Source organism: Vulpes vulpes, chromosome 2, assembly GCF_048418805.1.
Source record: "Vulpes vulpes isolate BD-2025 chromosome 2, VulVul3, whole genome shotgun sequence".
NCBI lineage: Eukaryota > Metazoa > Chordata > Mammalia > Carnivora > Canidae > Vulpes > Vulpes vulpes.
Window position 1 is genome coordinate 90854283 of NC_132781.1, and position 144179 is coordinate 90998461.

Consider the following 144179-nt stretch of genomic DNA (forward strand, 5'->3'; position numbering starts at 1 on the left):
CACTATCCCTTAGGTGATACCTGATTGCCCTGGCCTATCCTCAGCAAAGATCTTGTTAGGTTAGTTCAGCCAGAATCTCCCTTACATTCCTAAATGTTTCCTCTTAGAATTTTCCACTGTCCACCAACCTACTCTTTGGCTATAAATTTCTACTTCCCCATGGTATATTAGGAGTTGAACACAGTTGTATACTGAGGTCTCTTTTCTCCTATTGCAGTGACTTCGAATAAAATCTGTTTTTACCTCTTACTGCCCAGCTCTTTTTTTTTTTTTTTTTTTAAATAACACTTTGATTGCATCTTTGTGAAAGACCATGACCCAGAGGACTTAGCTAAGCCTTCTTTCTGGACTCCTGACTCACAGATATTATGAAATAATGCATGTTTGTTTTCTAAGCCACTAAGTTGTGGAGTAACTAATTATGCACCAAAAGATAACAGAGATTTTTTTGTTACTCATTCATTTTTTAACCCGGTGAATTTTAGGAAACAAGGGAGGGAGAAATAGTGTTGAAAACAAAGAGAACATATTATACAAAACCATGAAGGTAACAGAGCACATGGTGTCTTCCATTAACTTAAGGAAATTCAGTGTAGCTGAAGCATAAATGTGTGTGTGTGTGTGTATATGTGCGCACGTGTGAGCACACATGTGTGCTTATGTAGTCATCTGCAATGAATGGGCTGGGGGATGCTAATTAAAAATGGGGCTGGAATCTCAGGAAAGGATCAAATCTGACAGAACCTTAGCCCACAATTGGTAATTTGTACTTCAACCAAAGAATAATGTGAACCATTAAAGATTTTAGGCAAGAAGGCTAACATAAATAGATTTCAACCTGAAAGATGACTAGACATCAACATATAAACTGGACTAAAGACTAAACTCTGGAGAAAGGGAAAGCATTTAGAATCCTGGTGGCTTCCTGGGAATTGTCAATGAAACTGGGAAAAAAGGACAAAATTTTAGGGCTAATAATTGGACCGAGTAAAAAAAAAAAAAAAAACCCAGAGGAAACAAACAATGATTCCCATGAGGGGGAAAAAAAAAAAACAAACAGACAAAAAAACTATTCCCAAGATTCTAGTTTCAGCAATTAGATGTATGAGGATGGCAGAAAATTGTGACTACTAGGAGAAGCATCAGTCTAAGAAAGTAATTAGTTTATTTTAGGACATGATGAATTCTAGATGCTGTGGACCAATCTAGTAGGTAAATTCAGTTGGGCTGATAGATAATAGGTCAGGAAATTAGGTGATATCTACGCTAAAGAGATAAGATTTATTTTTCACTTGAAACCATAAATATATATAATACATGCTCAGAAAGAATATGGGGAATAAAAAGAGAATCCAGGACAGAAAACCCAGAGAAATACCAAGAGTTAAATAACAGACACCAAGGAGGAGACCAAAACATAGTACCAGAAAAACATAGAGAAAACCAAATAATTATTCTATCTCTAAAACAAAATGCAGAGAAGCTGCTAGGAAGATGGTGGAGTAGGAGGACCTTGGGCTCATTTTCCTTGATGTGACCACCTATAGAACACTCACATCAGCATTAATAACCCAGGAAGCCACACAAAGACTGGCAGAACAGACTCTCTGTAGCCAGGCATGGACAAGAAGCCACAGTGAAATGGATCCACCCCCCTCCAACATGCTCTTGGCAAGATCCAATAAAGCAGTGCTACAAGCCTGGCAGTGGGCAAGCATCCCAGAAAAGGGCCAACATCACTCCAAGTGAGTCTTGCTCCAGGAAGAAAGGAAGATAACCACACCAGTCTGACTGCAAACCCAGCAGTGGGCTGGAGGTAGGCAGCTGGTCTGACTGCAGGCCCCACCCACCAATAAAACCTTCTCAGAGGACAACACAGAGAAAATACCCTGCAATTTTGTGCTACTTCATCTTTGGCAAACACCTGGTCTGACTCAACTCAAGCACAAGGCAGCCCTGGACTGGCCCATTAACACCACAGGTACCCATAACAGGCAGAGAACTATGGCAGACTGGACTGAAGGTAAATACAGCTTGGCCACAATAGTAGGACATCCCTATAGCAACACACATAGGAGACATCCCTGAAGCATCATTTTCTGGACAAAAGGAAACTGTGCACTGTGGGGCACAAGAGTCTTCTTCATAAAGCCACTACTTTCAAGTGTGGGAGACAAAGCTGACTTTCCTAACACATATAAACAGACACAGCAATAGACAAAATGAGGAAACAGAGGAATACATCCCAAAAGAAATAATGGAACAAAATCATAGCAAAGACCTAAACAAAATGAAAATAAGTAATATGCCTGATGGTGATTTTAAAGTAATACTCATAAAGATACTTGCTTGATTTGAGAAAGGAGTGCAGGACTTCGATGAGACTTTCCACAAAGAGATGAGATCTAAAAAAAGAAACAATTGGAAACAATAAACTCACTAAATGAAATAAAAAATAGATTATCTGGAATAAGTAGTAAACAAAAAGAAGTAGAACGGATCAGCAACCTGGAGGACAGAGTAATGAAAAGTAATCAAGCTAAGTAGATATGAGGGAAGAAAAACACACAAAATGAGAATAGACCCAGGGAACTCAGTGACACGTCAAGCATAATAACAGTTACATGTTAGGGATCCCAGAAGGAAAAGAGAGACAAAAGGGGGCAGATTTGTTTGAAGAAATAATAGCTAAAAACTTCCTGAATTTGGGGAAGGAAACAATATCCAAATCCAGGAGGCACACAGAGCCCCCAACAAAACCAACTTAAAGAGGTCTTCACCAAGACTTACATAAAGTAAGTAAGATGGCCAAAAGTAGTGATAAAAAGAGAAATTTAAAATTTAAAAATTTTAAAGCAGCAAGAGAAAGTTACATATAAGGGAAACCCCATAAGACTATCAGTGGATTTTTTAGCAGAAACTTTACAGGCCAGAAGAAAGGGGCATGATATATTCAAAGTGTTAAAAGGAAAAATCTGCAGCAAAGAAGACTATACATCAAGGCTCTCATTCAGAATAGAAAGATAGATAGCGTTTCTAAGAAAAAAAAAAAGTTAAAGGAATTCATGACCAGAAGCAAAACCAGCCATGTCCCCATCACACACAATGCCATGATGCCATCAGCCTGTGGGTCCCAAATCCTCTGTCCAGCTTCCCTCTTGCCTGAGTCAACATGCACTTCCAGCCACTGCTTGATATCAAGTCAACACACCTTTACCTCAGATCAATAAGGACTCAAACTGACACTCTTCCCCTCAAATTCCAACCCCCCATGCTCAAGTTTGTGCACAAAGTGGGCATAATTATAACAAAATAAAGCAACCCAAATAGTGACACTAATTATTTGGAATATATAATGGATAAAAAGAATGTACTAGGCTGAGAACATCTCCATCAAAGAACAATACCTACAGTGTGATTCTGGTTACTAATGGAAACAAGCTCAGCAGGTGGGGGGAAACAAGATGAAATCAGAGAAGGAGACAAACAATAAGAGACTCTTAACCACCGGTAACAAGGTAACAAACCGAGGGTTGCTGGAGTGGAAGGTGGATGGGGGACATTAAGGAGGGCACATGATGGAATAAGCACTGGATGTTATACAAAACTGATGAATCACTTCACTCTACCTCTGAAACTAACAATACACTCTATGTTAATATAACTTAAATTTGAAAAAAAGAACCCTTCAGAAAATAAAACAAAGAAATAAAACAAAATGCAAACTACATTAAAAAGAAATAAAGGGTCAAAAATGATCAAGTTTTGCTAAGAGGATAAATGAGATAAAACTATAAAGCATCCTTCAGAATAAGATGAAGTAGATTTGTTGTGACCTTGGCAAAAATAGTTTTAATATAGCAGTTGGTGGAAAAAAGATTACAGTTAAGTGAAGAATTACTATAAGAACATGGAGACAGTGACTATGAACAACGTGCATTTCATCAAAATCTTCAGGAATGATTCCTGTTTCATTTTTACCAGAACAGGCCAATCCAAATAAATGATATTATATACAGCATCAATGTAAATAACTAGCATTTAGTAAATGTTTTTATAATGAGTGTTAAACTGAATACATAAGAAGAGAGGTGTGTATAGATTTATTTATAAAACCAGTAAGAATAAAAATCACTTGCCCATGTAAAAATGATTAAGTTACCTGATAAAATTCTTCAGGTAATGAAGTTGTTCTTTCAATTTCATCTTACACTTTAACCTAACATTTTCTATTAACTTGTCATAGAAGACAATCTTTATTTTGGATTTAGGGGGTAAACCTTGAGAAATAAAAAAACACAAAGTGAATGCAGCCACATAGAGAAGCAAAGATATCCTGAGATGATTGTGAAGCCAGAAAGACCTTGGTTTGAAGTCTAATTCAACATTACTATGATGTTACATAGTTAATTTTTTAAGCTCCAGTTTCATCTTCAAAATGAGGATGCTAATACCTATCTTACTCATTACTTATTGTGTAAATGATTATCACATATACATAAAATGGCCAGCATATTTTATAATGATAGAGGATATAGAATGACTAGCACATTTTTTTATTTAAATTCAATTAGCCAACATATATCAAGTACATTAGTTTGAGATATACAAATAGTGTTCAATAATTTATCAGTTGCATACAACATCCAGTGCTCATCACATCATGTGCCCTCCTTAATGCCCAACAACCAGTTACCCAATCCCTCCACCAAACTCCCCTCCAATGACCTTCAGTATATTTCCTACAGTTAAGAATCTCTCATGGTTTCTCTCCCTGATAACAACCCATTCAGTTTTCCCTCTTTCTCTAGATTCTCTGTGCCGTTTTTTATATTCCACATATGATTTAAACTATATGATAATTGTCTTTCTCTGATTGACTTATTTCCCCCCACTTAATACCCTCCAGTTCTATCCATGTTGATGTAAATGGTAAATATTCATCTATATATTCCCTTGTATGTCACTTCTTTATTCATTCATCTATTAATGAACTTCTCAGTTTTTTCCACAGTTTGGCTATTATAGACATTGCTTCTATGAAAATTGGGATGCATGTGCCCCTTCAGATCACTAAATTTGTATCTTTGGGGTAAATACCCAATAGTGCAATTGCAGGGTCATAGGGCAGCTCTATTTTCAACTTCTTGAGGAATGTCCATACTCCTCTTTTGAGTGGCTGTACCAGATTGCATTCCTGTCAACAGTATAAGAGGGTTTCCCTTTCTCCACATCCTTACCAATATTTGTTCTTTCTTGTCTTGTTAATTTTAGCCATTCTGACTGGTGTGAGGTGGTATATCATTGTGATTTTGATTTGTATTTCCCTGATGGCAAGTGATGTGGAGCATTTTTTTTCATTTGTCTGTCAGCCATTTGTATGCCTTCTCTGGAGAAATGTCTGTTCATGTCTTCTGCCCAGTTCTTGACTGGATTATTTGTTTTCTGGGTGCTGAGTTTGATTAGTTCTTTATATCTTTGATACTACCCTTTATCTGATATGTCATTTGCAAATATCTTCTCCCATTCCATAGGTTGCCTCAAGTTTTGTTGACTATTTCCTTTGCTGTGCAGAAGCTTTTTATCTTGATGAAGTCCCAATAGTTCATTTTTGCTTTTGGTTCCTTTGCCTTCATAGATGTGTCTGGCAGGAATTTGCTATGGCTGAGGTCATAAAGATTTCTGCCTGTGTTTTCCTCTAGGATTTTGATGGATTTGTCTCATCTTTAGGTCTTTCATCCATTTTGAGTTTATCTTTGTGGATGGTGTATGAAAACAGTCCAGTTTCATCTTCCACATGCGGCTGTCCAATTTTCCCAACATGATTTGTTGAAGACACTGCCTTTTTCCCACTGGATATTCTTTCCTGCTTTGTCAAAGATTCATTGACCATAGAGTTGAGGGTCCATTTCTGGGTTCTCTATTCTCTTCCTTTGATCTTTGTGTCTGTTTTTGTGCCAGTACCATACTGTCTTGATGACTGCAGCTCTGTAATATAGCTTGAAGTCTGGCATTGTGCTGACACCAGCTTTGGTTTTCTTTCTCAACATTCCTCTCCCTATTCAGAGTCTTTTGTGGTTCTATACAAATCTTAAGATTATTTGTTCCAGCTCTGCCAAAATTTTGATTGTATTTGGATAGAGATTGCTCTGAATGTGTAGATTCCTCTGGGAAGCATAGACATTTTAGCAATATTTAGTCTTCAAGTCCATGAGCATGGAACATTTTTCCATTTCTTTGTGTCTTCCTTAATTTCCTTCCTAAGTGTTCTGTAGTTTTTAGAGTATAGATCTTTTACATCTTTGGTTAGGTTTATTCCTAGGTATCTTATGGTATTTGGTGCAATTCTAAATGGGATCAACTCCTTAATTTCTCTTTCTTCTATTAGTGTATAGAAATGCAACTGATTTCTGTGCATTGAGTTTATATCCTGCCATGCTGCCAAATTGCGGTATGAGTTCTAGCAATTCTGGGGTGGAGTCTTCTGGGTTTTCCACATAAAGCAACATGTCATCTGGGAAGAGTGAGAGTCTGATTTCTTTGCCAATTTGAATGGCTTTTATTTATTTTTGTTGTCTGCTAAAGCTAGGACGTCCAGTACTATGTTGAACAATAGTAGTGAGAGAAAGTAGGTATCCCTATGTTCCTTACCTAAGGGGAAAAGTTCTCAGTTTTTCCCCACTGAGAAGATATTCACTGTGGACTTTTTGTATAGAGTTTTTATGATATTGATGTATGTTCCCTCTATCCCTACTGTAAAGTTTTAATCAAGAAAGGATGCTGTATTTTGTCAAATGCTTTTTCTACAACAATTGAGAAGATCATGTGGTTCTTCTCCTTTCTTTTCATAATGTGATGTATCACATTGATTGATTTGTGAGTGTTGAACCACACTTTCAGCCCAGAAATAAATCCCATTTGGTTGTGGTGAATGGTCCTTTTAATGTGCTGCTGGATTCTATTGGTTAGTATCTTGGTGAGTATTTTGTCATCCATGTTCATTAGGGATATTCGTCTGTAATTCTCCTTTTTGATGGGGTCTTTGATTTTTGGGATCAAGGTAATGCTGGACTCATAGAATGAGTTTGGAGGTTTTCTTTCTATCTCTATTATTTGAAACAGTTTTCTTTACATATAATAACAGGTATTATTTCTTCCTTAAATGTTTGGTGGAATTCCCCTGGGAAGCCATCTGCCCCCGGACTCTTGTTTCTTGGAATATTGTGATGACTGCTTCAATTTCCTTGCTGATTATGGGTCTGTTCAGGTTTTCTATTTATTCCTGTTTCAGTTTTGGTATTTTATAAGTTTCCAGGAATGCACCCATTTCTTCAAGATTGTCTAATCTTTTGGCATACAGTTGCTAATAATATGTTCTTAAAATTGTTTGTATTTCCTTGATGTTGGTCATGATCTCTTTCATTCATGATTTTATTAATTTGAGTCCTTTCTCTTTTCTTTTTGATAAGTATGATTAGGGAGTTATCAATCTTATAAAGTCTTTCAAAGAACCAGCTTCTAGTTTCCTTGATCTGTTAAACTGTTCTTCTGATTTCTATTTCATTGAGTTATTCTCTAATCCTTATTATTTCTCCTCTCGTACTTGGTTTAGGCTTTATTTGCTATTGTTTCTACAGCTCCTCTAGATGTAAAGTAGCTTGTGTATTTGAAAACTCTCTTATTTCTTCAGGAAGGCTTGTATTGCTAAATACTTCCTTCTTAGGACCACCTTTGCTGTATCCCAAAGGTTTTGAACAGTTGTGTTTTCATTTTCATTGTTTCCATGAGTTTTTTAAATTCTTCATTAATTTCCTGGTTGACCTATGCATTCCTTAGTAGGATGCTCTTTAACCTCTATGTATTTAAATTCCTTCCAAATATCCCCCTGTGAAGTTCAAGTTTCAAAGCATTCTGGTCTGAAAATATGCAGGGAATAATCCAAATCTTTTGGTACTGATTGACACTCAATTTGTGACCCAGTACATGATCTATTCTGGAGAATGTTCCGTGTGCACTCAAGAAGAATGTGTATTCTGTTGCTTTAGGATGGAATGACCTGTATATATCATGAACTACATCTGGTCCAGTGTGTCATTCAAAGCCCTCATTTCTTTGTTGATCTTCTGCTTAGGTGATCTGTTCATTGCTCTAAGTGGGTTGTTGAAGTCCGCTACTATTATTGTATTATGAATGTGTTTATTTAATTTGGTTATTAATTGGTTTATATAATTGGCTTCTCCCAAGTTAGGAGCATAAATATTTATAGTAACAATTATAAATCTTCTTGTTGGAAAGACCCTTTAAGTATGATATAATGTCCTCTTCATCCCTTACTATAGTCTGGTTTAAAATCTAACTTATTTGATACTCCTATAAGATCACTACCCCAGCTTTATTTTGATGTCTATTATCATGGTACATGGTTCTCCACTTCCTCACTTTCAATCTGGAGATGTCTTTAGGTCTATAATGAATCTCTTGTAGATAGCATATGGATGGGTTCTGCTCTTTTATTCAATCTTACACCCTGTGTCTTTTGACTAGAGCCTTTAGCCCATTTACATTCAGAGTAACTATGGAAAGATATGAATATACTACCATTGTATTACCTGTAAAAATACCTGTTTCTGCATATTGTCTGTTTCTTTCTAGTCTATGTTACTTTTGGTCTCTCTCTTAAAGGTTCCCCTGTAATATTTCTTGCATGGTTGGCTTAGTGATCACAAATTCTTTAGTTTCTGTTTGTCCTGGAAGCTCTTTATCTCTCTTTCCATTCTGAATGACAGATAAAGTATTCTTGGCTGCATCTTTTTCACATTTAGTACCCTGAATATATGATGCCAGCATTTTCTGGCCTGCCAGGTCTCTGTAGATAGTTCTGCTGCCAGCCTAATGTTTCTTTCCCTATAGGTTAACTAGCTCTTGTCTTGAGCTGGTTTCAGGATTTTCTCTTTGTCTCTGAAACTTTCAAGCAGTGTCACTATTATATGTTGGTATTGATCTATTTTTATTGATTTTGAGGAGGGGTTCTCTCCACCTCTTGGACTTGAATGTCTGTTTCCATCCCCAGATTATGGAAGTTCTCAGCTGCTATTTCTCATATATACCTTCTGGCCTTTTCTTTTCTTCCTAGAGAGAATATAATCTCCCAGGTGGACAAAACAGAGTGATCCACTTGGTCCTGGGTGTATTTTGATCTGTTTGTTAGAAGACACTAAGTCCAAAAATTGTAAAGAAAACAATAGTTATATACAAAAATAAAAATTGAATATAGTGAAAGGAAGCCAAAAATGAAGAATATAGCTCTAAAATATAGATGTAAAGATGAAAGTTTAAGAAAAGACTTAAAAAAGCGTTGATTAAATAAGAAACTAGTTGAAAAGGGAAAAAGAAAAAGAAATGGAAAAGTTTAAGCTGAAAGATAAACAAATCATGAGAAAAAAAAAACTTAAATTCTAGATACCATTTTCCCCAAGCGCTGGAGTTTTGCAGTCCTCTGTGTTGCATAAACTTGGTATTTGCCTGTTATTCTAGCTGGTCTTCTGAGAGAGGGGCATGCTGTGCTATTACTCTGGTGTCTTTGCCTGGGCAGAGTTGCACCGCCTCTTGCCAAGGGGCAGGGCTCAGTGTAAGCTGCTTCTGGTTGCTCCATGTGGCTTTTGTTCCCTGGAGTATTTCCACATATCTTTATAGGATGAGAATAAAAATAGCCAAACCCAGATATCGAGCCCCAGAGCTGAAAAATCACAGCCCCCTCTCTTCAGTAAACCCTCAGGGATAAGCAGTCTTCACTTGGATATGTGCCAAATTCTGCAGACTCCTGTGGTATATACCTGCAAATTCCTCCCTGGGGAAGACAGAGGGTCACTGCATTCCTGCCATTTGCAGGAACCCCACACAGAGAGCAGTTGCCCAGTGCCCAATCATATGGACACCTGTGCTACCCCACTGGGGAAGGCAAAGGGTCGACCATTTCTGCTCTTTGTGGTGCCCCTGCATGGAGAGCAGTTGCCCAGTCATGCTGTGGTTTGGGGTTTATGGCTAAACGAGCTGAGAGCCCCCTCCTGGGCTTGCTGACCTTAGACCTTATGGAAGGAGAGCTCTCCAGAGGAGTCAAGGGCTGGGAGGCAGGGCTTATGGTGATGCACCATGATCAAGGTGTCAGCCTATGAGTGAAGACAGTAGAATACCCAACTAGGATATCAGATTGAGGCAATTTGGGGACTGGATGGTGAAAAGAATTAAGAACCTGGAAGTAGGTATGAAAAATTTGTAATTATTGCATGCGTGCCTCAAAGCATCCCTAACATCCCATTTTATAAGTGAAGAAACAGGCTCAGAAAAGTAAGAGGTTTTCTCAAGGTCATGCAGTGACCATAGGGTAAAGGATTTCCCCACTCCAATGCTTGATAATGCTGCTGCCTCAGGCACCCTGTTCTTTCTGTGATCCCAGGGATCCTGAGACCACACTGTCCCACCTGGGATTCTGCCCTGCTTCACCACCTGAGCACCTTTCAGGCAGGGACGTCTGTCACTGAAGCAGATTTCTAAAGGTTCCAATTTTGTGCTCAGGGGCTATTTCACTTTCCAGTAGCCTGCTTATGGAGGCTTTCTCCTCCCACCGTTTATCTTCTGAATATCCCCTCAGACTCACTTCTCTACACCTTCTACCTTGCAAAAAGTGGTGCTTTTCTATTTGTAGAGTTCCAGTAATTCTTTCCTTACATCTCATGTTGAATTCATAGGTGTTCAGAATGATTCAATAGTTATCTAGCTAAATTCAAAGGACCAGATGAAATGAGGTCCCCAACTCTTCTGCCATCTTGCCTTCCCTCCTGACTAGTACATTTTCAATTGTACTACCACATTTTATCTTTGTCTTAAACTAGTTCACAAAAGCCTGCATCTCTAAAAAAAAAAAAAAAAAAAAAAAGGTTTTATATTCAATTCAGGGCAAAAAACAAACAAAAAATCCTAATAACCTTAATAATTTCTCTTTCACTAAGAGCAATTTTTTCCATTTTTTATCTTTCCAAGAAGAAACTGATGTAATTTACAATTAAAATTATATACAATGGGTTAAGTGTTGGGGATTAAGGATGCACTTGTTACAATGAGCACCATTATTATATGTAAGGGTTAAATCACTACATTGTACACTTGAAATTAACATTACACTATATGTTAACTTATTGGAATTTAAATAAAAACTTTAATATATATATATATATATATATATACAAAAAAGATTAAATTAAGAATAAAAATACTGCAAGATGACAGTCTCTTTTAAAAAGCTAAAATATTGGCCTTTACTTTTACCTTATTCATCTCTCATTTGCCAGTTTTACTGTGCTATCACTAATACACATAAACTCTCCTGCAAACAAGATGGAAGGACACTCAAGAATATAAAATACTAAAAACAATATAAAATACTATTTAAGAAATGAATGATAAAGCTATCCTGCTAGAACAAGGACAAGCTAAAGTATGTTCTCAACAGTTTTGCTTTACTTCTTGAATTCTTTCCATTACTTGTCAATAAAGTTGCTTATGTATAGACTAATTTTTTCTTCCATAGATTAATAAATCTGAATGTTCACAGAAAACTTCTGAATCCTCTGCACAACAGAAACAAAAATCAATGATTTTTAAAGAATTTTCCAAAAAAAAAAAAGAATTTTCCCCCAACAGGAAATAGCTACTCTTGCAGTGAGCAAAACATTACATACATACTCAACAAATCATTGTTTTACATGTGAACTAATACAACGTTGCATGTCAACTGTACTTCAGTAAAAAGAAAAATTTGAAAATGTTTTCCCACAGTTTTTCATTTATATTTAATTTTGTTTAAAGCAAAATATCTTTAGTCTATGAACTATTTTTTTTTTCTGGCTCTCAAATATCAGGAGTTTAAATCATCATTCAAAACCAATATATATCTAATTTATAAATTTGTATTCAAGACAATGAATTGCTATTACCAAAAGTAAAAGGCAAAAAGTCCAAGCAAAAAAAATACAGCATATTTTTAATAATATACACAAATAAACAATATAAGAAATAAACTCTTATAGCACGTATTACTGTTTTTCTATCTTCTACTGTTTTTTCTATTTTGGTAATTTCCTTACCTGTGGATGTTCTTGGATTTTAAAATTTGTCTTTTGTCTACCTGAATTTGTACCTAGTGATTTCCTTGTTTCTTTCTCCAATGGTATATGTTTTAAGTCTTCGACTTTCATTTTACTAATACCCATTTCCATTGTTGTCTTGGTCTTCCCTTCACTTTTAAGTAATTCTTTCCCTTGATTTAGGAAACAGTTAAGTTGCTGCTTAGCTCTTTCAGCTTCCTGTTTTTAGAAAAGTAACAGTTTATCAAGCATTATGTGTGACATTTTTTTTATCAATATTACAACTTTCAGGAATAAAAATATACTCATGCCCACATTATCTCTCAACTTTATTTTTAGTGACTTATTATATAGTAAGTACAATCCATAGTTTAACTAATCTATAATTAAAATTAAAAACTGAAGAAATATCTTCCACTTTGAGGGCTATTTTAATATCTCAGGAAGTTCCTCTATTATTTTTTTAAAGCTCCAATTATTATAGAGGCACACTAAAAGTTAATAAAAGGCATAATTAGAAAAGGTGATAGAATATAACCAGGCTAATTAATATCTATAATATCAAATAATAAAATGTGAAAAATAATTTATTTAGTCTGGAATATAATTTTTTTAAATGCCAGTTTTAATAACTTTTTACTTAGATCAACAAAAATAAAGTTCACAAATAATCTTACCACAAACAGAAAACTCACTGTTAACATTTGATATATATGCTTTTTCATTATTTCTAAATAAAACCAGTGCATGCATGTATTTTTAAAATTTTCATCTATATGGGATCCTACTATACATACATGATATGTTCTTTTTATTAAATAATGTCTTATGTTTCAATGACAATAAATGTACATCTAAATCAGAATTGCTAGTAAAATACATTTAATAGTATACTTTTATTTAGCAAATTTCTTATTAGGGCTATATATTGGTAATGTAAAATTTTTTGCTATTTAATTTTTTATATTATACATACTTGTACAAAATCACTGTAAACTCTTTTCTTGATAATTTTTGTAAGTTCAATAATTCAATGAAAAGCCTATATTATCCCCAAACTTTTGCTATACATTTTCTTTGAGAACAGTATTAATTCATTGTAATAGTATCATGTAAAAGATTACTCATTTCAGCATTTATCCACAAATATTAGACATCTCTATCCTAAGATTTTTACTGAAATGGTAGGTAACAAAAAGTCTATTGCACTGTTATTTTTAATTGCATTTATTTGATAACTAGTGAAGCTGAATATATTCATATGCATTTATTGCCCTTGTGTGTTTTTAAGTTATGATCTGCCTGTTTGTATCTATTTGGGGAAAGCCTGTTTGTATCTATTTTCTTATAGATTTGTAAAAGATCTTCATATAAAACATTTTGTAAAGAATTTTCATTCATCTTTATATCTCATGATTTTTGTACAGTACAAAATTTATAAATATATTGCAATATATTTTAATATATTTAATATATTAATATACTTTATATTGCAATATTCCTTTGCAATATATTTAGAAAACCTTGCTCTAGCCAAGACCATATAACTGTTACCCAGTGTTTCTTCTAAAACCTTCACTTATTAATTTTGGATCTTACATCAAACTGCAACTTATCTTAGTGTATGTCATAAACTATTACTTAAGAAATACTTTTTCATAATAGTTTACTTTTTGTGACCATTTTGTCTTTCTATAAAAAAATTTCAATAACTAAATTTATAAAATACTAAATTATTACATTCACTTGAATCTGTTTCTGGATTTTTCATCCAGAACCACATTGTTTTACTGTGTTATTATAGTGTTATATTACATGTTAATTTTTGAATGACCAAATCCTTATTCTTTTGTATAGTCACCATTTTCTTATCTCAATATAACCTGTAATACTTCTGTTAAGCTAAAAAATAATTCCATTTATATCTAGAAATTGCCTTGAATCTGTGTATCATATGGAAAAAATAGAAATTTGAAATGTTTATGATACTGAACTTTCAAAACCAAAAATATAAATTTCTATTTCTTCACTGTTCATCTATATCCCTCAGTAAAGTATGCTTTTCTTCATAAAATAACTATATTTTGTCAAATATGCTACTCCATTATTTTAAATAGAATCATCTTTACACATGAAAAAAATGTTCAACATCACTCAGCATCAGGGAAATATGAGCCAAAACCACAATGAGATACCACTTTATACCTGTCAGAATGCCTGAAATTAACAGGTCTGGAAACAACAAATGTTGGTGAAGGTGTAGAGAGAAGGGCACCCTCTTACACTGTTTGGTGGGAATGCAAGCTGGTACTGCCACTCTGGAAAAGAGTATGGAGGTTCCTAAATTACAGAACTACCCTATGATTCAACAATTGCACTACTAGATATTTACCCAAAGAATACAAACGTTGTATTCTGAAGGGGCACTTGTACCCCAATGTTTATTACAGCAATGTCCACAATAGCCAAATAATGGAACTAGCCAAGATGTCCAATGACAGATGGATAAAGAAGATGTGAGATACACACACACACACACACACACACACACACACACACACACAAAATGGAATGTTACTCAGCCAACAAAAAGGATGAAATCTTACGATTTACAATGACGTGGTTAGAACTGGAGGGTATTATGCTAAGTGAAATCAGATAAAGACAATTATCATATAGTTTCACTCATATATGGAATATAAGAAACAGCACAGAGGATCATAGGGGAAGGGTGGGGCAAAATAAGATGTAATCAGAGACAAACTATAAGAGACTCTTAACTATAGGGAAAAAACAGTTGCTGGTTGGGGGATGAGGTAACTTGGCAATGGGCATTAAAGAGGGCATTTCATGTAATGAACACTGGGTGTTATATGCAACAGATGAATAACTGAACTCTACAACTAAAACTAATGCTACACTTGGGCAGCCCCGGTGGCGCAGAGGTTTAGCGCCACCTGCAGCCTGGGGTGTGATCCTGGAAGCCCAGCATTGAGTCCCACGTTAGGCTTCCTGCATGGAGCCTGCTTCTCCCTCTGTCTGTGTCTCTGCCTCTCTCTCTCTCTCTCTCTCTCTCTCTCTCTCTCTCTTCCTGTGTCTCTATGAATAAATAAACAAAATCTTTAAAAAAAAAATAATGCTACACTATATGTTAACTAATTAAATTTAAATAAGTTAAATAAACAAACAAATAAATACAATCATTTGTATTATGGTTTCTAAATCGTTGTTTTGAATAAAAAGGAAACCTATTGCTTTTTTTTCTTTTCATTTCTTTACATTTTAACTCCAATATAGTTAACGTACAGTGTTATATGAGTTTCAGGTGTACAAAATGGTGATTTAACAGTACCATATATTACTCAGTGCTAATCAAGATAAGTATTCTCTTAATCCCCTTTAACTATTTCACACATCTTCCCACCCACCTTCCCTCTGGTAATGATCTCTTTATTCTCTAAAGTCTGTTTCTTGGTTTGTCTCTCTTTTTTCTTTTGTTTTCTTCTTTTAAAGATTTACTTATTTGAGAAAGAGAGAGAGAGAACACAAGCAAAGGGGAGAGTTAGAGGGAGAGAGACAAACAGGCTCCCCACTCGGTAAAAAGCCCAACATGGGGCAGATCCAAGGGTCCTGGATCATCAACTGAGCCAAAGGCAAACGCTTAACTGACTGAGCCACCCAGGTGCCCCTATTTGTTTTGTTCCTTTAATTCCACACATGAGAGAAATTGTAACTGTCTTTTTCTGACTGGCTTATTTTGCTTAGCATTATAATCTCTAACTCCATCCACAATGTTGCAAATGGAAAGAGTCTGTTCCTTTTTAGGGCTGACTAATATTGCATTATATATGTAACATCTTCTTTATCCATTAATCTATCAGTGAACATTTGGAGTGCTTTCATAGTTTGGCTAATATAAATAATGCTGCAATAAAAAGAGAGATTCATATATCCCTTTGAATTTGTGTTTTTGTGTTATTTGTGTAAAATACCCAGTAGTGTGATTCCTGGATCACAGAGTAATTCTATTTTAAATATTCTGAGGAACTGCCATACTGTCTTCCACAATGGCTGCACCAGTTTGCATTTCCACCACCAATGAGTGCACCGGGGTTCCATTTTCTACACATCCTCACCAACATTTGATGTATCTAGAGATTTTTATTTTCTTAATTGCTTTTTCCACTGCCTCATTAGTTATTGGTGTGTAGAAATGCAATAGATTTCTGTACATTGATTTTGTATCCTGTGACCTTACTGAATTCATCTGTCAGTTCCAGAATTTTTTTTAGTAGAATCTTTCAGGTTTTCTATATATAGTATCATGTCATCTGCAAACAGATGGAAGCAAAACTTCTTCTTTGACAATTTGGATGCCTCGTATTTCTTTTTGTCCTCTGATTGCTATGGATAACACTTCCACTACTATGCTGAATAAAAGTGGCAAGAGTTGATGGACATCCTTGTCTTGTTCCTGACCATAGAGAAAAAGCTCCCCATTATTCTCTATTAAGCTGTGGGATTTTCAGAGAATTCGTTTGCCTGTTGATTTTCTGCTTAGACGATCTATCCATTGATGTAAGAGGGGTGTTAAGTTCTCTACTATTATTGTACCATTATTGATTAGTTCCTATATGTTTGTTACTAATTATTTTATGTATTTGGGTGTTCCCATGATTGGTGCATAAATATTTAAAATTGTTGCATCTTCTTGTTGGATTCTCGTCTTTATTACAGTGTCCTCCATTGTCTCTTGCTAGTCTTTGTTTTAAAGTCTATTTTGTCTGATATAAGTCTTGCTACTCTTTCTTTTGACATACAATTAAATGATAAATATTTCTTCATCTACTCAAAGTGCAGATATCTAGGTCTAAAATGGGTCTCTTGTAGGCAGCATATAGTATCGTGGGTCTTGTCTTTATAGCCATTCTGACACCCTATATCTTTGATTTAGTCTACTTACATTCAAAGTAACTATTGATAGATAAGTATTTATGTCATTTTATTACTCGTTTTGTGGTTGTTTCTGAAGATTTTCTTTGATTCTTTGTCTTTCTGGGTTACTGATTTTCTTTAGTGATATATTTGGATTCCTTTGTCTTTATTATTTGCATATTTGTTGGGTTTTGATATATGGCTACCATTAGGTTTGTATATAACGTCTCATGCAAATAGCAGTCTATATTAAGTTGATGGTCATTTAAGTTCTTTTCCATTCTCTTCTCAGTGCTCCATGTTTTAGCTATATCTGTTATATTTTACATCCTTTTTCTGTGAGTTATGTGACTGATTCGTTATAGAAATATTTTTACTCCTTTTGCGTTTCCTGCCTTTATAGTGTCACTTTTGATCCCTCCTTTCCACTGAGAGTTCCCTTTATTTTTTTTTAAATTATTTCTTCATGAGAGACATGAGATAGATAGATAGAGAGAGAGAGAGAGAGAGAGGCAGAGACACAGGCAGAGAGAGAAGAAAGCTCCATGCATGGAACCCTTTGTAGGACTTGATCCCAGGACTCCAGGATCACACTCTGGGCCTAAGGTAGGTGCTCAACCACTGAGCCACCCAGGTGTTCCGAGAGTCCCCTTTAATATTTCTTGCAAAGCTGGCTTAGTGATCATTAACTCCCTTAGTTTTTGCTTGTGAAATTCTTTATCTCTCCTCCTATTCTGAATGATAGTCTTCCTGGACAGAGTATTCCTGGCTGCCGATTTTTTCCAATCAGCATGTTGAATATAGCATGTTGCTCTCCTCTGGTTTGCCAAGATTCTTTTTTTTTTATTTTTTAAACATTTTTTAAATTTATTTATACAGGAGAGATACAAAGAGAGAGGCAGAGACACAGGCAGGGGAAGAAGTAGGCTCCCCATTGGGAGCCTGTTGTGAGACTCGATCCCAGGACCTGAGACCACTTCCTGAGCCAAAGGCAGACACTCAACTGCTGAGCCACTCAGGTATCCCTAGCTTGCCAAGTTTCTATGAAAAATATCCTGCTAGCCTTATGGGTTTTCCCATGTAAGTTATGGATTTCTTTTGCCCTGCTGCTTTTAAGATTTTTCTTTTCTTTATCACTACATTTTGTAAATATAATTACAATATGTCTTGGTATCAGCCTGCTTCTGTTGATTTTGATATGAAATCTCTATGCATCCTGAATCTGGGTGATTGTTTTCTTCCCTAGATTGAGCAGTTTTCAGTGAGGATTTCTTCAAATAAATTTTCTACTGCCTTTCCTCTCTCTTCTTCTGGAACTCCTATAATTAGAATGTTATAACATTTGATGGAGTTACTGAGTCCCCTAAGTCTATTCTCACTTTGCATAATTCTCTCTTTTCTTCAGCATCATTGCTATTATTTTGTCTTCTGAGTCACTTATTCCTCTGCTTCTTCCAGCCTACTGTTTATTGCATCAAGCATCTTTCTAACCTCACTTATTACACTTTTCATCTCTGATTAATACTTTTCTCTCTGTGGTAAGGGTCTCACTGATGTGTTCCTTTTCTCAAGCCCAGTGAGTATCCTAATGATCATTGCTTTAAACTCTTCATCAGGCATGTTACCTATATCTCCTTCATTTAGATCTCTGGCCAAAACCTTATGTTCTTCTTTAATTTGGAATAAATTTCTCTGTATTATTTTTTCTAAGACTGTGTCTCCTGTGTGTTAGAAAATCCAGTTATGTTTCCCTCTCCTGAAAGTAATGGCCACATGAGGAAGAGGTCATGTAGTGCCCAGGGCCTAGAGCTTCAGGGAGTGCCTACAGTGTGTGTTGCAGGTGCTCTGCTGTTATGTTCTGGCTACTTTACCCTTTAGGTCAGTCATCACAGAAGCTTTCTTTGCTTACAGTTGGCAGTTTTGGCTCCTAGCCTGAATGTGGTGAGTTTTAATGAGGCATACTCTGATCTGCTTGTGAAAGGAGACCTGTCACCACCTCAGCTGGAACTGAGGTCCTGCAAATCTCACTGGTTGGGAGATGTAGTGTCAACAGGGCTTCGTGCTGATCTTCTAGGGGAGGAGCCAACTGCCTGGGACTGAGGTAAGCATGACCGAGAAGGGCAGGTCCACAGGAGTATAAGGGAGTAAGGCTTAGTGTAAGCAATTAGGCCACCAGTGTCCACATTGCACTACTTCCTGTAGGTGGCTCTGTATTTATGCTGAAGGATGAGGCAGGGAACTAGCAACCAGCTCTTTGTTCCCAGAGGGTATCTCAGTGAATGCTGCCTCCCAGAGACATGCTCTGAGAAAAGCAAATAATCCTCACTGTGTGCCCCAGACACTCTTCAGATCACTGTTTCCATGCTGTATGTCCCCAAGATATCTGTCTGCCTTCCCTCCAAGTGCAGCACACTGCCCTCTAGGCTCTATCCCAGCCAAGCTTGCTGACCTTTAAAACTGCAGGTTTTAAGCTGTGCTGGCTGCAAGAACTCAGGAAATTCAGCCTCTTTTGTTTTCCAACCCAGTGACTTTGGGAAGACATTATCCTTTGCATTCCACAGAATGCCATTCTCAGTGACCCCAGCTCCTTCCCCTCTGCCACAGCCAGGCTCTGTTTCTCCCTCAAAGCACATCTCTGCACTTCCTATCTTCTTTGATTTGGCTTCTTCCTTTTGTTGTGTAACTTGTCAGTCTTCAGATTAATTCCGGGGGATTTAGGATAATGTGATAGTTATCTAGTTGTATTCATGAGATGAGGTCTAAGGTCCTCCTATTCTAGCATCTCCCCATCTCCTCTCTTGCTTTTAAAATTTTTTCCTTGTCAACACTTTTTGCCATTTTGATTACCATGTGTCTTGGTGTGGACCATCTTGGGTTGATTTGGTTGGGGGATCTCTGTGCCTCCTGGCTCTGAATATTTGTTTCCTTCCCCAGATCAGGGAAGTTTTCAGCTATTATTTCTTCAAATAAATTTGTCTGTCCTTCCTCTGGGATCCTTATACTGTGAATATTATTATGCTTGATGGAGTCGCTGAGTTCCTTAAGTCTATTCTCATTTTGCATATTTTTTTTTCTCTAACTTGCTCAGCTTGATTAGTTTCTATTATTTTGTATTCTGGGTCATTAATTTATTCCTCTGATTCCTCTAGCCTGCTATTTATTACATCATCTGTATTTTTAACTTCAATTATCATGTTTCTTTTTTTTTTTTTTTGTCTCTGCTTGGTTCTTTTCTTTAACCTCTTTCTTAAGTCTCACTGATGTCTTATACTCTTTTCTCAAGTCCAGTGAGGATCATTCTAATCATTACTCTAATTTCTCTATGAGATATAATACTTATATCTGTTTTGCTTAGGTCTCTTCATATGGTTTTGTCCTATTCTTTAATTTGAGATATATTCCTGTCTCATTTTGCCTAACCCCCTCTGTTTCTGTGTCTTAGGAAAGTCAACTGCATCTCCTGCTCTTAAAAATGGACTTATGAAGAAGAGATACTGTACTGCCTGAAGTGCAGTGTCCCTGTCCCAAGAAACTGATGCTCAGGGGGTATCTCTTATGTGTTGCATGTGCTCTGCTGTTGTGTAGTAGGCACTTTTTCCTTCACTCAAGTCATCTGCAGAGATTATCTGCCTATTGTTGACAGTATTTAGTTCCCTGATGTGGATGTGGTGAAGCACATTTTACAAGGTGCATTCCAGTCTACTTGTAAAATGAGACCTGCCCAGTGTTACTGGGACCTGTAGTGCATGGGTATGGCACACAATTGTTTTTTCTTTAAATTTGCCAACATATAACATCCAGTGCTCATCCCATGCCCTCTTTAGTGCCCATCATCCAGTCACCCTATCCCCCCACCCACCTCCCCTTCTGCAACCCTTCGTTTGTTTCCCAGTTAGGAACCTCTTATGGTTTGTCTTCCTCTCTAATTTTTTCCCCCTCAGTTTCACCTCTTTTCCCTTATAGTCCCTTTCACTATTTCTTATATTCTGCATGAGAGTGAAACCATATGATGATTGTCCTTCTCTGATTGGCTTATTTCACTCAGCATAATACCCTCCAGTTTCATCCACAGTGAAGCAAATGGTATTTATCCTTTCTGATGGCTCCATTGTGTATATTTATATATACCACATTTTTATTCATTCCTCTGTTGAAGGACAACATGGCTTCTTCCAGAGTTTGGCTATTGTGGACATCCTGCTATGAACATTGGTGTGCAGATGCCCTTTGGATCACTACATTTGTATCTTTGGGTAAATACTCAGTAGTGTAATTGCTGGGTCATAGGGTAGCTCTATTTTTAACTTCTTGAGGAACCTCCACACTGTTTTCCAGAGTAGCTACATTCCCACCAACAGTGCAAGAGGGTTGCCCTTTCTCCACATCTTCTCTGACATTTGTGGTTTCCTGTCTTGTTATTTTTAGCCATTCTCACTGGTGTAAGGTTGTACTTCATTATGGTTTTGATTTGTATTTCCCTGATGACAAGTTATGTGGAGCATTTTTTTCATGTGATTGTTGGTCATGTGTAGGTCTTCTTTGGAGAAAGTCTGTTCATGTCTTCTGCCCATTTCATAACTGGATTATTTCTGGGGTGATGAGTTTGATAAGTTCTTTATAGATCTTGGATACTAGCCCTTTATCTGATATGTCATTTGTGAATATCTTCTCCCATTCTGTAGGTTGTCTTTTAGTTTTGTGGACTCTTTCTTTTGCTGTGCAGAAGCTTTTTATCTTGATGAAGTCCCAATAATTCATTTTTGCTTTCGTTTCCCTTGCCTTCATAGATGTGTCTTGCAAAAAAACGCTGTGGCCAAGTTCAAAAAATTGTTGCCTGTGTTCTCCTCTAGGATTTTGATGGATTCTTTTCTTAAATTTAGATCATTCAACTATTTTGAGTTTATCTTTGTGTATGGTGTAAGAGAATAGTCTCTTACACCATATTCTTACTATTGGTAAGAATTCTTCTTCATTCTTCTGCATGTGGATGTCCAATTTTCTCAACACCATTTATTGAAGAGACTGACCTTTTTCCAGTGGATATTCTTTCCTGCTTTGTCAAAGATTCATTGTCCATACAGTTGAGGGTCCATTTCTGGGTTCTCTATTCTGTTCCATTGACATATGTGTCAGTTTTTGTGCCAGTACCACACTGTCTTGATGATCACAGCTTTGTAATACAGCTTGAAGTCAGGCATTGTGATGCCCCCAGCTTTGGTTTTCTTTTTCAGCATTCCTCTGGCTTTTCAGGGTCTTTTCTGATTCCATACAAATCTTAAGATTATTTTTTCCAACTCTGTGAAGAAAGTCCATGGTATTTTGATAGGGATGGCATTGAATGTGTAAATTGCCCTGGGCAGCATAAACATTTTCACAATATTTATTCCTCCAATCCATAAGCACAGAATGTTTTTCCATCTCTCTGCATCTTCCTCAATTGGTTTCAGAAGTGTTTTTGTAGTTTTTAGATAGTAGATCCTTTACCTCTTTGGTTGAATTTATTCCTGAGTATCTTATGTTTTTGGGTGCAATTGTAAATAGGATTGATTTCTTAATTTCTCTTTCTCCATTTCTCATTGTTAGTGTATAGAAATGCCATTGATTTCTGGGCATTGATTTTGTATCCTGCCACATTGCTGAATTGCTGTATGAGTTCTAGCAATCTTGGGGTGGAGTCTGGCTTTTCTATATACAGTGTCATGTCATCTGTGAAGAGGGACCGTTTGATTTCTTTTTTGCCAATTTGAATGTCTTTTATTTCTTTTTGTTGTCTGATTGCTGAGGCTGGGACTTCTAGTACTATGTTGAACAACAGCGGTGAGAATGGACATCCCTGTCTTGTTCCTGATCTTGGGGGAAAAGTTTTCAGTTTTTTCCCCATTACCCCATTAGAATGATATTCGTTATGGGCTTTTCATAAATGGCTTTTATGATATTGAGGAATGGTCCCTCTATCCCTACACTTTGAAGAGTTTTAATCAAGAATGGATGCTGTATTTTGTCAAATGCTTTCTCTGCATCAATTGAGAGAATCATATGGTTCTTGTCTTTTTTTTTTTAATTGATGTGATCACAGTGTCTGTTTTATGAATGTTGAACCACCCTTGCATCCCAGGGATAAAGGGCACAAAATTTTCACAAGGTTACACTTGAGTTTCCATAGAGCCTGCCACCACTGCCAGAACCAAGAGGACCAAAATAAGTAGGTGAAGAGCGGAGGTATTTGTGAAGTCTGCATGAGTAGTCTGGGGAAAGGGACCTACAGCCCTGGGACTGAGGCAACTGTAACTGGGAAGTTTGGATCTGCTGAGGGGTGAGAGGGTGGGGCTTAGTGTAAGCAAGTTAGGTAGTAAATTCTGGTTCCTACAGGTGGCTCCATGTTTTTGCTGGAAGGTGGGGAAGGAAGATGACACCCTCCACCTCCTTTGTCCCTGGAGGGGTTTCCCTTTGATTCTCACCACTCTGAGTTCTGAGATGATTAAATAACTCTCCCTCCCATATACTCCATGATTTTTTCAAACTGCCACTCCTATTCTGTATCTCCACGGTTTATTGTGCTGTCTCATTAAGGACAAGACTCAGCTTCCTAAAAACACTCTGGGCATTCTCAGAGCCAGCTTGCTAGTTTTTTAAATTCCAGGCTTTAAGTCCTGCTACTTGTAAGAACTCACAAAATTTGGAGCCTCTTGTTTCCAAAGCCTAATGTTATGGGGATTCATCTTCTACGTGCGGGATCCACAGTGTAACAGTCTGTTTCTCTTCCCTCAGTCTCTTTACCCACAGTGTCCCTGCCTCCTGGGATAGTCCTGCAAGCAAATTTAGCTCCCTGCCATGTCCTCACCCTTTCTACCCTCTTTAAGGTGGTCTCTTCTCTACCTTTAATTGTGGCATTTGTTCTTCCAGCCTTCAGGTTTTTTTCCAGGTTATTTATGCTGATAGGAGTGCTATTCAGCTATAGCTGCAAAAGGAGATGTGTGTACGATCCTCCTATTCTGCCATTTTCCCAGCCTCTTTCATTGCTTTTCTTATATCTACTTTGTCCTCAGCCACATTTTGGAATTATATCTTTAATAAATTTTTGTATTATCTTGCATTTTTCCAAAGGCAAGTTAATATGCAAATAATTACGCTTTTGTGTACCCACTTATGAAAATGTTTCTAACTTTTTCCATTTCCATTTAATCATTTAACAGGAATTTGATAAAGAGCAGTAAAAACCAACATCCTAGTTTAATTGACCTGGAATGCCTGCATTGTTTTACATATAAGAGTGTATCAGTTTGAAATATATTTACTTTATTTGATGATGAAAGCTTAATTTTCTATTTTATTGTTTGAAGAAGAATGAATAGTAAATTTTATTAATATATTCCTAGTACATAAAATGAATATACTTTAAATCTGGCAAAACAGTACAATACACAGACCTATTAGTTTTCAAGGTTAAATTTATTCATTTAAAAGTTACTTACAGGTATTTCCTTCACTTGGTAACAATTTTAAAAGAACATAATGTCATTTACCTGTAAAGCCTGTTTCAGTTGTTCCTGAAGGACTTTGTTCTCAATTTCCAGAGCATGTGCTACTTTCTACAATGTAATATAAGGGGGGAAATGCATTAATTTCAGTATTTGTTTCTATAAATTCATTTTTACAATTATTATCTTTCTAAAGTCCACAGATCACCAAGATGATGACTGGAGCACACACAGTGACTTGCACATTTCTCAGGCATAATGGTGGATAATTTCTGCAGCTGTAGCTTCCTATTGATTTTGCACAGGAAAACTGACTTTGAAACTGGTAAATCATTACTACAATAAATTAAATACTTCATTTTTCCTTTTCTCAAGGCCTGAAATATTTAAGTATAAACATTTCAAATTTTATGAAAAAAAGCAACTCTACTCTTAACAGAAAATAATATAGTTCTGACTTTTTAAGAATGAATGGATTCTGCTATACATGAAATGTCTCAACAATTCGCCATCAGATGAGTGACAGTTTGAGGAATCATATCATATCTAAAGTCCCAAGCTCTGTTTCTGGTATAGCAAAGCAAGTTCCTATTGGACAGACCCTGCCACACATAAAAACTACAAACCCTGAACAAAATACAAATATCAACACTGGAAAGCAACCAAGAATAAGTAGATTCTTGAGAGAAGGTGATTCTTAGAAGAAGAAAGGAGTTCCATGTAAGATTCTTGTCTCCTGGCTTCTTGCCTAGCAAATTGGATAAAACAGCAGAAAGAGACCATTTGAAGATACATCAGTAGAAAATACCTATCTAGGGAAAAAAAAAAAAAGAAAAGAAAATACCTATCTAGGGATGCCTGAGTGGCTCAGTGGTTGAACATCTACCTTTGACTCAGGGCATGATCCTGGAGTCCCTGGATCAAGTCCCACATCAGGCTCCCTGCATGGAGCCTGCTTCTCCCTCTGCCTGTGTCTCTGCCTCTCTCTGTGTCTCTCATGAATAAATAAAATCTTAAAAAAAAAAAAAAGAAAATACCTATCTAAAGACAAGAAAAGAATGATTTTAGAAATGAAGAGGGACTGAGGAATATTTGGGATACTATCATATATCTAACATGTAATCACATTCCCATAAGGAAAAGAGAGAAAGAAAGTGATAGAAAAAGTAGTTGAAAAAATAGCTGAAAATTTCTCAAAATTGGTAAATCTTCATACTCAAGATGTTCAGAAAACCCTAAACTGATTATATATATCAACTTATATAATATATATGTATATAAATATATATATTATGATATAATCAGGCCCACACACATCAGAGTGAAATGTTGAAAACCAAGTTAAAAAAAGGAAAATCTTAAAAGTAGACAAAGAGAATGCCAAATTACACAGATAGAAATGATTTCAATGATTACTTCTCATCAGAAAAATATGAACTCAAAGCGAAAATGGAAAACCATCTTCAAAGTGTAAATGTTTCTCTTCTGAAAGTATTATTTAAGAAATAGAAGTTTTAAATCTATATTTTTTATTCTCTTTGAAATTTGAGAGGACACAGCATCCATAAAAACAGAAACTGATAATAATGAGGACAAAAGCAAATCTTTTAGTTACTGTTCAAGAGATCTCTATATAGGACTATGATGTGCTAAGGAAAGTCATATTCATAAACAGGCACAGAATTATAATAAGTCATCTATTGGGACTAAGTAACTTCAAATAGGAAGACCAAGTTGAGTAGTCCAAGGAGGCATCCTCAGTAAGACAGACCTAAAGGGACAGACAGAAAATAACTACAAAAAAAACCATTAGAATTCAGAGAGCTCTGATGGATGCAATTATAGCCATAAACTAAGATCTTTTGGGATAATTTTTTAAAAAACATGATTTTGAACTTAAAATGTTGAGAGAGAAGACACTATTGAGCTTCTCAATAGTGAAGGGAAGATGGCAGAGTAGGATTCTGAACTCACCTCACCCCACAGACATAACTAGATAATGCATCAGTACAAATAACCCAGAAAAAAAAAAGACCCAAAGACTGGCAGAACAAACTCCACAACTAAACATGGAGAAAAGGATACATTGAAGAGAGTAGGAAGGGTAGAGATGCTGTAGGGACCTAAATGGATAGTGGGCTATCCATGGGATAAAGAGGTCTGTGGGCAGAGAGAGGGCTGAGAAACAGAATATCACAATAGAGACCCTGAACAGGAAAGATGAATCCCCCATAGCACTTGGCTTTGAATATCAGAGAAGCCGGATTTCACAAGTTCTTACAACCAGCAGGACTTAAGCCCTAGAACTTTCAAGAATCAGTGGCTCCACTCTGGGAAAATCTGGAGGGCATTAGGAAGCTAAGTCCCCAGCCTTAAAGAGAAAGCACAACAAACTGCCAGGAAGATACAGCTTAAAAGCAGCAGTTTCAAAAATACCTAGAGCATACAGGAGGGAAAGTTAGTTAGTAACCTCAGACTTCACTGAGAAACTTCTCCAGGGAAAATTTGCTGGTAGGTGCCATTTCCTTCCCTACCCCACAGCATAATCACATAGCCACATGTGGGAACCAGCCAGGCACTGGCATTCACTACCTAACCTCCCTACACCGTTTGCCCTCCTCCATCCAGTGGAAGCTGCCTCAGTCCTAAAACTGGGGGTTTCCTCCCTAGAAAACCAGCACAAACCATGCCAACATTGTGTCTACTGACTTCCTGCAGAGGACAAGGGCATATTGTTAAATTGCACATCTCTGTAGGAAGATGACAGCTACAGCCCTTGTTAAAAGTTTGCCCACCCATTACTTTCAAGAGTAAGAGATGAAACTGACTATCCTAACACACAGAAACAGTTAGGCAAACAGTTAGGACATTGAGGAATATGTCCTAGATTAAAGAACAGGATGAAATCACCACAAGAGACCTAAGTGAAACAGATGTGTTATGTTTAATAGAGGACTTAAAGCAATGATTATAATGATACTCAGTGGGCTTGAGAAAAGAGTATAAGACATCAGTGAGACCCATAACAAATAAAATAAAAAGAAAACAATAAGAGAACAAGAATATGATAACTAAAATTAAAAATACACATGATAGAATAAATAGCAGGCTAGAGGAATCAGAGGAACAAATCAATGACCTGGAAGACAGAATAATGGAAACCAATAAAGCAAAGTAAGTGAGAGAAAAAATATGCAAAATGAGAACAGACTTAAGAAACTTAGTGACTTCATCAAGCATAATATTTACAGTACAGAGATCTCAGAAGGAGACAAAAATGGGGCAGAAAATTTATTTGAAGAAATAATAGCTGAAAACATCCCTAATCTGGTAAAGAATTAGATATCCAGATCCAGAGGCACAGATATCCCCCAACAAAATCAACCAGAGGAAGTCCACACTATGACACATGCTAATCAAAAGGTAGTGATAAAGAGAAATTTTTTTAAGCAATAGAAAAGACTGTTACATAGAAAGGAAATCCTATAAGGCTGTCATCTGGTTTTTTTAACAAATTCATTCTATGAGGCAAGCATTACCCTGATACTAAAACCAGATGAAGACATCACAAAAAAGAGAACTATCACCCAATATCTCTGATGAACACAAAAGCAAAACTCAACAAAACACTAGCAAACCAAATCCAATAGTTTGTTAGAAACATCATTCACCACAATCAAGTGGGATTTATTCCTGCAGTGCAAAGTTGATTCAATATTTGCTTAATGCATGACATCAATAAGATATATGATAAAAACCATATGATCATTTCAATAAATGCAGAAAAAGCATTTGACAAAGTATAACATCCATTGTGATTTAAAAAAAAACCTCAACAAAGCAGTTTAATGGGAATATGCCTCAATATAATTATATAATTAAGGCCTTATATGAAAAACCTACAGCCAACATCATACTGAACAATGAATAACTGAGAGCTTTTTCCCTAAGGTCAAGAACAAGATAAGGATATCCACTCTCATCACTTTTATTCAACATTGTACTAGAAATCCTAGCCAAAGCAATCAGATAACAAAAAGAAATAAAAGGCATCAAAATTGGTAAAGAAGAAGAAATTTTTACTACTTGCAGATGACATACAGAAAACTCAAAAAACCCCACAAAAAATACTAGAATAACTGAATTTAGTAAAATTGTAGGATACAAAATAAATGTACAAAATTCTGTAGAATTTCTATACACTAATAATGAAGCAGGAGAAAGAGAAATTGAGAAAATCCCATTCACAATTGCACCAAAAACATAAGATACCTAGGAATAAATTTAACCAAAGAGGTGAAAGATCTGTACTCTGAAGAGTAGAAAACATTGATGAAAGACATTGACGATGACTCACAGAAATGGAAAGACATTCCATGTTTATAGATTGGAAAAATAAATATTGTGAACATGTCTATACTACTCAAAGTATTCTACAGACTTAGGGCAATCCCTATCAAAATACCAATAGTATTTTTCACAGAACTGGAACAACCCTAAAATCTGTATGGAACCACAAAAGACCTCAAAAGGCAAAACAATCTTGAAATTGAAGAGCAAAGCTGGAAGTATCACAATCCCAGACTTCAAATTCTTTTACAAAGCCATAGTAATCAAAACAGTATGGTATTGGCACAAAAATAGACACGTAGGTCAGTGGAACAGAATGGAAAACACAGAAATAGGCCCCATGCTTACACAATCAATTATTCTTTGACAAAGGAGGAAACAATATGCAATAGGAAAGATATTCTCTCCAACAAATGGTGTTGGAAAAACTGGCAGCAACATGCAAAAGAATGAAATTGGACCACTTTCTCACAGCATACACAAAAATAAACTCAAAATGGATTAAAGCCCTAAATGTAGGATCTGAGACCATAAAAATCCTAAAGAGAGCACAGGCTTTAATTTCTCTGACATTAGCCACAGCAAAATGTTTGTAGATGTATCTCCCAAGGCAAGGGAAATAAAAGCAAATAATAAACTGTCAGGACTACATCAAAAAGTTTCTGCACAGTGAGGGAAATAATTAATAAAACTAAAAGGCAAACTATAGGATAGGAGAAGATATTTGCAAGTGATATATCCAATAAAAGGCTAGTATTCAAAATAAATAGGGACTTAATAAAAATCAATACCTAGAAAACAAATAATCCAATTTAAAAATGGGGAGAAAATATGAACAGACATTTCTCCAAAGAAGACATCAAGATGGCCAACAGAAACATGAAAAGATGCTTAACATCACTCATCATCATCAGGGAAATACAAATCAAAACTACACTGAGATATTACCCTCACACCTCTCAGAATGACCAAAATCAAAAACACAAGAAACAACAGGTATTGGTGAGAATGGGGAGAAAAAGGAACACTGGTACAGTGTTGGTGGGAATGCAATCTACAGCCCCTGTGGAAAACAGTACGGAGATTCCTCATAAAGTTAGAAACAAAACTACCCTAGGACGAGTAACCCCACTACCCGGTATTTACCTGAAAATTTTAAAAACACTAACTCAAAGGGCTCTATGAACCTCTATGTTTATTTCAGCATTATTTATAGAAACTTAATCACTGAAACATTCCAGTGTCCATCAATAGATGAATGAGCATACAAGATACACACACACACACACACACACACACACCCCACAGGAATATTATTCAGCCATAAGAAAAGAACAGAATCTTTCCATTTCCAAAAACATGGATGAAGCTGGGGAGTATAATGCTAAGCATAATAACTCAGAGAATGACAAATACTATATGATTTCACTTGTATGTAGAATTTAAGAAACAAAACAAATGAACAAAGGTGAAAAGAGAGAGTGAGAGAGAGGCAAACCAAGAAAGAGACTTTTAACTATAGAGAACAAACAGATGGGTACGAATGAGGAGGTGAGTGAGGGCATGGGTGAAATAGGTGATGGGGTTTTAAAGAGTTTACTTATCATGATGAGCATTGAATAATGTATAGAATTGTTGAATCACTATATTGTACACCTGAAATTAATATGACTGTATGATAACTATATTAGAATTAAAATAAAAACAATTTTAAAAAGTCAAGAGGAAGTGAACATGAGAAAGACTAATTTTGAGAATATATTTAGAACTATTGTCAAGTAAATAAAATAGTTCAAAGCACAGAACAAACACACAATAGAAGCCAAGACCAAAAATACAGAAAATTTAAAAAATAGATCTAGGAATCATAATATTTGAATATTAGTTTCATAAGGGTAAAAGAAAAAAAGAAAGATAAATAATAATGAAATAGGTAGGAAAATAAAACTTAGTTGATTAAATAAAAAAATTAAGATCTGGTAAAATTTCTATACTTCAGTGAAAAATAGAGGTAAGAAGTAAGAAGACTTGTTCCCAAATAGCATCAAACTACTATGCTACCTGAAAGCCTCTACCCAAATTTTCCATTAGAGAAAAATCACATTCTGTCATGTTTAACTGTTGAATTGTATGGGTCTCTTTGTATAGTAGCTTAGCCTATTTAAGAGAGTTAAATAAAACAAGTCTAGATTTGATTGAATTTTAGATAGAGAAAAGTAAAGGAGAGAAAGGGAAAGAAAATATGTACTCCATTTATGGTAGACGACAATGGCCATAAATTCTTTATGGTAGCTCCCCTCAAATGTGGAGTCCATTTCCTCCTCTTTAAAAATTAGGCTGGCCTGTGACTTGCTTTGGCCCGTAGGAGACTATGCATATGGCAGGATCTGAGGTCTGAGCTTATGAGGCCTCAGTAAGTTTTCCAGCTTTGTTTCTAGCTTTGTTTGCTCTTGCTACTGGCAATCAATCCTTCTGTAAACTATCCAGGGCTAGCCTCCTCGAGGCTTAGAGACTAGAAAGAAGTTCCATCTGTCACAGATGTTCCAGCTGAGACTTCATATACATGAATAAAGCTACCTAAGATCATCCAACCCAAGACAAGCCTTCCAAGAAAGAACACTTAACCAGTCACTAAGAGAAATAATGAATATCTGCTGTTTTAAATCACCAAGTTTTAGAGTACTTTGTTATTTAGTAAAACTTAACTAGTATGCTTAGCAATAGAAAATATGTATTATTTTATGTCAGAACATTTACAAAAATGGAATACTGTGTTGGATTATTTCCATAATTGACCATGAACAATTTCTCCCACTGTATGCCACTCTTCCTTGTGAACATTGGCTACCTTATGACTTCCTTAAAGAATCTGATGGAAAAACTACCAAGACTTTCAACTCCACATCTCTAACAAGTTTTATGGGTTTTGCTCTTGCCAGTCTGGAAAACTCATATAAGGAGCTGAAAAACCAGGGTAAGGACTCTGTTATATAGTTATAGAACAATTCAAAAGAAAAAAGAAAAAAAAGCTTAGGCCTAAAGTAACTTGCAGGGTTAAAAACATACCTAACAAACCTGTGGATCTGGCTAAGGAAATTACCAGCCCAAATGCTAAAAATACTATTTGGCTTATACTACTGAAATGCAATAAAGTTATTGCAAGAGAAATAAACTAAAGAAAGAATGGTTCGATTTTAAAGCAGAAATTAGAAAACATCAGGAGATTCATGACAGTAACTCCAGCCCACAAAAGAAGTTCTCAAAGTAAGAAATTACTTTAAAGTAATTTCAAAGATCAAAGTCATGGTACTACACTAAAATGTAGCTTCAGAGTCAAAGTCAGATCAAGAATGTGACTATAAGACTCTCTATTTAGACCTCAGAAAGACTTAAATATACTTTTGGATCCTCCTAATCATACAAAAGAAGTTGAATAATCTTGAAGGTATTGTCCTGTAGAAGCCTGACATACTTTAAGTAAAAATAAGTCTATCTCAGAAAGAATTATGGACATAGCTTTAAGGTAAAAGAATGAATCACAGTAACATACAGAAAACAAAGTTTTAGGAGAAACACCACCATGTTAGACTAAAAAGAACAGAGACATTTCAAAATGAAAAGACAGCTCAAGGTCCCAAATAATAGATGAGCAGGAAGCAGGCTGAGTGAGCTATTCAGCGGCAATGTGGCCATTCTTATGGAAAAGAAATTGATGATTCACAGAGTAGAATCTATATACCACACTGCAAAATAAGAATTACTTAATTTTTGATTAGGAAATCATTCCCAGGGAGCAAAACTAGACCTCAAAGTACATACCCCACCCTGAAACTCAGAACTGGTACCATGTGTCTAGTTGGATTTCAGGACTGCTCTCAATTATGTGCCTTCTGTTTTCCCCCTATTTGAATAAAGAGTCTATTGCAATCATCCTATCCTTTTCTCAATACTATGTGTTAAGTATGTGTTGGAGGGATGGGGTAGGGATAACTTGCCACTTTAGATAACAGATCTCAAGATCAAGAAGAGCTGTGCCAAGACCCCACATTCAGATCTGGTGCCGTATCTAGACTTGGTACAGATGAAAATATCCTAGACTTTAGATAAAACTAAAATGTAATGAAATTTTAGAAGGAAGGTGTGAGTACATTTTGCCTGTGGAAGAAATATTAACATATGACTAGAGGAAAGATTATCACAGACTATTTCCAAAAATGACATTCTATAATTTGTCCCACTTCATGTATATATTCTACTTCTCTCATCAAGACTGACTATTTTCCCTCCTTTTGAGTCTGGGCTAGCCCCTAACCAATAAAATGTCATGGAAATTATGTTCTCAGGCTTCTGAGCTCAGATCATAAGAGGTCTGGCAGCTCCTACTTTTGTTTGACCTCTTAGATTCCAGCTGCCATCGGAAGGCTGCTTGGGCTTGACTGCTAAATGATGAGTAATGCCATGAGAAAGATTCAGTCCCTAGCCACTCCACCAACCACCAGACATCTGAGGAAGCCATCTTGAACGTTCCACAGCTGAATGACGCACATCAATGACCCAGCTGATACAACACAGAACAGAGGAATCATCCCACTGGACCCAGCCAACCCCAAAATCAAAGAGAAATAATTATTGATGTGCTAATCCTCTAAATGTTGGCGCAGCAAGTTATAAAATAATAGAAAACTGAAACAAAAATATACATTTGACCACAAAGAAAACCTTTAAAACTCCCAGATAGTAAAGATTTTTTGGTCTTATTTTCTGATGTTAACTCCAGAAAAAGGTAAACCGAAAATGAAAAGGTAAACTAAAAACACGTTTTTGAAACAACAACAAAAAAAACTTGTAACACCTATAAAATTCAATATTTGATGAAAAATGTATAGCTTGGATAGTGTTTATTGTTATTAAACAAACACAAAAGTAAATAAATTACATATAACAACTAAGGCAGATCTGAAAAGGAATTAAAAATGAAGAAAAAGAGGGAGAAGAAATTAATAAAGATTAAAGTAGAAAACAGTAACAGCAAAAAAGTAAAATAGAACCATTAAATAAAACCTAAAATCAGTTAGTTGAAAGCACCAGCAATATCTAATCCCCTGACAAACCTGATTGAAAGGAAAGCAACAAAAAATAAAAACTTTTATAAATGAAAAATAAATGGAATAAGAGATATAGAAAAAAGAAAATAAAAGGAATCCTAAGATAGCATAATGTAAAATTCTAACCAATGTCTTTGAAAAGCCATTAAAAATGGATGAATCTATATTAAAATATAAATTACCAAAGTAGATGCACCACCAATAATCTCAAAAGGAATTGGAAAAGTGGTAAAAGAACTACCATTTAAAAAAAAGGCTCCTAAATGCTTTTACAGTCAAGTTCTATATAATCTTCAAATTACGTCTCACTTATTTTAAAAAGTCCTTCTTAAATTCTAACTAGAAATGTATTACATTTGTTATATTAATTAGAAAGGATCAATATTTTTATAAAATTAAATCTTCCCATTTGGCAATACTAAAATTTAGATTATAAGAAATACTGTTTACAATTCCATCTTAATAAATTCATATAACTTAAAATTAACTAATTTATCACTGAGTTAATTTCAAAACACTCTAACTGTTCTTCCTGACTGCAAAATCCAATCTCTACCCCAAAAATTTATCTTTCATAAAGCTGGCAGAGTAATCTTAATTAAAAATACCAAATGGATCACTCTTAATATTCTTCAATGAATCCCCATTTCTTACTCAAAATACAAATTATTAATGTGATCCATATATGGCCTCTATCAGGCTTACTACTACTCTTCTCCTTAATCCAAAAATCCTATCATATTCAAGCACTTGAATTCCTCTGAATAGCCTCTGTTCCCTCAACTCTTTGTCTTTATACATCTTATTTCTAAATAGAAATCCTTCCTGTTTTCTAACACCATATTCTCAGTTACTACATCATAATTCTCCTTTCATATTGTATTTATTATGCTGGAATTAGTCAGGGACATTATGCCTCAACTATGTGCTAACCTACTATAGCTTTGAAATTAATATGTTATGTCAATTACATCTCAATTTTTTAAAATAAATTCCTTAGAAAACTTAGATTTTAAAAATTCAATATTTTTTATCAAGTCTGCACCTTCTATATTATGATATGTTCAACTATAATTTATACAAGTACATATAGAATGCAATTATAGTTTATATTTGTATTAAAGACTTCATATCCTTAATACTTAAAAGTTAGTAGTAAGTAGTTTTAACAAAAAGACTTCTTGGCATTGCACATAGAAAAAACTAAGTGAATTTTCTGTAAATTTTAAAAGTTGATGATCCTTGAAAAGAAACAATAAATGGGGAGTTCACATTTGAATTTATGCTCTTAGTCATTTTAGCCTCACCAAAAAATAGAGAGGATCCCTGGGCTATCCAATCCAACCAGAATGCATCTTATAACTCTTCAAATCTGGTCAAGTTATTTAATATCTCTGAGTTTCCTCTTCTAAAAATGGAATACAGTAGTCTCCCCTCATCCTTGGTTTTGCTTTCTGCAATTTCAGTTACCTATGCTCAACCACAGTCTGAAAGCAGCTGACTAATAGTCAGAAGATGAATAGTAAGTAGCTGAATGCTACAGCAAAATGCCTACATATTTCACTTCACTTTATCTCATTATGTATGCATTTTATCATCTCACATCCTCATAGGAAGATGGAGGAGTACAGTACAATAAGATTTTCAGAGAAATCACATTCATGTAACTTTTATTGCAGTATATTATACTTGTTCTTTTATTATTGTTATTCTTAAATAAAAGTAACTTACAGTATTAACTTGTTACTAAATTTATCATAAATATTAAACTTTATCATAGGTATATATATATGTATAAGAAAAAGCACAGAATATACAGGGTTTGGAACTACCCACAGTTTCAGGGATCTCCTGAGGGCCTTGGAATGTATCCCTATGGATAAGGGATATACAATAAGTTACTAGAATAGAGTCTACCCAACACCTTGATTGCATTTAGTGAGCACAGGACATAGCTAAGCCAGCACAGCCTCCTAACACTCAAACTGTGAGACAATACAAGTTGTTTTAAAAACTGAAAAATTTATGGTAACTTGTTATGCAGAAATTGAAAACTAATACCATAAAGTGGAATATTTTATTTTATATTCAAAATCTCAAGTGTAGTACTTTCATTTTCTTCCCTAATTTGTTACCTGACCCTTAAACCACTCAGGTTCACATTTGTGGGATACTTACCCCAGCCACTCACTGAAATGAGTAGTATAATGCTCTGGTGGTTACTTTAAAAAGTAAAGTTATAGCAAAAAAAAAAAAAAAAGTATTCCAAAGCCAAGATGAAATAAAGTTTACTTACCTTTCATTGCATCACATAAAAAAGAGTGGGCTCTATAGTTCACAATTACTGAAAAGCTTTTTCTTATTTGATTTTTACACCTCTTCTACCTTTCTGAGATAGAAAAGATACTGTTTTGCCCATTTTAGTGATAGAAAATATAAAGCTCAAGTAAGTTAAAGGGACTTGTCCATAGTCACAGAACTTAGTAAGATCCTGTTATGACTCCCAATATGATCTTTCCTCCATGATATTTCCTGTTGTTGAGTAAACTATGGTAAGTTTCATAATCTTGACAGTAAACATGTTTGTGTTTACCATATTATTTTCTGAAACTTACTGAGAAAAGTCAACCAACAAAAAAGAAGTATCTTAGAAATAACTTTAATAAAAAAATAACTTTAATACATACATACACACAAATATACATGCACACAGACACACATCCCTATTTCACATGCATACTAATGTTTACACATATAATTATCACAGCATATACTAAATTAAACTTATATCCATAGAGAAAATGTGTGTTACCTGGCCTTGAGTCAAATCTCCTTTTATTTTAAGCTCTTTGACTACAGACTTCTTCCTGTTATTAAAAAGGTTTTTAAAAACATCATGATATTTTAAATTGCATGACTACTTTGCTTTTTTGAATAGTACTTAAACCATTTTTAAATAACATTTCTCAAAAAATTCATATATTTAAGAATCATAAATCCATATAAATGATAAACAATTGAATAACATTTCTTAAACTAATTTTTCATTGGTATGATTAAAATATAGGAGTGAGATAAAGCAAGGAGTCTCAAAGTACATTGATCATTTTTTCCTCTCTGGTCATCTTAAGTTTTCATTTAAATTCCAGTTAGTTAATGTACAATGTAATATTAGTTTCAGGAGTATAATACAGTAATTCAACACTTCCATACATCATCCAGTGCTCATCACAGTACACTCCTTAATTCCTCTCACCTATTTAACCCAACCCTCCCCCCACCTCCCCTCTGGTAACCATCAGTTTGTTCTCTATAGTTAAAAGTCTGTTTCTTGGTTTGCCAACAACACAAGAAACAACAGGTGTTGGCAAGGGTATGGAGAAAGGGGAATTCTCTTACACTATTGGTAGAAATGCAAACTGATGCAGCCACTCTGGAAAACAGTATGGAGGTTCCTCAAAAAGTTAAAAATAGAACAATTGCTACAATTCAGCAATTTCACTGCTAGATATTTGCCTAAAGAATACAAAAATACTAATTCAAACTGATACATTGTTTGTAGCAGCATTATCTACAAATGGCTAAATTATGGAAACAGCCCAAGTGTCCATTGACTGATGAATGGATAAAGAAGATGTGATGTGTTTGTATATACATATATACAAGTGCACTTGTAATGAGTACCGGGTGTTGTATGGAAGTGTTGAATCACTGTATTGTACTCCTGAAACTAATATTACATTGTATATTAACTAACTAGAATTTAAATAAAAACCCAAGATGACCAGAGAGGAAAAAATGATCAATGTACTTTGAAAATCCTTACTTTATCTCACTTCCACATTTTAATCATATCAATGAGAAATTAGCTTGAGAAATATATTCAACATTTACACACACACACACACACACACACACACTGGAATATGCACTGGAATATTACTCAGCCATTTTTTTAAAGATTTTATTTATTTATTGATGATAGACAGATAGAGGCAGAGACATAGGCAAAGGGAGGCTCCAATGCAGGCAGCCCAATGTGGGACTCGATCTTGAGACTCTGGGATCACACCCTTAGCCAAAGGCAGACACTCAATGGCTGAGCCACCCAGGTGTCCCTACTCAGCCATTAAAAAAAAAATGAAATCTTACCGTTTGTAACAATGTGGATGGAGCTAGAGAATATTACACTAAGTGAAATAAGTCAGAGAAAGACAAATACCGTAAGATTGCACTCATATGTGGAATTTAAGAAACAAAACAAATAAGCAAAAGGAAAAAAATAGTCATCTTTCTTTTTCTGAGACAAAGGACAAGGCTGTTTGTCCACTGAATTTCTTTTCAGAATGTGTGAAAGTCTATAAAGATTGAATTCACATTCTTTTTAAAATTATATATTAGGGTTTAACTAAAACAAATTCAAAATGCAAAAAAATATTTTATATTTCTAGAGAAAATATTCACTTAATATGACCACATTACAATAATCCACATGGATAAAAATAGATAATTGGTTTTGTAAAATAAGTATAATCAAGAAGTACAGTAAAAAAAAAAAAAAAGAACCCAGACTGAGGAGTTAATTTGCAAACCACATACCATTAGCCAAACCATCAAGGAAACAATGTAAATCCTTTGTCCCTAAAATGATTTTCAGATGTAATTGTTTACTTGTTCCTGAATATCTTATGCTTCATTCTCTTCTTCTAATTCACCTTTAGTTCTTTGTTCTTCCCTTCTTAGCCCTCATCCATCATCATATCCCAGTCAGCTTATAAAAATATATTTAATGTACTGTTATATTTTTTTAGAAAATGTTAATAAGTTATATTTAGGTGACCACAAATTGTATAAAAAGAAAAAACACATTAATAAGGAAAAATATTAACATGTAGCTTTATGTCTTACTCTTCTGAATTCTCAGGTTTTCCTTTGTCTTTTTTCTTCTCAGTTTTTATAGTTTTCTTTGTCTGATCGTATGTAGACTTTGTCTTCTGTAATTTTATAGAAGCCAAAAATAAATAGTAAATGAGATAATAAATTAGAGGGAAATAAAACATAATATACATTACAAGGTTTTTTATTTTACTACACTTGATGTTTCAAGGAAACATTTCACTACACTTGATGTTTCAAGGAAAGTTATCTAAACAGAAGCAAAAGAAAATTAAAGATACAGTCAGAATGTTTCTTATCATGATCAACTGAATATAAATGGTATATAAGCTAATACATATCAAAAAAATTAAATTCCCCTGACAAATCACAGCCTGTTCTATAATATAACTTATGCCTTCCTAAAAATCATCTCACTATGAAAATCATGCACTAAACACTTCAGGACATATGTGAAAAATGAAGTGAGGTGCCCAGCATCCAAAAAACATGGCCAATGATACATTTTTTAAAAAGAGAAACATAAAAAACAGTTCTGTTTACACAGTTAAATGATTTAAGAAACACATAGTATGATAAATATAGCTAGCTCTTTATCTTGAGGAAGACTTGAAGCTTATTTGTGCAAATGAGCACTAAAGAGGCTGCAACTTGTTATTGGGCAGTTTTGGTAGAAGGGTTATTTGAAATTGGATGAAAAACTGTAACAGATTGTGGACTGGTGTGGTACACTACAAACATGGTGATTCAAGATAGGGTATATAGTCAATTTTACCTAGTACTCTTTGCAGACGAAACTGTGCATAAACACATGAAAAAAAATCATATTATGTTTAAATTGTATTGGAATAAATTTGCATTTCAAAGCAAATATAGCAGAACTAACTATATATTTTAAAGTATTCTTGAACTACTACGTAGTACCAGATTATTTTATACAAGAAATTGAGAAAAAACTTAGCAATTAGATTACTGAAACTTTTGGATGGCCTTATTAAGAGACCTATTAAGGCATGCATTAGATGTTTATTTCCTGTTTTAGAACACAACTCCCAACAGACACAAATTCACTAGTGGCAGTTCTCATGAGTTAAACAAAAAGTTTATTTTATTTCTTCATAAAATATGAAAAATAAGTATAATAATGAATTTTTAATGAAAATTGTTAAGGTCCCTAAATAACTTTCTAGTTTCAATAGGAGTTTTGGGATATATTCCCTATACAGAATAACCTAATATACATTGGAAAAGCCTAATAAATACTGACAATCAAAAAATACTTTAAAAATGAAAAGGAAAAAAAATGAAAAGGAAAAAGCCTAAAAATAGTGAAGAGATCATCAGTGAGTTGTGAAAAAACTTTAAGTGACAAATATGCTTGTAATTGCAGTACATGATGGAGGAAAGGAAAGAAAGTAAATATTTGAAGAAATAACAGCCAAATTTAATTTTCAAACTTGACAAAACCTTATATCCACAAATCCACAAAAATATAAGGAAGACTACCTCCAAGACATATAATAAAACTATTAAAAGCAGTAATATGGATAAAAATCTTAGAAGACAGAGGAGGAAAGTAGATTATATACAAGGATAAAATGGACAGCAGATTTATTTTTAGAAACAAAGCAAGTCAGAAGACAAAAGAGAAACACCTTTAAATACTAGAAGAAAAAGAGACAGTCAAACCTAGATTTCTCTATCCAGAGAAAATATCTTTAAAAACTGAAGGAAAAAATTTTTTTTCAGAAGTCAAAGATTTGAAAAAATACATCAGCTGCAGACCTGAGCATAAAAAAATTATGAAGAATCCTTCAAACACAAGGAAAAATTATACTAGATAGAAATAAGAAAATATACAAACTTAAGACCAACAGAAATGATAATTAAATGAGAAAATATAAAGACTTTTTCTTATTATATAAAACGTAATAGTTTACAGCTAAAATAATGAGAATGTGTTGTCCCATTTATATCACAGGTTGTAAGATGTATGAAAATGATAGCACAAAGGCTGGAAAAGGACAAATAAAAGTACATTATCTTAAGGCTCTTAGTGATTGCATTTTTTTAAGATTTTATTTATTTATGTATTTTAGACAGAGATAGTGTGAGCAGGGCCAGAGGCAGAGGGAGAGACAATCTCAAGCAAACTTTATCTCAGTACAGAGCCCAAGGTGGGGCTGGATCTCACAACCCTGAGATCATGACCTCAGTGGAAATCAAAAGTTGGACACTTAATCTACTGAGCCACCCCAGTTCTTAAGTGATTTCATATTACTTGAATATAAACTGTAATAATTTAAAACAATACTATAAGCACTTTACTGTAAAGCAACCAATAAAGCAACCAATTGAGCAGCAAATACAAAAGTATAAAGATTTTGTTACCTGGAAGTGGGGTACTTTTGTAACATACAACTTAAAATGCAGAATTGGCTTCAGAATTGTACAGTAGGCAGAAGCTGAAAGAATTTTATGGAGTGCAACGGATAAGCCTCGCCCTGGGAAAACCACCTTCGTGATCATGGTATCTCCCCTGCCAGTAACTTCTTGCAAGATACATCCACAAAGGCAAAAGAAACAAAAGCAAAAATGAACTATTGGGACTTCATCAAGATAAGAAGCTTTTGCACAGCAAAGGATACAGTCAACAAAACTAAAAGACAACCTACAGAATGGGAGAAGATATTTGCAAATGACATATCAGATAAAGGGCTAGTTTCCGAAATCTATAAAGAACTTAGTAAACTCAACACCAAAGAAACAAACAATCCAATCATGAAATGGGCAAAAGACATGAAGAGAAATCTCACAGAGGAAGACATGGACATGGCCAACATGCACATGAGAAAATGCTCTGCATCACTTGCCATCAGGGAAATACATATCAAAACCACAATGAGATAACACCTCACACCAGTGAGAATGGGGAACATTAACAAGGCAGGAAACAACAAATGTTGGAGAGGATGCGGAGAAAAGGGAACCCTCTTACACTGTTGGTGGGAATGTGAACTGGTGCAGCCACTCTGGAAAACTGTGTGGAGGTTCCTCAGAGTTAAAAATAGACCTGCCCTAGGACCCAGCAATTGCACTGCTGGGAATTTACCCCAAAGATACAGATGCAGTGAAATGCCGGGACACCTGCACCCCGATGTTTCTATCAGCAATGGCCACAATAGCCAAACTGTGGAAGGAGCCTCGGTGTCCATCGAAAGATGAATGGATAAAGAAGATGTGGTTTATGTATACAATGGAATATTACTCAGCAATTAGAAACGACAAATACCCACCTTTGCTTCAACGTGGATGGAACTGGAGGGTATTATGCTGAGTGAAACAAGTCAATCGGAGAAGGACAAACAGTGTATGTTCTCATTCATTTGGGGAATATAAATAATAGTGAAAGGCAATATAAAGGAAGGGAAAAGAAATGTTGGGAAATATCAGGAAGGGAGACAGAACATAAAGACGCCTAACTCGGGGAAACGAACTAGGGGTGGTGGAAGGGGAGGAGGGTGGGTGTTGGAGGGGAATGGGTGACGGGCACTCAGGTGGACACTTGACGGGATGAGCACTGGGTGTTTTTCTGTATGTTGGTAAATTGAACACCAATAAAAATTAATTAAAAAAAAGAATTTTATGGATTATGAAAAAAATTTAGAAAATTATGAAAAGAAGAAAAATACTTTAACCTAGAGAGAGAGGCAGGCACAGGCATGCTGGCTGACCACAGAACCAAGAAATTCCCTTTAAAATCAGGAACAAATGAAAAATACATACTCTCGTCATGTCTATTCAGTATCATTCCAGAGGTCTTTACTAGTGCAACAAGGCAGGAAAAAGAAATAGCATCACAAATTGGAAAGCAAGAAAATTTAGGCTATTATAATTCATATATACTTTGACTTTGCAAGTAGGAAATAAAAAGATAATCATTATGACATTATAGATAGGTTTGTGGGTGCAAAATTAAATACACAAAAATTTATTACAATTCTCAATGATAGTTTTAAAATATCTTTTAAAAGACAGCAATTAAAATAACAAAGAAATATCTAAGATTAACAAAATGAATTTTATGAAGGTAATCATAGACATTGTAAGTATTAAAGAAAATCATCAAAAATGGAAGCAATTAATATTTATATTGCAAGGTGGGTTGACTTGCCTTATAAAATATCAAGACCTGTTATAAATCTCTAGTCATTAAGGACCTCAGGCATTAGCTTAGGACTAGACAAGGCTAATGGGACAGAACAGAAAGCAGAAACAAATCTTTAAGCAGTGACATTTTCTAGAAACAGCATACCAAAATATACACGCCTAGGAGATCCTATTTAGGAAGCTATTATAGAGAGCCAAGTGTTAGCCAAAATGAAATAAATAAGGAAACAGTAAACCATAGGCCAAATGTGCCTTGTGGCCTTTTTTGTAAATAAAGTTTTATTGCAACATAGCCATGCTCATTTATTTATGACTATTTTCATACTATGGAAGGGGACTTAAGATGCAACATAGGCTGTATGGCCTACAAAACCTAAAATACTTATCTACTGATATCTGGAGTAACAAAATAGATAATTTAAGTAATCAGGGAAAAACTATTAAGTACAGTAGACACCAGATATTTGTGCCCAGTATTTCTTTTTCCCTTTTGTTAAGAAACAACACCACATTCTAGGACGGTTCTGCACCTTCCTCATCTCAAACTGTCCTGGTAACATTTGACCTAATAAGCAAAATCAATAAGATCCAATCACTTAAAAATTGACTACTATGGAAAGGAAGCGGTTAGAGCCAAGTATTTCTAGAGTCAGTATCCAAAGGGATGGAGGGGAAATACCCATAAGCTCTCACTCTAAAAATTCTCTGAAAAGATAGAAGCAGTAGCTGTCTCTAAACTTCTATTATTTTTGATTCCAAGAGCTTTCCTGGTTCTATCCCTCACCAAACATATTGTTCACTTTTCCTTCAGTTCTTTGAATTATCTTAATATCCACCCAATAAATGTTTTGCTTTAGATAGGGTCAGTTTCTTCTGCTTGCAAAAAGAGTAAATAAAACCTTTATGTGACATCTAGGAAACTACTGATTAAGATTTGGCACACAAGGATAGGAATCAAATGTAGCTTTTATGAAAATTGAGTGAATACACCTAAATAGACAATATTCCAAAGAAGACACACAGATGGCCAGAAGACACATGAAAAGATGCTTAACATCACTCATCATCAGGCAAGTGCAAATCAAAACCACAATGAGATATCATCTCACACAGGTTAGAATGGCTAAAATAAAAAACACAATAACAAGTGCTGGTGAGGAGTTTGAAAGGTGACCAGGATTGACTGGTATAGAGCCCAGAGAGTATTGCCCTACTCCTAGAGAAAAGGGAGGCAAATAACCCAGGGACAGATGGTGTGGAAACAGCAATCTGAAGAATGCCTGGGGGCAGCATTCCCAGCGATGCTTCTCTAGGGATAAAGGAGCTGGTCAGCATCATTTCTTTCTCCCAACCCTCAGCATAAATATGGAACCACCTGAGGTAAGTAGCACTACACCAACACCAGCTGCCTAACCTGTTTACACCAAATACTACACCCCTGTGTTATGGCACTACTGCCCTTCTCCATCAAGCTTGCCTCAGTCTCCGCAGAGCTGGCCTCTCCCCGAGAAGACCAGCAGAAACCCCTTCTCCCAATCAGAGAGTTTCTCAGGGCTTCAGTTCTACCAGAAGTAGTATCATCTCTCAAATAACAAGCAGACCAGAGCATGGCTCATTAAAAGTCACCACATTAGAACCATATGATCTTCTCAATAGATGCAGAGAAAGCATGTGACAAAATGCAGCATCCATTTTTGATCAAAACTCTTCAGAATGTAGGGACAGAGAGGACTTTCCTCAATATCTTAAAAGCCATCTATGAAAAGCCCACAGCAAATATCATTCTCAATGGGTAAAAACTGAGAGCCTTTCCCCTAAGATCAGGAACAGGACAGGGATGTCCATTCTCACCACTGTTGTTCAACATAGTACTAGAAGTCCCAGCCTCAGCAATAAGACAACAAAAAGAAATAAGAGATGGAAAAACATTCCATGCTCATGGACTGGAAGAATAAATATTGTGAAAATATCTATGCTACCCAGGGCAATTTACATGTTCAATGCAATCCCTATCAAAATAGGGGGAAAATTAGAGAGGGAGACAAACCATGAGAGACTCCTAACTCTAGGAAACAAACAAAGAGTGGCAGAAGGGGAGGTGAGGGGGGGTTGGGGTAAGTGGGTGAAAGGCACTGAGGGCACTTGATGGGATGAGCACCGGGTGTTATGCTATATATTGGCAAATCGAACTTCAATAAAAACAAATTAAAAAGTAAGAAAAAGAAATAAATAAAAGTCACCACATTCTGGTCAAGGACCAAACACTGATGACTGCAGGTGAGGAGAGCCTCTTCAGATGACTGGCCTGAAGGATAGAGCAGCCAAAATAGAGCAGAAAAACACATGCAGCACACACCAGAGACACTTCCTTGAAATGTCAGGCCCTGGACACTATATGACCCCTTCCTCATAAAGCCATTATCTCTCAGGAGCAGGAAATATAACTGGCTTTTCTAACACAGAGAAGAAGGCAGAGACTTAGAGAAAATGCCAAGATGGAGGAATTCATCCCAAATGAAAGAACAAGATAAGGTCATGGCCAGAGATCTAAGCAAAACAGATATATATAACACACCTGATGTAGAATTTAGAGCAACAAGCATAAAGATACTAATTGGCCCGAGAAAAGAACGGAAGACTTCAGGGAGGCCCTTAGCACAGAGATAAGAGTCAAAAAGAAATCAATCAGAAATGAAAAATGAAATAACCAAGATTGGAAACAGATTGGATTTAATGAAGCAGAAGAACAAATAAGTGGTATAGAAGATAGGAGCTCTGGGTGGCTCAGTCAGTTAAGCATCTGTGTTTGGCTCCGGTCATGATCCCAGGTTCCTGGGATCAAGTCCCACATCAGGCTCCCCGCTTGACAGGGAGTCTGCTTCTCCCTCTCCATTGCCACTCCCCCTGCTTGTGCTCTCTCTCCTTCTTTCTCTCTCTCTCTAAATAAATAAATAAAATATTTTTTAAAAGTGATATAGAAGATAAAAATAGTGGAAAATAAGGAAGCTAAACAAAAGAGAAGAATTATGTGGAACATGAGAACAGACTTAAGGAATTCAGTGACTCCATCAAACATAATAACATTCATATTATGGGAGTCTCAGAAGAAGAGGAGAGAGAAAAGGAGGCAGAAAATTTATTTGAGGAAATCATACCTGAAAACATCTCTAATCTAGGGAAGGAAACAGATCCAGATCCGTGAGGCAGAAAGAATTCCCATCAAAATCAACAAAAGCAGGCCAATAACGCCAAGACTTATTGTAATTTACTTTGTAAAATATAAGGATAAAGAAAAACAATCTTTAAAAATCAGCAAGACAAAACAAGACTCTAACTTACAAGGGAAAACCCATAGGCTAGAAGTAGATTAAAAAAAAAACAACAACAACTTGGCAAGAAGGGAGTGGCATGATATATCCTAAGTGCCGAAAGAGAAAAATCTGCAGCCAAAATATTCCATCCAGCAAGGCTATCATTCAGAATAGGAGAGATAAAGAGTTTCCCAGAAAAACAAACCCCAAAGGAGTTCATGTCCACTAAACCAGTCCTGCAAGAAATATTAAAGGGGACTCTTTGAGTGGAAAAATCTCCAGAAACACCAACTTTGCAGGTAATACAATGGCACTAAACTCATATCTACCAATAATTACTCCGAATGTAAATGGACTACACACTCCAATCAATAGACAAAGTGTGCCAAAATAGATATAAAAAGAAGACTCATCCACATGCTGCCTACAAGAGACTCATTTTAGAACTAAAGACATCTGCAGGGATGCCTGGATGGCTCAGCAATTGAGCATCTGCCTTTGGCTCAGGGCATGATCCCATGGTCCCAGGACAGAGTCCCACATCTCTCTCAATCTGTGTCTCTCATGAATAAATAAATAAAATATTTTTTTAAAAAGACACCTGCAGATTGAAAGTGAGGGAATGGAGAAACATTTACCATGCAAATGGAAGTCAAAAGAAAGCTGGGGTAGCAATATTTATCAGACAAACTAGATTTTAAATCAAAGACTGTAACAGATGAAGATGGAAGTAATTAAAGGGACTATCAAACAAGAAGATCTAGCAGATGCAAATATTTATGCCCCCAACCTGGGAAAACCCAGATATATAAAACAATAACAAACATAAAGGAAGTAACTGTTAATAATATTAATAAGGGACTTTAATATCCTACTTACATTAATGGACACATCATCTAAGCAAAAAAATCAACAGGGAAACAATGGCTTTGAATAACATGCTGGACCAGATGGACTTAACAGATACATTTAGAACATTCCAACCTAAAGCAGCAAAATACACATTCTTCTTGAGTTTACATTGAACATTCTCCAGAATAGATCACATACTAGGTCACAATCAGGCCACTATAAGTACAAAAAAGATTGAGATCATACCATGCATATTTTATAACTATAATACTATAAAACTTGAAGTTAATGACAAAAAAACAATGTGGAAAGACTGAAAACGCATGGAAGTCAAATAATATGCTAGTAAACGATGAATGGATGAACAAGGAAATCAAAGAAAAAAAATTCAAATCTTGTGAAAACAAATGAAAATGAAAACACAATGGCCCAAAACATGTGGGATGCAGCCAAACCGGTCCAAAGAGAGAAGTATATAATAATATAGGCCTACCTCAAGAGGCAAGAAAAATCTCAAAGAAACAAACTAACCTTACACCTAAAGGAGCTAGAAAAAGAACAGCTAATGAAGCCAAAAGCCAGCAAAAGGAGGGAAATAATAAAGATTAGAGGTGAAATAAATCCTATAGAAACAAGAAAAACAATAGAACAGATCATTGAAATCAGGAGCTGGTTCTTTGAAAAATTTAATAAAATTGATAACCCCTAGCCATACTTATCAAAAAGTAAAGAGAAAGGACCCAAACAAATAAAATCACAACAAGAGAGGAGAAACAACAAACAATACCACAAAAATACAAACAACCATAAGATAATATTATGAAAAACTGTATGTCAACAAACCTGGAATAAATAGATAAATTCCTAGAAACATATAAACTACCAAAATTGAAACAAGAATAAATATAAAATTGAGCAAACCAATGACCAGCAAAGAAATTGAATCAGTAATTTAAAAAAAAAAAAAAAAAAAAAGCCTCCCAAGAAACAAAAGTCCAGGGCCAGATGGCTTCAAAGGCAAATTCTACCAAACATTTAAAGAAGAATTAATACCTATTCTTTCCAAACTATTCAAAAAAATAGAAAAGGACGAAAAACTTCCAAATTCATTCTATGAGTCCAGCATTACCCTGATACCAAAACCTAATAAAGACTCCAGTAACAAAGAAAACTACAGGCCAATATCCTAGATGAACAAGAATGCAAAAATTCTCAATAAAATCCTAACAAACTGAATCCAACAGCACATTAAAAAGACCATTCAACACCATCAAGTGGGATTTATTCCTGAGTTGCAAGGATGGTTCAATATTCACAAATTAGTCAATGTGATACACCACATTAACAAAAGAAAAGATAAACCATATGATCCTTTCAATAAATGAGGAAAAAGCATTTTGGAAAGTACAACATCTGTTCATGATAAAAACCATCAACAAAGTAAGGATAGAAAAAAAAAGAAAGGTAGGGATAGAGGAAACACACCTCAACCTCAACATCATAAAGGCCATACACGAAAAACTAATATCATCCTTAATAGCTAATATCATCCTTAATGGGGAAAAAAATCAGAGCTTTCTTTCTACAGTTAGGAACAAGACAAGGATGTCTACTCTCACCACTGTTATTTAACATAATATGGGAAATCCTAGCTACAGCAATCAGACAACAAAAAGAAATAAAAGGTATCCAAATCAGCAAGGAAGAAGTCAAACTTTCACTATTGGCAGATGACATGATACTCTTATATAGAAAACCTGAAAGACTCCACCAAAAAGTTGCTAGAACTGATACACAAATTTGGTAAAGCTGTAAGATACAAGATCAATATACAGAAATCTGTTGCATTTCTATATGCCAGTAATGAAGCAGCAGAAAGAGAAGTTAAGGAATCGATCCCATTTACAATTGCACCAAAAACCATAAGATACCTAGGAATAAACCTAATCAAAGAGGTAAAAGATCTGCACTTTTGGGACACCTGGGTGGCTCAGTGGTTGGGCGTCTGCCTTTGGCTCGGGACATGATCTTCGAGTTCCGGGATCAGGCCCTACATTGGGCTCCCCACAGGGACCCTGCTTCTCCCTCTGCCGGTGTCTCTGCCTTTCTCTCTGTGCCTCTCATGAATAAATGAATAAAATCTTTTAAAAAAATGATCTGCACTCTGAAAACTATAGAACACTTATGAAAGATATTGAATATGATTGAATATGCCACGAAGAAATGGAAAGATTCCATGCTCATGGATTACAAGAACATTGTTCAAGTGTCTATATTACCCAAAGCATTCTATATATTTAATGCAACACCTATCAAAATACCAACAGCATTTTTCACAGACTTAGAACAATTCTAAATTTGTATGGAACCACAAAAGACCCCAAATAGACAAAGCAACCCTGAAAAAGCAAAGCAAACCTGGACACATCACAATTCCAGACTTTAAGTTATATTACAAAGCTGTAGTGATCAAGACAGTATGGTACTAACACAAAATAGAAAACTAGGTCAATGGAACAGAATAGAAAACCCGGAAGGGAACCCACAACTACACATTCAATTAATCATCAACAAAGCAGGGAAGAATATCTACTGTGAAAAAAAGACAGTCTTCTCAACAAACGGTGTTAGGAAACCTGGACAACAACATGAAAAAGAATGAAACTGGACCACTTTCTTACACCATACACAAAAGCAATTTCAAAATCGATTAAAGACATGAAGAGACATGAAACCATCAAAACCCTAGAGGAGAACACAAGCAATAACAGGCTATACCAGCTTCTTACTAGGTATTTCTCCTGAGGCAAGGGAAACAAAAGCAAAAATAAATTATTGGGACTCTATCAAAATAAAAAGCCTTTGCCCAGAGAAGGAAACAATCAACAAAACTAAAAGTAAGTTTTGGAATGGGAGAAGATATTTGCAGATGACATATATCTGATGAGAGGTTGGTTTCCAAAATATAGAAGAACATCTAAAACCCATTTCTCAAAAAACAAATAATCCAGTTAATAAATGGAGAGAAGACATAGATATTTTTCCAAAGAAGATAGCCAACAGACACATAAAAACATGTTCAACATCACTCATCATCAAGGAAATGGAAATCAAAACTGCAGCTCACACCTGTCAGAACAGTTGAAATCAACAATACAGGAAACAACAGGTGTTGGCAAAGATGTGGAGAAAGGGAAACCCTCTAACACTGTTGGTGGGAATGCAAACTGGTACAGCCACTCGGTAAAACAGTATGGAGGATCCTCAGAAAGTTAAAAATAGAACTACTCTATAATCCAGCAATTGCACCCAAAGAATACAAAATGGTAATTCAAAGGGATACATGCACCCAGATTATCAACCAATAGCCAAATTATGGAAAGAGAAGAAATGCACATTAACTGATGAATGGATAAGGATGTGGTGTGTACACACACATACACACACACACACACACACACACACACACTGGAATATTACTCAGCCATTAAAAAGAATGAATTCTTACCATTTGCAATGGCATGGATGGAGCTAGACACTCTTACAGTAAGCAAAATAAGTCAGAGAAAGACAAATACCATACGATTTGACTCATCTGTGGAATTTAGAAAAACAAGACAAATGATCATAGAGGGAAAAAAGAGAAACTAAAACCAAGAAACATACTCTTAACTATAGAGTACAAATTGTGGGTTACCAGTAAGGAGGTAGGTAGGGGGATGGGTATTAAGGAGTGCACTTGTGATGAGCACTAGGTATTGTATGTAAGGGTTGAATCAATAAATTGTACACCTGAAGCTAATTTTACACTGTATGTTAACTGAAATTATTTTTAAACTTAAAAAATGAAATATATTTGAAAGCCCTAATTTATTGATATTTTAGTAAATATTTGGCCTTAAAATGTCTCTTGGAATGTTTATATTTTATGTCTGTTTTTCATAGCATCTTTTTGGTTTTAATAGCTAATATAATAACTTAGAAAATAGCATAATTTTATTTTTTAAAGCACAGCTTTTAACTATTAATATCAAAAATGTATTATAAAACATTTAAATGTATCTTTGATTTCTATCCTACAATAATAAGGTAGGTACTCTACCATTTTCAGACACTGAAATTAAACTAACCTCATTCTTCAGCTTTTGTAGTTCATTTTCCAGCACCGACTTCTCCTCTAATAACACTTGAAAATCACTTTCCATTTGTTTATATTTCTAAAAGCAAATATTATAATTTTAGTAATAATAATGAAAAACATACATTTCAACGTAAACAAATTATTGGGCACTTAATTATTAAAGTAAGAAAGTCTTAATTAACTCATGAAAATAATGAATCAGTGGTATTAGTCTGCATAATGAACTATAATGGGGCTGAGAGAGGCAAATGAACTAGAAGTAACAATGAATGGAAATTTAGAAGACTATGGGGTATTACAGTTCAATATTTCAGAAGTGAAATGTTTCTCAGAAATAACAAGGTCTAGTAAAATCAAAAAAGACTAAACTTTCCAGCTCACATATACACAGACATGTCTTGAATAAACTGACAAAGTATTGAGTCTTTAAGATTGTGCATCCTGACAACAATTTCTAGAGTCTACTAATATTATCAAGGGCAAAGTGCAATTTCAAACTGAGAATACTATACTTACAGCCTCTAACAAATCTTGATCACCCACAGCTCTGAAAAACAAACCAAAAATATCTATAATGTATTATCCTTTTACATTCATATTTTTACTTATATAACATATATTTTCTTTGAAACAATTTAAGATAATACAAAGGAGGTTACAGTACACTTTGACTACCCTTCCAAAAATCCAATTCTCCATCTCAAGATATTAGATTGTTGTGTCTTTTCAGAACTTGATGCATTATTAAATACTACATGTACCTATTTGATTCTATCATTTTTGTTGATTTAGATTACTGTTTTGTTTTCTTTTTCATATAAATGACATCAATGTATATGTTGTCCTAAATTTATTTTCACTTAATACAATGTCTGAGATTTATTTATGTTGGTAAACATATATATACTTCATGCCTTTTAAGTACCATTCCTTATTCCATAGCAGGATTTGTCAAACTTTTTCTAATAAAGAGCCAGATAGAAAATATTTGATAGGTACCTAAATGGGTATGGCAAGATTTAATTTATGGGCTGTAGTTCGCTGAACATTGTTCTAAGGCATGGGTAAATGATATATATTTTTTGATAAATGAGTTATTATAATCCAAATTTGTAAAGCTTTAAGATATAATTAACATACCATGCAATTCATTCATTTAAAGTATACAACTCAGTGACTTTTAATATATTCACCAAGTTAGGCATCTATGATAATGACTTAGTTTTAGAACATTTTAAATTACCTCAAAAAGAAACCCTGTACCCATCAACAGTCTCCACGCTCTGGGAACAGCACTGCCTCCATCCTGGCAGGCACTCATCTACCTTCTGTTTCTATAGATTGGCCTATTCTAGATATTTCATTTGAATAAAATTATATAATATGTGGTCTTTTGAAACTGTTTTTTTATACTTAGCATAATGTTTTCAAGGCTCATCCATGTTGTAGCATATATCAGTATCATATTCCTTTTTATTGCCAAATATGATTCCATTGTAGAGATGTACACATTTTATCTATTCATCAGTTTATGGGCATTTAGATCGTTTCCACTTTGAGGCTATTATGAATAATGCTACAGTGAACATCCTCCATGTACAAGTTTTTGCTTGTATATGTTTTCAGTCACTTGGTATAAACCTAGGAATAGAATTTCTGGGCAATATTTTGGCTTTGTGTTTAACATTTTGAAGAACCAACAAACTGGTTTTAATACACACACCACTTTAATTCCTATCAGCAATGTATGAGGGTCCCAATTCCTCTACATCCTTGCCAACAATTGTTATTGTCATCTTGTTTTCTCATAGCTATCTTAATGGGTGTGAAGTGATATAACACTGTAGTTGTGATTTGAAATTCCCTAATGACTAATGATGTTGAACTTTCATGTGCCTATTGACCATTGGTATATCTTGCTTCAGAAAATATCTATTTAGATTATTTACCCAATTTTAATTTGGGCTATGTATCTTTTTATTATTGAGGTATAAGAGTTGTTTACATATTCTGGATAAAAGTCTTTTATTCCCTCCCTTCCCAAACACATGGAGAACAGAAACTACAACTAGTTAGTTGGAAAGAAGGTAGTAAAAGAGAAAAGTTAGTCATAACCCCCAGAAGGCTCCAGCTGGTATACTGTATGGGGGAAAGGGAGAGAAGTCCTACGTTAGAATAAAAATTAAAATATTAAAATACTGACTATAATATTTGACAAGGAATTTTAATTTCCCAAATAGCACAGTGCTTTTGAATTAAATTTCAGTTAATTATTATTTGAGAGTGATCAAAAAAAGTTTACACTAGGTTTTATCCAGGAGTAGGCAGAAAATAAGCCCCAATTAGCAAACATAAATGAACCCAAAGTATCCAAATGAAAGTTGATTTGTGATTTCATTCTACAAGACATGCCTTTTCAATATACCAGTTTTGAAACTAATATAACCTTAGCCACCTGAAAGAACTGTGGGTAATCCACAGTGACTATTATAGGTACCTTATATAAGTGAAATCATATAACTTTGTCTTCTTGTGACTGGCTTATTTTACTTAGCATAACATCCTCAAGGTTCACTCATGTTGTACCACATGGCAGAATTTCCTTCCTTTTTAAGACTCAGTAATATTCACTTTTTCTTTTCTTTTTTTTTAAAGATTTTATTTATTAATTAATGAGAGACACACAGAGAGAGAGAAAGAGAGAGAGAGGCAGAGACACTGGCAGAGGGAGAAGCAGGCTCCCTGCATGGAGCCTGATGTGGGACTCGATCCCAGGACTCCAGAATCAGGCACAAGGCTGAAGGCAGGTGCTAAACCACTGAGTGACCCAGGGATCCCCACATTTTCTTTATATGTTATCTGTTTTGGGAAACTTGGGTTGCTTCCACCGTTTGCTACTGTAAATAATGCTATAGTAAACATGGGTGTATAAATATCTTTTGAGACCCTGGTTTCAATTTTGCAGGGTATACTCAGATATGAAATTCCTAGATCATATGGTAATTGCATTTTTAATTTTTTGAGAAACTGACATACTGTTTTTCTTTGTGACTATACATATTATATTCTGCATGATTATAATTTCAAATTTCAAAATTACACATATCACAAAAATTGACATTAGAACACTAAATTTTTTTAACAGTGGTTAAAATATCTTCATGTTTCCAATTTTTCTAAAATAAATGCGTACTCATTTTCATAATTAGGAAAAGGAGATATTTTAAAAACTTACCTCTCCAACATATTTGACTGTTTTTCAAATATTTTCAACATGACATTCAATCGATTCATCAGTGAATAAGCAGCTTCTATTGTGAAGATAAAAAGGAAAAACTTTAAAGGTATTACAAATGACTGAAGTCATACCTCTTTATTGATGTAACTCACTGCTGTATGTGCGAAAACTAAATGAACATAAAGAGGAGACATTACTCAAGGAACAAATGCTTATGATAAAAAGAGTTACCATTTTATTAAATAGCTATTATGTCACTCCACTACCTTACAATTCTTTTATCCTGACGGTAACCCAAAAAGATATTGTCACTATTTTCAAAAAAATAAATTGAGTCTCAGAGAGCTTATATAATTTGATCAAAATTGACAAAACTGGATTGAGGTCAGTACGTGTAACCTCCGTTTAACGTTGCACATAAGGGGACTCTAAGACGCTAAGAGAAAACTGCTTTGGTTGCTGCTGCTAAGTCAACAAAGACTATGGGAAGACTCTAACAAGCCTGTTAAGTTTTCCACCTGAATCAAATAATCCAAAAGGTTAACTAAAATGCTATTAAAAAGGAAATCAACATTATAAAAATCCACAGTAATCCATAATTAGAGCTATCAGATTCGTAGATCTTGTAATACAAAAAGTACACGAGACGATAGTCCCTTCACTAAGTTTGCTACTAATACACCAAGCATGAAATGTACAAAGATAATGTTAAATAACATGGGAGAAGTCCACAATTCCAAAATATGAATTATATTTTGAGAGAAGAAAAAGAAACAGGATAGAAATCAGCTAAGCCTCAAAAAAAGAATAGACTTTTATTTGAAAGACAGGCAAAAATCATAAAACAGGTAAAGTACAAATGTGCAACATATGTCAATAGAATCAAGTAAGTCAAGTATACATGATCTCATGGGTCATGAGATCAAGCCCCACATCGGGCTCCCTGAGCAGCTGGTAGGAGAGTGTCTTCTTGAGATTCTCTCTCCCTCTGCCCACTCCCTTTGTTCGTGTTGTCTCTCTCCAAAATAAAAATATTTAAGAAAATAAAATAAGTATATAAAGAAACCAAGTAAACTAGAAGCTTGCTTTAGGAGAGTCAATACTCCTTAAACATTCAGAATATATACTGAAAGAAGTCAGCTTTAGAAAAATAAAATTTTAAATTTTTTTATAAGCAAGAGAGACTAACACACATAAAATATGGGGCACCTGGGTGGCTCAGTCAGTTGTGTCTGCCTTTAGCACAGGTCATGATCTTGGGATCCTGGGATTAAGCACTGAGTCAGGTTCCCCAGTCAGCAAGGAATATGCTTCTCCCTCATGTAGTGAGAGATGAAGAGGGACACTATATCATACTTAAAGGATCTATCCAAGAAGAGGACTTAGCAATCATCAATATATATGCCCCCGAATATGGGAGCTGCCAAATATGTCAATTAATATTTGCTGTGGGCTTTTTGTAGATGGCTTTTAAGATGCTGAGGAATGTTCCCTCTATCCCTACACTCTGAAGAGTTTTGATCAGAAATGGATGCTGTATTTGGTCAAAAGCTTTCTCTGCATCTATTGAGAGGATCATATGGTTCTTGTTTTTTCTCTTGCTGATATGATCAATCACACTGATTGCTTTACAAGTGTTGAACGAGCCTTGCATCCTGGGGATAAATCCCACTTGGTCATGATGAATAATCTTCTTAATGTACTGTTGGATCCTTTTGGATAGTATCTTGTGGAGAATTTTTGCATCTGTGTTCATCAGGGATATTGGTCTATAATTTTCCTTTTTGGTGGGGTCTTTGGTTTTGGAATTAAGGTGATGCTGGCCTCATAGAATGAGTTTGGAAGTATTCCACCCTTTCTTTTAGACAGCTTTAGTAGAATAGGTATTGTTTCCTCTTTAAACGTTCCATATAATTCCTCTGGGAAGCAATCTGGCCCTGAACTTTGGTGTCTTGGGAGGGTTTTGATGACTGCTTCAATTTCCTCCCTGGCTATTGGCCTGTTCACATTTTCTATTTCTTCCTGTTCCAGTTTTGGAGGTTGTGGTTTTCCAGAAATGCATCCATTTCTTCTAGATTGCCTCATTTATTAGCATATAGCTGCTCATAAAAAGTTTTTAAAATTGTTTGTATTTCCTTGGTATTGGTTGTGAGCTCTCCTTTTTAATTCATGATTTTATTAATTAGAGTCTTTTCTCTTTTGTTTTTAATAAGGCTGGCTAATGGTTTATCTATCGTATTAATTCTTTCATAGAACCAACTCCTGGTTTTATTGATGTGTTCCACAGTTCTTCCAGTCTCTATTTCATTGAGTTCTGCTCAAATCTTTATTAACTCTCTTCTTCTGCTGGGTGTAGATTTTATTTGCTGTTCTTTCTCCAGTTCCTCTGGGTGCAAGGTTAGCTTGCCTATGTGAGCTTTTCTCCAATTTTTTGATGGATGCTTGTATTGCAATGTATTTCCCTCTCAGGACTGCTTTTGCAGTATCCCAAAGATTTTCAACGGTTGTATCTCCATTCTCATTAGATTCCATAAATCTTTTTAATTCTTCTCTAATTTCCAGGTTGACCCCTTAATCTTTTAGCAGAATGGTCCTGAACCTCCCTGCGTCTGTAAAGAGGCGGGGCAAGATGGTGGAAGAGTAGGGTCCCCAAGTCACCTGTCCCCACCAAAGTACCTAGATAACCTTCAAATCATCCTGAAAACCTACGAATTCGGCCTAAGATTTAAAGAGAGAACAGGTGGAATGCTACAGTGAGAAGTGTTCACGCTTCTATCAGGGTAGGAGGACGGCGGGGGGGAGTGGGGAGGGGGGGATAAAAGAAATAAACAAAAGGCATCCAAGAGGGAGGGGCCCCGCGAAGAGCCGGGCTAACGCTGAGTGTCCCCAGGACAGGAAAGCCCCGTCCTGGAGAAGCAGGTGTTTCAACAATCTTTCCGGATGGAGAGGTGCTGGCAGGGAGTTGGAGCAGGATCCCAGGAGGGCGGGGATGCCCTCAGGCTCCCAGGGACACTAACAGAGCACCTGTGCCCCTGGGAGAAGGCACCACACCCCGCCGCCCAGCTCCCTAAAGGGCTGCAGCCTGCTGAGGGCTGGACCCGGGAGCAGCTCAGAGGCTGCTCGGGCAGAGGCTCCGTGCAGAGGGGGCTGCGCGGCCCCGGGGAGCGCGAATCCAGCGGCGCAGGCCCCGGACCCCAGGGCACTGGGGACAAGCCCAGGATCCGGCGCTCCCCCCAGGACAAGCAGAAGCCAGGAGGGCACAGGACAGCAAGGACACTCCTGCCGCCCAGCGACCCTGAATTGAGCAGATCAGCGGCCTTGCCCCCGGAGCATCCAGGCCCCGGCAGACTGAGAGCTCTGTACTTACTGCGGGAGCTGAATCCAGGGCTGCAGAGCTGGCCACCACCACTGTGGTTGTTCCTCCTGGGGCCTCACGGGGGAAACAACCCCCACTGAGCCTCACAGTGGCCTCACGGGATAAACCGCTTAAACATCTTTCACTGAGCCCTGCACCAGGCAGGGGGCTGAGCAGCTATCCCAAGTGCTAACACCTGAAAATCAGCACAGCAGGCCCCTCCCCCAGAAGACCAGCTACACCAACAGGGGAAAAACAAATTATTGATCAAGCAGCACTGGAAAGTTCCAGGGGGAGTCGAGGGATTTACAGTATACAGAATCAGAGGATACTCCCCCTTGTTTTTTGTTTTTTTATTTCTGTTTGCTCCCCCCATCTTTTTTTCTTTTTTCTTCTCTTTTTCTTTTTTTTTCTTTTTCTTTTTCTTTTCTTCTTTCTCTTCTCTCTTTTTCGCCTTTTCCCAATACAACTTGTTTTTGGCTACACTGCACTGACCAAAATAACTAGAAGGAAAACCTCACCTCAAAATAAAGAATCAGAAACAGTCCTCTCTCCCACAGAGTTATAAAATTTGGATTACAATTCAATGTCAGAAAGCCAATTCAGAAGCACTATTATAAGGCTACTGGTGGCTCTAGAAAAAAGCATAAAGGATTCAAGAGACTGCATGACTGCAGAATTTAGATCTAATCAGGCAGAAATTAAAAGTCAGTTAAATGAGATGCAATCCAAACTAAAGGTTGGAGAACCATTTACCATTCAAATGGCCCTCAAAAGAAAGCAGGGGTAGCCATCCTTACATCAGATAAACTAAAATTTATCTCGAAGACTGTAGTGAGAGATGAAGAGGGACACTATATCATACTTAAAGGATCTATCCAACAAGAGGAATCAACAATCAATATATATGCCCCCGAATATGGGAGCTGCCAAATATATCAATTAATAACCAAAGTTAAGACATACTTAGATAATAATACACTTAAACTTGGTGACTTCAATCTACCGCTTTCTACACTCCTTGATAGGTCTTCTAAGCACAACATCAACAAAGAAACAAGAGCTTTAAATGATACACTGGACCAGATGGATTTCACAGATATCTACAGAACTTTACCTCCAAACACAACTAAATACACATTCTTCTCAAGTGCACATGGAACTTTCTTCAGAATAGACCACATACTGGGTCACAAATCAGGTTTTAACCGATACCAAAAGATAGGGATCGTCCCCTGCATATTCTCAGACCATAACGCATTGAAATTAGAACTAAGTCACAATAAGAAGTTTAGAAGGATTTCAAGCACGTGGAGGTTAAGGACTATCCTGCTAAGAGATGAAAGGGTCAACCAGGAAATTAAGGAAGACGTAAAAAGATTCATGGAAACTAATGAGAATGAAGATACAACCATTCAAAATCTTTGGGATACAGCAAAAGCGGTCCTGAGGGCGAAATACATTGCAATACAAGCAGCCATCCAAAATCTGGAAAGAACTCAAATACAAAGCTAAAGTTACACCTAAAGGAGCTAGAGGAAAAAACAGCAAATAGATCCTACACCCAGCAAAACAAGAGAGTTAATAAAGATTCGAGCAGAACTCAATGAAATAGAGACCAGAAAAAAATGTGGAACAGATCAACAAAACCAGGAGAGATGGTTCTTTGAAAGCATTAATAAGATAGATAAACCATTAGCCAGCCTTATTAAAAAGAAGAGAGAGAAGACTCAAATTAATAAAATCATCATTGAGAAAGGAGAGATCACTACCAACACCAAGGAAATAAAAACGATTTTAAAAACATATAATGAACAGCTATATGCCAATAAATTAGGCAATCTAGAAGAAATGGACACATTTCTGGAAAGACACAAACTACCAAAACTGGAACAGGAAGAAATAGAAAACCTGAACAGGCCAATAACCAGGGAGGAAATTGAAGCAGTCATCAAAAACCTACCAAGACACAAAAGTCCAGGGCCAGATGGCTTCCCTGGGGAATTCTATCAAACGTTTAAAGAAGAAACCATATCTATTCTACTAAAGGTGTTCCGAACGATAGAAAGAGATGGAATACTTCCAAACACGTTCTATGAGGCCAGCATCGCCTTAATTCCAAAAACAGACAAAGACCCCCACCAAAAAGGAAAATTATAGACCAATATCCCTGATGAACACAGATGCAAAAATTCTCAACAAGATACTATCCAATAGGATCCAATAGTACATTAAGAAGATTATTCACCATGACCAAGTAGGATTTATCCCCGGGATGCAAGATTGGTTCAACACTCGTAAAACAATCAATGTGATTCATCATATCAGCAAGAGATAAACCAAGAACCATATGATCCTCTCAAGAGATGCAGAGAAAGCATTTGACAAAATAACAGCATCCATTCCTGATCAAAACTCTTCAGAGTGTAGGGATAGAGGGAACATTCCTCAACATCTTAAAAGCCATCTACGAAAAGCCCACAGCAAATATCATTCTCAATGGGGAAGCACTGGGAGCCTTTCCCCTAAGATCAGGAACAAGACAGGGATGTCCACTCTCACCACTGCTATTCAATATAGTACTAGAAGTCCTAGCCTCATCAATCAGGCAACAAAATGAAATAAAAGGCATTGAAATTGGCAAAGAAGAAGTCAAACTCTCCCTCTTTGCCGATGACATGATACTCTACATAGAAAACCCAAAAGACTCCACCCCAAGATTGCTAGAACTCATCCAGCAATTTGGCAGTGTGGCAGGATACAAAATCAATGCCCAGAAATCAGTGGCATTTCTGTACACTAACAATGAGACTGAAGAAAGAGAAATTAAGGAGTTAATCCCATTTACAATTGCACCCAAAAGCATAAGATACCCAGGAATAAACCTAACCAAAGAGGTAAAGGATCTATACCCTAAAAACTACAGAACACTTCTGGAAGAAATTGAGGAAGACACAAAGAGATGGAAAATTATTCCATGCTCATGGATTGGAAGAATGAATATTGTGAAAATGTTAATGTTACCCAGGGCAATTTACACGTTTAATGCAATCCCTATCAAAATACCATGGACTTGGGGATCCCTGGGTGGCGCAGCGGTTTGGCGCCTGCCTTTGGCCCAGGGCGCGATCCTGGAGACCCGGGATCGAATCCCACATCAGGCTCCCGGCATGGAGCCTGCTTCTCCCTCTGCCTGTGTCTCTGCCTCTCTTTCTCTCTCACTGTGTGCCTATCATAAATAAATAAAATTAAAAAATAAATAAATAAATAAATAAAATACCATGGACTTTCTTCAGAGAGTTGGAACAAATTATTTTAAGATTTGTGTGGAATCAGAAAAGACCCTGAATAGCCAGGGGACTGTAAAAAAAGAAAACCATATCTGGGGGCATCACAATGCCAGATTTCAGGTTGTACTACAAAGCTGTGGTCATCAAGACAGTGTGGTACTGGCACAAAAACGGACACATAGATCAATGGAACAGAATAGATAATCCAGAAGTGGACCCTCAACTTTATGGTCAACTAATATTCGACAAAGGAGGAAAGACTATCCACTGGAAAAAAGACAGTCTCTTCAATAAATGGTGCTGGGAAAATTGGACATCCACATGCAGAAGAATGAAACTAGACCACTCTCTTTCACTATACACAAAGATAAACTCAAAATGGATGAAAGATCTAAATGTGAGACAAGATTCCATCAAAATCCTAGAGGAGAACACAGGCAACACCCTTTTTGAACTCAGCCACAGTAACTTCTTGCAAGATACATCCACGAAGGCAAAAGAAACAAAAGCAAAAATGAACTATTGGGACTTCATCAAGATAAGAAGCTTTTGCACAGCAAAGGATACAGTCAACAAAACTAAAAGACAACCTACAGAATGGGAGAAGAGATTTGCAAATGACGTATCAGATAAAGGGCTAGTTTCCAAGATCTACAAAGAACTTATTAAACTCAACACCAAAGAAACAAACAATCCAATCATGAAATGGGCAAAAGACATGAACAGAATCTCACAGAGGAAGACATCGACAGGGCCAACAAGCACATGAGGAAATGCTCCGCATCACTTGCCATCAGGGAAATACAAATCAAAACCACAGTGAGGGATCCCTGGTTGGCGCAGCGGTTTGGCGCCCGCCTTTGGCCCAGGGCGCGATCCTGGAGACCCGGGATGGAGTCCCACATCGGGCTCCCGGTGCATGGAGCCTGCTTCTCCCTCTGCCTGTGTGTGTCTCTGCCTCTCTCACTCTCTCTCTCTCTCTGTGACTATCATAAATAAATAAAAATTTAAAAAACAAAACAAAACCACAATGAGATACCACCTCACACCAGTGAGAATGGGGAAAATTAACAAAGTAGGAAACCACAAATGTTGGAGAGGATGCGGAGAAAAGGGAACCCTCTTACACTGTTGGTGGGAATGTGAACTGGTGTAGCCACTCTGGAGAACTGTGTGGAGGTTCCTCAAAGAGTTAAAAATAGATCTGCCCTATGACCCAGCCATTGCACTCCTGGGGATTTACCCCAAAGATACAGATGCAGTGAAACGCTGGGACACCTGGACCCCGATGTTTCCAGCAGCAATGTCCACAATAGCCAAACTGTGGAAGGAGCCTCGGTGTCCATCGAAAGATGAATGGATAAAGAAGATGTGGTCTCTGTATACAATGGAATATTACTCAGCCATTAGAAACGACAAATACTCACCTTTTGCTTCGATGTGGATGGAACTGGAGGGTATTATGCTGAGTGAAATGAGTCAATCGGAGAAGGACAAACATTATGTGGTTAAATAATAGTGAAAGGGAATAGTAGGGATGGGAGTAGAAATGGGTAGGAAATATCAGAAAGGGAGACAGAACATGGAAGACTCCTAACTCTGGGAAACGAACTAGGGGTGGTGGAAGGGGAGGAGGGCAGGGCATGGGGGTGACTGGGTGACGGGCACTGAGGGGGGGGCACTTGACGAGATGAGCACTGGGTGTTATTCTGTATGTTGGAAAATTGAACACCAATAAAAAATAAATTTATTATTTAAAAAAAAGAGCTTCTGCACAGAGAAGGAAACAATTAACAAAACTAATAGGCAATCTTTGGAATGGGAGAAGATATTCGCAAATGACATATCTGATAAGGGGTTAGTATCCAAAATAAAAAAAGAAAGAACTTATAAAACTCAACACCCAAAATAAAACAATCCAGCTAACAAGGGGGTAGAAGACGTGAATAGATATTTTTCCAAAGAAGATATTCAGACAGCCAACAGACACATAAGAACAATCAGCATCACTCATCATTGGGGAAATGCAAATCAAAACTACAATGAGAGATCACCTTACAGCTGTCAGAACAGCTAAAATGAACACCACAGGAAACAACAGATGTTGGCGAGGATATGGAGAAAGAGGAACCCTCTTACACTGTTGGTGGGAATGCAAACTGGTACAGCCACTCTGGAAAACAGTATGGAGGCTCCTCAGAAAGTTAAAAATAGGGCAGCCCGGGTGGCTCAGCAGTTTAATGCCGCCTTCAGCCCAGAGCGTGATCCTGGAGACCTGGGATCGAATCCCACCATCAGGCTCCTTGCATGGAGCCTGCTTCTCCCTCTGCCTGTGTCTCTGCCTCTCTCTCTCTGTGTCTCTCATGAATAAATAAATAAAATCTTAAAAAAAAATAAAGTTAAAAATAGAACTACACTATGACCCAGCAATTGCATTACTAGGTATTTACCCAAGGAATACAAAAATACTAATTCAAAGTGATACATGCATCCTGATTATCAACTAATAGCGAAATTATGGAAAAGGCCCAAATGTTCATTGACTGATGAATGGAAAAAGATGTGGTAAATTGATAGATGATGTGTAGGTGGGTAGGTAGGTAGGTAGGTAGAGATAATGGAGATATATAAAATGTAATATTTCTCAGCCATTTGCAATGACATGGATGAAGTTAGTATTATACTAAGTGAAATAAGTCTGTCAGAGAAATATGATTTCACTCATATGTGGAATTTAAGAAACAAAACGATCATGGGTGAGGGAGAGAGAGAAAAAAAAACAAAACAAGAAATAGACCCTTAATTATACAGAACAAACTGATGTTTACAGAGAGGAAGTGGATGTGGGAATGAGTTAACTCAAAATGGATCATAGATTTAAATATAAAATACAAAAATATAAAACTTCTAGAAGACAATATAGGAGAAAGTCTAGGTTTCATTAGGTTTGAAGGTGACTTTTAGATACACCAAAAGCACAACCTAAGAAAGTTAAAAACTGATAATTTCAACTTCATTAAAATTAAGAAGTTCCATTCTACAAAAGACACTAGTAAGAGAATGAAAAGAGAAACTATAGATGAAGAGAAAATCTTTGCAATTATCTGACAAAGGGCTTGTTTCCAATATACAAAGAACACTTAAAACTCAACAATTAAAAGCAAATAACGCAATTAAAAATGGGTAAAATATCTGAACAAATACCTCACCAAAAAAGGCAAAAACATATTTTAAAAATATTACAAATTAAAACAATGAGATACCACTAAACAACTTTTAAAATGGCTAAAATCCAAAATTCTGACAACACCAAGTGTTGACAAAGATAAAGAGCAACAGGAATTCTCATTCTCATTGTTGGTAGAATATGAAGTGCAAAAAAATGATCCAAAAAAAAAAAGAAACTCTTTGCAAAAGAGTTTGGCAGTTTCTTACAAAACTAAACATACATTTAGTATATGATCCAGCAATTGCACTCCTTTGTATTTACCCAAATGAGTTGGAAAAACATGTCAACATGAAAAAAACTCAATTTGCATCAGCTTTTCTGTAATTGCAAAACCTTAGAGGTAACCAAGATGTCCTTCAATAGATAAACAAACTATGATACATCTACACAGTGGATTGTTATTTAGTAATAAAAAGAAATGAGTGATAAAACCACAAAAATCATTAAGCAGGAAACTTAAATACATATTACTAAGTAAAAGACTGTAGGAGTCCAAATATATGACATTTTTGGAAAGGCAATACAACAGAGATATTGAAAAGATCAATGATTGCCAAGTACTCAGATGGATGGTCCTACATAGGAGGGCCTACAATAAATTGGTAGAACATGAGATTCAAGACAATGAAACTCTTCTGTTAATACTAAAATGGTGGATACATGACATTATACATTTGTCAAAAGCTATAGAACTCTACAGCACAAAGATTGAAAACTATGTAAACTATGGACTTTAGTTAATAATATTGCATCAATATTGGTCCATCAATTTTAACATATGTTAACATTAATCCAAAATGTTAATAAAACTTTGTGTAGGGAGTAGGAGGCAGAGAATGGGTATATGGGAACTCTGTACTTTCTGCTCAATTTTTCTATAAACCTAAAACTGCTGTAAAAAATTAATTCCATTAATTATTAAATGAAGCAGCATCAAAATTAAACAGTAGTATAAAAACAAAGTGCAGTAAGTCAATCGGAGAAGGACAGTGTATGTCCTCATTCATTTGGGGAATATAAGTAATAGTGAAAGGGAATATAAAGGAAGGGTGAAGAAATGTGTGGGAAATATCAGGAAGGGAGACAGAACATAAAGACTCCTAACTCTGGGAAATGAATTAGGGGTGGTGGAAGGGGAGGAGGGCGGGAGGGGTGGGGGTGAATGGGTGACGGGCACTGAGGGGGACACTTGACGGGATGAGCACTGGGTGTTATTCTGTATGTTGGTAAACTGAACACCAATAAAAATTAATTTATTAAAAAAAAGAATTTATAAAAAAACAAAAAACAAAAAAAATAAAAAAATAAAAAAAAATAAAAACAGAGTGGAATACAAAGGTAGCTTTTGTCTTATTGATGAAACTAAGGCATAAAATTGAATTTAGAGAAGGGGAAGCGAAGAGAATAAAGTTTGTCTGGAGAAGATGAAAAAGGATACTTTTGACAGAAAAAGAGAGTGTATACAAATAAAACTGAAAAATAATGAATCAGTGGATCTATACCAAAGGAGCCCAGGGACTGAGGCAGCTGCCATGGAAGAAAATAGCTCATGGATACAGAGAACAGATCAGCAGCTCCCAGAGGTGGGGGTCGAAGTGGGGTGGGCAAAATGGGTGAAGGTGGTCAAAAGGTATAAACTCCCTGTTATAAATAAGTTGTGGAATGTAATGTACAGCATCTATAGTTAATAATGCTGTATTGCATCTGAAAGTTGCTAAGAGAGTAGATCTTAAAAGTTCTCATAACAAGAAAAAAATTCTTGTAGGGTGTGGTGATAGATGTTAACTAGACTTATTGTGATGATCATTTTGCAATATATACAAATATCATATGCTTGAAATTAATGTAATGTATGTCAAATATACCTCAATTAAATGAGTGAATGAAGAAAGAGACAAAGTGACAGACAAAAAGAAAGAACATTTTTAAATCATCACTATATTTCTACTATTTTATTCTCTTGGGTTTGGTAGTAGGTTATGTTCCATCAGCCTATTTGTGGGCATAAAGACCCCTGGTTTTGTCCATGGTGGAGCACCAGGGACTAAAATTATTCTTTCACCATGAGCCAATTAAAATCTGGACAAAAATATGTGAAAAAGCAATATTCAGACATTGTCAAAGAAAAGGTGCAAGGCAGTCATCTCTGACAGAAGGTAAACAAAGGAACAGACAGAGCCCTTGGATAAGCCCGTCTTCCTTCCTGAGGTTTCTAGGCCACAGCATAAGGAGGGGGATCTAAACAGAGTCTGCTATTCTCCTGGAGTGCAGAGACAAAGTTTAGAGTTTTGGAAGCCCAAAGCAGCTAGAATTCACAGAGTACAGTATTAGAGAAGACAGCTACACAGATAGAGAGCTCCACAGATGTGCAGAGGGTTTCCCTTGAAGTAGAAAGAAACTTTCACTATCCACTCTGCAGCTCTAGATTTCTTTCTATCCAACTAGTCATTCAGGATTCTCTTGGATCAAAGGTATCTACAGAACTTGGGTGTGCTGTGGCACCAAGCTGCCCTTGGCTTTAAATATGGCAACATTAGAGTTTAAGGCTGAGGTTGAAAGAAGACAGGATTCCCATCAATCATTTCCAACCAAATCTTATTTTCCACTTCTGAATTGTATTCTTTTTTTTTAAGATTTTATTTATTTATTCATGAGAGACACAGAGAGAAAGAGAGAGAGAGAGAGAGAGAGAGAGAGAGAGAGAGGCAGAGACACAGGCAGCGGGAGAAGCAGGCTTCACACAGGCAGTCCGACGTGGGACTTGATCCCGGGACTCAAGGATCATGCCCTGGGCCAAAGTCAGGCGCAAAACTGCTGAGCCACCCAGGGATCCCTCTGAATTGTATTCTATAGCATACATTACATGATTGCTTCAAAATTCTTTCCAGGACTAAGGCATAAGCAAAGTAATTTCTCCTTTACATTGATAAATAGTCAGAAGTTTAACATACTAGTTCTAGTAGCTCTTTATTTTTATGCGCTGACAGGCACTCAGCTGTTTTCAAGGAATTAATGCACATAAGATCATCTATAATTCATAGAAACAAAACCTACAAATGACCTCTTAAATCTATCACTATTCATCTCAAAGGCCTAGCACTTATGAAACATTTCTGCAGCATACTCTAATCAAAACTAAAAATCCTCCAATCCAAGTGATAGCAAGGTATTCCTCAAAAAGTAATCTGTTTTATGTATCATGTAGCTCTAGCTAAGAATTTCAGTACTTACTTGCTAGCCAGCTCAATTGTTTATCTCCAAACTCCAGGGAATCTATGTTACTACCATAATAATAACTTTAAATAAGATTATAGAAATTAATGCACTCAACAGAAGTTATTAACATCAATAATGCTTAGACAAATAAAAACTTACGTGGATCAGTTGCAGAAACATCTATAAATTCTTCAGTTGAGTGGGTTTTTATGAATTCTGAAATAGTAAGTTTGTCATAAGTTTCAAATATCAATTATGTGTATTGAGCTTAAATTTCATAGTTTTTTTTTCTAAATAACTCATTCAAGAGAAAGAAAATTCTAAAAAAAATAATAGAGCTGCCAACACTGGAGATCCTCCCAATCACACAACAAATGGTAACATCTGAATTAATGTATAGAGCAACTAGGTGACATGAACTCATCATTTTCTCAACAATACTTGTTTTTTCTCTCCTATCCCCTTAATGTTACTATGATTTACTCTCCCTTCCTTTCATATCCAATCACCAAGTTTTTCCCAGTAAATTTTCTCAAATCTGCCCCTTTTCTTCTTATTTGCACTCTAATAAAAGCACTTATCACACAGGTGTGATAAGTGCTTCCATTCCTAGTCCTCAAATCTAGCTTCTACAAATGGCCAGAATAATCTGTCTACAATTGAATCCAACAATGCCCCTTCCCTACAAAAAAGTCTTCAGTGATTCTCTATTATATATGGGGAAAAATTAAAAAAAAAAAAGTTCCGTAGCACACAATCTAATCCCTCTGCTGAGGCTCTCTCTTCTTACCTCATCCCTACTTACTAGCTTCAATTCTAATACCATTCTACTTGTAATTCCCTCTTCATGCTGTTTGTTCATGCTATATCTTCTTTGTAAAATACCAGATATCTCCCTTCTTCACTTGACTAAATCCTATTCATCCACTAAGGTTGTATAAAATCTTCCCAACTTCCTTGGGTTGACCAAATTGGCTACCTGTGGACTCACTGCAAATTATATATAACTTTTATCATGTGTCTCGCTATATAGTAAAGTGATGCATAGGGGATCCCTGGGTGGCTCAGCGGTTTAGCTCCTGCCTTTGGCCCAGGGCATGATCCTGGGGTCCCGGGATCAAGTTCCGCATCCGGCTCCCTGCATGGAGCCTGCTTCTCCCTCTGCCTGTGTCTCTGCCTTTCTTTCTCTCTGTGTCTCTTCATGAATGAATAAATAAAATCTTTAAAAAAAAGTGATGCATAATGTGCTTTTGTCCTAAGTTATGTATTTTATGGTAGCTAACAACCAAGGTTTATTTGTTTTGTACAACTCCCAAAATCTGAAACATAAGAACTTTTATTGAAAATATCAAACTCACCATTGAATATCTTTTTAAATTTGCTACTGTATAATTTTATGGCTATAAATTTTTAAACCGTAAGTCTCAAAATGTTAACGTACTGTAGGAAACCCAATAAATGCTAAACATGTATAAGATATTATCACCTTCAATTAACTGCTGTACAGCTTCATAACTTTGTACTGCCTCTGGTGAACTTTCACTATCCCTGTTAAAATTTTAATAAGTACAGCATTTATTTATTATCAAAAAATAAGAGTTTAAATTACACTGAAGAAATAGAATATATGCTCTACATATACATAGTTTGTAAAATAAAATTTAAACTATTATTTAACCTTTATTCAGACACTAAGATAAATTAATTAGTTTAATTGCAAGCAAATAAGTATAAAAGTCACACTATGTAATTCTATGATTGCTATATAACCCATGAATATAATTAGGTATAACAACAATATTAATAACAAAAAAATAGCAAAAGTAAGTTGGGTAGAAGCATGTGATTTCTTTTTAATGGTGTATTGTTAAGAGTACAAGTTCTAGAGTCAAACTGCTCAAAATTTGTTTTACCCACTTACTAAGTATATGACCTTGGGTAAGTTATCTCTCTGACTTCATTTAATAAAATTGGGGTACTAGAGCACATATCTTGTAAGATAGTGGTAAGGATCCAATACATGTAAAGTTACTAGGAAAATACCTGTACACATCAGACACTTAAATTTCAGATGCTACTATTTAATATATGGTCTTAAACTGATTTTTTGCCTCACGATAGCTCAAGTGAGTCTATCTGAGCCTCTGAACCAAGGATCTAGTCATGCAGCACCTATTGGAGCCAATTAAAGTGCCACTCCTTTCATTGCTTTCAGTCTAGTCATTGACAGATGGAGATATGACATAAGTGCATAATAAATAGTAGTCCCTCCCAATTACTTTCTATTTTAACATTATAAAAGGGTTTTATATTTTTTTAAAAGGGTTTTATATTTAATGCAAAAAATGCCTATAAACTTTTATTCTGATAGGTTACTATACCAAATATAGTAGAATAATAGGGGAACAAATGAGTTAATTTAATTCAGGAATTCATAAAGTTACACATATTTATTTACTTTTTACATGTGATAAGAAATATGTAGATGTGTGTGACTTGCTCTGATCTTAAGGAAATAGTCTTTCCAGGAAGACTTACACATAAATTACTAATTCATAAACAAAGTTACAAGGTACAAGTGTACATTATTTTATTGTTTCAGTTTACTACACTTCAAAGGTTATATTTTTTACAGATTGGTTTGTGGCAACCCAAGATACAAAAAGTCTATTGGTGTCATTTTTCCAACAGCATCTGTTCATTTTGTGTCTCTGCGTCATATTTTGGTACTTCTCATAATATTTTAAAACATTATTATTATTATATTTGTCATTGCTGTAATCACTATCTTTGATGTTATGGCTAAAATTGTTTGGGGGTACCATAAACCATGCCCATATATGGCAGCAAACTTAACAATAACTGTCGTGTGTGCTCTAACTATTCCACCAACTAGCCTGTCCTCCCATCTCTCTCCCTCTCCTTGTGCCTTCCTATTCCTTGGAGACATAACAATATTGAAATTAGGCCAGTTAATAACTTTACAATTACCTCTCAGTGTTCAAGCTAAACAAGGAGTCTCACATATCTCACTTTAAATCAAAACTAGAAATGATTAAGCTTAGTGAGGAAGGCACATCAAAAACCAACACAGGCGGGCAGCCCAGGTGGCTCAGCCATTTAGCATTGCCTTCGGCCCAGGGCGCAATCCCGGAGATCTGGGATCAAGTCCCACGTCAGGCTCCCTGCATGGAGCCTTCTTCTCCCTCTGCCTGTGTCTCAACTTCTCTCTCTCTCTCTCTGTCTCTCATGAATAAATAAAATCTTAAAAAAAAAAAAAAAAAAACATAGGCTGAAAGCCAGGCCTCTTGCCCCAGTTACCCAAGTTCTGAATGCAAAGGAAAAGTTCTTGAAGGAAATTAAAAGCACTACTCCAGTGAATACAAATGGTAAGAATGCAAAATAGTTTTATTGCTGACACGGAGAAACTTCTACTGATCTGGATAGATCAAACCAGTTGTGTTATTTACTTAAGCCAAAGCATAATTCAGAGCAAAGTCCTAATTCTTCACTTCTATGAGTGCTGAGAGAGGTTAGGAAGCTGCAGAAGAAAAGTCTGAAGCTAGCAGAGGTTGGTTCATGAGGTTTGAGGAAAAGAAGCCATCTCCATAACATAGAAGCACAGGGTGAAGCAGCAAGTGCTAATGCAGAAGCTGTGGCAACTTATCCAGATCTAGCTAAGAGAATTAATGAAGATGGCTACACTAAATGATAGATTTTTAATGCAGACAAAACAGTCTTTTATTCAAAGACAATGCCACCTAGGACTTTCATAGCTGGACAGAAGTCAATGCCTGGCTTCAAAGCTTCAAACAACAGGCTGATTCTCTGGTTGGGGGCTAATGCATATGGTGACTTTAAGCTAAACCAATGCTCATTTACCATTCTGAAAATCCTGAAGCCCTTAAGAATTATGCTAGAAGAGGTTGGAAGATGACAGCAGAGTAGGAGGACCCCTAGGCTCACTTGGTCCCATGACTACAACTAGATAACAATTAAATCATCCTAAACACCCCAAAAATCAACCAGAACACTTTCAGAACAAACTCTATAGCACAATATCTAAGACCTTTGGGATACTGTGAAAACAGTTATAAGGGGGGCAAGTATATAGCAACAAAAGCCTACCTCAACAACAACCAAAACATCTCAAATGAACAACTTAACCTTGCATCTACAGGAGCTAGAAAAAGAACAACAAAACCCAAAACCAGCAGAAAGAAGGAAATAATAAAGATTAGAGCAGAAATAAATTATATTGAAACTTCAGTCTGTCTCTGAAAATGGAGACCTGATGCTGAAGCTTGCTCCATTTCAGGACTGGGACTGACATCTCCAATATTTCCACCTCATGTCTTCAAGTTTGCACCTTGATCCAGACATCATCAACCCTGTCTCTCTAGTTCTTTTTGTTTGTCTGTTTAAGGTTTTATTCATTTGAGAGAGAGAGAGAGAGAGACAGAGAGAGACAGAGAAAGCAGGAGGAGGGGGTGGAAGGGTAGGGGCCTGAGGGAGAAGGGGAAAGGGAGCAGAGTCCCCTGCTGAGTGTGGAGCCCGGGACAAGACTGATCCCAGGGCCCTGAGATTATGACCTAAGCAGAGGTCAGATGCTTCCCCCTAGTTTTTGACGCTAAAAATGATACCATCCGGGATCCCTGGGCGGCGCAGTGGTTCGGCGCCTGCCTTTGGCCCAGGGCGCGATCCTGGGGACCCGGGATCGAATCCCACATCGGGCTCCCGGTGCATGGAGCCTGCTTCTCCCTCTGCCTGTGTCTCTGCCTCTCTCTCTCTCTCTGTGACTATCATAAATAAATAAATAATAAAAAATAAAAATAAAAAAATAAAAATGATACCATCCGCCCCACGGAAGCCCCAGACCTGGACCCCCCCTCATCCAGGTTCACTGCTACATTCAGGGTCCTGGCCACCAACCCCACGGTGCCTCCTGCACCTGCCAGCCCTCTCTGGCACTTCTGCCCGGCTTAGGGTCAAGCCTTCTGCCGCAGCTCTGGACAACCCAGCCCTGCCGCACCCACACAGCAGGAAGCCCCTGTCCGACTGCAGCGAGAAGCCAGCTACGCTGCGCTGACTTGCGGTCAGTCGTTCACCCACCGCTCCACACTGGCCCAGCACTGCGGCATCCAGGCATCCACACCGGCTGGTGGCCCTACCCGAACGCCTCCTGGGGGAAAGCCTTCAGAAGCACTGCGGCCGCAGCCACAGGAAGCCGCAGCACCGCGGGGGTGCTGCAAGGCCTTCAGCGTGGCTTGCTGCTAACTCAGCACCTGCGCATGTCCCCTGCACAAGTGCTGGGTGTGCACCAAGGGCTTCAGGCAGGACTCAGCCACTGAAGCACCTGCCAGTGCACATTGGCTGGCTAGCAGCCATTCCCATGCCTGCAATGTGACGAGGCTATCGGCCAGAGCTCGGCGGGGCTGCAAAGTGCCCGTACCACGGTCCCCATTGGCGCAAGGCCTTCAGCCAGAGTCCAGTTTGCTGTACAACCTGTGCATCCACACGGCAAACGGTCCTGTGTCTGTCGCGTCTCCAAGACCTTTGGTGGGGCCTCTGCAATGCTGCAGCATCTGCAGGTGCATTCCGGAGTGTGCCCCCTACCGCTGTCAGCTCTGCGGCAAGGCAAGGCTTTCTGACAAGCCTCCAACCTCACCAAGCACAAGTGGGCCCATGAGGGTGTTACTACAGCTGCTGCCCCAGGCCCCGTCCTCAACCCTGCTTCAGTGTTGAGGCCAAGGCAGGTCTCCCTCCTGGGTCTTGATGCTCTCTGTTCTTGGCTCTGGCCTCAGCTCTGACCCTAACTCTGGCCTCAGCCCTGACCCTGGCTCTGTGCAGGGCTCCCTCCCTAATCCCAGCTCCAAAGCTGTCTCTGGCTCTGAATCTACCCTCACCCTTAATTCAGTCATATCTTCTGACCCTAAGCCGGGTCACAAGGCCAATCCCGGCCTGTGGCTAGCCTTGACCATGGATCTGGTCCCAGCCCCAATCAGCATCCAGTTTTATTCAACACACTACTAGAAAACCTAGCTGCCACAGCAGTAAGACAACAAAAAGAAATAAACAGCATCAAAATTGGTAAGGAAGAACTAAAACTTTCACTATTTGCAGATGACATGACACTCTAAATAGAAAACCCTAAAGACTCCACCAAAAAACTGCTAGAGCTGATAAATGAGTTCAGTAAACTCAGGAAACAAAATCACTGTGCAGAAATCTGTTACACTTCTATAGCCTAATAATGAAACAGCATAAAGGGAAATTAATAAAACAATACCATTCATAATTGCACCAAAAATAACGATACCTAGGAATAAACCTAACCAAAGAGGTGAAAGACCAGTACTCTGAAAACTATGAAACACTAATAAAAGAAATTGAAAACAACACAAAGAAATAGAAAGACATTCCATGGCTATAGATTGGAACAACAAATATTGTTAAAGTAGCTATACAATCCAAAGCATTCTACCTATCTAATACAATCCCTAAAAATACTAATAGCATTTTTCACAGAATGAGAATAAAAAAAATCCTAAAATTTATATGGAACCACGTAATCCTGAATTTCCAAAGAAATTTTGAAAAAGAAAATCAAAGGTGGAGATACCACAATTCACACACCAAGTTATATCTCAAAGCGAAAGTAACCAAAATAAGATGCTGGCACAAAAGTAGATATGCAGATCAATAGAAAAGAATAGAAAACCCAGAAATGAACCCACAGTTACATGGTCAACAATCTTCAACAAAGCAGGAAAGAATATCTAATGGGAAAAAGTCTCTTCAACAAATGGTGCTGGGAAAACTGGACAGTAACAAGCAAAAAATTGAAACTGGACAACTTTCTTGCAGCAAACACAAAATAAATTCAAAATGGATTAAAGACTTTTATGAGACCTGAAACCATAAAAATCTCAGAAGAGAGTATAGGCAGTAATAATGTCTCTGACATTGGCCATAGGAACTTCTTAGATATGTCTCCTGAGGCAAGGGAAACAAAAAATAATAATAAACTAGGGGCACCTGGGTGGCTCAATCAGGCACCTGCCTTCAGCTCAGGTCATGATCTCAGGGTCCTGAGATCTGGCCTGCTTCTCCTGCCTCTGCTCCTTCTCTCACTTGCTTGTTCTCTCTCTCTCTCTCTCTCTCTCTCTCTCTCTCTCTCAAATAAATAAATGAAATCTCTAAAAAATAATAAAAATAAAAAAAATAAACTATTGGGACTACATCAAAATACAAAGCTTCTGCACAGCAAAGGAAACGATCAACAAAACTAAAAGGCAACTGATGGAATGAGAGAAGATATTTGCAAATGACATATCTGATAAAGGGTTAGCATCCAAAATGTATATAAAGAACTGATACAAATAAACACTAAAAAAAAAAAAACCCAAATAATCCAATTTAAAAACAGCAGAAGACATGAACAGACATTTTTCCAAAGAAGGCATCCAGACGGCCAACAGACACATAAAAACATGCTCAACATCACTCAGCATCAGGGAAATACAAATCAAAACTACAACGAGATATCACCTCACACCTGTCAGGATGGCTAAACTCAACAACATAAGGAACAACAGGTGTTGTTGAGGATGTGAACAAAAAGGAATCCTGGTGCAGTGTTGGTAGGGGGAATGCAAACTGGTACAGCCCCTATGGAAAACAGTATAGAGATTCTTCAAAAAGTTAAAAATAGAGCTACCCTATGATCCAGTAATCCCACTACTGGATATCTACCCAAAAAATTCAAAAAATTTCAAAGGGATACATACATACCAATGTTTATAGAGCATTTACAAAAGCCAAATTATGGAAGCAGCTCAAGTGTTATATACACAAAAAAGTTATATACACAAAATAGAATATGATTCAGCCATCATAAAGAATGAAATCTTATCATTTGCAATTATATAGATGGAGCTAGAGAGTATAATGCTAAGTGAAATAAGTCAGTAGAAAGACAAACACCATATGATTTCATTAATATGTGGATTAAGGAAACAAAACAAACAGGAAAAAAGAGAAAGAAACAAATTAAGAAACAAATTCTTAATTATAGAGAACAGACATGGTTACCAGAGCAGAGGAGGATGAGAGGATGAGTGAAATCGGTGATGGGGATTAAGGAGTACACCTTGTTGTGATGAGCACAGGATGATGTATCAACAATTCTGTTAAATCACTATATACTCACTAAATTAAAACTAAAATAACAAAAGCTAAATAAGTCAGAGATCTAATATACAGCATAGTTTTGACAGTTAACAATACTATTGTATACTTGAAATATGCTAAGAGAGTGGATATGAAGTGTCCTCACCACTACCACCCCCCCAAAAAAAGTTAACTATGTGAAGTGGAATAAAAGTCATAGAAGGTATCCTGTAATGATCATTTATTCATCTATTTAATTTTAAGACAGCTAAACCTCAAAAACCAAAAGTTAATGTCAACAAGTTAATAGGAGTATCATTGTAATAATTATTTGAATCTTCCCCCATCTGTCAAAAAAAGGTTTTCTCAACCAAAAAGTAGGAAATTATTCTCTGGACCATATCCCTGTCCCTTTGAAATTTTTAGTAATGCTTTTTCATAAATAATTCTTTAATTATATCTTAGTTTCCTATTTATTATAGAAGATACATAATCAAATTGAGAGAAGATTTTAAAAGCCAGATATTGAAAGCCAGCCATACCAATAAAACTTTCCAACAACAACCACATTGGCTACTACGCATTTGAAATGCAGCTAGTGTGACAGCAGAATTGACTTTTTAATTAAATTGAACTGAATTTTAATTTTAGTATCCAAGTGTGACTAGTGACCACTAGTTGGACAGTGCCATTTCAAACTATTAAAAATTTCAAGTAGGAGCAAACTAACTAGACTATTTGATTTGATTTAGAAACTCTAGGTATAGTATAATATCTGAACCATTGTCTTACATTCATTAGTAATCATATACCCACTCATTATTTTGGATTCTACTAACTCTTATATTTTACTTACTTGGCTTTAGCCAACACGGCTTTCAAGGAGTATTTAGACTCTTGTTTAAGGCGATTTTTCAGTTCTTCTAGTTTTTGAACCTGCTTTACTATTTGTGCAATGCTTAAAGTGACTGTTTTGTCAGATACTGGAAAGTCTGCTTCTGAAAAACTTTGATCTTTACTTATCTAAAACAATAAAATTAGCCAGTTACTTAGGAAATACCCATTTTGCTCCTATACCTCAAAGAAATTTCATTTTATTTACCATATTTAAATAATTTTTATAATATTCTTATCTATAGCTATAATCAAATACTGATATTTTATAAATATGATTTTACAAGTACTTACCTAGCAACAGGATTATACATAAGTGCTGACTTTCACACATCAAACTCAAATCCAATCTTCTCTTTATTATCTCAATATATAAGAATTTTAAGCAAGTTCAATAACAATTGAAACAGGGTAAGTTAAGGGCAATTCAAAATATTTACAAGAGAATTCTAAAGTAACTGCTTAGAAAGAAAATCCTTTCTAAGAATAGTCTTAACCTGTGATAAATATGGAAAGACAGTAATTTGCTCTCAAAAGCAATTCCTTCTACTGCTAACTCCCAGAAGTTAATATATAAAAGTCTATGAAACTGGCATTCCTTGGTCTATCTAGGAAAAACTGAGACCCATTTGGGTATCTCAAGACTTTTAGAATAGATCAAGCTACAGAATAATGAACAAGCAAGAGAATCAGTAAGATCCACAGAATAAGGTGATAGACCATAACTGATATTCTAGGCATTAAGTCTACTTAAAGATAGTTGAGCAAGATGAGTGCTGCCCTCTTAAAAAAAAAAACACACACACACACACATAATGAAAGAAACACAGAAACAGCCAATATGTAGAAACATAAATAAGTAGCATAGCAATTGAGTTAAAAAAATTTTTTTTACAAAATAGCAGAGATCCAACCTGATGGGAAGGAAAGCTAATAAATAAATAAACAAACAAACAAATAAATAAATGTATATATGTATGTATGTATGTTTAAAAAGTAGTAATAGTCAAGGCATAGACATAAAACCTAGCAAAGAGAAATTCTAGCAATGGGATTTAAAAGAGACTTCATTTTAGTAATGGCTACTTGAAATGGAAATAGGATATAATAGAAGTATACACTGGGCAATGTTCTGGAAATCTGAAATTGGGGGATGCAGAACAGGGGGAAGGGAAATAGAGGAGATGCATAGGAACTCTATGGATAAAGGCATGATCCCAAGAGAGGATACATTTGGTATATCAGATACATTGCCAAATCATAAGTGGAGTCTAAAAGTGATGTAGCAATCAGCCACAGTGATCAATGTATTGCCTCTCATCTAAAAATCCATTCTTCCATTGTCCTGCTTATAATAGCAGAACTTTTCTCTCTTGACAGGTATCATGTTAACCTTTATCAATAGAGGGTCCTAGACATGACAGAAAGAAGCAGCTTTTTTCCTAAGTCTGTCATCTCTCTCTGCTTAATCCTAGAAGACTGCACAGTATACCAGTAGAGATCATCTCCAAAAAGCTTCAACAGCACCACCCCCATCGGTGTTTTCCTCACAAGGTCCCTGGCATGACTCATTCCCTTGGGCAGCTTCTCCCAGGACTTCTTAACAAAATTTATCAGTGCAGAACTTCTCTCTGGGAAGCTTTCCAGCATACCACCCTTATAGATAGCAAGGGGTACAACATATCCCTGGAAGATGGCTTTTCCAAGGACTACAGAGGATGGCTTCCCAATGTACTGCCATCATGGGCAGCTTTCCAGTAAATCCCAGTTCCACCAGCATGGCACCCCAGCAAACTTCTCTGCCAATCAGTGATGACAGCATCTCCTTCTTCACAAGGTGTGGACCTTAACCCTCGGTTAGAGAAAGGGTAAGGACAGGGATATTAAGCTTTGTTCCTTCCTTAAGTGCTTTGCTTTCATACTCTCAGTAGAGGCTACTTCTTATTCCTTCTATCCCTGTATTCTTTAGAGTTGTCTTTATCACTTTAGTAGGTATTCTCCTGTTCTAATGATTCTTTATGTTAAACTTTTCCTATTCAGGTTACTGTGTAGTTTTTATCTTTTGATTAGACCTTAACTGATACATTGTATTTCCCATTAGGAATTCAATTTAAACACAAGTCCTTTCTGGGAGAAGAGATGATGTTGCAAAACTAAAGGAATATGGACTAGACAATGAGATAGGCTATAAGATTTCATCAAAGGGACATAATGGGCATAGGTTCCAGCAGAACAACTCTGAAGTGCATAGCCTACATGCTTATCCTACATTTGTCTTCTGTGGCTTACCATATGTTACGAAGGCTTCGCCATGTATTTCTGTTAATGCAACATGACAGACATAAGCCTCACCAGCATGTACTAACAATAAAATGTGTCAGCAATTAAAACAAGATTATTCCATGATTCTCAAATGTTAGTATACATAATAATCCTCTAAAAAAATCCTATTAAAAAGGCAAATTCCTACTACACATACAAGAAAACTTTAAATCAGCAAGTCTGACATGCAGTTCTGAAATGTGCATTTTTAACAGTTATCTTGGGTGATATTTAAACATGATCCATCAAATATATTTTAAGAAACATTTATTAAAAGACAGAAGATATGGGCACCTGGGTGGTTCAGCGGTTTGGCACCTGCCTTTGGCCCAGGGCGTGATCCTGGAGTCCAGGGACCGAGTCCCATGTCAGGCTTCCTGCATGGAGCCTGCTTCTCCCTCTGCCTGTGTCTCTGCCTCTCTCTCTCTCTCTCTCTCTCATGAATAAATAAATAAATCTTTAAAAAAAAAGAGGCAGAGGATAATACAAACACTTTGGCAATGTATCTGATACACCAAATTGAAAAATTATTCAAAAGAATTAATTATGGATGTAAAAACTGAAAGATTTGGAATTCCAGATCAGAAATTTAGTTGTGTGCTGAAGATTCCTCCTGGCGAATATGAATGCATAAATCAGGATTTCAGGATTACCAGAAATGATGGTAACTGGCACTAAGGTATAAATAATAGATACAGAGAAAAGTAGACACATTGTATTTATATATATTATATAATATTTATATATTAGCATATATTTATAATAGTATTTACGGTAATAATTGATAAGATGGAAATTTATAGTTCAAGAATTAGTTCTCTGATTAGTGATTTTTAAAATAAAGCAATTTGGTTAACAATAAGGTCTAGAGGATGACTGGACATAAGGGCCCAAGGTAAAGAAAGACACTCGAACTGGGGAGATGAGTCAAGGAGCTGAGAGGCTAGGATTTAGGGTAGGTCTCCACATTAACAGGACAAAGTATAAAAAGAAGGGAGAGAGACAAATTCAGGAATAAAATAGAATTAAAAGAAGTTGGTAGACAAAAATAAGAAGGCAGAGGCAAGCTAGATGATTCACATTGCAAAGTATGCATTTTACAAGAGGGTAGAACAGTAGACTTCACGTCAATCCCACATCTCTTTAAAGATAATGACCAATCTACCATACTAAAAGAAAAGCTACTAAGACTCTTCCAATGTTAGCCATAGCTATCCTAAAGCAAAGAGTATACAGAACATAGAAGTCTATTCTGGAGCCAAAGGTATGATGATAAGAAGGTGCTAGCAGACAGTTACAATTTCTATCTTTATTTTTTAATTTTATATCCCAAATAAATGAACTTATTTAATTTCAAGTACCTGGGATTCAAGAGCATTTAATTGGACTAAACCATAAGCATAACCAAGGGAGAATCACAATGATTCTATAAACCACTGATGCTACCCTAGAAATCATCCTGCTATGTTAACATCATAAAGTCTTTCCCAAAATAGAATTAAAAACCCTTAAGGTTAGAGATCACCAGTTTTCAAAATGACCAAAAGACCTCTGAAAATCTAAAGTACAAAAAAAAATTATTAAAGTAACATTAAATTTAAAGAAAATCAATATATAATTTTATAAGTAAGTATATTATCATATTATACATGCTTTTTTAAATACAGGAGAAATGTTTAAGTTGATAAGTTTTCTCTTGTCACTTTTATGTCAGATAGGAAAAAAGGATAATTAAAATTTCCATTATTTAATTTTAGGAGAAAAAATGTGTCAGACTCAGAACATTCCAGACACATGCATGAATGCAGTGTGTAATCCCTGGGGAACATTTTGTCCTACCCATTTTTTTTCCTTCTCTACCTTAATTAAAAGATTACAAACAATGATTATTCAAACAATTTTCACTTCAAATTGATTTCCAAATGAGACAAAATATCAATTTAATTCACAATTAAGAAATGTTATACTTACCTCTTCTATCTGATTGACCTGTCGCTGAAACCACTTTGAAAAGAAAGAAAAAAAAAAGAAAGAAATACTTATTGACAGGTTATTTGAACATATGGGTACACATGCATGCATTTGTGTGCATGTATCTTCATCTATCACATATTAGCCCTGAACCAAACATCATTTATCTTAGGGTTCAGAATAGGGCTAATGCAACATAACTGGAACATAACATTTTTAACAATATATAGTAGCAAGTTTGGAAGTTCTTTTTACGCCTCAAAACTTAGAAACCTCTTCTTCATTAATATGTATTTCTGTACTAAATGTTAGTAGACTTAAACTGCAATATATTGAACGTACCTGATAAAGAGATTCCAAAATCTGGAAAATAAAGTTTTATTAAAACATTTTTTAAAAAATTTGTCATAATATATGTGATAAAATATTTAAGTCTAATTCTCAATCAGAAAAATGCACAAATCACTAAAAATATAAATCTATAGTCCAAAAATCATAATTTTTATAATACAGATGTAGTTTTAGTATATCTTACATAGACAACTCAATTCTAGAAAAACTTCTGTCATTATAGATCGATATTAAAATATCCAAAATAATTCACATATATGATTTCATATATTTTCTTAATATAGGTAAGGAATAAACTTAAGATTCCTTTTGGAAGAGATTTTTTTATATAGCAGAGAGTACAATAATGAAAAGCATTATCATAAGAACATTATTTCTTCAACATAACTTTGCTCTGGTAAAGGGCCTAAAAATCAAGATATAAAATATTATACTACTACTTGATATTCTTAATGGAAATTGCAAAGAACTGGTTTGGGAGATTGTGACAGAAATTGAATATCCAAAATGAATCATACAATCCAAAATACCAATATTTAACACTTAGAAAATGTAATGTTAAAATGATTATGTTTGCCACACACACACACAAAAAGCCCATTCTATCACATACAGATAAACGTTTCTAATTACTTTATTAAGTAAAAATATTACTACATTCATTCAGGCAGTAAAGAAAAGTTAATTAACTAAAAATCAGGCTAGTCTAAAATTTCCCTTCTGCCACACTAACCCTAAATCAATGGTTCAAAAAGTGTGGTCCCATAGTCAAAAGCATCAGCATCACCTAAACAAACATATTCATTGGTAATATAAATTCTTAGGCCCCATCTCAGTCAACTGGATCAAAAACTGTGGGAGTAGGACCAGCAATTTGTGTTTTAACTAGCGGTCCAATTGATCCCATTGTATACTAAAGTTTGAGAATCACTGTGCTAAATAATAAGAACTCAACACCAAAGAAACAAACAATCCAATCATGAAATGGGCAAAAGACATGAAGAGAAATCTCACAGAGGAAGACATGGACATGGCCCACACGCACATGAGAAAATGCTCTGCATCACTTGCCATCAGGGAAATACAAATCAAAACCACAATGAGATACCACCTCACACCAGTGAGAATGGGGAAAATTAACAAGGCAGGAAACAACAAATGTTGGAGAGGATGCGGAGAAAAGGGAACCCTCTTACACTGTTGGTGGGAATGTGAACTGGTGCAGCCACTCTGGAAAACTGGGTGGAAGTTCCTCAAAGAGTTAAAAATAGACCTGCCCTAGGACCCAGCAATTGCACTGTTGGGGATTTACCCCAAAGATTCAGATGCAATGAAACATCGGGACACCTGCACCCCGATGTTTCTATCAGCAATGTCCACAATAGCCAAACTGTGGAAGGAGCCTCGGTGTCCATCGAAAGATGAATGGATAAAGAAGATGTGGTTTATGGATACAATGGAATATTACTCAGCAATTAGAAACGACAAATACCCACCATTTGCTTCGACGTGGATGGAACTGGAGGGTATTATGCTGAGTGAAATAAGTCAATCGGAGAAGGACAAACAGTGTATGTTCTCATTCATTTGGGGAATATGAATAATAGTGAAAGGGAATATAAAGGAAGGGAAAAGAAATGTTGGGAAATATCAGGAAGGGAGACAGAACATAAAGACTCCTAACTCGGGGAAACGAACTAGGGGTGGTGGAAGGGGAGGAGGGCGGGTGTTGGAGGGGAATGGGTGACGGGCACTGAGGTGGACACTTGACGGGATGAGCACTGGGTGTTTTTCTGTATGTTGGTAAATTGAACACCAATAAAAATTAATTAAAAAAAATTAAAGAAATCAGAAATCTAAGTAAAAAGGCTGACATCCTCAAGAAAACATACTAAAATTAAATAAACATGCATGTCTGAAGGAAAATATTTTCAGCTACATAAGGATTTAAAATGTAATATTCACTGAGGCATACTACCTTGGAATAAACTTGTTCTTTCCACCAACAAAAGAGATTCCAAGGTTCTCAAAACCTCCTTTCCTATCTTAGAAGATGATGGGAAACCATCATATATCAATTCATCCATTCATGAGAGCCAGAGTTCATCAACTATTTAAGCCACTAAAAGCCTGGAGGACAAAGGCTTTCTCAACTACTGAGAAAACCACATCAGTTCTAGTAATGCTGAATCTAGAACATTATTAATAAACATGGAAAATGAAAACTGACCATATGTGAGAAAATCAATTTCAGGCAAACACTAAACAGAATGAGAAAATTCTGTGAAGATGTGGAAGAATATATCTAAAGTTCCCCAGGAAAATATTAAACTTCCATTCTAATTTTAAAGATATCATTTAAGTGTAAAGCCAAAATAAAACTATTTTCAGAAATAGTTTTCTATTTCTATTTCAGAACTATTTTCAGAAACTCAAAGGCTCAGAAATGATTTCATCACACATTCTAACCTAGCAAACAATAACAAAATTAATTCTTAGAAAAGTAAACCTAGGATCCCTGGGTGGCGCAGCGGTTCGGCGCCTGCCTTTGGCCCAGGGCGCGATCCTGGAGACCCAGGATCGAATCCCACATCGGGCTCCCGGTGCATGGAGCCTGCTTCTCCCTCTGCCTATGTCTCTGCCTCTCTCTCTCTCTCTCTCTGTGACTATCATAAATAATAATAAAAAAAATTAAAAAAAAAAAAGAAAAGTAAACCTAAGAAAAAACTACAGGCAAGGTAACCAGGAAATATCCTACTCTGTTTGTTTGTTTCAAGTTTTTATTCAAATGCCAGTTAGTTAACATATAAGATAATATTAGTCTTAGGAGTAGAATTTAGTGATTCATCATTTACATATAACTCACTGCTCATCACAAGTGTCCTTCTCAATACCCATCACTCATTTAACCCATCCTCTTGCCTGCCTCCTCTCCCCCTCCAGCAATCCTCAGTTTTGTTCTCTATAGTTAAGAGTCTGTTATATGGCTTGCCTCTCTATCCCCTTCCCACATTCATCTGTTTCTTAAATTCCAGATATGAGTGAAATCATATGGTACTTGTCTTTCTCTGACCGACTTATTTCATTTAGCATAATACAATATAGTTCCATCTATGTTATTGCAAATGGCAGGGTCTCATTCTTGTTTATGGCTGAGTAATATTCCATTGTATATATACCATAACTTCTTAATTCATTCATGAGTCAATGGACATTTAGACTCTTCCCATAATTTGGCTATTGATAATGCTGCTATAATATAAACATCAGGATACATGTATCCCTTTGAATTAGTATTTTTGCGCTCTTTGAATAAGTACCTAGTAGTGCAATTGCTAGATCCTTGGGTAGTTCTATTTTTAACTTTTTGAGGAACTTCTATACTGTTTTCCAGAGTGGCTGTACCAGTTTGCATTCCCACCAACAGTGTAGGATTCCCTTTTTTTTGCATCCTCATCAACATCTGTTGCTTCCTGTATTATTAATTTTAGCCATTCCGTCAGGGGTGAAGTGATATCTCATTATAATTTTGTTTGTATTGCCCTGATGATGAGTAATATTGAGCATCTTTTCATGTGTCTGTTAGCCATCTGAGTAAAAATACCCTACTCTTAAAAAATTGTGGTTAATGGGCCTGGCACTCAATGCTGCTATCATAAAAAGCTTCCTAATAAGAAGATGGCATAATATTTTTTAAAGTGAAATAATCTGCAACTAACACTCTAGACAGGCTATTATATCACTGAAGCCAGGAGAAGTCCGGAAGTAGCTTTTGCCTTTTTTTTTCATCTACCTCAGAACCCTCTCAAAGCAAAGCAAAACAAAACAAAACAAAACAAAACACACCAAAAAAAAAAAAACCCACAAAAAAACCCAGCTAAGTGGAGGGCATTCTTCAACATTGAAAGGCAAATAAATAAGCCAAAGCTCCCTGGAGAAAAAGATTGCAATTGCAGCAAATAATAGGCATGTCAACAGCCTGGAAGAAAAAGCTGGGAGTTACTTTGGAAAATAAGGATTTTGAAAACACACACACACACACACACACACACACACACACATATATATATATATATATATATATATATATATATATATATATAGGATATATATAAGGGTGAATCTTGTCAGCCACACACTTGCCCATGCCAGGACTCGTGCTCAGAAAATTTCTGAGTGGACATTAAATTTCCACCTTTTTTTATCTTTGGCTCAAGGGGAAGCAGAAAAGGGAGGCTAACTCAAGATTTGTAAATAGCCTGGCTAAGCTTTGAAGAAGTATCCCAACACAGAGCCAATCTTAAAGGAACAGGGGGAAAAATTTCTCTCTCTCTCTCTCTCTCTCTCTCTCTCTCTCTCTCTCTCTCTCTCTTTTTGTGGCTCAAGGTATTTAAGGAAATCTTTATCAAATCCACCAGCTGAGGGGATTTACCCCAAAGATACAGATGCAATGAAACGCCAGGACACCTGCACCCCAATGTTTATAGCAGCAATGTCCACAATAGCCAAACTGTGGAAGGAGCCTCGGTGTCCATCGAAAGATGAATGAAGAAGATGTGGTTTATGTATACAATGGACTATTACTCAGGCATTAGAAATGACAAATACCCACCATTTGCTTCGACGTGGATGGAACTGGAGGGTATTATGCTGAGTGAAATAAGTCAATCAGAGAAGGACAAACACTATGTAGTCTCATTCATTTGGGGAATATAAATAATAGTGAAAGGGAATAAAGGGGAAAGGAGGAAAAATAAGTGGGAAATATCAGAAAGGGAGACAGAACATGGAAGACTCCTAACTCTGGGAAACGAACTAGGGGTGATGGAAGGGGAGGTGGGCGGGGGGTGGGGGTGACTGGGTGGCGGGCACTGAGGTGGGCACTTGATGGGATGAGCACTGGGTGTTATTCTGTATGTTGGCAAATTGAACACCAATAAAAAATAAATTTATTTAAAAAAAATCCACCAGCTGACCACAAGCAATAGGAACAGAGAGCCGAGAGACAAAATACATCATCAAATAATACAGACTTTCAAAATAAAGTTTAGACCTCTGATTTCCAATGTGACATGGAAGGAACCTGGATTAGTCATTCTGACCTAACAATAAAAGCTGAATGAACTGAAAATCAACTCTTCTTATATCTATCAAAGAATCAAGGTCACAGAACAAATCACAGCACCAAAAATTGAAGAGATAAACAGCTGATACGAAGAATCAGAAAGTATCAGAGCAGAAATCCATAAGAAAAAACTTCCACAGGAACTAGCAGTGGGATAAGAAAACTCAAACTAAAAATGAAATGCAGGAAGCTCAGCATGGACAAGTTCAAGTTAAAAAATTCAGTGGTGATAAGTTTTGAGGAGTTTCTTTAAAAACTAAGCCTACTCTTACTATATTATCTAGCAATCATTCTCCTTGGTGTTTGCCCAAATTAGTTGAAAACTATGTCCATACAAAAACATCTGCACACAGATGTTTATAGCAAGTTTATTCATAATTGTCAAAACTTGGAAGCAAACAAGGTATCATCCAATAAGTGAATCAAAAGACTGGTACAACTATGCAATAAATTGTTATTCTGCATACATCCAAAAAAGAGCTGTCAGTCCATGAAAAGACATGTATGAATCTTAATTGAATATTGCTAAGTGAAAGAAGCCAATCAAAAAGAGGCTATACACATTGTATGATTCCAACTATATGACATTCTGGAAAAGAAAAACTGTAAACACATAAAGAGATCAGTGGCTATCAGGGGTTAAATAGGGAAAGGAAGATAAATATGTGAAGCACATAGAATTTTTAGGGCAGTGAAACTATTCTGTATACTATAATTGCATATACATATCATTTTACATTCCTTAAAACCAATAGAATGGACAAGACCAAGAGAAAGCCGTATGTAAACTATAGACTTTGGATGGTGATGATGTGTCAATATAGTTTCATAGATCATACAGAGATAACAGTCTGGTGCATGATGTTAATAGGGGAAGCCATGTATGCATAGAAATAGGGGAAATATGGAAACTCTCTGTAACATATGCATTCTGCTAAAAACATAAAATTGCTTTAAAAATGAATATTTAAAAAATAATAGCTTAGAAAACTCACTAAACAAAAGTAACCACAAAATTTAAGGAGAGGGGAAAATCTGATATCCAGAGTTATTACCACATATTCAAAATATCTAGTTTTTAACAAAAAATTATGAAGCAAGCATTCAATGAATCAGGAAATTGTGACTTATTTGAAGGAAAAAAATATAAACAGATACTGTCCCTAAGAAAGCTTACACACTGAACTTAGTAGACAAAAACTTTAAATCAACTGTCTTAAATATATCCAAAGAGCTAAAGGAAATCATGCACAAAGAATTAAAGGAAACAAAAAACAGCATTCTAACACATATAAGATATAGAAATTACAAAAAGAAGCCAAATTCTAGAAAATAAAAATTAAATAAGTGAACAAAAGGAACTATAACTGAAATGAAAACTTTACAAGAGGGTTTTGAAAACAGATTTGAACAGGCAAAAGAATCAGTCAATTTAAAGACAGGTCAATTGAAATTATCCATTCTGGGGGGAAAAAAAGAAAAATGAATGAAAAAAGGAACAGAGCCTAACAGAACTATGGGACATCATTGATATTATCAACATAGACATAACAGGACTCCCAGGAAAACAGAAAGAAAAGTGGGTAAAAAAGAATAAGGAAATAATGACTGAATATTTCCCAAATTTGAGAAAAAACAAGGATTTATATGTCAAAATCCTAGAAGAATAAATGAAAAAGATCCATATGAAGACACATTATAGTAAAACTGTTGAAAGCCAAACACAAATATAAAATTTTAAAAGCAACAAGAGAGAATATGTACAAGAGATCTTCAATAAAATTAACAGCTGATTTCTCTTCAGAGACTATGGACACCAGTAGGTAGTGTGATGGCATATTTTAAATGCAATTAATGAAAAAATACCATATGCCAAGTATTACATATCTGGCAAAATTATCCTTCAAAGATGAAAGAGAACTTAAGAAAAAAGCCATTGTTAAATTTAAGAAAATTATGAATAAAAAGATGTAAACATGACAGCATACACATAAACTGTAAAGAAAGGAATAAAAAGAACAAAAAGAAGTTTTTTAAGAATGTATTTGAACTTAAATGACTGGCAAATTAATAGAGAGTGCTATATGCTTAAGATGTTATATATGAACTTCATGGTAACCACAAACCCAAAATCTATAAAAGATACACAAAAAAAGAGAAAGAATCCAAATATAACACTACAGAAATTCATAAATCACAAAGGACAGCAAGAGAAGAAGCAGAGAACTACAAAAACAACCATAAAATAATTAACAAAATGGCAATAAGTACATAACTAACAATAATTACTTTATATATAAAAAGCCTAAATAATTACTTTATATATAAATACTTTATATATAAAAAGCCTATATATAAAAAGCCTTCAATCAAAAGACATAGAGTGGCATAATGGATTAAAAAAAATTAAGAATTATCTACATACTCCCTATAAGAGACTCACTTCAGACCCAAAGACCCATACACACTGAAAGTGAAGGAATGGAAAAATACTGATCCTATAAATGGAAGAAAAGAAAAAGGCCAGGTGACAATACTTATATCAGACATAGTGCTTTTAAACAAAGACTAACAAAAAATAAAGGTGTTACATAGTAATAAAATAAAGGAATCAATCAAACAAGCAGATATAACAACTGTAAACAGCTATTGTAAATATCTAAACAGTATTAGAGCACCTAAATATATAAAGCAAATATAAATAGACATAAAGGGAGTAATTGATTGTAATACAATAATAATAGGAGATTTTAACACCTCACCTATATCAATGGATAGATCATTCAGGCAGAAAATCAATAAGGAAACAAGAAAAAAAATAAGAAAACAAGAGTCTCTGAATGACACATTAAACCATATGGATATAACACACATATATAGAACATTCCATCCAAAATAATAGAATATGCATTCTTCTCAAGTGCACATGGAACATTCCTCAGAATAGATTGTATGTTAGGCACAAAACAAGTTTCAATAAATTAAAAAAAAACTAAAATCATACTATGCATCCTTTTCAATCAGAACGGTATAAAACTAAATATCAGAAGAAAAAAATGAAAAAAACACAAACACATAGAATCTAAACAATACACAATAAACTAATGGGTCAATGAAGAAATCAAAGAAAAAATTGAAAAATATATGAAGACAAATGAAAATACAACTGTCTAAAATCTTTGGGACACAGCAAAAGCAGTATTAAGAGGGAGATCCATAGCAACACAAGCTTACCTCAAGAAACAAGAAAAATTCAAATAAGCAATCTAATCTTACACCTAAATGAACCAGAAAAAGAACCAAAAAAGCCTAAGGTGAATAGAAATAAGAAACATTAATAACGATCAGAATACAAATAAATAGCATAGACTTTTTAAAAAGGAAAAGGCCAATGAATGAAACCAAGAGCTGGTTCTTTAAAAAGATAAACAAAATTGATAAACCCTTAGCCAGACTCATCAAGAAAAAAAGAAAAATTCAAATAAAATCAGAAACAAAAGAGAAGAATCAACTTATACCACAGAAATACAACAAAATATAAGAGAATACTATGAAAAATTACATGTCAGCAAACATATAGAGGGCCAATTATCCATTTCTGAGAAGAAATGGATAAAATCCTAGAAATATACGATCTTCTAAAATTGAATCAGAGACAGAAAATCTGAAGACCAATTATTAGTAATGAAATTGAATTAGTAATCAAAAAACTGCCAAAAAATAAAAGCCCAGGGGCACCTGGGTGGCCAGTCAGTTAAGTGTCTGACTCCATTTTGGCTCAGGTCATGATCTCAGGGTCCTGAGATTGAGCCCCACATCAGGCTCCCTGCTCAGTAGGAAGTTTGCTTCCTTTCTCTCTGTCTTTCTCCCTCTGCCCCTCCCCCTGCTTATGTCTCTCACTCTCTAAAATAAATATATCTTTAAAAATAATAATTAATAAATAAATAAAAATAAATCCAGGAACCAGATGGATTCATAGGTGAATTCCACCAAGCATTTAAAGAGTTAATGCCTATTCTCAAACTATTTCAAAAAACGGAAGAAAAAGGAGTTTCCAAATTCATTCTACAACACCAGATTTACCCTAACACCAAAATCAAAGACACCACGAAAAAAAGAAAATTATAGGCCAATATCACCAACGAACATAGGTGCAAAAATCCTCAGCAAAATACAAGTAAACTACATTCAAAATATATTCATCACAAACCAGAGGCATTTATTCTGGGGTGCGTGGGTGGCTCAGTGAGTTAAGTGTCTGACTTTGGCTCAGGTTACGATCTCAGAATCCTGGGATCAAGCCCTGTGATCAAGCCCTGTGTCATCCTCCTCACTTGACAGGGAGTCTGTTTGTCCCTCTTCCTCTCTCTTTGCCTCTCCTCCCATTCATGCACACATGCTCACTGTCTCTCAAATAAATAAAATCTTTTAAAAAAGAGATTTATTCTGGGAGTGCGAGGATGGTTTAATATTTACAAATCAATGTGATACATCACATCAACAAAAAGGATTAAAAACCATATGATCATCTCAATAGATGCAGAAGCAGCATTTGACAAAATTCAATAGCCATTCATGATAAAAATTCTAAAGAAATGGGTTTAGCAGAAACATACACCAACATAACAAAGGCCATATAAACACACACACACACACACACACACACACACAGTTAACATCATACTCAAAGGGGAAAAAATTAGAGCTTTTCCCCAAAGGTCAGGAACAAGACAGGACATCAATTCTCACTCTCATCACATTTATTCAAGCATAAATCAGGCAAGAAAAACAAATAAAAGGCATCCATATTGGTAAGGAAGAAGTTAAACTGTCATTATGGCATAATGCTATACGTAGAAAACCCTAAACTATTAGAACTATTAGAAATAATAAATGAATTCAGTAACATTGCAGAATACAAAATTAATACTTAGAAATATGTTGCATTTCTATACACTAATAAGAAATTACCAGAAGGAGAATTAAGAGAACAATTCTATCTACAATTACACACACACACACATAAAAATTAAATACCTGGGAATAAATTTAACAAAGGTGGTGAAAGACCTGTACTCCGAAAGCCATAAAACACTGACGAAAGAAATGGGATATGACACAAATAGAAAGCTATTCCACACTTATGTATTTAAAGAACTAATACGGTTAAAATGTCCATACTACCCAAGGCAATCTACAGATTTAATGCAATCCCTATCAAAATAGCAATCGCATTTTCACAGAACTAGAACAAACAATCTTAAAATTTGTATAGAACCACAAAAGATCACAAATAGCTAAAGCAATCTTGAGAAAGAAAAACAAAGCTGGAGGTATCACAATTCCAGATTTCAAGATATACTACAAATCTGTAGTAATGAAAACAGTATGATACTGGTACAAAATCACTCATAGATCAATGGAACAAAATAGAAAATCCAGAAATAAATCTATGCTTACGTGGTCAATTAATCTACAACAAAGAAGGCAAGAATATACAATAGGAAAAAGACACTCTCTTCAATTAATGGTGCTAGGAAAACTGGACAGTGATACGCAAAAGGATGAAACTGGACCACTTTCTACACCACACACAAAAAATGGATTAAATACCTAAAACCATAAAAATCCTGAAAGAGAACACAGATACTTTTTTTCTGATACTGACCATGGCAAATTTTTTCTAGATACGTCTCCTAAGGAAAGAGAAAAAAAAGCAAAATAAACTATTAGGATTACATCAAAATAAGCTTTTGCATAGCAAATGAACCATCAACAAAACAAAAAAGCAATCTACTGAATGGGAGAAGACATTTGCAAATGATATATCTCATTAGGGGTTAACATCCAAAATATACAAAGAAAGAAGAAAGAAAAGATAAAGAAAAAAAACCACAATCCAATAAAAAAAATGGCAGAGACCTAAACAGTTTTCCAAAGAAGACATATAGCCAATAGATACATGAAAAGATGAAAAGATACTCAAAATCACTAATTATCAGAGAAATGAAAATTGAAACCAGAACAACATATCACCTCACACCTGTCAGAATGGCTAGTAGCAAAAAGACAAGCAATAACTAATGTTGACAAGGATGTAGAGAAAGAGAACTTTCCTATACTGTTGGTGGGAATGTAAGTTGGTGCAGCTATTATGGAAAACAGGATAGAGATTCCTCAAATTGGAATTGAAACGCCAGTCTTTGGTTTTTATTGCAAAATTTAATCTATATTTATTTATAAATAAATAATTCTTTTTGTATTTTATAAGAGAATGAGCACAAGAGGGTGGGGGCAGAGGGAGAGGGAGAAGCAGACTCCCTGCTGAGCAAGGAGGAGCCTGATGCCAGGCTTGATCCCAGGAGGCTGGGATCAAGACCTGAGCTGAAAACAGACACTTAATTGACTGAGCCACTCTGGCTCCACTTAATCTATATTTAATGTAACTACCTACCTGGAAGAATTTATTTCTGCTGGCATGTTATTTTTCTGTATATCATGCTATTTTAGAAACTCATTTCTTTTATTAATTCGTTTTATTTGGTTTAATTTAGCATACTGTTTTGATTCATTTTCCTTTTCTGTATATTTTTAAATTTTTTGTTAGTAGTTACCTTAGGAACAGACTCCACACTCAACAGGGAGTTTGCTTAAAATTGTCTCTCTCCCTCTCTCTCTGTCCCTACCAACCCCCTCAAATAAATAAATCTTTTTAAAAAATTAAAAATAAAAAAAATTAATTAAGGCAGGGCAAGACAGAGGAACAAATGGCATAATGCTATATGTAAAAAAAAAAAAAGGCAAAAATGGAAGTCTTATACCCTAATATGTTACAATTATACTATGCATCTGGTCAAAACACTCCAATTAAAGGCAGATATCATCATACTTATATTTTTTCTTTTTTTTTCTTTTTTTAAAAAATTTTTTTAAAAAAGCTTTCTCTATAGGAAACACATTTTAAATATAAATATATAAATAGGTTAAGTAGAAGAAGTATCATAACAACACTAATCATCAAAAAAAAACTGGAGTAACTGTATCAATATCAGACAACAGACTATAGGATGAGAAATATTACCATAGACAAATGAAACACTATTTCATCATAATCAAATGGTCAATTCATACAGAAAGACAAAATAAATTATTGGATTCAACTAGCTATGCTTTGTTTAGGATTTTTTACATCTGCTTACAAGTAAAATTGCCCTATAATTTACCTTTATCTAAATGTCTATATAAGCTATAGGTTCAAGAATAACATATTCTAACATAGCCTCTTATACCAAGTTGGGGAAATATCTTGGTTTGAGTTCCCCCAAAAGCAGATACCAAGACAAGAATTGTGTGCAAGTGGTTTGTAAGGCAAACTCAAAAAACATGGTGAGAGATAAAGAAATCGAACAAAGAATGGTGTATATAGACCATACACATGAGTTGTTACTAGGAGAAACTAAGGCTTAATCTCATGAGGGACCATTTTATTTTATTTTATTTTATTTTATTTTTTTTTTTGAGGGACCATTTTAGAGCATGTGTAAGAATACTTCATACATGCCCATGAAGGATGCTTATTCATCCATTCTGGGAATATTAGCTCTGCAGCAGTCCCAGTCTGCCAGTCCTGTGGGACCTCTACAGCCAGACACAGCTGTCAGGCAACGAAACACGATGTACTTCAATTAGAAGCTAGAATGAATTTCTGAACTTGGATCGGACACTTGTTTGAGGTTCAATGAAACTATTATTGTACATCATGTAAAAAAAAAAAATCCACCTCTGTAGGATGGTAGCCTCTAATCCCACAGTACCTAGACTTGCAGGGCCTGGAAATTAATATTACCAAAGTAGATCACTGGGAGTCATGAGAAGAGGAGGCAAATCTAACCTCTTTGATTCCTGGACCTGTGTAACTCTAGTAACTGGGAACATAGCACCACAGTTGGTTCAACACGTATACCACATCTTGCTGGACAGCACCTTACCACCCACCTCATGCTGTATTATTATGCAGCTGAACATAAGGACTGTTATATATTCCTGGTGAACCAAACTTTTGATCCTTGTATGGAAACTCATCTCTAATTTTATTTGCCTTACCTTCAAATTTGTCTAACAATAATAAAGCCATGCTAGCTTTAAGTTACCATATATTTGTCTATCCTTTACCTTTATTTTTTAGTTTTTATTCTATTTTTGTAGTCACCATGCAGTGCATTATATCCCCAGAACTTATTTATCTTATACTAGAAGCTTGTATCTTTTGATCATCATCACCCATTTCTCCCACCTCTCATCTCCCCACCACCTCTGCCTACCACCAATCTGTTCTCAATCCAGTTTTTTTACATATAAGTCAGATCATACTTTGTCTTTCCTTGTTTGACTTATTCCCCTTAGCGTAATGTGCTCAAGGTCCATCCATACTGCTGCATATGGCAGAATTTCCTTCTTCTTTATGTAAGAGTAATATTCCATTGAATATATAGATACCACATTTTCTTTATCCATTCATTGACTGAGGGACATTTAAGTTGTTTCCATGTCTTTGGCTTTTGTGAATAATGCTGCAATAACCATAGGGGTGCATTATCCCTTCAAGATGATTTTACTTCCTTTTGATATATACCCAGAAGTGAAATTTCTAGAACATGCTGTAATTACATTTCTAGATTTTTGAGAAATTCTGTATTTTTTCCTTAGTGGAAATTTACATAGCCACCAGTCATATACAAGAGTTGCCATTTCTTCATATCCTTGCAAGCATGTGTTCTCTTATCTATTTTATGATAGTCATTCTAACAAGTATGAGGTGATATCTCATTGTGGTTTTGATTTGCATTTCCCTAATGATCAGTGACACTGAACACCGTTCCATATACACATTGGCCATTTGAATGTCTTCTTTGGAAAAAAATGTTCATCTGTCCCATTTTTTAATTGGATTGTTTGGGTCTTCCCCCCGGCCCTCGCAGGGAATTGTATAAATTTGGTATATATTTTGGATATTAACCCCTTATCAGATATATGCTTTACAAACATTTTCACCCATTCCAGAGGTTATCTTTTCCTCTTATTGATGGTTTACTGTGCAGAAGGTTTTTAGGGTTTTTTTTCTAAGATTTTACTTATTTATTCATGAGAGACAGAGAGAAAGAGGCAGAGACATAGGTAGAGGGAGAAGCAGGCTCCCTGTGGGGAACCCAATGTGGGACTTGATCCCAGGACCCCAGGATCATGTCCTGAGTGAAAGGCAGATGCTCAACCACTGAGCTACCCACGCATCCCTCTTTTTTTATTGAAGTATAATTGACACTCAATGTTACATTAGTTTCAGGTGTATAACATAGTGATTTGACAACTTCATACATCATGCTGTGTTCAATGCAAATGTAGCTACTATCTGTCACCATACAATGCTATTACAATATCACTGACTACATTCCCTATGCTGTACCTTTCTTCCCTCTGACTTATTCATTACATAATTTAAAGCCTGAATGTCTCACTTCCCTTTACTTTTGGCCCACTCCCATCATCTCCAACAACCAAACTCTCTAGTTTGTTCTCCATATTTATGGCTCTGTCCATAATTTTTTTGTTCATTTGTTTAGTTCCATAAATGAGCGAAATCATATATTTGTCATTCTCTGACATATTTCACTTAGTATAAAACATTAAGCCCATCCATGCTGTCGCAAATGGTGAGATCTCATTCTTTTCATAACCAAATTAATATTCCACTGTATACATATACCCATCTTCTTTATCTATTCATCTATTGATGTATATAGCCATATCTTAAGTATTGTGAATAATGCTACAACGAAAAAGGAGGTATGCGTATATTTTTATATTTTTGAGTTAAGGTTTTTGCTTTTAAACTTAAACTGGAGGGATCCCTGGGTGGCACAGCGGTTTAGCGCCTGCCTTTGGCCCAGGGCGTGATCCTGGAGACCCGGGATTGAATCCCACATCGGGCTCTCGGTGCATGGAGCCTGCTTCTCCCTCTGCCTGTGTCTCTGCCTCTCTCTCTCTCTCTCTCTCTCTGTGACTATCATAAATAAATAAATAAAAATTAAAAAAACTTAAACTGGAGAAACTAGTAAAGGAAAAAGAAAAAAGAGCTAATCCAAGAAACTCATCAATACAAAATTTAATAAATACCTTGTACTCAGTCTTGGACAAGAATGCTGCTAAGTGTCAGAGGGATGGGTAGTTCAAAAGAAATCTTTTGAAAATCTTTTTAGTAAGTTTGTTTTTGTATTGATATAGGAGAAGAAATTCTTAAATGATCTTTGAAGTATTATAGGTTTGAGCAAAAGAGTAACTGTATTGATGTTAAGAGTTAGAATTCTCACTGTGGAAAGGACATATACACATGAAATGAAAGCAAGAATAAGTCCTGAAGTGAGAGACTGGAATTCAAGGTGTCTGTGAGAATTCCAGATTTCTAAATATATCTATTCGTGTATATATTCATGTATATGTGCACTTTAATTATATATAGGGATAAGAGTATATGAACTATGTATATGTATATGTGTGCATACCTACATACATTTCCAAGTTCTATCTGCTGAAACAGTAGAAAAGCAAAGACAGTCCAGGATCACTGGGCAAAATTAACTATCAGATCTTGGTTTCTAATACCATTCCTCATTAAAGAAATAATATTTTATGAGCAAGATGGTGAATATGAAGCCTAAAATCCCCCTTCCTCTAGAAAAATAGGGTTTTAACATCAAACAACCCAAATGACTCTGAGAAATCCAAAAACTAGTTAAAAGTTTCCTGTACCTTAGACAAGGACAAAATCAACCACAAAGTCCAATAAAAAAAAAAATTGATACTCTCAAGATTAACTGCCCAGAGCCTCTCCCTATTCTCGCACAATGCAGTACAATTAGGAAGAAGTCCCTCAACTCTTATTTTCCCCTTGGGTATGGAAAGGAGTAAAACACACATCCAACATTCTGACAATTGCGGCACGGGGTTGTCCAAGAGGCCAGTTTCCCTCTTGCCTCTATCCAAGTACTGATAGCAAAAGGATGCCAGATTGAGAATCTCAGAACTAAAAACAGAGTACACCATGCACCAGTGTTTGCAGTAACAAAAGCAGACATTAGGTGGAGCTCCGGTACTGAAATTTATAATAGTATCAGAGAGGCACTAGGGGGAGTACCTGAGTAGAAACCTACAAGCCTCATGCATAAACCCAGATGGAACATCTACTCAAAAAAGACTTAAGAGGTCTCCAGAATCCAGGCACACTAAATGGAGAAAGTCTTCCCTATAGAAAATCAGACCACAAACTCTAGAAGAGTTGGCTGATGCTTCAGATGCCAAATCTGAACAACAAAAAAGTAGTAAGACATACAAAGGAAAGGGGAATCTTAGCACATTTAAAAGAACAAATTATATCTCCAGAAACTAAAGCAGCAGAAATATACGAATTGCCAAAAAATTCAAAATTGTCATGATAAGGATACTTAATGAGCTAAAAGAGAGCACAAATAAACAACCAAAGGAAATCAGGAAGGGATGCCTGGGTGGTTTGGCAGTTGAGCATCGGCCTTCAGCTTAGGTTGCGATCCCAGAGTTCCAGGTTCGAGTTCCAAATTGGGCTTCCTGTAAGGAACCTACTTCTCCCTCTGCCTGTGTCTCTGCCTCTCTCTGTGTGTCTCTCATGAATAAATAAAATCTTTAAAAATAAAAACAAAGGAAATCAGGAAAGCAATACATGAACATGAGAATATTAAAAATAAAAGCTATGGGGCGGCCTGGGTATCTCAGTGGTTGAGTGTCTGCCTTCCCCTCCTGGCGTGATCCTGGTCTGGGGATTCAGATCTGCTTTGGGCTTCCTGTGAGGAACCTGTTTCTCCTTCTGTCTATGTCTCTGCCTCTCTCTGTGTCTCTCATGAAAAAATAAATACAATCTTAAAAAAATTAAAACTATGAAGAAAAACTACACAGAAATTCAGAAACTAAAGAATACAATAACTGAATTGAAAAATTCATTATAGCACCTCAACGACAGACTTGACCAGGTAGAAGAAAGAATCGGTAACCTGGAAGACAAGACCCTCAAAATAATCAAGGCAAAAGGAAAAAAAAAAAAAAAAAGAACATGTGGGATAGCATGGAAAAGAAAAAAATATATGAGAATTGAAGAAGTAAGAAAAAAGAAAGGAGCATGAGACTTATCTGAAGAAATAATGACTGAAAGTTTCCCAAGTCTAAGGAGAAAAACAGACATATGAATTCAAATAACTTGACAAACTCTAACTAGGAAAATATCTGAGGAGATCTACACTGAGATCAAACTGTCAAAAGTCACAGAGAAGGGCAGCCCAGGTGGCTCAGCAGTTTACCGTCACCTTTGGCCCAGGGCCTGATCCTGGAGACCCAGGATTGAGTCCCACATCAGGCTGCCTGCATGGAGCCCTGCTTCTCCCTCTGCCTCTCTCTCTGTCTCTGCCTCTCTCTCTGTCTCTCATGAATAAATAAAATAAAATCTTTAAAAAAAAATAGTGACAAAGAACCTTGTCAACAGCAAGAGAGTAACATATAAGAAAATTCTCATCAGATCATCAGCATGTTTTTAACCATTAAGATTATGGGCTACAAGGAGCAAGTTGATATAGTCAATGCACTGAAAGAAAGACTGCCAAACAAAAATACTATAATATGGCAAAACTGTCCTTCAAATATGAGGGAGAAATCAAGACTTTCTCAGATAAAAAGAACTGCTGAAAGGAAATCAACACGACTAGACCTTCCTTACAAGAAATTCTGAAGGGAGTCCTAAAAGTCCTGAAAGTTAAAAGAAAAAGACATTAAACATCAACACAAAACCATATGAAAAATATAAAATTCCCTGATAAAGGTAAATATATTAACAAATATCCTGTACTATAAAGTAGGTGAATAAACCCTGTATAAATCTGGTACAGAATTTTTTAAAGATGAAAATTATAAATCTAAATTATATATTACTATGCAATGTAAAATGAGGTAATTTATGTCATTAGTAACATAAAATAGGAGGGGCAGGGATGTATAGTAGAGTTCTCACGTGCAATAAAGTTATTATCAAATTAAAATAAATTGTTATAACTTGAATAAATTTTATATAATTGCAATGGTAACCACAAAGGAAATATCTACAGAATATACAAAAAGGGAAACAATAAGGGAATCAGAATATGTCACTACAAAAAAAAATCAACAAAACACAAAAGAAGATACCAAGAGAAAAAAAGAGGAACCCAAAGCTACCAAACAGAAATCATTAAAATAATGGCAATAGTAAGCCTTTCCTACCAGTAATTACATTAAGTGTAAGTGGATTAAACACACCAATGAGAAGACACAGAATACAAAATTTAAAAAAAAAAAATCCAACTATATGTTACCTATAAGAGGCTCTCCTTAAGTCTTAGGACCCATACAGGCTCAGAATAGAGGGCCAGAAGAAGATATTCCACAGAAAAAGGAACCTAAAGATAGCAGAGGTGGCCATTCTTAGACAAAATAGAAATTAAGACAAAACTACCAAAAAAAGAAAACAAAGGATACTATAAAATGATAAAAGGGTCAACTCATTAGGAAGATATAAAATTATAAATATACATGCACCTGACATTAAAGCATCCAAATATATGAAGCAAACACTAACAGAACCAAAGGGAGAAAACAGATAGCAACACAATAATAGAATATTTCAATATCCCTACTTTCAGTTATGGCAAGAACAATTAGACAGCATATCAATTAGGGCTTAATAATACTGTAAAATAGATAGACATAACAAACCTATGAGAATATCCCACTCAACAACAGCAAAATACATGTTCTCCTCAAACACATATAGAACATTTTCAACATGTTAGGACACAAAACAAGTTTTAACAATTTTAAGATCAAAATCACACAAAGCAAATTTTCAAATACAATGGGGTAAAACTAGAAATCAGTAGCAGAAAGAAAAAAAATCCACAACTATGTGAAAATTAAACAACATGCTCTTCAACAACCCACAGATCAAAGAAAAAATCATAAAGGAATTTAGAAAATATCTGAAGGTAAATGGAAACAAAACACAAAATACCAAAACTATGAATTCAGCAAATCAGTATAAAAAGTTTATGGTAGTAAATGTTTACACTTAAAAAAATCACAAACCAACAACCTAACCTTTCACCTAAAGGAACAATAAAAAAAATTGTTTTTAACCCAGTGTTTGCAGAAGAAAGGAGATCATAAATATTAGAGCAGAGATAAATGAAATGGAGAATTAGAAAACATGATACCAAAGGTAATTTTTGAAAAGTGACAAACCCTTGGGTAGATTAAGAATGAAAAAAAGAGAAAACATTTAAATAACTAAAATTGGAAATGAAAGAGATATTACATTGATGTCCACTCACTCAAAGACTCTAAAAGACTTTTTGGATAACTTAGAAGAAATGGATAAATTCCTAGAAACATACAATCTACCAAGGCCTGAACTCTGAACAGACCTGTAACTAGTAAAGAGATTGAAACAGTAATCAAAAACCTCCTAACAAATAAAAGCCCAAAACCAGATGGCTTCACTGGATAATTCTATCATTTTAAAAAGAATACCAACCCTTCTCAAACTCTTCCAAAGAATCAAAAAGGAGGAAACTCGTAAACCAACTCCATGAGGTCAGCATTATGATATCAAAACCAAACAAAGACATAAAAAAACTACAGACCAATATTCCTGATTAATAATGATGAAAAAATGATGCAAAAATTCTAAATAAAATACTAGCAAACAGAATTTTAAAGCATATTAAGGAGCACCTGAGTGGCTCAGTTGGTGAAGCATTCAGCTCAGGTCTTGTCTAATGATCAAAGCCCAGCATTTGGCTCCACACTGTGTATGGAGCCTACTTTCAAAAAAAAACAAAAAAACAAGCACAGTAAAAGGGTCACACAGTAAAATCAAATAGAATTTATGTGTGAACATAAGCCTAGCTCACTAACTCACTATTTGTAATGATATGAAACAATTTAATATACCACATAAACAAAATGAAGGACAAAAAACCACATGATCATCTTGACAAAAATTCAACACTCCTTCCTGATTAAAAAAAAATCAATAAACTAAGAATAGAAACAAACTAACTCAACATAAAAGTCCACATATAAACAGGCCACACAAAGAGCATATTTACTGGAGAAAGACTGATAGACTTTTCTCTAGGATTAAGAACAAGGCAAATATTTGCAAAGCATATATTTGATAAGGGATTAATATCCAAAATAGAAAAGGAACTAATACAACTCAATAGTAAAAAAAAAGATTTTTTAAATGGGCAAAAGATTTTTTTTTCCCAAGGAAGACATACAAATGGCCAATAAGATGAAAAGGTATTCAACATCCCTAATCATTGTCAAGCAAATGCAAATCAAAATCACAATGAAATACTCTCACACCTGCTAGAATGGCTATTATCAAAAAGATAAGAGAAAACAATTGTTTTTTTAAAATATTTTATTTATTTATCCATGAGAGACAAAGAGAGAGAGGCAGAGACACAGGCAAAGAGAGAAGCAAGCTCCATTCAGGGACCCCGATATGAGACTCAGTCCCAGGACTCCAGGATCACGACCTGAGGACCTGAGCCAAGGGCAGATGTGCTTAACTGCTGAGCCACGGAAGCGTCCCAGAGAAAACAATTGTTGACAATGATTTGGAGAAAAGGAATCCTATGCACCATTGGTGGGGAAGGAAATTGGTACGGCAACCATGGAAAACAGTAAGACTCCTATAAAACTTAAAAACAGGGCAGCCCGTGTGGCTCAGCGGTTTAGCACCGCCTTTGGCCCAGGGCATGATCCTGGAGACCCAGGATGGAGTCCCGCATTGGGCTCCCTGCATGGAGCCTGCTTCTCCCTCTGCCTGTGTCTCTGCCTCTCTCTGTCTCTCATGAATAAATAAATCTATAAAAAAAAATCCAAACCAAAACAAAAACCTCTATACGTAAAAAAAATAAAACTTAAAAACAGAACTGCTGTGTGATCTATGATCTAGCAATCCTACTTCCAGATACATATCCAAAGAAAGCAAATTAGTATCTCAAAGAAAATACTTGCACTCCCATGTTCATTGCAGCATTATTCACAATAACAAAAATATGGGAAAAAAAACCTAAGTGTTTCTGGATGGATGATTGGATAAAGAAATTGTAACACACACACACAGGAATATTATTCCACCACAAAAAGATGGAAATCCTGACATTTGTGACAACAGGGATAAATCTGGAAGACCTTATGCTAAGTAAAATAAGCCAGACACAAAAAGACAAATACTGCATGATCTCACTTATGATCTTGAATGAAAGAAAAAAGAAAAAGAAAGAAAGAAAGAAAGAAAGAAAGAAAGAAAGAAAGAAAGAAAGAAAGAAAAAGAAAGTCAGCCAGCCAAACTCATAGTAACAGAGTAGAATGGTGGTTACCAGGGGAGGGGGCCATAAGGAGTTTATTGTTTAATGCGTACAGTTTCAGTTTTGCAAGATGAAGAGTTCTGAGATGGATGAGGGTGATTGTTGCACAATATTAATGTATTTAATACCACTAAACTGTACACTTAAAAATGGTTGATACAGTAAGTTATGTTCTGTGTATTTTGCCACAATAAAAAATTAGAAAAAATATTATCAATATACATATAAATGAATGTGCATATACAGACATATACATCACGTGAATGCATATATATGCATGTGTATATATGTGTGTGTGTATATATACTCACAGAATATTAGAAAACGTGTTCTAAAATGTCAATGGTGTATATATACTAGATTTAAATTATAGGTAACTTGTTTTCCTATATACTTTTCTCAATTTCAAATGCTCTACAATAATATGCTTATAATCAGGGGTGCCCAGGTGACTCAATTGGTTAAGCATCCAACTCTTGGTTTTGGCTTAGGAGATGAGATTGAGTCCCCAAGTCTGTACTCAGTGGGGAATCTGCTTAAGATTCTCTCTCCTTCTCCCTCTGTCACTCCTCCTGCTCCTACTCTGTCTCTCAAAATAAATAAATAAATTGTTAACAAAATAAAAATAATATGTGTACAAATGAAAAAATAAATACTATTTTCTAAAAGTCAAAAAATAATAAAAGTGCATTACCAAATAGTATGTACAGTATTATTTCTTTTTTTTTTCTAAATCTTTATAACTTTGGAAAATCAGGAGGGGAAACAAAAATATGTAAACAATAGTTGGGTTATCTTGGGAAAATAGGATTACGGCCATTTTTGTTTTCTTCTTTATTCATGTATTTTTTGAAATTTTCATTAATTATATTATTTTATAATATAAATTATCTTATTTGGATGGAACCAGAGGGTATTATACTAAGTGAAATAAGTCAATCAAAGAAAGACAAATACCATATGATTTCACTCATATGTAGAATTTAAGAAACAAAACAGTTGAATGTAGGGGAAGGGAAAGAAAAATAAAATAAGATAAAAACAGAGAGGGAGGCAAACCCTAAGAGACTCTTAACTGTAGGAAACAAACTGAGGGTTGCTGGAGGAGAGGGGATGAGGAATGGAGTAACTGAGTTATGAGCATTAAGGAAGTCACTTGATGTAATAAGCACTGGGTTTTATATGCAACTGATGAATCGCTAAATTCTACCCCTGAAACTAATAATACACTATATGTTAACTAAATTGAGTTTAAATTAAAATGTTTTTTAAACAATATAAATACTATTAATACCACAATATATTTTCATTTGTAAATATGAAAAACTAATAACCCAATCAATGCTATAAAGTAAAATTCACAGATCTAAATGCCTACCTTAAGAATAGAAAAAATAAATAATACTGTCCAATGCCTTTTATAACTCCTTAAAGCATTGTATTTAGAATACTACTACTAAATGGATAATCACATTCAAGTTCAAACAGCCAATAGAGTTTTAAATATCATATTGCTAAAATTACCCTTAATAACAACTAATGATTTTAATAAACTAATATAAAATTTATTAATACAAAAATTTTTATTAACATTACAAAGAATTTAAATCATTATAACATTAAATATTTTATACTTGATAGTTTACACAGAATACATACATTACGTTCTTCCTTAGCTGCTTCTTCTAACTGAGCTACAAATTGTGAGCAACATATCAAGAATGAATTCAGATCATCCTCAACCTTTTCAAAAGAATAACAAAACAAAGTTACTTTTATTTTGGAATCCATATGCATACCCATCTATATTTCAGTATATTTAATTATTTTTGAAAATATCTTTTGTCTATAATTTACATCCCTTCAAAGATATAAGATCTGAAATCATGTTTCAAATGCTATACTAGCAAATTCTCCCAGAAAGTGGAAGAGAGTATATTCTGGGGAATATATATGCCTATGAATGACATATTATCTCAAGTCTTTTATTTTCCTCTACACAGTTGCAGAAAATTAAGCATCCCAGATTTAGACTCCTGAAGTTTATGAGTACCCAAAAAAACGTAGCCACTCTATATATACCTTAGAAATATCTCTTTGTGTTATAAAATGAATGCTCATTATGACTTCTGAATATAATTATACTTGCCAAGAGCTATAGTCTTTTACCCTCACTTAATGGGCAAATGAACACTTTGAGGAAAAAATAGTGACAGATTAAAATATCACAATGACAATCTTTTTTAGTAGAGCAGTGATTTGTAAATCAGAAACAACCTATGATAAACAAATCTCAGTTGCTTATATACAGTTAGGATTCTCACAGAATGTTCTCCATGAGGAATATATTCATTCAACATTGTATTTTAAAACACACTCACAGGCTGATACACTTTTTTTCTTTTTGTCATGATAAAGACATACCCATATAGGAGAGGAGAAAAACTGAATTAGTCATTCAGGAGAGTGGGAAAATGAACGAAATAGAGTTACTAATCATAAATATAAATGAGATGATAGGCATACTTGGAGGTTTTTTTCTACTCATATTCAGACACCACAAATATTGAGATGATGATTGATTTGATCAAGATTACAGTTTAACAAAATAAAATCAATATAGCATGGAAGAAAAAGAAAGTACATATGCATGGGAGCAATAATAATAATGGGCCATGGAATTTAAGCTAGGTAAGACCACAAGGAAGCTTTGGGACATTAAAAGTCAGTAAAACCAATGAATTATAGTTCCCAATGGAATCAAAGGACTTTTGGAGTCAGAATATTAGACAGACTAAGTGGGAAAAATAAGAGGTAGTGACCAGAGGTTAAAATGATTGAAACTTAAATACAGAAAAGTTAAAGTTACTGGTTATGATAAAGATGAGAGGATATCACCTTGTCAGTTAGTTGCTGAGATACGCTAAAAGACAACATTGGAGGAAAGAAACCTAATGAACTGGGATGCCAGATTATTTGAAAAGATCTACATGGATATCAAAATCATAAAAAATTATGATAACAGTGCTTTAAGACAAGTATTTAATAGTCTTATAATATTATAATAGAGACTATTAGTTGCCTACTAACAGGACCTCAATTTTATTAGGGATGCCAATGTGCATAGTTAGTAATAATAATAAAGTGTGCCTAGGTGGCTCAATTGGCTAAGCATCTGCCTTCAGCTCAGGTCATGATCCTGGGGTCCTGGTAGAGCCCTCTATTGGGTGCCCTACTCAGCGGGGAGCCTGCTTCTCCCTCTCCTGCCCTTTCCCCCCACTCATGTTCTCTTTCTCTCAAATAAATAAAATCTTTAAAATAATAATAATAATTAATAGTAATAATAATAAATTTTCCAACCTTCTTTACCAATAAAGGTAGCCATGTGTCCCAATCAGGCCAATGAGATAAAAAGAAATTCCTGGGCAGCACTTCTAAAAATATCTTTAAAAAGGGAAGCAGAAATGCCACTTATGGTTATGAGATGTGAAAAATTATGTGAGTTCTTCATTTTGGTGTTAAAATACAGAAACGAAAAATATATAAAATTATATAATTATCATGCTTTTCCTTAAGGATATTGAAAAAGAGAAGATATGAGAAAAAATTGATGAACTGAATTCCACAGAACATTTTGTAGATAACCAAAGAACCAAAGCCATATCCATACCTTCCGGGAGCATAGTGGAGAAAGAAGAGCACTTGGCCCAGTATGTGTGAAGTATGCCAAGTCAGCCAAGCCAAAAAGCAGGCCTACCATTGACAAACAGAACTTAGAGGATGAAGAAAAACCAGCTGAGCCATTTAGGCTAGTAGACAGACTGGAATGAGAAAAGTCCCCAAAGCAAATCACTCAACCCAATAATTTTTCTTCTACCAAACTGCTCCCTATATGAATTTTGCAAAAAGATGGCATTTTAATCTTAGGAATGGTGAGAATAAAAAAATCTGGCAATACCAATTTTGGTAAGGATATACAGCCACTGGAACTCTCACAGAGAGCTGGTAGGACTATAAAATGATTTTTCCATGTTGGGAAGTAATTTGGCTGTTGCTCATAAAATTAAATATATACTGGGCAGCCCCAATGGCCCAGTGGTTTAGTGCCACCTTCAGCCTGGGGTGTGATCCTGGAGACCCGGGATCGAGTCCTTTGTCAGGCTCCCTGCATAGAGCCGTCTTCTCCCTCTGCCTGTGTTTCTGCCTCTCTCTCTCTCTCTCTCTCTCTCTCTCTCTGTCATGAATAGATAAATAAAATCTCTTTTAAAAATTAAATATATACTTATAACTCACCAATGCTATTCCAAAGCAATTATCCAAGATGAATAAACACATATGTCCTGACAAAGACTTGCACACAAATATTCATAGAAACTGCATTCATAACAGCCAAAATAGGTACTGGATCCAATGACCTAAATGTTTATTAACTAATGAATGGATAAATGGAATACTCTTCACAACAAAATAAACTACTGATACATAGAACAACATGGATGAAGCTCAAGAACATTACAATAAAGTGGGGAAGACTAGATATATAAGGCTATGTTTTTAAGATTTTATTTATATAGCATTCTAGAAAAGGCATTAGTATAATGATTGATCAGTGGTTATCTGGAGTCAAGGTAGGAAAGAATTGACTGTAAATGCAGTACAAGGAGGCTTTGAGGGATAACGAAAATGTTTTATGGTTTGATTGGCAATTACACAACTACAAAAAGCAGGAACTCAGAAACAGAGGACTCTCATTCTGCATGTTCTTGTGGTAATTGTATTTTGAAGCTCTGCCAGGATTAAACCAAAACTATTTAAAATCAGAGTTCAAACTCTTGCCAGCTAAAATACTGGCAATGTCAAAGAAATCCACCCCTCAGGGAAGGAGCAATAGGAGAGATTATGGGTTAGACAAATCAGACAAGAACTCAACTTAATTAAAATATGGATCAATTCCTACTCAAATCAATTCTTAAAGGAATGAGAATTATTAGCTTCCCACTCTAAATGCCAGAAAGGAAACAGTAAGCTTTCTCTAGAAAATAAACACTTTACCACAGTTTCCAATGTTTTTCTAAATATAATGCTTGGGATCTAGTTTTTAAAAATTATAAAACATATTCATAATAAAAAGAAAAATAGTAGAAGTAAACACACTGATTAGCAGACAAAAATTTTTACAACTCTATTACTAATACAAAGAATTTTCATGAAAAGATAAGTAGACTAAGTGAAGGATAATAGCAAGAGAAATATAAAAGTAATCAAAAGATAATCCTAAATGTGAATATTATATTTAAACAAAAATTTACTTGGATATAACTTAACAGCAGATCAGAAACCACAGAAAGGATTGGTGAAACTGAAACACAGAAAGAGAAAACACTGAAATGAATGAAGAGTGTGAGTGACTTCTTAATATAGTATCAATCAGTCTAATATATGTATAATTCGAGTCTCATAAAAAAGGAGCAGAGAGCCAGTAAAATATCTAAAGAAATAATGAATGAAAATTTCCAAAGTTGTTGAAAAAATTCAACTCACAAATTCAGCTTGATGGACTCTAAGTAGAACAAATAAGCAGAAAGCGGGGACGCCTGGGTGGCTCAGTGGTTGAACATCTGCCTTTGGCTTACAGCATGATCCCGGGATCTGGGATTGAGTCCCACATCAAGCTCTCTGCATGGAGCCTGCTTCTCTTTCTGCCTGTGTCTCTACCTCTCTCTTTCTCTGTGTGTCTCATGAATAAATAAATAAAATCTTTAAAAATATATACATAGAAAGCCTCAGCTAGGCATAACTTATATCAAACTGCTGAAATCCAAAAATAAAATATTTAAAGCATTCAGAAAAAAAGGGAAACTATAACAATAATAGCAAAAATATATATAAGTGAGGTTATTGAACTGTTATATTGAACTGAGGTTGTTATTGAACTGTTATAAAGTTCTCACATGAGAAATGAAGTGTATAATATTAACTCAAGATAGATTGTGATAAATTTAAATAATAATGAATTCCTAGAGCAAGCACAAAAAGAAATTGCTAAAAAACAAGAAAAGAAATAATGTGAAATGCTAAAAAATACACAATTAAACCAAAATAAAACAGAAAAGAGTAAAGGATCAAAGAGATATAGGACAAAAAGAAAGCAAATAGTAGGAAAGTAAACTCAATTCACATTATTTCATTGTTTCATTATAATAAATTAATTACATGATAATACATTTCATTTAATTAATCAATTAAATGCAAATGAACTAAACCTTAAAAGACAGATATTGTCAGATTGGATTAAAAAAAGATTCAACTATATGCTCCTACAAAGAGGTAGAGTAAATAAACAGTCATAGTTTGAAAATAAAGTTTGAAAGAAGATAGAAAATACAATGACTATTCATAAGAAGAAAGCTGATCTAAGATAAAGGAGATATCAGAAAACTCAGAACTGAATCGGAACTAAAAATAAATTTGGACTTCGAGTTCTGGCTATAATTGAATAGGCTCATTCCTCTAATACTCTCTTCTACAACACAACAAACAAACAAAAGAACACAGGAAAATTCTGAAACATAGAAAGAGAAAGGCAGAGTTTTCAAAATTTGAAGAATAAATTAATCCCTTAGGTTTTCATTTTCCCTACATATAAAATAGAGGGAGCACTGGAACCTGGAACTTCCAATAAGCACAGACTTAAAAAAAAAAAAAAAGCCTTAAGAAAAGGCAAAGAGGGGCACCTGGGTGGCTCAGTTAATTAAACATCTACCTTCACTCAGATCATCATCCCAGAGTCCTGGGATGCACTCTGCATCAGGCCCCCTGCTCAGTGGGAAGTCTGCTTCTCCTACTCTCTCTGCCCTACTCATACTCTCTCTCACAAATAAATAAAATATTTTGAGAGAAAGAGAAAGAGAAAGAAAGAGGAAAGAAAGAAAGAAAGAAAGAAAGAAAGAAAGAAAGAAAGAAAGAAAGAAAGAAAGAAAGAAAGAAAGAAAGAAAGAAAGGAAGGAAGGAAGGAAAGAAAGAAAAAGAAAGAAAGAAAGAAAGAAAGAAAGAAAGAAAGAAAGAAAGAAAGAAAGAAAGAAAGAAAGAAAGAAAAGGGAGAGAGAGAGAAAAGGGAGAGAGAGAGAGAGAGAGAAAGAAAGAAAGAAAGAGCAGACCGACCCAAGGACTGTGAAAAGGGTCTCTAGAATAACCCCAAAGCTTTCTGACAATACCTATCCTCCTTGAGCCAAATACCTAGAAAAAAACTGCACCACTACCCATATGTGTCAATAGGACTCAAAAAATGTGGCAGTGAAAACTGGCCCTCCAATTCTCCCACCATAGTGGTGCTGGTGAAATGAAGCAGAGAACTGAACTTCCACGCCTGTCTGGAAGTAGCAGTCATAATGAGTCAATGATATCTGCTCTCATCACTATCATTAAATTCAATACTGGAAGCCATAGTTAGCATAAGAGAAGGAAATAAAACAGGTGAGGCAAGATGGTGAGGATAGGGTCCCCAGGGAACCTGTCCCCACCAACTTACCTAGATGACTTTCAAATCATCCTGGAACCCTATAAAATTGACCTTAGATTTAAAGAGAGAACAGCTGAAAAAAAATAGAGAACAGCTGGAATGCTACAGATAGAAGGGATTTGCTTCTAACATCTTGAGAGTAATTTACTTATCAGGTTGTGGTTGATATTCTTAATGAATCCCACTCATACAGCCACTCTGCACTGAGAAAAATGACTAGAAAGAATGCACCACAAAAGAAAGAATGAGAAACAGAACTCTCTCCCATAGAGTTACAGAATTTGGATTACAATTTGATGTCAGAATGCCAATTCAGAGGCACAATGATAAAGCTACTAGTGGCTCTGGACAAAAGCATAAAGGAATCAAGAGACTTCATGACTGTAGAATTTAGATCTAATCAGGCTAAAATAAAAAATCAATTAAATGAGATGCAATCCAAACTGGAGGTACTAATGATGAGGGTTAATGAGGTAGAAGAAAGAGTGAGTGATATAGAAGACAAGTTGATGGCAAGGAAGGAAGCTGAGGAAAAAAGAGGAAAACAATTAAAAGACCATGAGGAAAAGTTAAGGGAAATACATGACAGCCTCAGAAGGAAAACTCTATGTATACCTGGGATTCCAGAGGGTGCTTAGAGGGACAGAGGACCAGAAAGCATATTTGAACAAATCATAGCTGAGAACTTCCCTAATCTGACGAGGGAAACAGGCATTCAGATCCAGGAGATAGAGAGGTCCCCCACCTACAATCAATAAAAATTGTTCAACATCTCAACATTTAATAGTGAAACCTGCAAATTGCAAAGATAAGAGAAAGTCCTAAAGCAGCAAGAGACAAGAGATCCCTAACTTATATGGGGAGAAATATTAGATTAACAGTAGACCTCTCCACAGAAACCTGACAGGGCAAAAAGGGCTGGAAGGATATATTCAGGATCCTAAATGCAAAGAACATGCACCCAAGAATACTCTATCCAGCAAGGCCCTCATTCAGAATAGAAGGAGAGATAAAGAGCTTCCAAGATAAGGAGAAACTGAAAGAATATGTGACCACCAAACCAGCTCTACAAGAAATATTAAGGGGGACTCTGTAAAAGAAAGAGGAAGCCCAAAGAAATAATCCACAAAAACAGGGACTGAATAGGTAATATGATGACACTAAATTCATATCTTTCAATAGTAAGCCTGAACGTAAATGGGCTTAATGATCCCATCAAAAGACACAGGTTTCAGACTGGAAAAAAAAAGCAAGACCCATCTATTTGCTGTCTACAAGAGACTCATTTTAGACCTAAGGACACCTCCAGCCTAAAAATGAAGGGGTGGATAACCATTTACCATTCAAATGGTCCTCATATCAGACAAATTAAAGTTTATCCCAAAGACTGTATAGTAAGAGATGAAGAGGGACACTATATCATACTTAAAGGATCTACCCAACAAGAGGGCCTAACACTCATGAATATTTATGCCCCTAATGTGGGAGCTGCCAAGTATATCAATCAATTAATAACCAAAGTAAAGGGCCAGCCCAGGTGGCTCAGTGGTTTAGCGCCGCCTTCAGACCAGGGCATGATCCTGGAGACCCAAGATCTAGTCCCGTGCCAGGCTCCCTGCGTGGAGCCTGTTTCTCCCTCTTCCTGTGTCTCTGCCTCTCTCTCTGTCTCTCATGAGTAAATGAATGTAATCCTTAGAAATAAATAAATAACCAAAGTAAGGCATACTTAGATAATAATACACTAATACTGGGAGACTTCAACATGGCACTTTCGGCAAATGACAGATCTTCTAAGCACAACATCTCTAAAGAAACAAGACCTTTATATGATACACTCGACCAGATGGATTTCACAGATACTTACAGAACTTTACATCCAAATGCAACTGAATACACATTTTTCTCAAGTGCACATGGAACATTCTACAGAATAGGCCACATACTGTATCACAAATCAGGTCTCAACCAATATCAAAAGATTGGGACTGTCCCCTGCATATTTTCAGACCATAATGCTTTGAAACTTGAACTCAATCACAGGAAGAAATTTGGAAGAAACTCAAACACGTGGCGGTTAAAGAGCATCCTACTAAAAGATGAAAGGGACAACCAGGAAATTAGAGAAGAAGTAAAAAGATTCATGGAAACTAATGAGAATGAAGATACAACCATTCAAAATCTTTGGGATACAGCAAAAGCAGTCCTAAGAGGGAAATACATTGCATTTAAAGTATCCCTCAAAAAACTGGAAAGAATTCAAATACACAAGCTAACCTCGCACCTAAAGGAACTAGAAAAAACCTACCCCAAGCAGAAGAAGACAATTAATAAAGATCTGAGCAGAACTCAATGAAATCGAGACCAGAAGAATTCTGAAACAGATTAACAAAACCAGGAGTTGGTTCTTGAAAGAATTAATAATATAGATAAACCATTAGCCAGCCTTATTAAAAACAAAAGAGAAAAGACTCTTAATAAAATCTCAAATTAAAAAGGAGAGATCAGGGCAGCCCCGGTGGCGCAGCGGTTTAGCGCCGCCTGGAGTGCAGGGAGTGATCCTGGAGACCCTGGATCGAGTCCCATGTCGGGCTCTCTGCATGGAGCTGCTTCTCCCACTGCCTGAGTCTCTCTCTCTCTCTCTCTCTCTCTCTCTCTCTCTCTCTCTCTCTCTCTCCATCTCTATGAATGAATAAATAAAATCTTTAAAAAAAATAAAAATATAAAGGAGAGATCACAACCAATACTAAGGAGATACAAACATTTAAAAAACTTATTATGAGAAGCTATACACTAATACATTAGGCAATCTAGAAGAAATGGATGCATTTCTGGAAAACTACAACCTCCAAAACTGGAACAGGAAGAAATAGAAACCTGAACAGGCCAATAGCTAGGGAGAAAATTGAAGCAGTCATCAAAAACCTCCCAAAACACCAAAGTCCAGGGCCAGAAGGGAATTCTATCAAACTTTTAAAGAAGAAACAATACCTATTCTACTAAAGCTTTTCTGAAAGATAGAAAAGGATGGAATACTTCTAAACTCATTCTCTGAGGCCAGCATCACCTTAATTCTAAAACTAGACAAAGACCCCACCAAAAAAGAGAATTATAGACCAATATCCCTGATAAACACAAATGCAAAAATTCTCAACAAGATACTAGCCAATAGGATCCAACAGTATATTTAGAAGATTATTCACCATGACCCAGTGGGATTTTTCCCAGATATAAGGCTGGTTCAATACTCGTAAAGCAATCAACGTGATAGATCATATCAACAAGTGAAAAACAAGAACCATATGATCCTCTCAAGAGATGCAGAGAAAGCATTTGACAAAATACAGCATCCATTCCTGATCAAAACTCTTCAGGGTGTAAGGATACAGGTAACATTCCTCATCATCTTAAAAGCCATCTATGAAAAGCTTACAGGAAATATCATTCTCAATGGGGAAACACTGAGAACCTTTCCCCTAAGATCAGGAACATGACAGGGATGTCCACTCTCACCACTGCTATTCAATATAGTACTAGAAGTCCTAGCCTCAGCAATCAGGCAACAAAAAGAAATAAAAGGCATTCAAATTCGCAAAGAAGAAGTCAAACTCTCCCTCTTCACAGATGACATGATACTCTACATAAAAAACCCAAAAGAGGGATCCCTGGGTGGCGCAGCGGTTTGGCGCCTGCCTTTGGCCCAGGGCGTGATCCTGGAGACCCGGGATCGAATCCCATGTCGGGCTCCTGGTGCATGGAGCCTGCTTCTCCCTCTGCCTGTGTCTCTGCCTGTGTCTCTGCCTCTCTCTCTCTCTCTCTGTGACTATCATAAATAAAAATTAAAAAAAAATAAAAAAAACACTTCTTATAAAAAAAAAAAAGAAAGAAAACCCAAAAGACTCCACACCAAGATTGCTAGAACTCATAGAGCAATTTGGCAGTGTGGCAGGATACAAAATCAATGCCCAGAAATCAGGGGCATTTCTATACACTAACAATGAGACTGAAGAAAGAGAAATTAAGGAGTCAATCCCATTGACAACTGCACCCAAAACCTTAAGATACTTGGGAATAAACCTAACCAAAGAGGTAAAGGATATATACCCTGCAAACTACAGAACCTTTCTGAAAGAAATTGAGGAATACAGAAAGAGAAGGAAAAATATTTCATGCTCATGGATTGGAAGAATTAACATTGTGAAAATGTCAATGCTACCCAGGGCAATTTACACATTCAATGCCATCCCTATCAAAATACCATGGACTTTCTTCAGAGAGTTGGAACAAATCATCTTAAGATTTGTGTGGAATCAGAAAAGACCCCAAATAGCAAGGGGAATATTGAAAAGAAAACCAATGCTGGATTTCAGGTTGTACTACAAAGTTGTGATCATCAAGACAGTATGGTACTCACACAAAAACAGACACATAAATCAATGAAACAGAATAGAGAACCCAGAAATGGACCCTCAACTCTGGACAATGAATCCTTGACAAAGCAGGAAGAACTATCCACTGGAAAAAGGATAGTCTCTTTAATAAATGGTGCTGGGAAAACTGGACAGCCACGTGCAGAAGAATGAGACTAGACCATTCTCTTGCACCATACACAAAGATAAACTCAAAATGGATGAAAGATCTAAATGTGAGACAAGAAACCATCAAAGTCCTAGAGGAAAACACAGGCAACACCCTTTTTGAACTTGGCCACAGCAACTTTTTGCAAGATACATCCACGAAGGCAAGTGAAACAAAAGCAAAAATGAACTATTGGGACTTCATCAGGATAAAAAGCTTCTGCACAGCAAAAGAAACAGTCAACAAAACTAAAAGACAACCTACAGAATGGGATAAGATATTTGCAAATGACATATCAGATAAAGGGCTAGTATCCAAGATCTATAGAGAACTTATTAAACTCAGCAGCAAAGATACAATCCAAGTATGAAGTGGGCAAAAGACATGAACAGAATTCTCACAGAGGAAGACATAGACATGGACAACAAGCACATGAGAAAATGCTCCACATCACTGGCCATCAGGGAAATACATATCAAAACCACAATGAGATACCACCTCACACCAGTGAGAATAGTGAAAATTAACAAAACAGGAAACAACAAATGTTGGAGAGGATGTGGAGAAAGGGGAACCCTCTTGCACTGTTGGTGGGAACGTGAACTGGTCCAGCCACTCTGGAAAACTATGTGGAGGGGGTTCCTCAAAGAGTTAAAAATAGATCTGCCCTACGACCCAGCAATTGCACTGTTGGGGATTTACCCCAAAGATACGGATGCTGTGAAATGGCAGGATACCTGCACCCCAATGTTTATAGCAGCGATGTCCATAGTAGCCAAACTGTGGAAGGAGTTGGTGTCCACCCAAAGATAAATGGATAAAGAAGCTGTGGTCTATATATACAATGGAATATTACTCAGCCATTAGAAATGACGAATACCCACCATTTGCTTCGACGTGGATAGAACTGGAGGGTATTATGCTGAGTAAAGTAAGTCAATTGGAGAAGGACAAATATTTTATGGTCTCATTCATTTGGGGAATATAAAAAATAGAGAAAGGGAATAAAGGGAAAAGGAGAGAAAATGAGTGGGAAATATCAGTGAGGGTGACCGAACATGAGAGACTCCTAATTCTGGGAAATGAACAAGGGGTAGTGGAAAGGGAGGTGGGTAGGGGGATGGGGTGACTGGGTGATGGGAACTGAGGGATGCACTTGGCAGGATGAGCACTGGGTGTTATGCTATATGTTGGCAAATCGAACTCCAATAAAAACATATGCCAAAAAAAAAAAAAGAGAGAAGGAAATAAAAAAGCATTAAGACTAGTCAGGAAGAAGTAAAATTGTCTCTATTTGACGACAATTGTCCATGTAGAAACTTCCTAGTAATCTATAGGAACACTAGAATCAAAAAGCATATTAAATAAGATTGCAAGATATAAGATCAACATACAAAACATCGATCCTATCTCTGTATACTACTAACAAACGTGGAGAATAAAATTAAAAACAATGCCATTAAAAATCATTCCAAAAACCATTGAACTGTAAATGCATAAATCTAATAAACCATGTATAGGATATGTATGATGAAAATTACAAAATGATGATAAAAGAAATCAATCAAGAGCTAAATAATGGAGAGACATATCATGTTCATGAATTGAAAGACTCAACATAGGTGTTTCATTACATGAAGACAAACTCAATCCCTAAGTAACAAAAGTAATTATAAAATAGAAAAATAATACTCTACAAGTATTAAAGTATGGTTGATTATGAAATATGTAAAATAATTCATCTCTTCAATAGATTAAAGGAGAAGTACATACTTAATCACCTTAATAGTTAACTTCAGTATATACCAGACACTTTCTAAAACTCAATAACTTTTCTTTGATTTAGCAAAATAAAAATAGAATTATTTAACATAATAAAGAATATACATCTCAAACCAACAAGTAACCAAATATTTGAAAATTAAATATAATAAGCATTAACAAGAATGTGGGTTTAAAATATAGATATGCCTTAATTAAGATTTAAGATAAGTATTGGCAGAAGGTAGAAAAATCAGTACTCTACTTTCAAGTTCCCTAACTGCATCATTTTCACCAATGGGAAATTCATTCTGAGAACAGAAATGTCATCCAAAAGAAAACCTTAACCCTTTCCAGTGTTAAATGTCTCTACCTTAGGGTTACATATACTTACAGACAAAGTTAATTCTTCATGTTCAGGCTTCATAAATGATTTTTCTCCATTTTGAACGCTAAATCCATAGGTTTCTTCTAAAGTGGAAACAATCTGTAAGTAAATCAAAGCAAATTAAGTATTTTCATAGTTTAAAATTAGTATATTAAATGCAAAAAGACATTTAATCAAACACATTAGGACCTTCTTAGCACTAAGATTTATTTCTGCTAATGCGATAAACTTATATTTTCCATCTCATATCACCCTAAAGAAATGATAGTAAACTGTCCTCAACTCTATTCCCTAGCAATGGAGAAAGTCCCTATGACTCCCATTTCTGTGTTGACAGGCATGTAAAAGACTGAATAGTTGAAGCATCAACTCCACTTACCACCAAAGTATTCCTCAGAATCTGACTGACTGAACTTTCTTCATTGAAGAGGGTGAAACAAAAATGAAACAAGAGAGCAAAAAAATTTTCACAGAAATTCTCTGAGGTAACTCCTCAAACTTTGAACAAACTTAATTTTGGAAATCTGACAAACTATGTATTTGTGCTACTCCCCATTGTTCTCATTTGATATTTGGTGTGTCCCCAATTCATTTCTGGATCGTTGCACATAGAGAAACTCAGATAAAAGATTTCCCCCCCAACACTAAGAGCTGAAGTTTCTAGAGTGCTGAGAAGAGTTAACACAGCAGGAATAAGGCTTAGACCTATCATTAGAAAGATCTGCTTGCAAGCTGGCATTGGACTGGTGTCTCAGTACTTGGATTTTAGGAGTGTTTCCACCATTCGCTGATAACAGTGGCTCATTGTCCCTAAAATGTTTGTACAAACAATGTCGTTTATGCTAAACACCTGCTTTCCTTCAGGGAGTCTGAAATTTTGATACATGCTAGGCAAAGTACCTAGATGAGTAACCTCCAATAAAACTCTGGGCACTGAGTCTCTAACGAGCCTCTCCAATAGACATTGCACATGTATTGTCATAATGTGTTGTTGGAGGAACTAAGCACATCCTCTATGACTTAAAAGGAAGAGGAATCTTAAACCTAGTTTCCTCCAGACTTCACCCCACAAGCCTTTTCCTTTTGCTGATTTTGCTTTGTATCCTTTCACTATAATAAATCTTAGCCATCAATAGGACTGTATTGAGTCTAGTGTACCTTTGTAACAAATCACTAAGCCTGGTGCTGGTCATGGGGACCCCAAACAACAAGGACCAAGAAGTGTCTTACCATCTTCAGATGTTTGGTAATTTTCCTGATCGATTCATCTTCTGCTATTAACTCCTTTGTCTTACTTGATAGAATGGGCAAAGCATAACTTACAAGGGATCCCCCTGTTGGTGGAGATCCTAAGACCATTGGTTCAAATTTATCACGTCCTAATTTTGCACTATGTTTTTCCTTTGGTTTAGGTGACATTGGTAAATTCAATACTCCCTTTTTGTAAGTTGACTCTGGAACATTTGCCAATTTATTACTAGAGGCTAACAGAGATTTTGCTGGCTTCATTTTGTTATTTTACTTCGCTTCCAAATTATAGATGAAAAAATTATATTCTTCCCTGTAAAATAAAACAAAGAATTCAGATAAAAAATACGGCAGGATTATCAACTGCCATGAAGATGAGTGAGTCCCAAAATCAGCTCTACTACAGAAATTACAAAATGGAGAGAATAATTTTCCTAACAATAAATACCAACAAAAAATGTAAAAACAAGCAAACAAACAAACAAAAAAACTGTGAGAAACCCTACAAGTGACTGAAGACTGATTTAGGTATGGGCACTTAGATGGGGGCTGAAGAGACAGAAACAGTGACAGGAATGAGATAATTTCTTTAGAAAAGTTTAAAATTTTATTCTTACCTTTCCCCCAATTTTTGAGATAATATATGGCCTTTATCATTATTTCTATAGGAATAATACCAGAGGCCCAAGATATCAACAGAGTAATATCAAGGCAGCACTAAAGTCAGGCTGAGATAAAAAGTATAGACTGGACATGTCTTAGACTTTCATTCTTCTACTCCTCTCTCTCTCCAAAGCTAATTAAGACTCAAGACAATGCCTTCTCCCAAAGAGTTTTAAACTATATGCTTGTGGAGGGGCAAGATGGTGGAAGAGTAGGGTCCCCAAATCACCTGTCCCCACCAACTTACCTAGATAACCTTCAAATCATCCTGAAAATCTACAAATTCGGCCTGAGATTTACAGAGAGACCAGCTGGAATGCTACAGTGAGAAGAGTTCTCGCTTCTATCCAGGTAGGAAGACGGGGAAAAAGAAATAAAGACACAAAAGGCCTCCAGGGGGGAGGGGCCCCGCGAGGAGCTGGGCTGAGGCCGGGGCGAGTGTCCCCAGGACAGGAGAGCCCCGTCCCGGAGGAGCAGGAGCTGCACCAACCTGCCCGGGCGGAAAGGGGCCCGCAGGGAGTTAGAGCAGGACTCAGGAGGGCGGGGATGCCCTCAGGCTCCCTGGGACACAAACAGGCACCTGCGCCCCGGGGGAGTGCGCCGAGCTCCCTAAGGGCTGCAGCGCTCGGCGGGACCCGGAGCAGCTCGGAGGGGCTCGGGGGCGGCTCCACGGAGGGGGCTGCAGGGCGGGAGCGCGGATCCAACAGCGCAGGCCCCGGAGCACAGGGCGCCGGGACACAGCCCAGGATCCAGCCTCCCCCCGGGACAGGCAGAGGCCGGGAGGGCCCAGGACAGCGAGGACGCTCCTGCCCCGAGCTGAGCAGATCAGCAGCCCCGCCCCGGAGCCTCCAGGCCCTGCAGACGGAGAGCCCCGGAGCTACTGCGGGAGCTGACTCCAGGGCTGCAGAGCTGGCCCCGCCACTGCGGTTGTTCCTCCTGGGGCCTCACAGGGGTAAACAACCCCCACTGAGCCCTGCACCAGGCAGGGGCAGAGCAGCTCCCCCAAGTGCTAACACCTGAAAATCAGCACAACAGGCCCCTCCCCCAGAAGACCAGCTAGACGGACCAGTTCCAGGGGAAGTCAAGGGACTTAAAGTATACAGAATCGGAAGATACTCCCCCGTGTTTTTTGTTTTCTTTTTGATTTCTGATTGTTTCCCACACCCGTTTTTTTCCTTTCTTTTTATTTCTCTTTTTTCTTTTTCTTCCTTTTCTTTTTTCCATTATCTCTTTTCTATCCTTCTTTCTCTCCTCTCTTTTTCTCCTTTTCCCAATACAACTTGTTTTTGACCACTCTGCACTGAGCAAAATGACTAGAAGGAAAACCTCACCTCAAAGAAAGAATCAGAAACAGTCCTCTCTCCCACAGAGTTACAAAATCTGGATTACAATTCAATGTCAGAAAGCCAATTCAGAAGCACTATTATACAGCTACTGGTGGCTCTAGAAAAAAGCAAAAAGGACTCAAGAGACTTCATGACTGCAGAATCAGATCCAATCAGGAAGAAATTAAAAATCAATTGAATGAGAAGCAATCAAAACTACAAGTCCTAACGACGAGGGTTAACGAGGTGGAAGAACGAGTGAGTGACATAGAAGACAAGTTGATGGCAAAGAGGGAAACTGAGGAAAAAAGAGACAAACAATTAAAAGACCATGAAGACATATTAAGGGAAATAAACGACAGCCTGAGGAAGAAAAACCTACGTTTAATTGGGGTCCCCGAGGGCACCAAAAGGGCCAGAGGACCAGAATATGTATTTGAACAAATCCTAGCTGAAACTTTCCGAATCTGGGAAGGGAAACAGGCATTCAGATCCAGGAAATAGAGAGATCCCCTCCTAAAATCAATAAAAACCGCTCAACACCTCGACATCTAATAGTTAAGCATGGAAATTCCAAAGATAAAGAGAAGATCATTAAAGCAGCAAGAAACAAGAAATCCCTGAATTTTATGGGGAGGCATATTAGGGTAACAGCAGACCTCTCCACAGAGACCTGGCAGGCCAGGAAGGGCTGGCAGGATATATTCGGGATCCTAAATGAGAAGAACATGCAACCAAGAATACTTTATCCAGCAAGGCTCTCATTCAAAATGGAAGGAGAGATAAAGAGCTTCCATGACAGGCAGGAACTGAAAGAATATGTGACCTCGAAACCAGCTCTGCAAGAAATTTTAAGGGGGACTCTTCAAATTCCCCTTTAAGAAGAAGTTCAGTGGAACAATACACAAAAACAAGGACTGAATAGATATCATGATGACACTAAACTAATATCTGTCAATAGTAACTGTGAACGTGAATGGGCTTAATGACCCCATCAAAAGGCGCAGGCTGTCAGACTGGATAAAAAAGCAGGACCCATCTATTTGCTGTCTACAAGAGACGCATTTTAGACAGAAGGACACCTACAGCCTGAAAATAAAAGGTTGCATTACCATTTACTATTCAAATGGACCTCAAAAGAAAGCAGGGGTAGCCATCCTTATATCAGATAAACTAAAATTTACCCCGAAGACTGTAGTGAGAGATGAAGAGGGCCACTATCTCATACTTAAAGGGTCTATCCAACAAGAGGACTTAACAATCCTCAATATATATGCCCCGAATGTGGGAGCTGCCAAATATTTAAACCAATTAATAACCAAAGTGAAGAAGCACTTTGATAATAATACACTTATACTTGGAGACTTCAATCTAGCTCTTTCTACCCTCGATAGGTCTTCTAAGCACAACATCTTGAAAGAAACAAGAGCTTTAAATGATACACTGGACCAGATGGATTTCACAGATATCTACAGAACTTTACATCCAAACTCAACTGAATACACATTCTTCTCAAGTGCACATGGAACTTTCTCCAGAATAGACCACATACTGGGTCACAAATCGGGTCTGAACCGATACCAAAAGATTGGGATCGTCCCCTGCATATTCTCAGACCATAATGCCTTGAAATTAGAACTGAATCACAACAAGAAGTTTGGAAGGACCTCAAACACGTGGAGGTTAAGGACCATCCTGCTAAAAGATGAAAGGGTCAACCAGAAAATTAAGGAAGAATTAAAAAGATTCATGGAAATTAATGAGAATGAAGATACAACTGTTCAAAATCTTTGGGATGCAGAAAAGCAGTCCTGAGGGGGAAATACATCACAAAGAAGATGCTGTTTATGTATACAATGGAATATTACTCAGGCATTAGAAATGACAAATACCCACCATTTGCTTCAAAGTGGATGGAACTGGAGTGTATTATGCTTAGTGAAATGAGTCAATTGGAGAAGGACAAACATTATATGTTCTCATTCATCTGGGGAATATAAATAATAGTGAAAGGGAGTATAAGGGAAGGGAGAAGAAATGTGTGGGAAATATCAGAAAGTGAGACAGAACGTAAAGACTCCTAACTCTGGGAAACGAACAATGGTGGTGGAAGGGGAGGAGGGCGGGGGGTGGGGGTGAATAGGTGACGGGCACTGAGGGGGGCACTTGACAGGATGAGCACTGGGTGTTATTCTGTATGTTGGTAAATTGAACACCAATAAAAAATAAATTTATTTAATAAAAAATAAACTAATGCTTGACCATGGGAGTTGTCTCGTAGACTGACAAAATCAATGTAGAATAGCATTTGTTCTCTGTTGCCTGAAGCTCTCCACACTTAGACATCTTGTTGTTTTTGTGTTGAACTGTGTCCCGCCCAAAAATATATGTTCAAGTTCTAACCCCTGGCACCTGTGAATATGACCATAGTTAAAAATACAATCTCTGCAGATGAAACCAAGTTAAGATTTATTGTCATACTAGATTACAATGGGCTCTAAATCCAATGGCTAGTGTCATTATAAGAAAGCCATGTAAGGGCTCCTCAGTGGTGCAGTCAGTTAAGCATTTGACTCTTGATTTTGGTTTAGAACCTGATCTTAGGGTCATGAGATCAAGCCCCATGTCAGGCTCCGTACTCAGCATAGAGTCTGCTGGGGGAACCCTCACCCTCTCCCTCTGTCCCTTCCCCTTCCATGTGCTTGCTCTCTCTCTCTCTCTCTCTCTCTCTCTCTCTCAAATAAGTCTTTAAAAAAAAGAAATTATATAAAGACACCATAGACAGGGGTAAAGGTCACCTAATGACAGAGGCAGAGACTAGAGTAATGCAGCTACAAGCCAAGGAATGTTAAAGATTGCCAGCATCCTTGCTAGGAAGAAGCAAGGGAAATTCTTCCCTAGAACCTTTAGAAGAAGCATAAGCACTGCAAACACTTTCATTTCAGACTCCTAGACTCTTGAAGTGTGAGAGAATAAATTACTATTGTTTTAAGCCACTTATTTTGTAGTATTTTGTTATGGATATCCCAGGGAAATAAATACACACATATAATTTCCCTGAACATGATGGGAAGGACATAGACTGGGGCCTGGCTTTTGACCATTTCATAATAATAGATTTTCAGATAAGAGTAGCTAACACTTCCAAGGGCACATGAGCTCCCTGGTGAAAATAACTTAACACCTGAAAGATACAAGCTTTGCAAAAGAAAAATAACAACTGGAAGAAAAAGATAAATAAAGTACAGGGGTGGGTCATTTGCAACAATTTCAAGAGTGATGGAGGGGAATGCCTGAATGATCTAAGTTAAAAAGAGAATTGTCAAAGAAGTGGAGACAGTGAATATGAATGTAGGCACTTGGGCAATTGTGCTGCAAAAGGGAGTAAAGAAATAGTGTATTACTGGAGGAAGGAAATATGTGCAAGAGGAAGATTTTTTTGATGAGAAAAGTAGTATGTTTGTATGCTGTCATAGACCGAAGTATGTCCTCTCCCCAAAACATATGTCCAGAATCTGTGAACGTGACCTTATTTGGAAATCAGGTCTTTGTGGATGTAATCAAGTTAAGAAGAATTCAAACTGGATTAGGGCTGGCCCCAATTCCTGAGTGGTCTATTGGAAGAAAAAAAAAAAAAACCAAACCACCAGACCTAGGTAACACACAGGAGCACACAGGAGAGAACACCACGTGAAGGCAAACACTTGGAGCAATGATTCTGCAAACTGAGGGACACCTACTGAGGCATCAGCCTCCAGAAGTTAGTAGAGAAACATGCCTCAAATTCTCCCTCAGAGCCTCCAGGAGGAACCAACACTGCCCACGCTTTTCAGACTTCAGCCTCCAAAAGTAGAAGAGCATAGATTTCTGTTGTTTGTAGGACTTTTGGGGGCAGCCCTAGGAAACTAATACATAGGCTGATGGAAATGACCCAATAGAAAGCAAAATGCATTTATCGGTATAGAAGGAAAATGCTGGGATGATACTCTTGAGGAAACAAGGGTAAATGGATTTTAACGCACAAATGTGCCCGTCCACTTAAGGTAGACACAGGTTAAATTTACCTGTGGTAACAGGAAGGCAGGGACGCCGGCCGCTTCAAAACAACAATTAAGAAAAAGACACTCACCGGGTGCTACAAAACAATCTCATAAATAGATCCATGAAGTTCACAGGGGCACACAAATAAAGCTTACATGGAGTAAACGCTAGCATTTGCAAGAAAACAGTTAAGGATTTTACGGAGTTTCTTCATTTATCCCTCCTGATGTAGTTTTTGAAGATAGGAGAGCTTGGTGGGGTCCCCTGCCCAAGGCCAAGAAAGCGTTCTTGAGTCGTCTTCAGTGCAAAATGGTGATTTCATTAAAGCAGGGACCCACCATGGGCAGAAAGAGCTGTTCCTGCTGCCCCTGGATTTTGAGGAGCAAATGATTATACACTTTGGGGTTGGGGGAAGTCAAGATGAAGGAAGCTTCAAAACGATCTTTACATGCTAAAGAAGACACAATCCAGGACCTTTTGCTATTGTCAAACCAAGGTTGTTTTTCCCTCTAGCAAGGCATTAACCTTAAGTAGGAGCTTGCGGGAGAAACCACGCTCACCCGCCTCAAGTATTGGTCAATGGGCTGCAGGGTAGATGCACGTTTAAGTTGACCTACATTTCCTTCCGCCTTTGTTTCCCACATCACTACCCCTGCCAGAAGGTGTGTATCATCACAAATTTGCCTGACTTGGGGATCCCTGGGTGGCGCAGCGGTTTGGCGCCCGCCTTTGGCCCAGGGCGCGATCCTGGAGACCCGGGATCGAATCCCACGTCGGGCTCCTGGTGCATGGAGCCTGCTTCTCCCTCTGCCTGTGTCTCTGCCTCTCTCTCTCTCTCTCTCTCTCTCTCTCTCTCTGTGACTATCATACATAAATAAAAAAATAATAATAATAATAAAAAAATTTGCCTGACTTTATCAGGCATCTACTACAGAGACCAACGTTGTCTGGTCTTTCTTCAAAGATTCATTTTAAAGCCTTTAATGACACAGGACACAACGAAATGGGGGTGGGCGGCCCAGGGCAGGAAAGCCACGATTTGCCCCAGAGTTTGCATCATCAGAGGCACAACTGCCACTGACAGAGGAAAGGCAGACGCCTCTGCCAGAGACCCCAAGGAAAGCCCTCCCAATCTGACGAGGGAAGAACCGCATGCGCCTCCCCTCCTCACAGTGCTGGTACCTGCTGAGGCTGCGGGAAGCGGGTTACTGGGTGGTTCTGCCTGGGCGAAGGGGGCTCTGAGGTGGAAGAGTTGGAAATTCTGAGCCTCCCAGACTTCCCACAAGGCGGAAGCCTGCAAACCCTCCAGACTCCAGCCCTGCTATTTTACGAATTGACATCTGGGGAGAAAGGCCAGGCCTCCTCGCCCTGAGGCTGCAGTAATGACCCGGTGGGAGGGCAAAACCGCTCCGCAGGCGGTTAACGCCTGGTCCCCCGTGGCCCCTGCCCCCCCCCCCCCCCCGCCCTCCAGCCGCCCCGCCCCCGCCAGGCTGACCCTCCTGCCCGCGCACCCAGCCACAGCTTGAGCTGAGCTGCCCCAGGCTGTATTGAAGCTGAGGCGAATTTCGGCAACCGACAGGCCCCAAAAAGCAGTAAGGACCAGACCGCGCCCTCTCTCTTGCTCCCCGGCCTGTGTAATTCCCTCCAGGACACTGCACGGATAAGATTCTTCTAAATCTTTGGCCTAAAAAATAAATAAATAAATAAATAAATAAATAAATAAATAAATAAATAAATAAATAAATAAATCTTTGGCCTAAAGAAATAAAACGGGCCTATTTGGTGCTTTGAGAACTTGGGCCTTCACCTGCAAAGCAGGAGCGCCAGGACGCCTGCCGCTGTCTAAAGTTATTTTCGGTCTGAGATTTTATACTCTTTTTCCAGACTCAGCTCCCATGGAATTGTGCAGCGGCATCACGGTTTTAAAAATAAAATGGACTAGAAAGTTGAATCGTACAGAAGCAGTCTCTTCACATCAGTTTCCCAGCACTGCTTTCATATGCAGTTGTACAAGGTAGAGTTTCTTCATAGTTTGACTTTCACAGTTTGACTTAACTCATTTTTTCATCTTAAAAAATCAAGGTTATTGATTTAAAACACTCTGCAAATAAAGTTTTATTGGCCAAAGCAAAATGTTTTAATATTTAAAAATACTAACTTTCAGCACGTGGGTGGCTTAATGGTTGAGCTTCTGCCTTTGAGGTGGTGATCCCAGGGCCTGGGAAAAAAGCTGTTTGGAAAGACAGAAAGAGATGGAGTACTTCCAAACTTGTTCTATGAGGCCAGCATCACCTTAATTTCAAAACCAGACAAAGACCCCACCAAAAAGGAGAATTACAGACCAATATCCCTGATGAACATGGATGCAAAAATTCTCAACAAGATACTAGCCAATAGGATCCAACAGTACATTAAGAAAATATTCACCATGACCAAGTAGTATTTATCCCCGGGACACAAGTCTGGTTCAACACTCGTAAAACAATCAATGTGATTCATCATATCAGCAAGAGATAAACCAAGAACCATATGAATCTCTGATTAGATGCAGAGAAAGCATTTGACAAAATGCAGCATCCATTCCTGATCAAAACTTGTCAGAGTGTAGGGATAGAGGGAACATTCCTCAACATCTTAAAAGCCATCTAGAAAAAGCCCACAGCAAATATCATTCTCAATGGGGAAGCACTGGGAGCCTTTCCCTTAAGATCAGGAACAAGACAGGGATGTCCACTCTCACCACTGCTATTCAACATAGTGCTGGAAGTCCTCGCCTCAGCAATTAGGCAACAAAAGACATGAAGGTATTTGAATTGGAAAAGAATAAGTCAAACTCTCCCTCTTAACTGATGACAAGATACTCTATGTAGAAAATCCAAAAGTCGCCACACCAAGATTGCTAGAACTCATACAGCAATTTGGCAGTGTGACAGGATACAAAATCAATGCCCAGAGGTCAGTGGCATTTCTATACACTAACAATGAGACTGAAGAAAGAGAAATTAAGGAGTCAATCCCATTTACAATTGCACCCAAAAGCAAAAGATACCTAGGAATAAACCTAACCAAAGAGGTAAAGGATCTATACCCTAAAAACTATAGAACACTTCTGAAAGAAATTGAGGAAGACACAAAGAGATGCAAAAATATTCCATGCTCATGGATTGGCAGAATTAATATTGTGAAAATGTCAATGTTACCCAGGGCAATTTAGACGTTTAATGCAATCCCTATCAAAATACCATGGACTTTCTTCAGAGAGTTAGAACAAATAATTTTAAGATTTGTGTGCAATCAGAAAAGACCCCGAATAGCCAGGGGAATTTTAAAAAAGAAAACCATAGCTGGGGGCATCACAATGCCAGATTTCAGGTTGTACTACAAAGCTGTGGTCATCAAGACAGTGTGGTACTGGCACAAAAACAGACACATAGATCAATGGAACAGAATAGAGAATCCAGAAGTGGACCCTCAACTTTATGGTCAACTAATATTCGACAGGGAGGAAAGACTATCCACTGGAAGAAAGACAGTCTCTTCAATAAATGGTGCTGGGAAAATTGGACATCCACATACAGAAGAATGAAACTGGACCACTCTCTTGCACCATACACAAAGATAAACTCAAAATGGATGAAAGATCCAAATGTGAGACAAGATTCTATCAAAATCCTAGAGAACACAGGCAACACCCTTTTTGAACTCAGCCACAGTAACTTCTTGCAAGATACATCCACGAAGGCAAAAGAAACAAAAGCAAAAATGATCTATTGGGACTTCATAAAGATAAGAAGTTTTTGCACAGCAAAGGATACAGTCAATAAAACTAAAAGACAACCTACAGAATGGGAGAAGATATTTGCAAATGACATTTCAGATAAAGGGCTAGTTTCCAAGATCTATAAAGAACTTATTAAACTCAACAGCAAAGAAACAAACAATCCAATCACGAAATAGGCAAAAGATATGAACAGAAATCTCACGGAGGAAGACATAGACATGGCCAACACGCACATGAGAAAATGCTCTGTATCACTTGCCATCAGGGAAGTCCAAATCAAAACCACAAGGAGATACCACCTCCCAACAGTGATAATGGGGAAAAGTAACAAGGCAGGAAACCACAAATGTTGGAGAGGATGTCTAGAAAGAGGAACCCTCTTACACTGTTGGTGGGAATGTGAACTGGTGCAGCCACTCTGGAAAGCTGTATGGAGGTTCCTAAAAAGAGTTAAAAATAGACATGCCCTATGACCCAGCAATTGCACTGCTGGGGATTTACCCCAAAGATACAGATGCAAAGAAACGCCGGGACACCTGCACCCTGATGTGTATAGCAGCAATGTCCACAATAGCCAAACTGTGGAGGGAGCCTGGTGTCCATCGAAAGATGAATGGATAAAGAAGATGTGGTTTATGTATACAATGGAATATTACTCAGCCATTAGAAATGACAAATACCCACCATTTGATTCAACGTGGGTGGAACTGGAGGGTATTATGCTGAGTAAAATGAGTCAATCGGAGAAGGACAAACAGTGTATGTTCTCATTCATTTGGTGAATATAAATAATACTGAATGGGAATAGAAGGGAAGGGAGAAGAAATGGGTAGTAAATATCAGAAAGGGAGACAGAACATAAAGACTCCTAACTCTGGGAAATGATCTAGAGGTGGGGGAAGGGGAGGACGGCGAGGGGTTGGGGTGAATGGGTGACGGGCACTGAGGGGGGCACTTGACGGAATGAGCACTGGGTGTTACTCTGTATGTTGTAAATTGAACACCAATAAAAATAAATTTATTATTTTAAAAAAAGACATACTTAGATATTAATACACTTATACTGGTGACTTGAATGTAGCGCTTTCTACAATTGACAGGTATTCTAAGCACAACATCTCCAATGAAACAAGAGCTTTAAATGATACACTGGACCAGATGGATTTCACAGATATTTACAGAAATTTATATCCAAATGTAATTGAATATACATTCTTCTCAAGTGTACATGGAACTTACTCCAGAATAGACCACACACTGGGTCACAAATTAGGTCTTAACTGATATCAAAAGATTGGGATTATCCCCTGAATATTTTCAGACCATAATGCTTTGAAATTAGAGCTAACTCAGAAGAAGAAGTTTGGAAGGATTTCAAACACGTGTAGGTTAAGGACCATCCTGCTAAAAGATGAAAGGGTCACCAGGAAACTAGACAAGAATTAAAAAGATTTCTGGAAACTAATGAGAATGAAGATGCAACCGTTCAAAATCTTTGGGATACGCAAAAGCAGTCTTGAGGAGGAAATACATTGCAATACAAGCATGCATCCAAAAACTGGAAAGAACTCAAATACAAAAACTAACATTGTACCTAAAGGAGCTGGAGAAAAAACAGCAAATAGAACCTACACCCAACAGAAGAAGAGACTTAATAAAGATTTGAGCAGAACTCAATGAAATAGAGACCAGAAGAACTGTGGAACAGATCAACAAAACCAGGAGTTGGTTCTTTGAAACAATTAATAAGATAGATAAACCATTATCCAACCTTATTAAAAAGAAGAGAGAAAAGACTCAAATTAATAAAATCATGAATGATAAAGGAGAGATCACCATCAACACCAAGGAAATACAAACGATTTTAAAAACATATTATGAGCAGCTAAACACCAATAAATTAGGCAACCTAGAAGAAATGATCACATTTCTGGAAAACCACAAACTTCCCAAGCTGGAACAGGAAAAAAATAGAAACCTGAACAGGCCAATAACCAGGGAGGAAATTGAAGCAGTCATCAAAAACCTCCCAAGACGCAAAAATCCAGGGCCAGAAGGCTTCCCAGGGGAATTCTATCAACCGTTTAAAGAAGAAACTGTACCTATTCTACTAAAGCTATTTGGAAAGATAGGAAGAGATGGAGTACTTCCAAACTTGTTCTATGAGGCCAGCATCACCTTAATTTCAAAACCAGACAAAGACCCCACCAAAAAAAGAGAATTATACACCAATATCCCTGATGAACATGGATGCAAAATTCTCAACAAGATACTACTGAATAGGATCCAACAATACATTAAGATGATTCACTATGACCAAGTGGAATTTATCCCCGGGATGCAAGGCCGGTTCAACACTCAGAAAACAATCAATGTGATTGATCATATCAGAAAGAGAAAAAACAAGAACCACAGGATCCTCTCAATAGATGCAGAGAAAGCATTTGACAAAATACAGCATCCATTCCTGATCAAAACTCTTCAGGGTGTACGGATACAGGGAACATTACTCAGCATCTTAAAAGCCATCTAGGAAAAGCCCACAACAAATATCATTCTCAATGGGGAAACCCTGGGATCCTTTCCCCTAAGATCAGGAACAAGACAAGGATGTACACTCTCACCACTGCTATTCAACATAGTACTGGAAGTCCTCGCCTCAGCAATTAGGCAACAAAAAGAAATCAAAGGCATTCAAACTGGCAAAGCAGAAGTCAACTCTCCCTCTTTGCAGATGACATGATACTGTACTTAGAAAATCCAAAAGACTCCACCTCAAGATTGCTAGAACTCACTCAGCAATTTGGCAGTGTGGCAGGATGCAACATCAATGCCCCCAAATCAGTTGCATTTCTATACACTAACAATGAGACTGAAGAAAGAGAAATTAAGGAGTCAATCCCATTTACAATTGCACCCAAAAGCATAAGATATCTAGGAATGAGCCTAACCAAGGAGGTAAAGGATCTCTACCCTCAAAACTACTGAACACTTCTGAAAGAAATTGAGGAAGACACAAAGAGATGCAAAAATATTCCATACTCATGGGTTGGCAGAATTAATATTGTGAAAATGTCAATGTTACCCAGGGCAATTTACACGTTTAATGCAATCCCTATCAAAATACCATGGACCTTCTTCAGAGAGTTTGAACAGGGGATCCCTGGGTGGCTCAGCGGTTTGGCACCTGCCTTTGGCCCAGGGCACGATCCTGGAGTCCTGGGATCAAGTCCCGTGTCGGGCTCCCAGCATGGAGCCTGCTTCTCCCTCCTCCTCTGCTTCTCTCTCTCTCTGTGTCTATCATAAATAAATAAATAAATATTTTTTAAAAAGGGAGAGTTGGAACAAATAATCTTAAGATATGTGTAGAATCAGAAAAGACCCAGAATAGCAAGGGGAATTTTAAAAAAGAAAACCATAGCTGGGGGCATCACAATGCCAGATTTCAGGTTGTACTACAAAGCTGTGGTCATCAAGACAGTGTGGTACTGGCACAAAAACAGACACATAGATCAATGGAACAGAATAGAGAATCCAGAAGTGGACCCTCAACTTTATGGTCAACTAATATTCGACAAAGGAGGAAAGTCTATCCACTGGAAGAAAGACAGTCTCTTCAATAAATGGTGCTGGGAAAATTGGACATCCACATGCAGAAGAATGAAACTGGACCATTCTCTTACACCATACATAAAGATAAACTGAAAGTGGATGAAAGATCTAAATGTGAGACAAGATTCCATCAAAATCCTAGAGGAGAACACAGGCAACACCCTTTTTGAACTTGGCCATTGTAACTTCTTGCAAGATACATCCATGAAGGCAGGAGAAACAAAAGCAAAAATGAACTATTGGGACTTCATCAAGATAAGAAGCTTTTGCACAGCAAAAGAAAGAGTCAACAAAACTAAAAGACAACCTACAGAATGGGAGAAGATATTTGCAAATGACGTATCAAATAAAGAGCTAGTTTCCAAGATCTATAAAAACGTAGTAAACTCAACTGCAAAGAAAGAACAATCAAGTCATGAAATGGGCAAAAGACATGAACAGAAATTTCACAGAGGAAGACATAGACATGGCCAATAAGCACATGAGAAAATGCTCTGCATCACTTGCCATCAGGGAAATACAAATCAAAACCAGAATGAGATACCACCTCACACCAGTGAGAATGAGGAAAAGTAACAAGGCAGGAAACAACAAACGTTGGTGAGAATGTGGAGAAAGGGGAACCCTCCTGCACTGTTGGTGGGAATGCGAAGTGGTGCAGCCACTCTGGAAAACTGTGTGGAGGTTCCTCAAAGAGTTAAAAATAGACCTGCCCTACAACCCAGCAATTGCACTGTTGGGGATTTACCCCAAAGATACAGATGCAGTGACATGCCAGGATACCTGCACCCCGATGTTTCTATTTTTTTATTTAATTTTTTTTAATTTTTTTTAATTTTTATTTATTTATGATAGTCACAGAGAGAGAGAGGCAGAGACATAGGCAGAGGGAGAAGCAGGCTCCATGCACCAGGAGCCCGACGTGGGACTCAATCCCGGGTCTCCAGGATCGCTCCCTGGGCCAAAGGCAGGCGCCAAACCGCTGCACCACCCAGGGATGCCCCACCCCGATGTTTCTAGCAGCAATGTCCACAATAGCCAATCTGTGGAAGGAGCCTCGGTGTCCATCGACAGATGAATGGATAAAGATGTGGTCTATGTATACAATGGAATATTCCTCAGCCATTAGAAACGACAAAATACCCATCATTTGCACTGACGTGGATGGAACTGGAGGGTATTATGTTGAGTGAAATAAGTCAATCGGAGAAGGACAATCATTATATGGTCTCATTCATTTGGGGAATATTAAAAATAGTGAAAGGTAATAAAGGGGAAAGGAGAAAAAAATGAGTGGGAAATATCAGAGAGGGAGACAGACCATGAGAGACTCCTAACTCTGGGAAACGAACAAAGGGGGTGGAAAGGGAAGGGCCAGGGAGTGGAGGTGACTTGGTGATGGGCACTGAGGTGGGCACTTGATGGGATGAGCACTGGGTGTTATCCTATATGCTGGCAAATTGAACTCCAATCAAAAATAAAAATAATAGTGAACCATTAAAAAAAAAAAAAACACAAGGATAGTTCCCAGTTACAAGGATGTTAACATTGCTCCCTAGATGTGGGGCCTAATACATTGTATGGTTTGAAATGTGGGAAGAAACCTTTAAGTTAGTGGATCACTATCACAGAAATTCTGTAGAATGGCTTTGGTTTTGCGTGTTATAGGAAATAGGGATGAAATAGAGTTTTGGTCTTTAAAGGTGCTCATAATAGAATGGAGCTATCTTTGTGCTTTTTTTAAAGATTTTTATTTATTTATTCATGAGGGAGAGAGAGAAAGAGGTAGAGACACAGGCAGAGGGAGAAGCAGGCTCCATGCAGGGAGCCTGGTGTGGGACTCAATCCCAGGATTATGGGATTATGCCCTGGGCCCAAGGCAGGTCCTAAACTGCTGAGCCACCCAGGGATCCCCTAGCAGATGACTTCTAATAGTGACTATAATGGTGACACCTGGGTCGCTTAGTCAGTTAGGCATCAACCCTTGGTGGCTCAGGTATGATCTCATGAGATGAAGCCCCACATTGAGTTGGACATTGGATTCTGTGCTCACTGGGGAGTTGGCTTGAAGATTCTCTTTCTTTGCCCCTCCCCTCCACTCTTATACCCTCACTTGCATGCATGCTATCACTAAAATAAATAAATGAATCTTAAAAAAAAACCCAAATAGAGACTAAAACAATAGGAACCAGAATTGTTTTGATGGCTCAGTGATGTCAGCAGGATCCCAGTTGTCTCCTTTTCAGCTTTCAGGTTGGCAGTACTTTTTCTCTCCTTTCCTTTTTTTTTTTCTTTTGTTTTTTGTTTTTAGATTTTATTTATTTATTCATGAGGGACACAGAGAGAGAGAGAGGTAGAGACACAGGCAGAGGGAGAAGCAGGCTCCATGCAGGGAGCCTGATGTGGGACTCAATCCCGGGACTATAGGATCACGCCCTGGGCGGAAGGCAGGTGCTAAACCTCTGAGCCACCCAGGGATCCCCAAGAAAAGATTTTAAAGAGAGTTTATTTATTTATTTGAGAGAGAGATAGACAGCACAAGTGAAGTGGGAGGGCAGAGGGAGAGAGAAAAGCAGACTCCCTGAGGGTCTCCACCCAGGACCCCAGGAGCATGGCCTCAGCTGAGCTGAACTTTGTGATGAGGTGTTTCATCCTGAATTTAGCAATCTCTACTGAAAAGCTGGAGAAGTTCCGCTGTGTTACAGCCAAATATGGATAGTCTGTTTTAACTGCTCCTACTAGTGGAAGTCCAGAAAACTCATGCTATTTAAGTTTGCCATTGTCACTTTATGATAATGACTCTGCTAATGATACCATTTCCTGTCAGTCTCATGGGGTTTGGTTACAATAATGGTCATTAGAAACATGCACTTGTAGGTATCACATTCTGATAACTAGAATTCTTTCCTTGAATTTGGTAAATATAGAGGAGAAAATGAGATTTGTTAATGCATTAACTGCCTACCAATAGTACAATTAATATCCGCTGTGGTGTGGTTTCCAGGTATGGTTCCAAAGCAATACTTTTTAACAAGTCATCATCGGTCTTACACTTTTAATATTCTGTATTTTTCTATTGTTGATTTAAAATGTTTTTTGCTGCTTTCTTTACTAGTGGATAAGAATTCTGAAGAAGACTCTTTAAGCAGGTAGGATTTTTATGGATTTTTAAAAATTATGTGTTAACTAAGGGAGTGCAGAGAAAAGCATTTGTTGAGTGTTCTCTTCTGGGCTCGACACTATATTATGTGCTTAATATGTGTTATATAGTCATTGCAATAGTTTCACCAAGTAGCTGTGCTGTTATAGCCTACTTTTTATTAATTAGTCAGCTGTGGTTCAGGGAGGTGGATTAATTGACCCAGGATTCCCTAGTTAGTGAATAGCAGACCCATGATTTGACTGTTAGTCTGTGTGGCTCCCACATCCATTCTTTTGTCCCTCAGCAGCACTGGAATTAGGATACAGATCTTAGATCAACTCAGAAAGTCGAATTTCACTATGTGTTAGCTCGGATTTAGAGTTTTCCTAAGAACCGAGCTAGTCCAAGCATTTTCCTAATATATTTGACACAATTAGTGATAACTAGAGGTAATTATTGCAGTGGTAAGTAGTTTCTTGTTTTTACTGTCAAAGATTTTGGAGTGGATCTCAGTTACCTATGGCCACAGTACCATAGCTTTTACATAAGCAAGCCCTAGTGTGGCAAGTTCTTAGATATAGTGCCATCTGCTCCCCTTGAGATGAATGATTTTTCTGAGAGTGAAGGATACGTAATCTAGGTATAGACCATGTTACGCTAATTAAATGTATCATCTATTTAGAGGATATTTCTAAGCAATTGTCTATTTACTGACTTCTCAGTCTAATTTTCCCCTTTAGGCTGGCACCTTTGATAAATTCTGTGAAGCTCTTTCTTTCTTTTTTTTTTTTTTTTTGTAGAATTTTTTCCTTTTCTCCATGACTTTTCTATAGGCTTTACTTGATTTTTTTGTTAATTTTCTTCTCCAATTTTCCTGGTGTTTATTTTATTCCATTACTTTTTTCCATTTCTGCCCGCTACGTATTCTGCATTTTTCTACAGACAAAAAGAAAAGCAGATAGAATTTCAGGGTTTTAAAGAATCTTAGAGGTGCGTTAATCAAAATACCCCCTGGCACAGTAACCCATGTTTAACATCCTTACCAAGTGGTTGTTGAAGTGGAGAATTTGAAACTCAAAAGGGATTAAAGTGACTTACTTGGATTTGATACGTCACAGAAATGAGGTTTAAATTTAGATTTTCTTCCTTTTTTTCTCATCTTGTAGGTGAATGTTTTAACCATAGAAAGATAGGGAGTGGGTCTACTGGGAATTAGCAGGGGAGGGCACGTTTCAAGAAGAACCACACTGGTTGAATAGGAATAAGAGTTTTGGAAAAGATGTCAGAATATTGTGGTTTATCAAGATAGATAGAGATGAATTACAAGAATGAAGGACACAAGATATTGGGTGTTGTTTAGAAAGGTATATTAAAATAGAGGGTTCCAGAGATTCCTGAGCAGCTTTTTTATTTGTTGGTTTAATTGAAGGAACTAGCATACTTCAGGGTTTCTGTTGAGAAACATTAAAATCACTTGAGCCACTGGCAAGAGTGTTTACAGCAAATAGGAATGGGATATCACCGACTTCTACCCCAACTTACAGAAGGTGGCTTAGATCCTCTCAAATAATAGGGGAATTGGAGATTCTGAAGTATATAGATGAATGGCCCAAGATAGTGGTCTTGTCATCGCTCCACCTCTTTTCCTAATTCTTGGTTGCCCATCCCATGTATGTGTAGGGTTTGGTGGAGTAGGACTGGCTGTCAGATCAATAACAGAGCTTCATCTGGGTAGTTGGTAGCATGCCTGCATTGAGATGACTGCATGGATGACTCAGACTCCATTTAGCTGGTTCTCCAGGGGCAGGAGATAGCTCCTATTCTTGGTCATTTAGGCCTTTCCTTGTTTTGGGAGTCTGTGCCTTGGCAGGCTAAAGACTTAAACGTTGGAGAGTGCCACGGAGCCCTGCAGAGGAGTGTCCAGGAGTGGGAGCTCAGAAAAAGAAAATATTAGGCATTGTGTAGCGAAATAGAGGCACAGCTATCAGGACTATTTTTATAGCAGTCTCTCTTCCTGGGTATCTGAGTGCCCTTGATGATTTTTAACGTCTTGCTAATTTATGTAAATAAACTATGTAAGTAAAGCAGGACTTGTGGAGGGGAAAAAGTTGAATTTTATAATTTTTAATCTTTCAATCACTCCGGGAGTAATATTCCCACTAATAACATATACATTTGTTCTTTAACATTTGTTTGTTTGTTTGTTTAATTAATTAATTAATTAATTTATTTATTTATTTATTATTTATTTAAAATTTAAGTATAGTTGACACAATGTTATGTTAGTTTCAGGTGTACAGCATAGTGATTCAGCAGGTCCATATCGTTACCCATGCTTACCACAAGTGCAGTTACTATGTGTTACTCCATAATGCTATTACAATACTATTGACTATATTCCCTATGCTGTACTTTTATCCCTGTGACTTACTATAACTGGAATGCTGAACCTCCCACTTCCCTTCACCCATTTTGAAAGTCCCCCACCCACTTCCTTTCTGGCAATACAGAATTCTCTGTATTTATGGGTCTGTTTCTGCTTTTTGTTTGTTCATTTGTTCTGCTTTTTTGATTCTACATATAAGTGAAATCATATAGTATTGGTCTACTTCTGTCTGACTTATTTCATTTACCCTCCAGGTAATCCACATTGTTGCAAATGGCAAGATTTAATTTTTTTATCACTTAGTAATATTCCTCTGTGTGTGTGTGTGTGTGTGTGTGTGTGTGTGTTATACATCTGTTGATGACCACAGGTTGCTTTCGTACTTGGCTGTTGTAAATAATGCTGCAATAAACATTGGGGTACATATATCTTTTCAAATTAGTGTTCTCTTTTTCCTTGGGTAAGTAAGTACCCAGTAGTAGAATTACTGGATCATGTGGTATTTCTATTTGTACTTCTTCAGGGAACTCCATACCGGTTTTCACAGTGGCTGCACCAATTTCTATCGGCATCCCCAGCACACAAGGGTTCCTTTTTCTCTGCATCTTCACCAGCACTTGTTTTTTTGTGTTTTTGATTCTAGCCTTTCTGACAGGTGTAAGGTGATAATTCACAGTGGTTAACTTTTGTATAATTAGCTTTCAAACATTTCAGAGAATTCTTTACCTGTCACACTTAGTTATGGAAACTAAGATATGGGGCCTTCACTGGATATTTCACAGGATAGGTGAGGTGAAAGCAAAATAGATAACTAAAACCTTTTTAAAAACAGAGGCCAAGGGGCACCTGGCTGGCTCAGCGGTTGAGCGTCTGATTTTGGCTCAGGCCATGGTCCCGGGGTCCCAGGATCGAGTTCCACATTGGGCTCCCTCCATGGAGCCTGCTTCTCCCTCTGTCTGTGTCTCTGTCTCTTTCTCTGTGTCTCTAATGTATACATAAGTAAAACCTAAAAAAAAAAAAAAAAAAAAAAAAAAAACGGAGGCCAAAGGGCGCCTGGCTGGTTCAGTCAGTTAAGTGTCTGCCTTTGGCTTGGGTCATGATCTCAGGGTCCTGGGATGGAGCCCCACATCATGGGGCTCTCTGCTCAGTGGGGCACCTGCTTCTTTTTCTCCCTCTGCCTGCCTCTCTGCCTACTTGCACACTCTTTCTCTTTCTCTCTCTCTCTCAAATAAATAAATAAATAAATAAATAAATAAATAAATAAATAAAATCTTTACAAAAATAACAAGCCAAATTTTGAGAGACCTGTACTCTGACAAACTATAAAACTTTGGTGAAAGAAATTGAAGATGACACAAAGATGGGGAACGACATTCTATGCTCATGGATTGGAAGAACACCTATTGTTAAAATGTGTATAGTACCCAAAGTAACCTACAAATTTAGCGCAATGCCTATTAAGATCCAACAACATGTTTCACATAACTAGGGCAAACAAGCCTAAAATTTTTATGGAACTAATGAATGCCTCGAAGTAAAGCAAATAAAAATTTAAAGTTTTACTCATAAGGTCTGCACACTTACACTGCTTCTCATTTCCCAGGTCTCTGAGTGCATGATTAGAACTAATATGCATGGCAGTGGGAGTGACCCCCACATTACATACTTGACCTGTGTCATCAGAGCTATCATAGTATAAAAGTTTAAGCAGAGGGGCACCTGAGTAGCTCATTGACTGAGCGTCTGCCTTTGGCTCAGGGCATGATCCCAGAGCCAGGATTGAACCCTACATCAGGTTTCCCGCAGGGACCCTGCTTCTTCCCCTGCCTATGTCTCTGCCTTTCTCTCTGTGTCTGTCATGAATAAGGAAATAAAATATTTTTTCAAAAATTTAAAAAGTTCGAGCAGAAACCTCTGAAACTGTCTCCAACCCTTCATTTGAAAGAGTAAACCAAAACAACCCTGAATCCTGGGAGAGATTCAAAGTGATAGTGCTAGGAGAGATGCAGTGGGATAGTGATAAAGGATGAAAGGCTGGTGAGCTCTATCACATTTCTGCTTGATTCACTAGTCTGGCCCATTCAGAGACTAGAGAGATTGTGGCAAGTATCTGTAGTTACTATAAACTTAATCAAATAGAAGTTCCAGTCATAGTTATCGTGCACCTCTTATCGCCACCAGAAAAGATTAATAAGACATCAGGTACATGGTATGTCACCACTTATATGGCAAATGCATTCTTTTCTATTATGCTAGTTAATCAGAAATAGTTCATATTTTTGTAGAATAGACAGTGTCCATTCACTTCATTTGCCTCAGGGCTATATTAACTCATATAGCTAGACCATTTGAACATCCCCAGAACATCTCATTGGCCTATCATATTGACACCATGCTAATTTGACATGATAAGTACTAAGTGGCTATAATGCTTTGTGCTCTTGGCAAGACCACATGAATTGACATTTCAGGGAGGTTTTGAGGCATCTAGTGGGCATGCCAGGATATTCACACAGGAGTGAAAGAAAAATTGCCACATTTTGAATACTTTTTCACAAAGGCAGAAACTGGAAGACCTCTTTTGGTTCTGGAGGTAGCATATTTTACACCACTAATTTTCAATGAGTTGGGGGTGGGGTGGTGGTAGAATAATTCTACACCTCAGCGGGCATTTGGCAGTGTCTGGAGACATTCTTTTGACATGTAGAAAACTGTACATATGTAATGTATAGAATTCAGTGAGTTTGTGGATAAGTATATACCTGTGTGAAACCACCACTACCTTAAGGCCATAGACCTACCCATCACCTCCCAAAGTTTCCTCCCACCCTTATTAATTAATTAATTGGTAATAACAATTAACATAAGGTCTACTAAGCAAATTTGAAGTATACAATGCAGTATTATTAGCTATAGACACTATGCTAACAATAGATTCATCTGGAGACATTTTCGATCCTCACAACTGAGGATATTGCTGGCATCTAGTGGGTCAGTGTCAGGAGTGCTGCTAAATATACCCAAGAGAGGCCCCCACAACAACCCACCATGTCCATGGTACAAGGGTTTTTAACCTTGTCCTACACTGAGTACTCCTTTCATCCATACACCTTGGTGAAACTAAAGAATGCAAGACTTCAGTGGGCTTAGAGCATATGAATTGTGCAGCAGGTGCAGGCTGCGCTTAAGGAGCCCCACTGTTTTGTCATAGGTTGCAGTAGACCCTATGATATCCATGGTGTCAGTGGTGGAGAAAAGTTTTACTGTGGATCTTAGGGCAAGCCCCTGTTGTAGAATCAGAGTGCAGGCCCTTGGAGTTTTCTGATATTGAGTCTCCATCAGAAACTTTCTTGTAGAGAAGCCCTATAGGAGACAGAAATGACTTGGTTTTAGTAATGCTTCTGTGCTCAGTCACTGGCTGGACACAGCCTAGCAGAGACACAAGGCCTTGGTGTGAGTGCTACAGTGAATATGAAAATGTAGCAGCTGTTTACTTTTTGACCTACAACTCAACTGTGCTCAGTATGTTAGATGCTCTTGAAGACAAATCTGAATAGTGCAACTCCCTGGCCTCTATATTAGTCTGGGTGCAATCAGAAGACAGATACAACATAGTATTTTGAACAGTAAAAGTTTAATACAAAGAATTACTAAATTATGATGAGATAGTAATTAAAAGATGGAAAGAGAAGTCTGAAGAGTGTACCACAAAAGTACTAACTGGAAAGAGGGTTCAAAGTTGCTGAAGAAGTTGTAATTATAGTAAAGTGAATGGCAGAGAATTTTGAGTCCTGCCTCTGTGCATCCAATTACCAACCTCAACTCATTTGTGTCCCAGAGGGTTGTTCCTGTTTGCCTGGAGATTGAGCACTGGCCCTGGCCCATGTTCTGGTTTGCTTCCCTTCTTCTTCATCTTTGTCTTCATCTTCATCTTTGTCTTCCTTGTCTTTCCTTCTCTTCCTCCTTTCCTTCTTTTTCCCTTCTTCTCTTTCTCCTTCCCTTCTCCTCCTTCTTTTCCTCCTCCTCCTCCTCCTCCTCCTCCTCCTCCTCCTCCTCCACCAGCGTCAGAAGTACTCTTTCCAGCTGTGCACTCCAGAGCATGCAGTCCCTACTCCAGACAATGACCCTCCTAAAAAGGATACCATGCCCCCAGCAAATGTTCTTGACACCCTACTCTCTCTCTGTGCCTCCAGTCCTTAGCCTTCACTCTGCTGTATCCCTAAGGGGTTTGTTGCATCCTTCTGCATGTGCATATGATACACTGGAGACCTTGCACTGCTCTGGTGGTCGGTGGGATCATTGTGCCCTGACACTCTCTACACATCCATTTATCAGATGGGGCTCCCTGCACTCCTGAAGGATATTTTATGCTTGCATGATGAGTAGCATGGACCAGCTTTGGCCAAGGAAACTCAGTGGTTGCAGTTTAGACATCTCCTTCAACGAGATCTAAATCCCAGTCTTGGGAATTTCTCTTTTGGGTAATCTTTCTTGGGTAATCTTGCACCCTAGGATATTTGGATTTCTTTTCTCACCTTTATAGTTGATCTACTGTTAAAGTTCATCATTTTTTGTATTAAACATTCCCTGTTCAAATTACTAAGTGGTTTGTCTCCTATTTGGACCCTCACCGATACACTATCCCTTCTTTTTGGAATGTGCTTCTCTCCTTCCCACTGGCTAACCCCTATTCATTCTTTAAGTTTTAGCTTTGATATTGCTTCTTCCTGTGCATCCATCCTTGACTCACTACCCTCAGTTTTACATGACTCCATAGGCCCTCTGTGCTCACCTTAATGTGGCACTAAATCTCACCTCACTCCGTGAATACGCAATGTCATGTTTGTTGTTCCCTCACTGACTCTCACAATGCCAGAATAAAGGTTTTCATTATGTATTTCTGATTAAACTTTACAGACCCTTTGAGGTGGTTCACCCAGGTCAGGGATCTCCAGTATACAGTGGTCCAGGTCACCGTCAGCACACTGGAGCCCTCATATTCACATCAAGGTTTAATTATGATATAGTTTCAGTTTTCCTAAGTAAATACAGTGGACTGCAAGGGAAGAGATGTCCAAAAGAATGAATAACCAGTTATGAAAAAGTGTTTTTTTTTGTTTAAATATTTTCATTTATTTGAGAGTGAGGAACACAAGTGGGTGTGGGGACAGAGGGAGGGGGAGGAGTAGACTCCCCGCTGAGCAGGGAGCTCAAGGCAGACAACCCCAAGGCCCCTGAGTCCTGACCTGAGCTAAAGAAGCTTTTTAACTGACTGAGCCATCCAGGTGCCCCTATGCAAAGTGTGTGGTGAATTTCTTGGCAACACTTAAAAGGAGAAAACATTCATGACAGTCCTGAATTTGAATTGGAAAACCTGAGCTAAGGGATTTTTTAAGGCATTCATATCCCAGTTGTTTTGTCATAAAACAAATATTACTTTAACACTTTGCTATTTCCATTAATATAACTACCAAATGAGTATGCAGCAAAGTTGAACCAGAGCATACATGAGACTTGGATGAGGATGGGAGTTCTAATCAAGAACTTTCCAGAGGATGTCTGTTCTAGATCTAAAATTATTTTCCACAGAAGTCTGGGAATGGATATCTTAGATTTCAGGTGATTGTGAGAAAGTCTTTGGGGGATCCACATAGCATTTGACCTAGGAGCACAGAATCTCAGAGTTGGACTACCATATTCCCTTTGAGTATCTCTGATCTATACAAAAACACTACAGTCAACCAAATTCTTCAGCATACCTGGAGTCCTGGTGTGGAGTTCTTATCTCCTTATAGCCTGGTAATGTCGTTGCCTCTCATTGCAGGCTACATTAGGAAATGTCAGTCTTCTATTCAATTGTCACTGCAGAGAGCCTTTACTGGTCTCATAAGTCACCCTGGGGAATTCTAGGGACAAAAAGATAATTTTCTAGCTGGCATCTGTAGGAGACCAATGCTTGATGATCATAGTTGAAATCATTCAAACACACCAAAACCATTTGTTCTGGCTAAGCTGAATAGGTCCAAGAAATGTTGTTTCTTTGTTTTTGTTCATTGTTCTTCCACCAATGAAGACACCTGTCCTGGAACTAGCCACCTCCTAACTGGGACCCTAGTGCTCTCCAGAGTTCTGTAGGTCATTCCAGCAGCAATTTCTGAAGATGCTGACCCCCTTAGTTTCTAGGTTGCTCATTCCAAACAACTTATTGTCAAATCATGCAACCTATACACACAAAATGACATTAAATGGCCTCTAAAATAAGTGCCTACATTTATATCTATGCATTTGTCTTTCTGTAAAAATAGACACTAAACTTCCCAATTTTGCTGGTGCATCTTATGCAACAGTAGTTGCCATTAGGTTTTTTGGTTAATTCGTTTAAAAAAAGAGTTTATTTATCTGTTTGGGAGAGAGAGAGAGAGAGAGTGAGAGAGAGAGAGAGCAAGCATAGGGAACAGCAATGGGAGAGGGAGAAGCAGGCTCCCACTGACCGCTGACCACATAGCCTGACAAGGGGCTTGATCTCAGGAACGCTCAGATCATGATGTGAGCTGAAGGCATATGCATAACCAACTGAGCCCCCACTTTCTCCCCTTTAAAAGTAGGCTCCCCACCCAACATGAGCCTTAAAATCACAACCCAAAGATCCAGAGTTGCATATTTTACTAACTTAGCCAGTCAGGGGCTCCTACTTTGGTTAATTCTTA

General features: G+C 36.8%; 1 protein-coding gene across 1 annotated transcript; it reads right to left on the reverse strand.

The window, feature by feature from the left end:
- Window positions 1-2333: 2333 nt before the first annotated feature.
- CCDC7 (coiled-coil domain containing 7) lies at window positions 2334-118783 on the reverse strand. The gene is made up of 16 exons (XM_026000785.1): window positions 118505-118783; window positions 117281-117373; window positions 104691-104774; window positions 81408-81428; window positions 81066-81098; window positions 76735-76901; window positions 69193-69254; window positions 67866-67922; window positions 54614-54689; window positions 51895-51925; window positions 51368-51454; window positions 38917-39002; window positions 36821-36875; window positions 24599-24664; window positions 12141-12359; window positions 2334-2405 (listed from the first exon to the last, which is right to left on the reverse strand). The coding sequence occupies exons 1-16, from the start codon at window positions 118781-118783 to the stop codon at window positions 2334-2336; spliced, it is 1488 nt and encodes a 495-aa protein (XP_025856570.1).
- Between the last annotated feature and the right edge of the window lie 25396 nt (window positions 118784-144179).

Coding starts and splice junctions, on each gene's coding strand:
- CCDC7 (XM_026000785.1), bottom strand. CDS start 118,783: ATGAAGCCAGCAAAATCTCTGTTAGCCTCTAGTAATAAATTGGCAAAT. Junction 81,099..81,407: donor TTTTGGAATCTCTTTATCAG/GTACGTTCAATA, acceptor TTCTTTTCAAAG/TGGTTTCAGCGACAGGTCAA. Junction 67,923..69,192: donor TGTACAGCAGTTAATTGAAG/GTGATAATATCT, acceptor TTACTATTTCAG/AATTCATAAAAACCCACTCA.